This window comes from Acinonyx jubatus, chromosome D1, assembly GCF_027475565.1.
Source record: "Acinonyx jubatus isolate Ajub_Pintada_27869175 chromosome D1, VMU_Ajub_asm_v1.0, whole genome shotgun sequence".
NCBI classification, from domain to species: domain Eukaryota; kingdom Metazoa; phylum Chordata; class Mammalia; order Carnivora; family Felidae; genus Acinonyx; species Acinonyx jubatus.
The window spans coordinates 54,925,426-55,035,710 of record NC_069390.1 but is presented as its reverse complement, the minus strand read 5'-3'; the positions used below and the strand labels follow the sequence as shown (position 1 = coordinate 55,035,710).

Here is a 110,285-nt window from a genome sequence, read left to right as displayed (position 1 = left end):
CAGGGTCTGGGTTCCGTCCATCTGCCCCTCACCCCAGCTCCCATTCTAGTCAGTGCACAGTGCAAATCCTTCATCCTCGTACCTCTCTGGGTTCCTCTGTCTGTCTGCCTGTCTGTATGTCTGTCTGTCTCTCTCCCTCTCTCCCCTCCCCCATTTCCATCTCTGCTTTTTTTTTTTTCTTCTTTTCTTTTCTTTTCTGTCTTTGTTCCTCTGTGTGTGTTTTCCCTATGCCTCTCTGATCTCTTTATATTTCCATCTTGATCTCTCTGGAGCTCTGCTCCCTTTCTTCTTTCCTTCATGTATTTCTCCTTCCTGTCTGTTTCTGTCTCTGTTTCTGTCTCTGTCTGTTCCTCTGTGTGTGAGTCTTTCTTTTCCTCTCTCCCAGCCAGAGTCTCTCTCTACCCCTCCCTCCCTCTCTCCCTCTCTGTCTGGGCCTCTCTGTTCCTCCTCCCTCCTCCCTCCCCCTTCTGCATTATCAGACCTGCTCCAACCTCCTCCCGGAGCCAGCCTAGCGGCAGAGGCAGTGGCAGCAGGAGAGGTGGGAGCAACTGGGGCAGCAGCAGCAGCGCTGGATTGGGGTATTGAGTCCAGACTGAGTTGGGGACAGGCTACTGCTCTTGGTCCTTGTGCCCACTGGGCCAGGCACCCTGCCTGGAACCCCGGGCAGGGTGGACAGGGCGAGGTGCCACCTTAGTCTGGCTGGGGAGGCAGACGATGAGGAGCGATGGGGCAGGCATGCGGCCACTCCATCCTCTGCAGGAGCCAGCAGTACCCGGCAGCGCGACCGGCTGAGCCGTGAGTACTATCCAGGGGCTGGGGTTTGGGTGAGCGGCTGCAAGGCATACCAGGGACTAGGGTCCTGGGAGTGCCGCTGAGGAGCTGGGGTTGGCGTGGAGCTGAGCCACGTGGGAGGATCGATCCTGCTCCTGGGCGCCCCGTTGCTGGACTGTAGCCTAGGGCGGGGGGGCGGGGGGGCGGCTCTGCACAGGGGTGGGGGTTTCAGACATCAACCAAGGGGGTGATGAGGGTGGTGTCCCATAGAAGAGGCTGGGGGAGGGGTTGGTAATGAACCTGAATTATCCTTTCAGGGGCTAGGGGTGGGGGGTGTCTCTGCAGGGAGTTCCAAGGAGGTCTGGGGGGCTGAGATAAACTGGTTCAGGACCCTAGAGAAGGATGAGATGTCTGTGACCCAGTGGTGTGTGTGTGTGTGTGTGTGTGTGTGTGTGTGTGTGTGTGTGTGTGTGAGAGAGAGAGAGAGAGAGAACAAACATGAATATGAATGAGTAAGTGGTGCTGGAACAGAATAGGGTCCCGGGCCACCGCCTTTTGTGGGACTGGGATTCATGGCCACTAGTTTCGACAACTTTACCCCAAAACATCTGTCCCAGAGAGCCACGAGGCTGGTTGAATGAGGCCCCTGTGCACCAGCCTCATGTGCATCCACGTGCATGGGTGCGTGTGCAGGTGAGTGGAATGGGGGGTTCCGTGGAGGCTCCCCTCCACCATCTTAGGGCTGCTGAGGTGGGGGGCAAGGGATGTGTGTCTTCAGGTCAGTGGAGGCACAGTTCTATGCCTGCACGTGAAGGTGTGTGTATGTGTGTTACAGGTGTGAGGTGCAAGGGGACCTGTGGGGTGTACAAGGGCCTGTAGAGTCCTTGGTGGCTGAATGTGCGGTGGCCTGGCAGGATGTGTGAGCAAACCTGTGTGACTGTGAGAGGTCATCTGCACACGTGTGAGTGCAGGTTGCTGTGTGTGTGGGTGTAGGTGTGTGTGTGTTAGTTTGAACGTATGTGTTGGCACGCATGTTAATCTGTGTGCCGCGTCTGCAAAATAAAGTGACTCAAAACTGAGCACGTTGTTTGATTCCACGCACCTTCCTGTTTGTGTGCTTATTTGTTAGTGCGTGAATATTAGTGTTGCGCTGTGTGTGTGTGGCATAAGTGTTCGGGTGTGGGTGTGTGATCGTGTGCTGGTGCACTTGAGTGTATATTGGTGCCTGTGTGGCTGGTGTACGTGTGTGTGTCTCTGTGTGTGTTCATCTGACTGTGCGTGGGTGGCTGTTTCCTTCCCCTGCTGGTTGAGGACACAGCTGGGACACTGTGACCCACCGAGGCAGGGCGGGGGTGGCTGAATGTGCGACCACCTCTGTGAGCCCAGGACAATTCATTCTACACCCTGTGGGGAGATGCAGAAATGAAATAGGCAACAATGGCCCTGCCCTCTGGGGCCTCCTAAGCTTCCTAGACATAAAATGGCTTGAGAATAATTAAGCTTAAAGATCAGGATCTAGCTAACAGGTGGGTGTGGAGTGGGAGCAGCATAACAAAGGCCCTGGGTGGGGATCCCCCGTATCCCTGGAGCAGTGAGGAGGCTGACCGGGTTGGTAGCAGCCGGGTTGGTAGCAGCCGGGTTGGTAGCAGCCGGTCCTGCAGGACTTTGAACTCCAGGCCTCTTGGGCTCTATCCGGAGGGCCCTAGGGAGTCCAAGAAGGTTCTGTGTGATGGAGGGACAGAATTCTGTGAGTTTGAGAAAGCTTCCTCAGTGGCATGGTCAAGGTTGGACTAGCAAAGAGAGACGGGACAGGGGGGCCAGGCCACTGTGGACATCAGGGAGGTCCGGGGCCAGGTGGGCCAAGGGGCAGATGACCAGGGCCTTTCTGAAGGGAGAGGTTGCAGGGCTTAGGAAACGATGGGATGGGGGACGTCGAGGTGGTTCAGCTTGGACTCAGGTGGGAGATGCAGTGGCAGGACCTCAGAGGGTCAGGATGTTGGAGGGAAAAGCTGTTGGAAAGCTCAAGCCAACAAGGTAGCAGGAGAGATCCCCTGTAGGACTTCTGACCAGGGTGAAGAGGGTTGGAGATCATGGAGCCGTGGAAACTGAGGCTATGACTTTGTCAACCTGCTCTGGCTACGAGGCTGAGGCTGAAGCTCTTTATCAGAGGCAAACTGAGGCCTCTTTCCTCAGGGCCTGCAGGGGACCTGTTGGTTGCCTGAACTGGGTTGGCTCAGTGAGGGTTAATCGCCTTTATGCTCCCCACACCCCCCAGTTGCCCCTGCCCACCAAGCAGCTCCTGCCACTCTTTCTGCTTCCCACTCCAGCCTCCTGTCCCTGGGGACTGCTGATGGCTTGGCTGGGATCTAGCCAAATAGGGGAGGCAGAGCTCCCAGCAGTACCCGCCTTCGGTCTTAATGGCCTGGGAGTCTCACCCTGAGCCGGGCTGCTGTCGGGTCAGGCCCGTGCTCCCCAGGCTCCTGCTGCTTGGGCCTGTACAATCTACCCACTTGGCATGCTCCTGTTCCTGCATTTCTGTGTCCATCCGTTCATTGATTCACTCAACAGCGACTCTCCAATGCCTGCTTGGTGCCCACGGGGCTGGTCACTGGGGACACAGAATGGACCCAGACCCAGACCCTGCTCTCAGGGACTCCCGGTCTGATGAGGGAGGCAGGAGTGGAGACCTGTAACCTTGCAGTGTGAACAGTGCTGTGCAGAGGGAAGCCCCCTGGAACTGTGGGACCCACACCAAGCTGGGGCTTCAGAGGATGAGTCACTTGAGCTGCATCTTGAAGGACGGATGGGGATTGCCCATGGGAAGAGCAGAGGGAACAGCATGGAAATCCGATGTGAGAGTGCTGTGTGATCAAGGAACAGAAAGGGGTTGGGTTGGCAGGATGAAGAAGGGAGTGGAGAAGAGGAAGAAAGGGCAGGAAGAGCCAGATTCTGTAGTCTCAAATGCCAGACTAAGGGGCTTGGGTTCTCCTCTTAGGACTGGGTTGCTGAGGAAAAGTTTTGAAAAGGAAGCCTCCCCTAGGAAGCCCTCCTTGGTTCCCCCTCCCTCTGACCCCGTGATCCACCCTGAGGTCTCCCTGATAGTACAGCATCAAGAATGTGGCCCAGGGGCACACAGTTGGCTCAGGCAGAGAGCATGTGACTCTTGATCTCAGGATCATGAGTTTGAGCCCCATGTTGGCCATGGAGCCTATTTAAAAAAAGAAAAAAGAATGTGGCCCAGAGTTGGTCTTTCCCTGTGATGCCCCTGTGTGTGAGGTCCTTTAACCAGCCAGCTAAGGAGCAACTCTAAGGCAAGAGCCACCCCCTCATGCTTCCCAGCACAGGGCTGGCCACCTAGGCTCAGTGCAGCCTCCCAGTGGGAGAGGACATGAAGAGCATCTGGGCCACCTTCTAGCAGTTGCTTTACTCCTTCCTGCAACCTGCCCACAGATCTGATCAGCCCTGCTTACATACCCCCGGGATGGGATGCTCATCCCTTCCCTCTTGGGCAGCCCTTCCCTTGGAGTGGTTTTATCTGTCCTGGGCTCCTTTACAAGGCCTGGCTACTTGGCCTTGTGCCCTTTCTCCATCCTGGGTCACTGTCCTTCCCCCTTAGCAGGGCCAAGCTGGGGCATAATGGTTCAGGAGTGGTATGAACACATCGTGGGCAGAGAATAGAAAGAGATAAGCAGCCTTATTCCAACTACAGATGGTCAAACTGAGATGGGCCAGTCCCTGACCCCTCTCCAAAAGGAATGATAAGGAAGTAGGCATGGCCAAGAAAGGGGATGAGGATAGACAACGGGAAGAACTTCCTACCAGCCCAGAGAGGTGTGGAATCTCCTGACTTTGTGAGAGTGGGCATGAGGGGGAAGTCTTCCGGGACAGGAGGGAGAGCTGGAGACTGAGGCACTCACTTCTGCCCCTCCTGCAGGTGAGGAAAGTCTTCCAGGGACAGGGGGACTGCAGGGGCTGAGAGAGACAGGGGAGGGGGATCAGGATTCATTCACATTTACTGGGTTGCTGCCCGACCAGACATACCAGCTCTGTGGGGAGATAGACAGAACAGTGACCACACGGAGGGACACCCATTATCTCCCCTACCTCTGCCAGTGGCAGGAAGGTATTTAAGAAGAGGGGCTCTTGGAGCTAGCCTTAGAAGGAAGACTTCCTTCATGAGGCAGAATTGACAACCCCACAGGAAGAGCACATACTATGTGCAAAGGCCTCAAAGGGAAAGCAAGCATGGTTTTGTTTATGTAAGGACTGTAGGAATTCAGAGTGGCCTAATCATGAAGTGCAAGGGTAGGGGAAGGTCTGGGCAGAGAAGGAGAAGGAGACAAGTGAGGGAATTGAGGTTAGACTATAGGAAGCACTTTCTGTGGCCAAGGTGCCGCCAGCAGCTTTGACTTGGAGGCGTCATTGTGAATTTGCAACTTCTTGGTCTCTCCCAGTGGCCCCATCAGGGCCTGCGGAGGGGCTCCTCCTTGCTTGAGAATGGGATGTTCAGTGAACAGAGACCCTGAAAATGGGGGAGCTGCAGCAGTTGAATGTGAGCCCCTTCCAGAAAGTGGCATGCAAATGAATGCAAAGTAATATGCAAATAAGCCAGCTTAGGCTTGGCAGCTTTGTCTGGGAGGATGAGACATCACCCCCTTCCACGCTGGCCTCCCACCTCCTCTGCCCCAGCCCCCCACTCCTCCCCACCCCCAGAACAGCCAGAACAGCCTTCTCTGCTGCTTCGACTGCCCTAGCTTGTGTGAACCACAAGATTGTGGCCTCTCGGTCAGGGACCATGGGCTCCCTGTCAGCACCCCCATCTTCTCGGGAAGTCGATATATTTAGTAACGGATGTTTTCAACACATTTATCTCCCATTGTTCAGCTGCCCGCTCCCTGGGAAAGGCCAAGTCCCCAGTGACATGACCCACTTTTTAAATTCCCTGAAGTCCCTTTTCACTGCCCTCCCTGAAAAACAGGAGGCAACTGGGGCTTGGTGCAGCAGAAGGGATTTAAGTCAGACATCTGGAAGGACTTCCCAACAGTGTAGTTGCTGAAAGATGTGGACCCTGAGGCTTCTGGGTTCTCACTTTTTAGATGGCTACCTGGGTTCAAAGCCAGAGGAGGCTTTGAGAATAGGACAGAGAAGGTGGTAGACAGCTGGAAGTTCAAATATCAGCACCATTACTCTAGAGCTATGTGGTCCTGGGCAAGCTACTTAGCTTCTCTGAACCCCATGTGAATAGTGAAGTGGGAACAATAATACTTTCCTGGCAGGATCACCAAGAAGAATCTGGAAGTGGAGAGCTTCGTGGCAGGCATGCAGCAGGTGCTCATAAAGGTTAGCTGTTGCCATTATAAACCACCCACACTCACCTACACTTTTAGAAAGATTCAGTGGGGGCCTGGAGGGGGAGAGACCAGAGCTAAGAGCCCAGAAGCTGTCATCGTGTGGGAGACACGAGGAGGTCTGAAATGGAGCCGCGGTGGTGGGCATGGTGAGCAGTGTGGATGCTCTGTGGGAGGGGCCCTCAGAGACATGTGACCACCTCCCTCAGCTGCCCTGACTGGTCAGGGACTAATCCCCAGGGAATACAATGGAGGAAAGGGCTCCATGAGGAAGAGGTTAAACCAGTGGCCACACCCATGGCAGTCTGCGAGTCATTCTGGGAGTTGTAGTCTGGCGTGAATTTGCAGTAAGTAGACTTAGTACGGCCTCTTTGGATCTAAATCCACACTCTGCTGCTGAGGCAGGCTGGGGACAGGCCCTGGAGGGTGCTGGAGGATGCAGGGCCCAAAAGTGGAGCAGCTTCGCTCCCTCCCCAGGGACCCCTCAGCCTGCTTCATGTTGGGCAGTGCAGGTGGGGGTAGGGATAAAAGGATTAAGCCATAATTAGGACTCTTCACACATCCATACAGAAGTTTACAGCTTCCAGAACACTGTTTTCACATCTATGATCTCATTGAATCCTCACCACAAACCCAAGAGACTCCTGTTTTCTGGATCAAGAAACAGAGGATCTGAGGGGAAATAACTTGTCCAGAGGTATTCAGCCAGTGACTGATGGAGCCAGGCTTGGAGCACATGTCTGTCTGCCCCCAAAGTTCCTGCTCTTTCCATGGGTTATTGTGCCAGAGGGCAAAGGCCAGGCGTTGAAGGACAGGCAAGATACAGACAATTAGACATCTCAGCAGAGGACCGAGGAACAAAGACCTGACTCAAGGAACAGAAAGCAAAGGCTGAGCCCCTTGGGATATAAGGCTAAGAGGTGGACTAGGCAAACCCCAGGCAACTAATTCCAGGCTGAGAATACCACCGCCCACCAGGATCTTCCTAGGAGTTTTGAGCAGGGGCAGGTCCTGATTAGGGCTGGACTTTGGGAAGATTGATTGATGTTGCAGTCTGGGCTGAATGGTTAGGAGTGGAGAAACAAGACAGCCTGAGGCTTCTGAAGTCCATCCGTGGTGCTCCCAGCACTTTGCTCAAACTTCTTCCCAACTTATTCCTCCTCTTCCTCTTCTTCCTCCCCCCTACTCCCCTCCACCCCATCCTGGGGAGGGAGGACTGTGTACCTTAGAGCTGTGCTGTAATGCCCCCTGTCTCCAGCAGGGGGTGCTGCCACACACACAGTCAGTTGCAGCCTGGATCTTCCTTGTGTTTGAAGGGCCAGCGGGAGGAAAAGGCTGGACAAAGAGCAGAGATGAAGAGTGGAGCAAGGGTAGCCCATTGTTCTGGCCAAGGGGGAGAGGGCCCTACTGAAATGACACAGGGAGGAAGGAGGGCTGAGGAGAGACTGGACCCCACACAGCAGGGACAGACATTTTAAAGGGATTAAGCCAGGGGACGAGATATTTTCTTCTCACAGTTCTGGGACAGGCTTAGATTTGGAAATGGATCTGGAATGACATTGCAGTTGGAGTCTGGGTTTCTATTGGATTGTGATTTACTTGATGCTGAGATGAGGGGTAAGATTAGTTGGTTTATTTGTGTTTCTGTGTGTGTGTGTGTGTGTGTGTGTGTGTGCGCGCGTGCTTGTGCCTGAATGTGAACTTCCAGTTGCGTATGTATGTTTATGGGTCTGAGATGTAAGAGTGTGTGGGTCAGTGTTTGCATAAAAGTGTGGACACATTCCTATGTGTGAATATGTGAGTGTCTATTTTTATGCCTGATTATTGGTAAATGCTTATGTGTATGTGAGTGTGTGTGCACCTATGTGTACGGTGTTATGTACATGTGCTCTAATAAAACTGTGTGTGGGTGCGTAACTGTGTATGTGACTGTCCGTGTTTGGGTGTAAAGGCACGGATGAGTGAATGTGTGTGAAGGCACTGACCCAGCAAAGCCACGCCCAAGGTCTGGACATTCAATACTTTCTCTTCTGACTCCCACCTGCCTGAAGATAGAGAGAAGATGTGTATGGACTTGGGCTGGAGGGGCTGTCATGTGTAGGGCTGGGCTTCCCTCAGGAGACGCCGGAACCCCCTACTAGTCAGTGAGGGCTCTAGAGGAGCACGGTGTCTTGTATTCAAGCTAGAGCTGGGCTAACCAGGATCCAGGGCTATCACATGGAGTTGCTGGACATGGCCATACCCGTACCCCGCTAAGAGTTCCAGGGACTCCCCACCCAGTCCTCTTGTACAGATGCAGCTCCTGAAGCCCAGAGAGGGGTAACGGTCGACTCAGCGTCACAGCAGGATCCAGGGTGAGATGGCAAGTCCCAGAGCACAAAGAGGGGTGGGTCTGGCCTAGACAGCCTCTCTCCAGCCTCTGGAGCAGATGGGGAGCTCAGAGTAGAGATCCAGTTCTGTGGCATGAGGCCCCGTCCTGCACCTGGGCATTCTCACTCCTCCTCAGCCTTGGATGATTCCTTTGAAGTTTCTACCAGAGTGTCTGCCTGCTGGGAGGCTCCTCCCGGGAACTTGTGGAGTCTGTCATTCTGTGGAGCATGGTGATTCCGTGGAGAGGGGTACGGCAGTGGAGTGGGACCTGGGGAGGGGCCTCATCTTTGCATCAGATGCTTTTCTAGGTTTCTACTATTCTAACATTTAAGGCGTTCCCTATAATCCCTCCTTGGGCTTTTAGTGCTGAAACGGTGCTGGGGTTGCGGGGGAGTCCTGGAAGCCCGGCTTGGCTCAAAGAGGGGGGCAGGGCAGTCCCACAGGGAAGGGGCTTCCTGCCCATAGTGCAGGGGCACTGGGCAGCCTGGTTAGGGAGACTGCGGAAGAGACTCCTGTCCCAGCAGAGAAGCTGGCTGCGAACTCTCTGAAGTCCTTTCAAAGTGTAGCTGCCATGGAGGTGCCAGAGAAGGTGCCCACTCAGTATGGGGAAGTCTGAGCCCCACAGTGCTTTTCCCAGTGGCCTGGGCAGTGAGAAGATGCAAACAGGAGATCCCCTTTCCAGGGAAACTGGAGAGACGTCATCTTCCTGGAAGTTTGTGATTGGAGGTGGGGGGCTGGATTTGAAGACATCGGTGGAGCCAGGGGTGTGATGGGTAGGAGATGGTGGCTTTGCTGGCAACACTGGCAGGGAGGGGGCAGACAGGCAGCTAGCTTCCTTTTTTTAAAAAAAGAAATTCATGTTTATTTATTTTTGAGAGGGAGAGTGAGTGAGCAGGGGCAGGGGAGGGGCAGAGAGAGAGGGAGAGACACAGAACTTGAAGTGGGTTCCAGGCTCTGTGCTGTCAGCACAGAGCCCGACACGGGACTTGAACTCGTGAACTGTAAGATCAGGACCTGAGCTGAAGTCGGACGCTTAACCGACTGAGCCACCCAGGTGCCCCCAGCTAGTTTCTGTTGAGCCGAGTTGTGGGGGGCTCTAAAGTTGGAGGCCCATTGTGAGAGGTTCACAGCTGGGTTCCGGGTGGTGTGGGGGCAGAGGCTTTCTGGTGCTGTGGACTGGGCAGGGATTGGGGAGAAGAGAAGAGAAGCAGACAGCCAGGCACTGCATCCTTCCCATGCCAGAGAATTCAGAGTCGTCTTAAAACTCCAAGTAGGGTGTAGTCTGCAGGCTAGATGGAGAGAACTGACAATTACAGAGTACCCTTTATATTTTTCAAATTACCTTATTTAATCACCTCAACAATCCTTTAAGGAGCTCTCACTATTTTGTAGAGGGGAAACAGACGACACACTTACGTGGTTTAATTGAAGGCAGTTTGATGAAGCAAGCATCTTGGAGACGGGGTAGGATGAAGGGATGCAACAGGGCATGGTGAGGTCCTTTGGACCAGCATCCACGAGGCCTGCAGGGCAGAGAGAGTGCTGCAGATCTGAGAGCCAGGGCCATGAATAAAGGGCTGCTCTGCAGAGGAGGAGGCTGTCAAAGGAGACGAGTGGAGGTCTGGAGGGACAAGGGACAAATGGTTGATGGGAACCTGAAGCTCAGAGAGGGTGCCAACTGCTCCCTACCTCCTTCTGCCCTGCTCCCTACCTGAGCTGCACTGGGGCTCTGAAGAATGTCATTCTCAGGATTCGGTGTGCCCTGGGCCCCCACTGAGCCATCATCTGCTCATTGACCCCACCCCTCCTCAAGGATGCCCTCACGTGCCCCACCTTGTGCTTGTCACCCTGGCCATGGAGATGGACGGGACAGTCCTTGCCCTCCCCTTTGCTAGAAGCAGGCAGTGAACCTTATGGGGTGAGTGCAGGGAAGGAGGAAAGCCCATGCTGGGGCCGCTGCTTGGAGACTTCTCTGAGGAGGTGATGATGGGTCTTAGCCCTGAAAAATGAATGTGAGTTTTCCAGGTGAGGGAGGAGAGGAAGGTGATTCTAGGCAAACAGCCAGCACAAGCAAAGGTGTGACGAACGACAGCAGGAAGTCAGGGTGGTGGGGCCAGGGCTGCTGGGCTGGAGGAAGGTCCTGTGGTGGAGGCCCAGCTCACGTAGGGAAGCCAGGGAGGGCGTAAGCAGGGTCACAGTTAGCTTTGGGTTTAGGAAGCCCCAAGTGAAGGGTGCATTAGAGGGGCCAGCGAGGAGGCTGGTGTGGAGACCCAGGTGAGAGGCAAGATGGCCGCGATGCAGGTGTCTGAGGACAAGTGAGCTGTGTAGGCAGGTCAGAGGAGGAGTGACAGTTCCCAACCCCTGGCTCACCCATCTGAGCTATGGCCCTAGTTCTGCAGTGTCCGCCCACTAATGCAGGGATGGGTGACAACTCTAGACTCTCTTCCAGGAGCACCCTCCCCTGCTTCATCCTGCCTGTGGTTTCCTCACCCCAGAGCACCCATCCATGGCAGCCACTAGCCACGCTGCACACCATAGCCTCCAAGAGCAAAGCCATGTCCCTGCCGCCTCATCTCTTGATAACATGTATGACTTGCCCGCTGCGAAGCCTGATAAAATCCTCCCTTTTAAGACCATCATCATGGTGTGCCTGGGTGGCTCAGTCGTTAAGCATCTGACTTCGGCTCAGGTCATGGTCTCACGGTTCATGAGTTTGAGTCCCACGTCGGGTGAGCTTAAGCCACACTTTGGATTAAAAAAAACACAAGCCCACTTTGGGTGAGCCCTGCTTCTCTCTCTCTCCCTCTCTCCCGGCCCCCTCTCCCTGCCCCTTTTGGGATTCTCTCTCTGCCCCTCACTCACTTGTGCCTCCTCTCTCTCTCTCTCTCTCTCTCTCTCTCTCTCTCTCTCTCAAAAAAAAAAAAAAAAAGCTTCATCCTGGAGTTTGATCTCAATCCCTCTTGCTGTCCAGAGCCTGGGCCTTGGACTCCCTGGGAAATGAGTCAATGAGATGGCTCCCTCCTGGTGCTGGGGGCAGTTATGGGCTTTGGCCAAGCCAACTCATCCGCGTGCCTGAGTGCCAGTGGGGACCCACTTCAGCCTCCGCTGGGCCTCAGGTCCTTGACTTGTTATCAGTGTTAATTGGCATCTCCAGTGCGGCCTTCCACCCCACTAAGCGCTTGACGGTCATGAGGTGCTTTTGTGTGCGACTGGATTCCCCCTCTTGCACCCTCCTGCCCCAGGCTTCTGGTTCTAGCTGCCTGAGCCAAGCCACCAAGCGTCCCAGCCACAAACATACAGCTCCAGGTGTGGAGAAACAGACAAACAAGAGAAAAGCTCAGCAGACACAGAAGCCCGCACACAGAGAAGCAGACCACAGTACAAAGACGTGGAGAGACCCACAATGAACAGAGACATCAATATATACTGAGGAACGGAGACAGGGCAAATCTTTTTTTTTTCTTTTAATGATTGTTTATTCTGAGAGAGACAGAGAGAGCGTGCGTGAGCAGGTGTAGAGGCAGAGAGAGAGGAGAGAGAAGGGGCACCTGGGCGGCTCAGTCGGTTGAGCGTCCAACTCCAGCTCAGACCATGATCTTGCGGCTTGTGGGTTCGCGCCCTGCATCGGGCTCTGTGCTGACAGCCCGGAGCCTGGAGCCTGCTTCGGATTCTGTGTCTCCCTCTCTCTCTGCCCCTTCCTCACTCATGTTCTGTTTCTCTCTGTCTCAAAAATAAATAAACATAAAAAATTAAAAAAAAAAAAAACTGACCTTCCAACCCGGGTATACACACAAGCAACACAGATGTGGATTTAGCACACAGAAACACACACTTGGCATAAATACAGACCGCCTATCAGGAAGCCAGACCAAGCTACCTTTGGTTCCCCACTTGTGCAGCCTCTCTGCTCTCTGGGCATATGCTGTTCCTTTGTCTAGAATACTCTTCCTGGATGCTCCCTCCCTTCACTGGGTTAATTCCTATCATTCTTTAGTTCTTGGCCTCCCTTCCATACTCCCCAACCTTGGAGCTGTCCCTGCTACATGGCATCCCTGTTTTCCAACCAGTCTTTGACAAGCTTGGGGATGAAACTTTTGCCTGTGCCTGGTGAGGTGGTGATTGGGGTTGTGACTGGGCCATCGGGAGCCAAACAAAGACAAATTTGGGGGGCACTGAGTCAGGAATAACAATGAGGAGTCCTGGCTGTTCAGGGTGTGAGCAGGCATTTAACCCACAGGCTGGCATAGCCAGATGTCCTCTGCCTCATTTTTTTTTTCTTTTGTGTTTCTTCTAGGCTTGCTGCCCAACCCAGTTCCCTCCTTTCCCAAAGCCAGTCCTCCTGCCTCTTGCCACCTCTCTGCGCTCACACATGCTCACTCGCCCTCTTCGCTTGGGTGTACCCTGCCTCAACTTCTAAGCCTGGGGAGAACCTCATGATCCAAGGCCTGGGGTCGGAGGCACATCCTCCATACATGGTCTCCTAACCCTAACCCATTTAGCTTGATAAAGGGAGGTGTAGAGGGGAGTGGTTATGAGCACAAGCCTTGGGGACTGTCTCCTCATTCAAGTGTCAGCTCCTCCACTTCTTGGCAGCAGGATGTGTGTGAGTTCTGCCACCTTTGTTCCCTCATCTGTAAAAGGGGCACGCTAATAGAACCCACCTCATTAGGGCTGCTGCAAGGATTAAATGAGACAAGTGTGTGATGTACGTGGCATGCAGTTTGGCTCCCCTTTGGGCTGCGTGAGAGCTGAGGGAAAGCTAATGAGATCAAGGATGTGCAAGTGCACCCGGGAGGTGCCTAGTGAGTCCTTGCTAATTGGAACTGAGTGAAACAAACATCCCTGTGAGTACCTACTATGTGCCCTCCATGACTGGTTCTTTGCACCCTCCCCCCTCAGTTTCTGTGTGACTGCTGAGCCTGAACTGCTGTTTTGCTATGGGGGAGGGGGGCTCAGCAGATGGGGGCACGACTTCTTTTTTTTAATTTAATTTTTTACGTCCATTTTATTAAAGTATAATTTACATACAATAAAATCGCCAATTTAGAGGGTATGATTCGATGAGTTTTAGTAAATATATACAGTCATATAACTACCATTTCAATCAAGAATAGAACAGTATTCCCCCCCAGACTTCCCTGTGCCCTTTGCAGTCAATCTCTTTGGGGGGTGACTTTTTACAGGGCTGTGAGAGGTCCCGGGTTTTCCTTGAGCTGACAACATGGGCACATAGACTGGGATGCCTCTAACATGCTGGGAGATGCCAAGGAACTGCCCGCCCTTTCTGGGCCTTGGTTCCTGTAGACTGGCAGAGGTAATGAGGCCAAAGAGGGGAAGGGATGCTCAGGCTGTGATCTCCTGAGGGTAGACTCTGGGTCTGAGAGCCAGGTCAGTTGGAAGTGGTGGCCTCAGAAATGCACAGAGTAGGTGACAAAGTAGAGAGTTGGTGTTCCCATAAACCTGCCTCTTGATCAGGTAGGTGAGCCCTGTGGCCCTGATGGGAATGGCTATGTGTTGGTCCAGACTGGAGCAGGGGCCTACCCAATATGACTCCACATGTCTTCCTGTCTCCCCCTTCCAGGAGCTGTAAACCCCTCTGTGGATTAGCAATTCCCTGAAAAGAAGGGGGGCACTTTTGTTCCCCTGTTCTAGAACCAAATATTAAAGCAATTATGTAACTAGCAATAAATTACTTAAAGTAGTGACTCACTCAGCTTAATTAGAGTGAGAGCAGGGAGGGATTAAGGTATTTTTAGAGCACACACCTCACTCCCTCCTGGGGGGGGAGGCCTCTGTGCAAGGTGGGGGTGGAGAAAAGGCTGGGAGCTCATAGAAGCACCCCAGGTGTCTGCAAGGAGATGAAAGCCAATCCTCCACCCCGCTGAGGTCTCAACAAAGACAGGCCAAGTCAGAGCTGAGGCAAGAGAGATTCAGATCAGACCCAAGGAACACTTTCCAGAGGTGCTTATTGGAGAGCTGGGAACAGAAAAATTAGGTTATGAACTCTTTGAGGGCAGGGACTAGGTCTGTGATCCACCTTCCCGCCTTTACTGGTTACTAGCTGTGTGGTTCTTTTGTCACCCCAAGCTTCAGTTTCCTTCACTGTCAAATGGGCATAATAATATCCACCTTCACACATATTGTAAGGATCAAGTGGGTTAATGTGTGTAACTAACACAGACTCCAGTACTGACTTAACAGGACAAAAATCCCCAAGAAGACAGGGAGTGGGTCTGTTTTGTTCACTGTTTTATCCCAAGCTGTATTTACAGGGCCACACGTAGTAGGTGTTCAATAAATGCCTGTTGAGTGAGTGCTTGTTAGTTTCATTCCCATTCTCCTACTTCAAATGGGTCCTTGTTTCAAGGTTTGTGGATGAAGGAACTAAATGAGTGGAGGGCATGGGTGCCTCTCAGTTGGAGACTGGCTTTTCTCCCCCAAGCTGAGGAACAGATGACTTAGAACATAAAAAGACCAGACTTCCAGAGACTGGCCAGGGAGAGTTTGGAAACATGGACAGCTCCAGCCTGTGCTAATGGGCTTAGTCTCCTGGTTGCCTGAAGCTGGGCTGGGCTGGGAGGGTCCACCCAGGCTACCCTCAACTGCAGTCCAGTCTGACTGGAGAGACCAGGACCCTCACCCACCGTCATTGGGAGTTCAGGGGAAGGAGGATGAGTGTGAGATGGAGCATCCTGAAAGCTTCCTGGAGGAGGGGATGGGATTGGCTGGGAAGATTTAGGCAGAGAGAATATCCAGGTGTCTGTAAAATGAAATAATTTTGATCCTATAGATTTTCCAAGAGGATTGAATGAATTACTTTTAAGGAATGCCTGGCACCTGCCTGCTTGGAGAGGGTACAACATAGGGGCTCATTTCTTCCTGCTTCCCTCCACCCCTTCTCAATGCCTGTGATTTGAGGAGGGACATCCCTCTGTCCTGTTGGGGACAGCAGGACCTGGATAACTGCTCAGAGATGCTGGGGTATGGGGATTCCTATTCTAGCCTTCACTGACCCCCAGCTCTGACTGAGCTGGACACATAGTAGGTGCACAAGACAGACTGAGGGACGGTCTGCAATCCTCCTTCCTATCAGGGCATTGGGAGGCTGAGGGAAAGACATGGCAGGGTTGGGGTGATGGAGTTTAATCCCTGGTCCTCCCCTAGGCCCATAGCCCCAAGACTCCTGCCCCTAGTGGCCGCTCTGATCAGTTTTAACTAGCTCTCCTCACACCTCGCTGGCCTCTCAGGGCTCTGGCGATGAATTAGTGATGACAGCTTTGCACCATCACTATGACGACCAGGCATGTTCTTAGCCTCCAGTCAGGGTGCAGCGGCAGAGGCCAGAGACCCCTTTGGCTCTGAGCCTTTGTACTGTTGTGTGTGATGGGGCTGGGGCCCAAAGGGGGAGCAGGGGGGAGGGGAGCAAGGGATGGAGCAGAGACCAGGGCATGGGGGCTCCATCTGGAGTAGATGAACATTCCTTCAGATTGTTAGATCCAAAGGAACCTTAGGGACAGTTGTTTCTCTTCCTCCCTGCTTTCTCTTTCTTTTCATTCCTCTCTCCCTTCCTCCTCCTTTCTTTCCTTCCATTTTCTCTAAGCCTCATCCCTGTTCAAGGCCCTGAGCTGCCCACCTCTTTCCCCTATCCTGGGAATCAGGCCCAGCCCAGCCCTCACTCTTAGGAGCCCAGAGTGAGATGGGGACATAGACCAATCCTGGTCTTGGCTTCAGAGAAGGTGTGTGGGAGCCACTGGTGGCTCTGCAAGGAGGGGGCTGACTTAGCTCAGCCAGAGGCTGTGCAAACAGCTTTGCAGAGGGAGTGATACTTCTGGCCCTGTTGAGTGAGGATGTTTTCCAGTGCAGAGGCAGAGGGTCAGAGGAGAACAGGTAAACCATGAGTCCAGAGGTGAAATATAAAGAGGGGTGGGGGGTTGACAAAAATGCAGAGCAGCCTACATGCAGGAGTGTAGCAGGGCACAGAGGAGGACTGGAACCTGGGGAAGGACTGAGAGGGAATGGCTGCAATGAGCAGCTTGCAGAGTATCCCATAGGGAAAAAGGAGCCCCTGAAGAATTTTTGTTCTTGTTGCTTGTTTGATTTTCAGGATGGGAAAATTGAGGCCCAGGGAGAGAACGTGACTTGATCAAGCTCACTGAGGTCATTAAAGACAGACTGAGGCTGTGGGCTCTGTCAGGATCCTACTCTATAGACCCCAGCTAGGACCTCTTGCCCCAGACTTGCTGGCCAGGAGTTTTCCAGGTAACCACCACCTCCCAAAGGTGAGGAGGGCCCATGGGTGACCCGCCCCTAGTTTGAATGAAATTTGAGAAGGCAAGAGCTGTGCTTATGCGCCACCCCCTGCCTCTTGTGTGGTGGGGGTAGTGGGGGAGGGCATTCAAGGAAGGACCTGGGAAGCCAGGGGCTTGGCTGGGGTCAGCAAGCGATTAGGGTCAGAAACTTGGGTGTTTGGTCTCCCAGCCCAGGCACTGTGCCACATCCCCTTACTTTGCACCCCCAGGAATCTTTGGCCGAATTGGGCACCAGTAGGAGGAAAGGGCATCTCTGGGGCCCTCACGTTCGGCCTGATATTGGGCCTGATGTGGCCAGAACTTATCAGGGCAGAGAGAGCCATTTTAGCCCCATTGTCCCAGGGCAACAGTGACTCACTCAGGTTGCTGAACAGGTCAGTGCTGGGCTGGGCCTGGCTGCCTGGCCCTTAGCCTGTCTACACTCCCCCCACCTCACAGCTGTCCCCTTGCCTCGCTTTCACCCTACTCTGCAGCGTTGCTGGGCCTGCCAGCTTTGATGGATGGCCCCACAGCTCAGCCTCCCTCCCATTCTTTTCCAGATGCTGGGCTGTTAGCCTTCTAATCACCAGTCCTGCCTGGTAGCCGCCAAGCCATCCATCTCCCCCCACCCCGTCCCCCCCCCCCCACAGCTTCACCCAGCACAGGTAGGGTTTTGTGGGGGGAGGAGCAATGCGGCAGTTCCCCCTTCTCTGAGGTTGGGCCGAGAGTGTGGCTGAGTCGAGGGTTAGGGAGCAGCCTACACCCCCTTGCTGGAGTGCCACAAATCCCTCCTTCCAAGGGTATCTACACATACATACGTGCATACATGCTCACAGTAATGATAAAAACAAACTTTCATATATTGGGGTGCCTGGGTGGCTCAGTCGGTTGAGCGTCCGACTTCGGCCCAGGTCATGATCTCACGGTTCGTGAGTTCGAGCCCCGCGTCGGTCTCTGTGCTGACAGCTCAGAGCCTGGAGCCTGCTATCATGTATCAAAAAATACTATATGTCAAGCATTGTGCCAGAGTTCTGCATGTGTACTCTCATTTATCCTATTAGTTGGGTACTATTGGTAACCACACTGTATAGACAAGGGAACTGAGGCTCAGAGAGGTGAAGGGACTTGCACACAGTCACATGTCCAGGAAATGGAGGAGGGGGATTTGAACCCAAGTTGTAGAGCTTACATCTTGTATTTGCAACTCTTGTGCTATACTGACTTACTTATTCATGCACACATGCACACACAAATACATGTACACGTGCACACATGTGCATGTATGACCACGAGCCTCAATGTCAGCCCTTGCACTACCCATCTACCTGCACTACCCATCTACCCTCCATCTCCTGAGGAGTCGGGAGAGTGCTGGGCTGAGGGAGAGATGAGGAGTCCCTGCTCATTGTCCCCAGGCTGCCCCCAGACTCACCCTGGCGGTGACATTGAGCAGCTGGAGGGCTGCATGGAGGAGGCAGCCTCCAGGCATCAGGAACAGGAGGCTGGGAGGCAATCAATCGATAATGCCTGTGGCACCACCTTCCTGGGACTGGTGCTCGAGGGAACGTGGCGCCGAGGGTCGATCATCTGGGCTGCAGCCCAGGCCCAGCATGCATGCATGTGTATGTGGAGTGTGGCTCGTAGCCTGCCATCTCTGCACCCCCCAGTTCCATGTGTCCTCCCTTCTTTCTTTGCCCGTCCCCCTGTCGTCCCACACCTCACCCCGACTCCCCTTCCTGCCCCTCATCATGGGCACTGCCTCTGAGAATCAAAGTACCAGTTCCCAGGTGCCTATGTTCACCTTCTGCTCTGGGGTCACCCTGCCCCAGAGGCTGTTTCCAGGGCGAGTGCTGTGAGGTGTGGGGAGGGCAAGCAGAAAGGCCAGAGGCCAGGGGCTGCAGGAGGTGGGGACGAGCCCTCAGAGCCCTAGGAGACAATTTAATGAGATAATGAATGTCAACTGCTTCGCACCACCAGGGGGCACATAGTAGGTGCTTAATTAGACTTTGTCTTGTTCCTCCCTCAGGAGTGTGGCGAGAGCAAGGCTGGTGCTGATGGGGGCGGATGGGGCACCTCTGAAGGCACAGGAGCTCCCACAGAGGCTGTCAGGTGCAGCTGACAGTGTTAACAATGCCAGGAGCAATTAGCGGGGAGACAGAGGGGGAGAGAGAAAGAGAGATTAGTACCTGACACCTGACGGAGGCACTGTTACCCATTCTGACATTGGGGGAGGGTGTCTGGTGCCAGGAGGAGTGGTGGCCAGAGCCGGGCTTGAGACCTTCCCCCCCCCCCCTGGGAGGGGCCGCTGAGCAGGTCTGGATCGCACCCCCCTTCCTGGAGCAGCTGCCTCCGACCTGGCAGAGAGGTTTCCACCAGGCCCTCCAACTTGTACTGGCCCCACGAGACCTGGGGTCAGGCCGTAGTTCGGGCGCTGGCTGGCTGGTGGTGATTAGTCGGGGTGAGTCACTCGCCTTTTGGGGGCCTCAGTCTTCTCTGTAACAGGTTCCGGTGAACATCAAGTGAGATGTCGCCTGTTAAATGCCTGCCACTTCCCTCTCCCCAAGGAGCCGGGCCACTTTGGGTTCCCCGGAGTCTGCCTTCCCTAGTCACACCCCGGAGAGAGACAGGTATGGGCCGTGGAGCAGATGCTGTCTGCTCCACCCGTGGGTCCCCAGCGCCGGGACACAGGGTTATTGAGGAAGGAAATGAAGGGGGTCCCATCTTAGGTTCTGTCATCTTCTTCACTCTGGTGGGGGGACACGTGTGCCTCTCCGTACTGACTGTATGTCCATGGGTAACCAAGGAGTGGTCAGGTGAGGGTGGGGAGGAGGTCTGGACTGGGATTCCCAGGGCCTGCCTTCCTAGCGTTTCACACGGTGCCTCACTGGCTGATCTTGGGCAAGACCTGTCCCTGGAGGGTTAGAGAGACATGGGAACTCTGACCAGCCTCCTTCTTGAGGGTCCAGACGACTCTGTTCCGCAGGAGAGGCTGGGTGGTGGGGTGGTGGTACAAAGCTGGTGAGGCCCATGCCATGGATGGGCAGACCCAGGAAGAGGGGCCAGCTCAGGACTCCTGTGACTTTGGTGCCCTTGTCCTCATACTGCCCCTCCTGCCTCTCCATTTGTAGTCCTCTTTTCCTTTATTATCTGACTCTATATTGCCTCCTGCCTCAGGCTTATCTCCTCCTGTCACGCATCCATCCATCTCTGTCATTCCCTGCGGCTCCCTCCTGCTCTCTGGCACACTGGCTCCCTTCCCCAGGAGTCAGGCCTGTCTGGGAGTCAGTCTTTTCTTGCCAACTGTCTAAGTAAGTGGTCTCTGTGACTCTGACCAGCTCTTGTCTTCTTCCACCTTCCCACATCTTCCTTTCTCAGAGACAGTGTCTCTGCCTTTCACTGTCTCTGGACTCCCTTTGTCTCTGCAAGTTTCTCTCTGCCCTTACTTCTGGGTCTCTGTTCTTTAGAGCCCACGTGGTCCAGCCCCTGCGCCTCCTTCCTTGCATGCCCAGCCAGGGCAACAGTTCCAGCCCTCCTGCCTGGAGAACGGAGTAGCCTACGCCCCCTCTTTTGCTGGCTGCCTTGGAAGCCCCTGACAATGCCCTCCGCCCCGCCCTGCTGGGCCCGTTGCTAAGCCTTGGGCAGGCAGCACCTGGCTTCCATAGCGACGGGTGCTTAGAAACGAAACGCCACATCTCCCGGTCCCACTACGGAGTCTTTGCGGATCGAGCGCTTTTCGATCAATCAGGACAGGAAATGTGGCTGGCTCTAGGCTACCTCCAGCTTGGGGAGGCGAGAGGAGAAGTAGCCACAGTCTCTGCCTTCTGGAGCTTGAGGCGGGCAGTGAGGCCCTGGGCCAAGGAGGGAGCCGGGAAGGAGGCCCCCTGGGCTTTTCTCAGGAGTCAGCCTGCTACTGGGAGGCATTGGGTTTGCCAAGGGCCCTGTTTGGATTACTGTTCTACTATTTCTAGCTATGTGACTTTAGACAAATGACCTCATGACCCGGGACCTCAGTTTTATCAACTGTAAAGTTGGGCTAGTAATATCATGAGGATTAAATGAGAGAATCAACCAGGTGGGCCTGGCTTTTAAAAGGTAGTCCTTGATGGCAGTCCCCTCCATTTCTCTTTAAAGTTGTCTGAGATTTAATTAGCAGAGAGGAGGGTGATGCACAGTGCTGTTAGCAAAAAGGTGGAGGCTGGAATGCACCTCACAAATGCAGGGGTTCGCTGGGGCCGTCTCTCTTACCTGGTATTCAGAGAGACTCAAGCCCGCACACCATCAGGCTCTGAGGGGTGTGGAAACCCTGGTGGAGTCCTGGCTTGTCAGGCAGTTAGAATAATAGAATCCTGGACTCCTACATTCTCAGGACTCCAGGCTCTTGCGTTCATAGAATATAAGAAGCATAAACTCTTGGAATAAAGGGACATTATAATAGAGGCTTGATTTTCTTAGAACACAAAGCTCTGCGAGTTCTTGGAACCTCAAAGCCATAGATAGGGGCCTCCCTCCCTGATGGTTTCTGAGCTGGCAGGGAGTTTTCAGAGCCTGGGGCCTTGGGTCCCTGTTACTTAGACTTTCTTGTGCCTCATTATCCCTCAGGGGCTTGGCTCTGAGCTGTCCTGGTGTGTGTGTACGTGTATGTGTACGTGTGTGTGTGTGTGTGTGTGTGTGTGTGTGTATTGGGGGCTGGGGTCAGTGATCGACTGCACCCTGACGCACCTCTGGAGCAGGGCCAGCCCAGGAATAGCTGACAGAGGAAAGCTGGGCTGCAGCTGTTCAGGCGGGGCTGGGTGGGAGTCTGGGCAGCCACCCTTGGCTGAGGACCAGTTTGCCCTCCCTCATCCACCCAGCCTGCAAGCCAGGGCTCGGGAGGAAGCGTCTCTATGTGCCACTCCTAGGGCTGGAGTCAGAGCACCCCTCATGGTCCTGCAGACTGGAAGGCAGGAGGCTCCAGTGAGAGGAGGAGATGGGGTGTGGGTAGGGGCATGGGGGATGAGAGGAGGGGGCTCAGTATGGGGGATGGAGCTTAATGAAGGGCCAAGGCTTCAGCGAGGAGGGTGGAAGTTCAGTGAGGGGGGATGGGACTCAGTGGAGGTTGCTAGAGAGTTTCTTGGCAATGCATTGTCTCTGCACCACCCCAGGCTCCCGAGGATGGTGGTTGGCAGTAGGGGAGACCGAGCACCTTAAAACCACTCCCTTTTCCCTAGGGTAGGCTGAGAGCCAAGAGCTCCTTTTCCCACCTCGACCCAAAGCTGGGGAGGTTGGTAGAGCTGCTGAGAAAGCTGGGATCTGCCTCTCCTTTTGCTCATCTTCCTTCCTGGTTTCCATGGGAATCGTGGCTCGGGATGATCAGGGTTTAATAGGATGGTGCTGTGGGAGGAGTCAGCATCAGGCAGAGCCATCCATCCCACACGGGAAGGGGTTGGCTGCTAAGAAAGTGAGCTCCCTGTCTCTGGGAGTGTGCAAGCAGAGGCTGGATCACCAGTCAAGGTGACTTTAGAAAGGGGCTCAGATGAGGGAAGGCGATTGGGAGGCCTCTTCCCTGGGACACGTAGGCTTTGTGTGATTGGCCCAGGTGGCCCCACGTTCCAGATATCCCTGTGCCTTATTGAGGGGGTCATGATGCCTTGGGATCTGCCCCCCAGACCTATCCCACACCCCTGCTCTCTGTGCCTGGCCCTGAGCTGGACATACACACACGAAGCTGAATCAGACCCAGTCTCTTCCTGGAGGGGCAGCGGGTCTGATCGGGGAGGCACACAAGAAAATAAACACAGTTGGGTAAATCTTACATAATGGGGCAGACCAGGCTGGAAGGAAGATTCTATCATTTATTTGTATGGTCAATAGATGTCTTTTTGAGCAATTCTTCTGGGTTGAGCCTTCTTCTAGGTGCTAGGGTCACAGCGATGAACAAAACACAAAGAGCCCTGTCCCCTGGAGTTGACAGCATAGTGGAGAGGCCGACTACCTACCTGGCAAAGCGCGGAGTGATGGGGAGTGCTGGTTGGTGGATGGATCTGTGGAATCCTCATGGATCCCATGAGGAGTGGCCAGAAGGCAGTGTAGGTGTGGCCTGAAAGGAAGTTTGTTGGTGGTATAGGTTAAGGGCTTTGAACAGCTCCAGCTTTATCCTGCAGGCAATTGCAAACTCTGTGAATGTGTGTGAGGCTGAAGAAAAGATGACCCCAGCAGGTTTGGAGCTCGGGGAGGAGGCACAGTGGTCCCCCTAGGGCAGACTTGTCCCCCTGTGCTTCTGTGTATAAGAGTTGTGTGAACACGTTTCCAGGTATAGGAGTATGTGTTTGTGTGTAAGAGGACGTCCTCTATGGGAGGACGACGACTGTGTATGGTGGCCTGGGGCAGCCTTGTGTGGTGGAAGGATCTTGGGGTTTGCAGATGATAAGGAGCAGATAACCAAGGCTTAACATGTGCCAACGCCTGAGTCCCGTGGACCTCAGCCTGGCTGTGAGCTGACAGGTCCTGGACTAGTCTGGACCAGAATGCTATGGATTCCCTTACCCCTCTAGGGTCGTGGACCTGGCCACCTGCTGCTGACAAGATAAATGTGCATACAAATGACATGGAAATGGACGAGACCTGTGGATGACCCACCCCTATTCCCACATCCCCTGGGCTTGAGTTACTCAACCTGTGCTCTTCCCCCCTCAGCTGCTGCTGGGCCTCTGGGAACAGGTCCTGCCCACCCAAAGCCAAAATCCATATTTCCCCAATAAGTGCCTATGGCCAGATCATTTCTCTGTGAGGGCTACCCCCACATCTGGGGCCACAGCCAGAGCTGATCCAGGCTAGTGGCCATGGCGGCACCTCCTTTGGGTGTGAATTTGAATATATACATACTCATGCATTTGCACACACAGTCACACACGAATGCACATATTTGCCATACCTGGACCCGTGTGCACACCTACAGCTATTCACACATATCTGCAAGTGTGCATACACACACACACCTGTGTGCACACACATATGCATATGCACATTCCATAGATGTACACACACACAAATTTAGCTATACTGTAAAAGTATCACACATCCTCACAAAGAAATAAACTTACAAACCTCTAGTCATACCCTCTCCTGCCTTTATCCACACCATGCTCACAGTCCTGGGTGCAAGGCCTTACCCACCTGTGCACACACACACGGCTACCGAAGGGTGGTCTATACCCATGCTCTCTCCAGGGCTGAAGCATTGAGGACAGGCTGTAGATGGACACAGAACCCAGAGAGATGTCAGATTCCTCCAGGACGCTTCTTGGATTGTCCCTTTGCAGGGCCCCTAGGATGGAAGAGCCCTCTGTCAGTCTGTGGGCTCCACACCCCAAGTCATACTCTGACTGAGTCATACACTCTCTCCTGAGGAGCCTCCCATACTGAGATCTGGTCCTTGTTCATAGTCCTTGGGTCTGGCATGCCCAGGCAGGCCTGCCTGCCCAAGAAAGCTGCCTTGTACCCAGCTAGGCCTACCTGGATCCTGCCTCCTTCCACCTGATCTGCCTGAGCCCTCAACGAGAACCAGGCCAACTTCTATAGTTGCTGAGGAGTCTGAGGACAGAGAGGGCCAGAAGTTTGCCTGCGGTCACCCAGTATGTCAAGGCAGGGTGCAGATTCGAACCTGGGCTTCCAGGAGTATGACCGTGGTTAACAGTGACAGGATAAATGCATGTCAGGCACCAGACAGGCTTATGGAAGTAAGACAGGTGGGCATGGGGGATGAGAGCAGATGTGGGGTCTACTGGGTGTCTGCTGGTGCCACTCTGTCACCTGGAGAGATGGCGAACAGGAAGTCTGCTCTCCCAGCCTGGATGAGGAAGTGCTTTGTGAGCACCGTGGCCCACAGGAGTGTCATTATTATTGGGAACAACAGAGGGCTGGTTTCTGGACAGGGCCTGAGGTCTGGTAGGCCTGGTACCCAGGTTGACAGGCTGTCAGCTGACTCACCTTTTCCTAAAATACTCAGTAGCTGGGCCACTGGGCAGTTATAGCGGCCGGTAAGGTGGGGAGACAAAAGGAAGTGTCTAGAGGGGCTGGGCCAGGCATTCCTGGGGCTGGGTTTTCTTGTGGCGGGCTGGGTTTTCTTGTGGCAGAGATGGGCAGAGGGTTCAGGGACTGGGAGCATAGGACTCTCAGTCACTGCATCGTTGGGGACAAAAGGAGAGGTAGGAAAATCTGTTCTTCTCACATGCCTTTCCTCAAGATAAGGAGCATGAATTTAGGACACAGATTGGAGCCAGATGGTCTGAGTTTGAATTTTGGCTCCATTACTTACTAGCTGTGTGACTGTGGACAAATTACTTGGTCTCTCTGTGCCTCAGTTTTCCATACGTATAAAATGTGGCTAATAATAGATCCAACTTTATACTGTTGTTGAGAAGGTGAAATGTGAGGCACATAGTAAGGGCTCAATAAATGTTAAAGCCCCTCGGACACAGAGGCCCCCAGCTCCAGATATACACACTCAGCCTTTTAGGGGCCAGCTGTGGCCGTCGATTCCACGGGACTGATGTCAGCCAGGAACAAGATACATCTAATCCAGGGTTCTCAAACCTGGCAGCAAATTAGAATCACCTGGGAACATTTAAAAATATCTGGGATGGGGGAGTCCCAGGCATGAGCAAGGGTGAGAACCTAACATAGAATCACAGAACATAGACCTGGAAGACAGGGACCTATAGGGGAGCGGAGGAGCCCTAGCTTTGGAGGAAGGGTCACTTCCTGGCAAGGAGCGTTTGCGCATGGCCTGTCATTCTGGCATCTCAAAGAGCCTTGACTTCCTCTTCTGGGAGGGGGCTGGATGGAGAATTTCAAGGATCACATCGGGGGGATGTTTTTGAAAGAATCTCTGTATCCTGCCAAACATCGAAAGAAAAAAATGTTTGTTTATTGAATCTAGTGTATTAACATTTCACAGATGGGAAAAATGAGGTCCAGAGATGTTCAGTGTCCTGCTCAGAATCACACAGCAAGTCTGTGGCAGAGTTAGGACTGAAACCCTTGGAGGAATGGTTGAATCTGAAGGATGGATGCAAAATGAATCTCTCTGAGTTGAGGGAGACGTAGAGCATGTCCCTGGGGCTCCAGCCACTGAGCTGCAGTGTAAGATAACCAAGTAAGATTTAAGAAATAACTTGTCATGAGGTGAGTGCTGTGGAGGTCCTGCTTAGAGCTGAGAGCCCAAGAGATGGTGGCTATGCCAGGCCAGGGTTGGCTCTTGACTGCAGGGTGTGAGATGTCTTCAGAACAAATAGGTCTGGCCAGTGGCCTTAACAGACAGCTCCTGGGTACCTGTGTCCCATCCAGGCTATAATAGCCCGGGATTGACAGGTACTCAGGATTTGCCAAGAGATTTGTGCACTGGGCTCAGACTCGGTGCTTAGAATAGCCCTTACATCGGTCACCCCCCTTTATAGAGCAGGAAACTGAGGCCAAAAAAGGAAGGGAGGCCCTTTTCTGGGTCAGAACCTTTACACCATCTTAGCCCATGTAGTTTTCTACAGTGCTAAAAAGTAGGCCACATTGCCCCTAATTTGAAGGTGAAGTAAAATACATCAACTGGGCCTGGATCACTTAGTGACAGAAAAGCTTCCCACTCCTCCCCATGTCCCCAGACATGATTCCCAGGAAAAACTCAAGAAGGGGACCCAGAGGACTAAGGTAGCATCAAGGGAAGGTCTCCTAGAGGAGGTGTCCACCTAAATGATAAACAGGTGGACAGGATCTGGTGGGCATTGGGGTAGGGTGGCATGGGTAAAGATCTGGAGGTGAGAATGAGTCAGTCACTCATTTGCGTAGAGGAGGAAGTATAAATTTAAGAAATGGTGGTGAGAGGGTCAAAGCTGGGTAAATAAATCAGGGCTAAGTTATAGAGGGTCTGCCATGTCAGGCTGAGGATTTGGGCTTTATTGTGTTTGTGGTAGGGAGTCTTTAAAGGTGTCTGAGCAGAGGCAGAAGCACGTGCAGAGCTGCGCCTCGGAAACAGAGGTGGGAGAAATCCGGGTTTGGAGGGCCTCCTCCTGAGCTGATGGCACAGCCAGGGCTCCGCCCAGCCTGTGTGCCAGGTGCCTGGACTGTGTCCAGGACTGGGCTCAGTGACTCAACGTTGAGGAAATCACTCCCCAGGGAGAAAGGGCCCAGATGAATCAGCCCAGTGAGGGGAGGCTGGGGGCTCACTGAGTCACCCTCCAAGTGGGGAAGAGGGGTGTTGCAGAGAAAGGGGCCAGCATTGCAGCGGTCAGGATTCAGGTCAGTCCATAGCAAGGGCTGTCGGGAGACTGGCTGACTTCCCACCATTGTTGGGGTTGACTGTCCTGGCAGTCTTGTGAAAGAGATGGGATAACTGAGGCCCACAAACGGGAGGGAATCTGACCAAGGTCAAGCAGTAAGTCGCCGGCAAAGGCATGGCATGATCCAAAGCGCACCCTCTAGTCCAGACACGTCCTACCACCCCAGCGGATCTCATGCTAAATGGAGGCGAGGAACTAGTGGGTCCAGGCAGGGAGCTGGCCCAGGTGATCCTTCCTCCCTCTGCCCGCCCCCATTTCCCTCGCCCCGCAGATGGCAAATAGGCCCAGGCGGCGCTGCCGCGAAAGGACAGCAGGGGGCGTAGAAGCGTCACGGCTGCCGCAGGCGCCTGAGCACAGAGGCCGCGCTGCGGTGAACTGCGCTCCGGACGCGCGGGTCCCACCGCCGAACTGTGAACTGTGTGGCCCTGGGGCCTGCACCATCTCCGGCTTCCGGGGACGCCAACGCAGACCTGCCCGTCCGGTGCTGGGGGCCCGGCGCCCCTACCCCGCACTCAGGAGTGGTGCGCCTGCCCGTGTGTGCGCTCGTGTGTCCGTGCGCACGTGTCCCCTGCACAGATTGGCTATTGCCCCCCACGCCTGCCCGTCGCTGGGCGACCTCTAAAATTCTCCCCGACTTCCCCATTTCTCCTGAAGAGTCAGCCCGCGGCTCCTGGCATCGGGTCAGCGGCCCCTAGCCCCCTATCCCCCGCCTCTCCGCCCCTCCCGTCACTGCGCTGGTCTCTGGCTTGGAGCTCTGGCCGGGCCCCAGGACTTTCTAAGTGGGGGAAGAGGATGTGATCTGAAGAGAGAGGTTCTGAGAGACGAGGTAGCGACAGTAGGGGCGAGGGGCCAGAGAAGGGAGCGGAGGCTGAGAACCGGCTACCTGGTGGGAGATCCTAATAGCGGACAAGCTGGAAGAGTCTTGAGAGCAGAGAGAGAAGGGAGGTGAGAGCTGGGGTGGGGGGGCCCAGGGGGGTCCGCACGTCCGACTAGCCGAGAGGTGCAGCCCGCGGTGGCGGGAGGGTAGGCGGGGCTGCGCGGTCGGGGGCGGGGAGTGGGCGGGCCGGGGCGGGGCCGGGGCGGACCCTCGCGCGGACCCGGCGGAGCTGTCGCGGACGCGCTGACCGAGCGCAGCGGCCGGGCCGGCGGGCGGGCGGGCGGCTGCGAGCATGGTCCTGGTGTTGCACCACATCCTCATCGCTGTTGTCCAATTCCTCAGGCGGGGCCAGCAGGTCTTCCTCAAGCCGGACGAGCCGCCGCCGCCGCCGCAGCCATGCGCCGACAGCCTGCAGGTAGGGGGGCCCCCAGCACTGGGCACGAGGAGGACGGGGTGCCGGGCGAGCGCCTGGCTGGGTCCTCCACGGAGAGTGCAGGCGCCGGCTCCGTGGTCCACTATGCCCCTGAACCCTCCTCAAGGTGGGGCCCCCTCCCCTAGCTCTGAATTCCACTCCTGTGCTGGGACTGCAGCCCATACCCGGAGCCCTTGAATCCCCAGCTCCCGGAGCCCTTGAATCCCCAGCTCACAGTTGAAACCTCACCCCAGACTCTGATCCCCTTTCGGATCTGGGACTCCACTCCAAGCACTGAACTCCCAGTAGGGAGTTCACAGAAGGACCCCAGCCGGGCGCCAGTCCCCACCGAGAGCTCTTTAAACCTGGAACCCCTTGCCTCCCAGATCAACGGATGACCCCTGCCCCAATCCCCAAACACCCACTATATATATATTTCAGACTCCGGGTACACCCATAACACCTGAACCCTCAGCTTTCAGCCAGGACTCCCCCTCAGTGCTGGAGCCTCACCCCAAGCCCTGAACCTCTACTCCACAGCCTCGTCTGTGCCCCCATCCAGATTCCCACTCCAGCATCTGGACTTTGATCCTCACCTGGGACCCTACCCCAGGGTCAAAACACAGCTTTTCCTCATAGCTTGTCTCCTTCTCTGCAGGACCCCCTCCCACCTGCCTCCTGCTTTCCTTCCCTCCCTCCCTTCTGTATAGGAGGTCCCCTAGTCTCTTAGGGGTCTCACCCTCTCCTCTTGTTTCTCTCCAGGTGTGGTAGTCCCACTTTATTCTCTGGTTTCTCCCCTGGCTTCTCCGAGTCCTTCTGGGCCTCCTCTCTCTCTGCCCCTCCATGTCTCTTTCTTGGTCCCCTCTGCCCTGTTCATCTTTCTCAGTTTGTCCCCTCTATTTCTCTAGGTCTCTGTCTTTGTTCTAGGGTCTCACTCTGTGATCATCCCCTCCCCCTATATCTGCCTCTGCTTTCCAGTGAGGAAGGGGCAGGCTCAGAGTGCTGGGCTGGTGTCTGCAGGACCTCCACTTGCCCCATGTTGTCAGGCATGGCATGGTGTGGGCGCTCGTAGAAGGGGCTAAACATGGAGGGTACAGCCTTTGGGTGGTGCCCAGGGATCTAAGGTGGGTGGGGATTGTGCAGTGGCACTGGGGTTCATAACTTGTAAACCCCCCATCCCCACTGTCCTGGTCTTGACTGGGAGCAGCTGGGGGTGTGGGATTGGAGAGAGGGGAGTAGACTGCAATCTGGTGTCAGTTACCTGTGGTGGGAGGGTTCCAGGACTGGGTGAGTCTGAGATGTATGTATTTGTGTAGGATGGCCCACGTTGCATGTGTTGGGTGTGCCTTGTGTGTGATCATGTGTGATGTGTCATGTAATATTGTGTGTGGCACCACCAGGGGGATTATTTGGGGGGGGGGTTGTGGGGGCTTATGGTGAGTGTGAAGATTGTGAGTGTGTGTCATTGCATGCCGTGCATGGCTAGGATGGTTGCGTTGTGAGTGTGGAGTGGTGCCGTGTGCATGAGTGTTGTATGTGTAGGGGACATGTGTGTATGTGGTGTGTCTGTCTCCGTGGGGTGGAGTTGATGTAGGGGCAGCCTGCCTGGGGGATTGTGTGTGTGGTTGCGTATGTTATTGGCTCTTGTGTGTATCCCAGAAGAGCCACTGTGGGGGCCTGATGAAGGGGTTTCATTGGACGTCGTGGTGGAGGGGAGTGGGGGTGGGGGAGTTGTGTGTGCCCGAGTGTGTTTGCAGCCTAGGTGGCTTAGACTCTCTGTGGTACATCCTAGGCTTGCTTGGGAAATGTATTAGGACCTGTGTGTTGGTGTTTGAGCATCATATGTCCGTGTGATGGCTGTTTGTGCAACTCTGGGTAGGGGAGAGTGCAGCAGCCAGGGCCGAGGAGTCCCAGGCAAGGGGCTGGTTGACTAAGTGTGTGTATGTGTGTGTGTGTGTGTGTGTGTGTGTGCGCCCACATGCACATGGGGGGGAGGAGGCAATGTGCAGGCAGGATTGTGTATGCCGAGGGGCTGTGTGTGGCCACAAACATGTGACATTAGGCGTGCACATTATCTATGCAGGGTGTGTCTCGTCTAGATGGTGTGTGTGTTGAATTTAATTGGACGTGTGTGTGTGCCTGTGGTTGGGGAGGTGAGTGTGGGGTGTGTGAGGTGCATGGTGGGAGGTTGAGTGTGAGTGTGGTGTGAGGTGTGGGTGTGTGAGCTGTGTGACTTTTCAGTGTGACGCGTGGATTATGTGATCTTTTCTCCCTGTGAGCTGTTTATGTGTGGTGTGTGGTGAGGAGTGTGGAAAGGGTGTCCAGTGAGCTAGCGATGTGCATGTGGGGTGAGGCAGTGTTAAGGTCTGTGGAATGTGCTGCAGGGGGTAAGGAAGTGTGTGCACACGGTGTGTGGGGTGAGGGACGAGGCAGTCAATGTTTGGGGCATGGGGGATACAGCAGGTGTCCCATAAATGTTCGTGGAAGGGTGTGCGTGTGTGTGCAGGGAGGGCTTGGCTGCCATCTTGTCCTTGCTCCCCTCCCAGTTAGGTCCCCAGAGATGCCCAGTGACGTCCTCTCATGGCCCACCCCAAGCTAAGCTGCCTCTACCCTTTGCCCTTCATCCTCCTCACTTTGACCAAGGCCTTTGTCTTGGGTTTCCGGCTGAGCAGGCGCTGGACAGGCAGGCGGCGGGTGATGTTGTGGTCTGGGAAACTTTGTTCTTTTCCTCTTGGTCTGTGTCGTGTTTTGGGCTGGGATATGAGGAGGGCGGGGAGAGGATGCACGTGTTGCAGGGTCACTGTGTTTACTACCACCTCACAATGCTCCACAGCGGGGAGGGGTTAAGGCACAGGCCGTGAGGCCCGGGTGGTATCCCCAGTGGTGCCTTCTTGGCTCAAGAGCAGGCTTGAGGGGCGCCTGAGTGGCTCTGTCGGTTAAGAATCTGACTTTGACTCAGGTCGTGATCTCACAGTTCGTGGGTTAAAGCCCTGCGTCGGGCTCTGGGCTGACAGCTCGGAGCCTGGAGCCTGCTTCTGATTCTATGTGTGTGTCTCTCTCTGCCCCTCCCCTGCTTGCACTCTGTCTCTGTCCCTCTCTCTGAAAAATAAATAAACATTAAAGAAATAAAAAAAGAGCGGGCTTGGGCCAGGAATGGTTTCTGGGTGAGTTTGCCACCATGAGGGATTAGTCCCATGGGTGGCCCAGTACCCCTTCTGGCTCACGTGTCTCCAGGATGCTGAGCAGTCAGGGGCCCTCTTCTGCCTGCCAGCCTGTCCCTCTTCCCTTCTCTGTGTGGCCCTCAGGGAGTGTCCCTACTGGGCTGGGGGTCAACCAGGAAGGCCTCAATGTATCTCCTTTTGTTGACCTCCCATCTGACAGGAGGAAGAGTCCCTGCCCTCAGAGAGACCCTTATCTGAGAAAGGAAGCCTGGTGACACTTTGGGGACTCTCTAGTCTGATAGGGGAGATGCCAGTCAGGAGGAGGACCCAGGTCATACCCTTCAGAGAAAGCAATGGGGAAACCTTAGTGGGCAGCCTGCTGACAGGTATTTGAGAGGATGAAAGGCCAGGGCTCCTGGCAGTTGGAAGGCACAGAGACTACCAGAGTCAGTCAGGGGAGGTGGCTGGGGGCAGCGCCCCAGCATCACCCTCCAAAAGGCTCTCTGTGGTGAGTGGGCTTAATAAGCTGGGCCTTGATGGGGGTGTTGAGTAGGCAGAGAAATGTGGCCTGGGGCCGAGGAAGATTCTCAACTGGAAAATTCAACTGGAAAAACACATCTTGACCACATTTGATCCTTCCCAAGCAATACTGTCTAGCCTTGGATGGCCATCCCTGGGCCTCCAGCCTTCTCGAGCTTTCACATCACCTCTTCCCTTCCCCTTGTCTTTGGCCAGAATGATCGTCATCGTCATCATCATCTTTTAGGCAGCTCTTTCCAGATTCCAACCTCCTTTCACAGAAGTCTCATCTAACAGATTGACTCATTCACTTGTCTAAAGCATCTATTGTGCACCTGCTACACACTAGGCAGGCACTTAAGTGCTGGGGTCACAGCAGTGACCAAACAGGCTTCCTGGGGCTCCTGTGTCCTTTGCCTGAGAAAACCCATCTTCCCAACTCGGCCACACTGTCGGCCCCTTAGGCTCTGGGCACATGACCCTCCCTCCTGTGTTACCCTGGCCTGATGTACACTTGATTCTGTGAGGCTCCAGGTGTGCACCCCATGGTGTTGGGCTCACTGGAATGCGAGCTCTTCAGAAGCTGGGCCAGGTCTGCCCATCCCGCGTGTCCTGAGCTGGGCTCAGCACAGTCCAGATGGCCACATCGATCATCAGATGTCCGTATACCCTTGTGGGGTTGGCAGCCCATGTGCCGTCCAGAAAAACCGAGGCCCAGAGCAGGGAGGGGATTTTAGGAAGTCTCCTTCTTAGACCCTCCTATTGCCAGTGTTCTCAGAGACCAGAGAGGTCGGGTGATTTGTCCAGGTTTCACAGCAAGGTGACAGAACACAGCAATTTTCTATTTCCCAGAAAGCAGCTCTACTGGTCAGCAGGCTGGACTCCAGCCCCAGCACCATGCAGCTCCCTGGCTGGCCTCCGTGCTGCCTGTGGCGGGTGAACGATTATTAATGACCCCCCTGGCAAGGAGACAGGAAACGTTTCCCAGCCACAGCTGGGGACATGCTCCCTGCCAGCCCCAGCCATCCATACCCACCCCGGCCCTGGTGTCAGCACGGATGTTATCTCCATTCTGCCCCAGCCTTCCTCGCTCCTCCTGCCCATCCGCCTCCCGCATCCTTTTCCTCTCAGAGCTAAAGGACAAGAAGAGACAGACCTTTCTGAACAACATCTCTGTCTCACCACTTTCTCCAACTTGATTCATCTCCACCTTCTTCCCTGCCCCAGACCAGCCAGAAGCAGCCCCTTCTCCTGGAAGCCTTCTCTGAATGCACCTGTAGGCCCTCCAGCAACCCTGGCCTGGACCCTGGCTGCTTCATTTCCCTCACTGCAGACTTCGCTCCCACTCTGATAGCCCTGGGTCTGGGCTGGGGACTTCCTGTGGCCTGTCCTCAATTGTTGTCTTAAGACTGACACTTTCGGGGCGCCTGGGTGGCTCAGTCGGTTGAGCGTCTGACTTCAGGTCAGGTCATGATCTCACAGTTCATGAGTGCAAGCCCCGCATCCGGCTCTGTGCTGACAGCTCAGAGCCTGGAGCCTGTTTCAGATTCTGTGTCTCCCTCTCTCTCTGCCCCTCCCCACTCATGCTCTGTCTCTCTCTGTCTCTAAAAAATGAATAAACGTTAAAAAAATTAAAAAAAAAAAAAGACTGACACTTTAAAGGGGCACCTGGGTGGCTCAGTCAGTTAAGCTTCCAGCTTTGGCTCAGGTCATGATCTCACAGTCCATCAGTTCAAGCCCCATATCGGGCTCTGTGCTGACAACTCAGAGCCTGGAGCCTGCTTTGGATTCCTTGTCTCCCTCTCTCTCTGCCCCTCCCCTGCTCATGCTCTGTCTCTCTGTATCTAAAAAATACATAGAATAAATGTTAGAATAAATGTTAAAAAATTAAAAAAAAAAAAAGACTGACACTTGGAGGATCCTCCCGGATGCCTCCTCCAAGAAGTCCCCAGCCCAACCCAGGGACTCTCACTTATCCTAAGCACCCCAGCCTGCCTGTCCATGCCACACACTATATACTGCCAGGCCTTCCTAGGTGGACATTTAGTGAGTACCTACTATGCGTCCAACAGAGAGGGGAGGTAGAAGTGAGCACAGTGTGGACTTTAAAGCTCTGCCACACACTGCCCCATGTCTGAGCAACCATGTGTCTGCCCCATGGCAGGTAAACACACCTAGGTACGAGGGCTGATGGCAGCCAGGTGATGGGGTCGGGGAGGAGGCACAAAGACTGATGCTGGTAGGTGGTGTGGTGAGGGCAGTGCTGGAGAGAAAGTAGGAGGCCATGGTGGGACAGAGCAGCAACCCCTGATTCAGCCCAGAGTAGGAGGGAGGGGCAAGTTGGGGAGCTTCCAGGAGGAAACATATCTAATCTGAGAGTTAAGGGATGAACTAGGAGAAAGTTCTGGACAGAGAGGAGTGAATGGCACACGTGAAGCCTTGCTGGTGACAGACAGAGGGAAGGAAGTGTGGTTCTGTAGTTCTGTGTAGCTGGATCCTGGACTGCCAGGGTGGCCGAGTCCTAGGGTGGGATCTGGTGTGTGTGTGTGTGTGTGTGTGTGAAGCTGGTGACAAGGCTGGTGATGTCTGCAGGGGCCAAATTGTGCAGGACTCCCAAGTGAAGGGATTTATGGACTTTTTCCAGAAGGAACTGGGCACTAGGTGGGGAGTTGAAAGCAGGGCAGGGACTGCTCAGACCTGCTTATTAGGAAACCTGGGCCATGGCTGGAGAGCACACGGAAGGGGTGCGGCAGAAGGCTGGGCTGGCCTTGCTGGAGGCTGGTGCAGTGTGGTCCAGAGAAGGGCGAGGAGGCATGGGCAGGAAGATGGCCAGGATGGAGGAGACAGACCTTCGAGGGGTGAAGAGGGAGCCGCTCAGCTATGGAGGTAGAAAGAGAGGGAGCACCTCCCTGCATGTCTGGTTGGGCTCCCGAGGGAAGACTGGGCGTGAGGGCAGATGCCTGGGCCTGTGTCAGGGTCCTCTAAGGACTGAAAGGTCTCAGGAAGGTCTCCCAGGTCAGGAGCTTGGAGGCTAAGCAGAGACCAGGAGACCTGGCCCCCACTCAGAGCTGCAGCATCCTCTCCAGGAGTGTGGGGACTCGGGAACTGCCCTGGGCAAAGAGTGTTCAGAATTCAAAAATTAAAACAATCTGTGAAACGTAATATTTAATAAAATTCAAATCCAAAACTGTATGAGCACATTCCAAAATGAGTTAAAATGTAAATTTATGAAAATGCTAAACATACTTGATGGTTCTAATATCAAATGTAGGTCTCATTTGCTTCCCTCCACTTCAGATCAGACTCCCCTGAAGCTGCTGCTGCCTCACGGGTGGCCAACAGCCCCCCCTTCCCTCCCCCCCTCCCCCCAGGCTCCCAGTCTTGAGTTCTAGGCACCTCCTCTAGGGAGCCCGCCCTCTGGCTGTTAGCTTCAGGTGGCAGGCCTTTTGCTTTTCCTGTCCTCCACCCTGAGGGAGTTGGCCCCATCTGTGGTTGTCTTTATTTAGGGGGCCCAGGTGTAGACCTAGAGGAGGGATGGGCGAGAGAGTTGCACCCAGATTGGAGGAGGGTGAGGGGGCTGAGAGATACTCAGCTACAGTGCTCAGTGAGGGTGGTGTGGGGACACAGGAGGACTGGGGGAAGGCCAGGAGGGGGCATGAGGGGAAGTGAGCAAAACTCACAGAGCGGCCCCACTCCAGCATAAACACAGCTATTTCCTAATGTAAAAGTGACACCATTTCTGGAACACCCGAATGTTGTGGTCCCGTTTTGCCATCTCAGGAGTGGGCATTGCTTGGCTTGCACTCTCCGGTCATCTTGCACGAGGCCATTTTCTGGGCTGCGTTTTCTCACGGTGGGTGGGGGCGGGGAGCGGGAAGAAGGAAGTAGGGGTAGTATCTCCAAGGAGTGTATGAGCACCAGCTCTAGGGATGCGTGACTCTAAGAATCCGGCAGTGTCAGTTTGTGGGCTTCTAGCCTTCCATGACTCTTAGCTTCCAGACAGAGCTGTGTGCAAGCTGGGTTGTGCGATTCCGACATTCTGCAACTTGAAGTTGCTGAGACTCCAGGAGCCAAATAGGCGGGCATTCTGTGAATCCAGGATTCTAGGATTTGATGACTTGATGATTCAATGATTCTAAATGGGGCTGCTGGGAAGAGCTGCAACCACCTTCCTTGTTAATGTCGATGTTAGGTTATTAAAAACATAAGGAGAAGCAACGGAGACAGCTCAGGATGGAGGGTGGCCCCACCCCCAGTGAGAGGGGAGGAGGGTTGAGCCGGTGTTGGGGGACCCAGACCCCTCTCCACCTGGGTCACATGGGCAGATTCTCCTGCCCCAACAGAAGTGATGTCTGTGCACGTGTGAGATCTGCCACTCCCTAAGCTTGCAGGATAAGGGGTCATTTCCTTCATCCCCCTGCCTCCATCCTTCAACTATTTCGGATTATAGCAGAGAGAGGAGTGCCCTTTCCTCCCAGCACTAAAGTCTCTGGGCAGAAATGTCAACAGACAGAGGAGGAAAGAGAGGCCTGCTTACCACCTACCCCCCTTCCCCACCAACCCTGGCCTGAGGGGGAAAACAGGACATGAACACTTCCTGGACACGGACGTGGAAATGCACGAACACTTGCTTGTGAGGGCCCCAAGTACAAAGGGCCTCCGACTGGGGCAGAGGCCAGGGCAGCCAGAGGAGCAGTGTGGGCATTGGCTGGTGACCCATCAGCACCTCTTGAGCACAGGCCAAGGAGGGAGGACCCTGCTTGTGCCCTGGAGGTGGCTGTGAGAAGAGCTTAAGGAAGGGAGGTCCCAGGCCAAGTCGCCTGGAGATGGATGACCAGTGGGTGCTCCCTTGTGGCACAGGCCGGGCGGCTTGCTGCCTCTTGGCTTCTGCACTTGTCTCAGCACCTGTGCCAGAGTTGGGTGGGGGGGGGGGGATCCCCTAGGCAGGAGAGAAGTATCTTTGGCCTCTAGAGAGCTCGCTCCGACTGGGTTCCTCAGAAGCCTGGTGCCGCTGCAGGAGTCCCAGCATGGTGGGCTCAAAGATCAGGTGAGGGAGACCAGGAGCTGGCCCAGGTCGCACAGCAGAGCAGGACCTGAAACCCAGCTTCCTGACTCCCAGTCCTGGGTGCTCCCCATTGTCTGCAGCTTCCCCCTTTCCCCTGTAACTCCTGGGGAACAAGAGCTGAGGCAGGACTCCTGTTAGGGGGCAGAGCCCTTGTCGATCACTCCTCCATCTTTCTCCTCCCACAGGCCAGAAGGCAGGTAGGGTGGCTGCAGCTGCTCCCTGTCATCCCCAAGGTTCCATTGTCTACCGCATCCTGTCTTGGCCCTGAGGATAGGGTCCCCAGCCACCCGACCCACAGTGAGCCTCCTGGGTGCTCCTGCCCCTTCACTCGGGCTCTCTCCCCACCCTGCAAGTCTCCATCTCTGGCTGGCTGCGTGTGTGTGTCAGCCTCCCTCCAAAGATCGTTAGACTTGGACGGGCCCTAGGAGATCGAGTCCCATGCTTTTATTCTTCAGAAGAGGAAAGTAGCTCAGAGAGGGAAGGTCCTATGCTGGGCCCGCGTCACAGAAGCACACTGCCCTCGGTGTCAGGCGGCTAGGGTGTGAACTGAGGTCATGACCCACAACGGGCTTCTCTTTCAGCCCTGAGTTGTCATCCCTCTTCTTTACTCAGACTACTGTCTTGTCTGCCCCTGTGCCTGCCGCCTAGCTGACCCCTACCTTGGGCAGAACCTGCCCTCGGGACATAGACTGGAGCTCAGGACTCCGTGACTGGGATGACACCCATGCCCACACGGACACACAGACACGTGCAAGTGCATACATGAGAACATATAAGTCCCAGGTGAAAACCTATATCTCATAGTTAGGAGGCTGTTCTGGAACCTGGTGTTCTCTTCTTGTGAGGCACCACACACCTCCTCTAGGAAGCCCTCCAGGACCTCTCTGCATATTGTCTCCATCTCACTAGCCTCTTTATGACAGCTGGGTTCTACGATCCTAGGTTCCTCCACTGTGATCCCAAGGTCATGGGTGAGTCTCCTCCTAGTCCTAAAGCCCCTCCTTCAGTGTCCCTTCCTTCTGTCTCCAAGAGGGGCTCAGCTTCCTGTGGCTGGGTGGGGAGAGCCTTGTGGTCCCCAGAGGACAGTGGGACAATGAGGAGGCCGTGACAGATGAGACATTGTGTCTTCCCCAAAGCAGGCTCCACCCTACCCTAACCTCCTGGCTGGTGTCTGGGGCACAACTCTTAGGACTAGGGTCCTCGTCTGACCCCACAGCCTTGACCTGTCAGCGTAGAGGTCAGAGAATCATAACCACGATCCCACTCAGCAGTTGTCTAACTGGAGGTTGTGAAGCCCAGGTCCCCAGGGTGTCAGCAGCATAATAATGGGTGCTGCAGACTCCCAGGAGGGGTGAGCTGGACCTCCCTGACCGGGGAGTAGGCAGGGGTGTGGTAAACACTGAGGCTGGGTGGGATTATGGAGGAGCTGTGAATGCCTTGCTGAGACTCCCCTTTTCCAGGCTACCTTCCCCATGCTGGCAGCTGGTGCTGGGGAGCCAGAGAGCAGGGGCCTCTCCAGGGAGGGGTAGAGAGGCGGGAGAGTATTTGGAGAATCATAACTAGCACTGCCTCCTGTCACGGGACGGAGAGAGAGTTGGCCCAGGGTAATACAGTGGGTGGACCATCGGAGGCCTGGGTGGAAGAGAAGGCTGAGGCCTTTGGACAAAAGGGATGGGCTTGGGGTTAGGTATTTAGCTCAGCCCTTGTCATTTCCTCTGCCGGACATGGCCGGGTTAGCAGGGTCATCGCACAGAGGGAAGGAACAGGCCGGGACCAATGCCCTACAGTAGACTCGCACACATGGGTGACCTCGTCACACCCTGGGCTGCAGTCAGTCCGTGCGGACCGCAGTCACCCGTGGAGATGGCCACATCTAGACCACCGCTCCACACGCAGACCCAGTCTTCCTAGGCGACACTCAGGCATGGCTGTCAGCATGGCTGAGTCGGGAGATCCCATAGGACACGGGGACATGTGGGACAAACAGACGCCCTGCCACAGCCACACCACAAGTATCCACATACCAGGTGCAGCTCCTGTCACCCCTATGGTGACCCAGGGAAAGCCATAAATTCCAACAGTCATGGGCAGGCATCCAGAACCTGGATGAGAAGAGGGGACCACCAGGCAGGAGATGCAGAACCCCCCCACCAATGCCAGACTGTGCCCTCCCCTCAGCTCGCTGAGCGCCCAAGGCTGTTTATTTCCTAGCAGAGATGGGTGTCTCATCCCTCTCCCCCTCCCGTCCCCACCACACGCTTCCAAAGCTGCCAAATCAAATCAGCCCCTGCGCCCGCGCCAGGCTGGCATGGCGGCCAGCAGCTGACTGGAAGGAAGCCAGGCTCAGAATATCCCGCCGCCTGTGCCTGTCCAATGCTTGGGTGTGCTTGTCGGGTGGGGGTGGGGAGGGGCAGCCAGCCCCTGGGCAGTGCCTTCGAGAGGCTGGGGTTTCTGGAGGCCACCTGGGTGGTAGGCTCCTGGAGAATGAGTGAGCTGAGCAACTCCCTGGTGTCTGCCAGCATTATGAGGCGCTGTGGGGTCCGACTAGAGCTCAGATGACTGAGCACCAGGCCAGGGTTGGGGCACCAGCTGGGAGCCCGACCCCGGGGCTGTGTGAGCTAGATAGGACAAACCCCATTTTGCAGATGGGGAAACTGAGGATTAGAGAAGGGTAGTGAAGTTTCCTGGAGAGAAGCGGAAGTGGAGAAGGCATCAGAAAGGGTGAAAATGTGGTTGTTCCCCTCCTGAGGAGGTCCTGGTTGAACGAAAGAGCTCAACTCTGTTCCCAGAGAAGAGGTGTCCTCCTGAAGTAGGGAGTAAGAAGGGAGGGTGAGGGGAGAGCAGGGTGAAATCAGGCGAGGCTTCCTGGAGGAGGCCACTTGTGGGGAAGAGGAAGCCCTGGGCCTGCTGGGGACTGGGTGGGCAGGGGTAGGCTGGGAAGAAGGGGAGAAGGCCTGGCAAGCCTCAGCCCCTGGCCTTCTTGTCTCTGCAGCTGACTGGGACCTACTTGCACAGAAGCCAGTCCCCCCAGAGAGTAGAGATGCCGGACTGGAGGTGAGAGCTCAGTGGAGGGAGGCGTGGGTGAGCTTGGAGGGGTGGGGGCACAGACTGGGGGTCAGTCTGAGCATTGTCCCCACCCCTGGGAGGACTGGGAGGCTGGAGCCGAATCCCACCCCTGCCCCCACCAGCCTAGGGTCACCCCACACCAAGATCACCTTCCTTGCCCTATTCCTGCCTGGGGTCCTCTCCCATTGAGGATTCATCCTCCTCCCAAGTCACCGGGGAATCATTTCAGACTCCTCCCTAGGCCTCCCCACCCTCACCCAATGATTCCCTGTTGATTTTCTGCCCTAAGTGTTTTCTGAATTCCCCTCGTCCTCTCCACTCCTGCTGCCTGCCCCAGTCCGGCACTGGTCATCTTTCCCCTGCACGGCTCACTGGCTCACTGCTTTCAGTTGCCCCACTCTCCATGTGGCTGCCAGGAGGCTCTTTCTAACACGCATACCTGAATGTGTCACTTTTCTGCTCAAAAATCGATGCTTCCCATCCTCCTGCTCCCTCTGCAGTCCCCACCAGGCTACAGTCTCCTGTTTATCCGTCCGGCCTCCCCAGAACCACTCCTGCCACTCTCTTCTCCCTCAGCTTCCCAAATCTTTCTGGGCTCAGCTCTAGCCTCCCCTCCTCCAGGAAGCCCTCCCTGCCCCTCATGCTCCCTCCTCTGAGCTCTCCTGCCTAGTCAGACTGGGGCGTTCTGGTGTCTGTGCCATTAGCACTCTATTTTCTCCATTATGTGACTCTGTAGGTCTTCCCCCCTTGAACTGTGAGCTCCTTAGCCTGGGGACTGTGCCTTTTTCATTCCTGAGTCTCCCACCTCCTTCCAAAGGAAGGTGCATTTCCTTTGATGTGAGGGATGCCATCCACACCCCGGCCATGCCTTTGGGGTGCCTCGCAGTATTCAGCGCTCGGAGGGGCCTTGAGCAGCAGAAATGGGGTGGGCTGCAGACTGGGTGGAGTGGCACAGAGGAAGGTTGTGTGTAACGTCAGACGGAGCAGCAAGACCAGCATGAACCTTCTCTTGTACCCAGGCCCGGCCAAGAGAAAGGGGAGCCTCCTCTGTGTCAGAAGCATTAGACACACTTCCTTGTTCAATCCTCATGACCCCCCAGTGAAACAGCAGCTGTTATTATTCTCCTTTGAGGAAGCTGAGGCCCAGTGAGGTCACACAGTGAGCAAATGGGGCAAATCTGAGTGTGGATCCCAGATGCGTCTCATGCCCGCCACTTGCTCTCTCCCTGCCCTCCGGTAACATGGGAAAGAAGACGCCCACACATGGCCTGGCACACAGCAGGGCTCAGCATGGACTCACTGCCGGGACGTGGGGGCCAAGCCCTGAGAATGTCCCTACAGCCGGGAGTTGGGAAAGGGAGAGAGGAGGGGGCACCCAGAAAGTCATTATTAATTTATTTATGATCATGGCATTCCCCATGGGGCAGGGGCTCCCCCCACCCAGAGCTGGGACAGATGGTGTTCCTGGGAGCCAGCAGTGTCTCGGCAGCCACCGCCACCTGCCAGGAAAGCCTGGATTTGTCATCCTCCCAGGAAGCCATGGGGGGACACGGCTTTGGAGAAGCTGAGACCCGACTTGGTGCTGGAGCTAGGCCCCAGGGGAAGGAGCCAGTCCCAGGCTCCTCATTTATACCTCTGTGTACCACCCTCTTTGCCTAGGCCTGGGCCCAGTTCCCTACAAGTGCAAGTCCTGCCCCTCCTGTCTAGCTCCACCTAGCCCCAGCAGGAGGCCTCTCTTGTTCATACCCATTGGATCCCTTTGCTTCTGTTCTGTCTCCCCGTTTCCCTTGTCTGGGTCCTGCTGCCTCCTCCCTCAGAGGGAGGGTCTTAGGCTGTGAGCCCCTCAGCTCTCAGCTCTGGCCTGTCCCCCAGGCTCACATCCACCCTGAAGATGGCAGCTGTCTGCCTGGCCTCTGGGCAGAGCCTACTCTATCTCTGGGCTCAGTTAGCACCCCATCCCAAGTGCCTAGGCCCATGCTCAGCTCTGCTGGGAGAGAGTGCCAGGCACTCCCCAACATAAAAAGGACAGGACCTGAGAGAGGAGGGACCCTAGGATATGGTCATACTACAGGGACAGCGGGGCGGAAAGAGGGAAGAGGGATGGGGTGACTGAGAAGGACCCCCCCCTCCCCCTGCCAGGGTGGTTGCTAGAGACAAGGCCTCATCTAGCAGACTGACTGTGGGTCAGATGGGCATGTGTCCAAGTCCCAGTTTCACTGCTTTCTAAGAGTGTGAGCTTGGGCCAGTCCCTTAACCAGCCTGAGCATCAGTTTCTTCACCTGTCAAAGGGGATAAGAAGATCCATCATTATTGGACGTAATCACAGCAGAGCTGCTGGGGCATGTTACAAAGTATGTGTGAGCTGCCTGGCCTGGGCCTGGCCCACAGCAGGTCCTTAGAGGGAGCTGGCTCCCTCCCTGCTTCCCACAAGGGTGAGATCCTTGGAGCCAGGCCTAGGCTGACAGGGTGCACCTTGGGGCTGGGCCAGGGTTAATGGAGGTTCTGTGGGCACGGCACGTTCTCCTGGCACTGGCAGCTTGACAGCCAGGGGAGCAGGGCTGCCAGCACCCATCCCTATGGCGGGCATCTGTTCAGCACACCCTCTTGGGATGGCGCTCTGGCTCCTGTGCCAACCCGCCAGCTTGGGGGAGGGCTCTTCACGCTCAGCCTGGAATCCTCCTTCAGGGCCAGGGCCATTGCTCTCTGGATGTTGGGGTGGAGGCAGTTCAAGTAGTGAACTGAGCACGTTGGTTCCATGCCTTCTCTGTGCTGGTTCTCGGGGCCCAGAAGGATCTTGGGAGCAGTAGCTAGGGCAGAGGCTGGGGGAGAGACAGACGTAGACAATGGCACAAGTATCCCCACTAAGCACGCTAATGCTCTGCCCAGCACTGGCTCCTCTGTCGCTGCTCATGGGATAAATAGAGGCCACACCCCTTGGCATTGTCGGTCCTGCCTGCTGGGCCCCCTCAGGGCTACCCCTTGCTCCCGGACTTGGCAGTCCTTGTTACTCCCCAGGACACCAGCTCTTCCTGGCCTCCCTGCCTTTGTTTGCACCGACCCCTTTCTCTGGAATGCTTTTCCCTTTTTTCTCTGCCTACTCCCTTTTTAAGCCTCAGGTTAGAGGTCACCTCTTCTGTATAGTCCTCCCAGATTGCTCCCTCCACTCAGGTCAAGTCAGTCTCCCCTCTTTCCTGGGCACTCACAGCTCCCAAGCTTCCCTGAGCTCTAGTTGGGTAACTTGTTAGCCCATGTGGTTGCATATCCTTTCCCACATAGTTGTAAACACATGGGGGATAGGAACCAAGGCTGAGTCTCCTTTGTCTCTCCTGAGCCTGCATGGGACCTGGCAAGGCCTCGTACATCGTAGGTGCTCAATTAATGTTTCTTGATTAAAGGAGAATGGCTGTGTGAAGTGTTGGAGAAGTTCCAAGAAAGGGCAATTGCTGGATTGGGGAGAGTCTTGGAGACTTTCTGGAGGAGGTGGCCTTGGAACTTTGAAGGATGGGGCGGGTCAAGGCTGTGGACTGATGAAGCCAAAGATCAGCTAGATAGTCAGAGAGGTCCATGTGGCCAGCTTTTGAGAAAACTACATGAGGACAACAAGGTCCAGCCCAGGACTGGGAACAAGCAGATAGAGAGCCTGAAACAAAGACTCAGCCCCAGAGGGGACTGTGGGAGGCTGGCTTGGTGCTGAGAAGCCAGATCCAAAAACCCCTCTGCCCCTGGGTCCTGGACTGAGGAATGCTTGGTCCCAGAGTCTGGGGTGAGGCTGAGGCCACCAATGGTGAGTAAATGGGCCCAGTGTGGCAGGCTCGTGATAGGCAGGACTAGGCATAGGGCTAGGCAGGAGCTGGGGTGATCCTGTAAGGTAAGATTGCTGTGGGGGCTGAGAAAGTCTTCACACATGGAAGGAGCCGCTGGGGCCAGGCCGTGTGGGCAGGATGCCCTGGGTCTCCGTGAGAGAAGGCCCAGCACGTCAGTGGAGCCCAGGCAATGGGCAGCGAGCACCTGGATGCGGCTGGAAGGGCTGCTTTCCAGGAGGCAACACTTTCTGGCCTGTTTAAAATTCTTGAGTGAGTGCTCCTAACTGGCAGGTGTGCCAGCCTCCTCTTGGGTTCTCCACGTCAGGATTAAGTGGCCTCAGTGATGCCCCATGGCCCCAAGGGAGCTGCCTGCAGCTAGTTGGCCATAGCATCTGGCCTCTATAGGGGCCCTGAGGCCCTGCCATCTGCCTGTGCCCACCTGTTGGACCGCACAGGCTTGGGCTGTGTAGGGACTTGGGGCCAGGGAGGTGGTCTCAGCTGCCACCCAGTCCGTCTGTCTGTCTGTCCATCCATTTGTCCACACCCCCGCCCAAACAAGGACCAGGTGGAGATGGGCAGGCATGGGTCCTGCAATCCGAGAAGCCTAGTCTGAAGGAGGAGGCATCAAGTACCAGGGATATTACACCCAGAAAAGACATAAGCTCAGACTGTGCTGGGCATTAGGCAGGCCAAGGCCCAGGGAGGTCAGCCCCCTCGAGGGCTTGGAATGGAGGCTCAGAGAGAGGCAGAGACTGGCTCAGAGGCACGCAGCAGGTCTGAGGTGGTGTTGGGGGTAGATGCTGTGAGCCCCAGAACAAGGTTCCTCAGGCGGGCCCCTCCCCCACCACCCTGCCTGGTCCTTGGCTGTAAACACTGAGAGAACAAGTTCCGTTTCCTGGGAAATATTTATCTCAGGCCGTGTGGGGAGCGTGTGCTGGCCTCCCTGTGTCCTTCCTGCAGGCTGGCCTGGGGCGGGAGGGAGGTGAGGGGGCCTGGCAGCCATGGGGGGCAGTGTGCGGGCCGGGCCCGAAGGCAGGGCCAGGAAGGGAGTGCCCGGAGGCTCCTCTTGGAGCCAGAATCTAAATGCTGGAATGGGGGAGGGGGGGAAGGATAGCAGAGAAGTCTGTTTCTCTCCAAATCCCACAGCATAATTTGCCTGTCTCCCATGTTCTTGTCTTCATCTCTGGCAGCCCTGTCTCTTCCTGGTTCCTACCTCCAAGCGTTTGCTCCTGTCTGGTGCCCCCACCTCAGATGCATTTTCTTCCTTGTCTTCATATTTGCCAGCTCTCAGCTGGCTTCCTCTGGGAAGGCTTCCCTGATTCGCTAACCTCCTAAGCTTTTGTCCTCCTCTTCCACCTTCTGTCCTTCTCTTCCGGCTCCCAGCAGCTTCAGACTGAGCCTCATAGACCAGTGTAGACAGCCTCTTCCAGACAGCCCTCGAGTCCCCTTCCTGGTCATCCTGGGAGTGAGTGGGGCAGGGCCCAGAGGCCGCCTCCTTTCAGTGGACAGGGCATGAGCCCAGGCACTTGGGGAATCCAGGTTGATTGAATGGGGGGAATATCCCACGGGGCCCTACCAGAATGATGGGGGGCAGGAGGTGCAGGGTTCCCACTGGGTGGCCCTTGGGCTTTGGGCTGTGTGTCCCAGGCTGGGCCAGGCCTGACTGGGGCCCTGACAACAGGAAATCCTTGAAGGAACAAGCAGTGGCTAAGGACTCTGAACACAACAACAGGAAACAGCCTTGACATGGGGCAGCAGCTCAGGCAACTGTGCCCAGTGGGGTGGGGTGGGCGGAAGCTTATGGGACCCAGGGTGACACTGAGATGCTGATCGTGGGGCAGTGGGTATTCTACTGAATATGTGACACTGATCTTGTGACGTTATGTGTTATCGAGCATGTGACCTGAATCTTGGGATACAGTATGGACAGTGAGTGAGTCACTGAGTGTGACACTGAGTGTGACACTGAGTGTGTGACACCAAAGGATACCAAATGTGTGATACCACTGATCAAAGACTGTGAGACCATGGATGTGGCACCGACCACGCTGTGATACTGTGTACTATTGATTGTATGACGCTAAGTGATACTAGGTCTGTGACGCTGAGGCTCTGACACCATAAGGGTCAAATATGTAAACACAGATGAATGACATTGTGCAATAACAGGTGTGGTCCTTGTGGCTCAAGTGTCTGACACTGAATTGTGAAACCAAGTGTGTCCCCCAAGCGTATGCTATAGTGAGGCTGAGTGTGTAACCAAGGGTGTGACATGGAGTGACATCAAGTGTCACTAAGCGACTCTAAGTCCACTGTTGGCTGAATGTGTGATAATGTGAAACGTGACCACACGACACTGTGTATGACACAGTCCCAGGAAGACTCCAGTGGGTTCAGACAGGGAAGTGACACAGTCTAACGCATGATTTTGAGATTGCTCTAGCTGTAGTGTTTGGCGGGGGCGGGGGGGGGGGCGGGCAGTTGGAATGTGAGTTGGAGGGGCAGAGAGGAGGTGAGCAGACAAAGTGGAGGCCGCAGCAGCCACCCAGGCAGGAGATAGTGGTGCCCGGGCTATGGGGATGCGGATGAATCGCAGAAAAACGGATGAACTTTGGAGATAGATGGGAGGTTGCGATGACAGAACTTTCTGATGAATAAGAGGATGAGCTGGAGGGAGAAGTGGACGGTGGCTTCCGGTTTCTGGTTTGAGGAACCAAGTAATAGATAGTAGAGTCGCTACTGAGATGAGTGAAGAATAGTGGGAGGTCAAGGTTAGGGGCATGAGAGAGGACAAGGAGGAAGAAATTAAGAGATCTGTTTTGGACGGAAGTCAAACATCCAGATGAATGTGTCCAGTGGGCAGCAGAGGCCAGGCTGGGGATATATATTTGGGGGGCAGTAGGTGTGGCTAGGATGACCTAGGGAGAGAGCTCAAGGAGAGTGAGGTGAGGACTGAGCCCTGGCCCCAGACCTGCAGACTCCATCAGCTAGAGGCCTGGGAGGTGAGGAGGAGCACCAAGGAGACAGAGGAGGAGTGGCCAGGGAGGTGGAGGATACTGAGAGTGTGGACTGAGGTAGCCAGGGGAGACAGTGCAGGACTGGGTCCAGGCATTAGTCAGCCTGACAGGAACCAAGTCAGTGACCGGGTGGGGCCCGAAGCCAGCAGGCCTGGGTGGGTGCTGAGTCTGGGGTGAAGACAGAGCATAGTCAACACTTTGAAGACCTTTGGCTCTAAGGAATATGAAGGGGCATGGCCACTGGAAAAGGTGTGAGGTCAAGGGAAAGTAAACTTTTTAAATTATGGAATATTTGAAATACACACAATAGTGGGGAGAATAATACAATAAACTTGCCATATACCCATCACCCAAATCTAACAGTTACCAAGATTTGGGCACATTTAATACATCTATCCCTCCCCACCCCACCCCCCCCTTTTTTTTTCTTTTTTCTTTTTTTTTCCTGAAGTATTTTTTTTGCTTTTAATTATTCTGAAATATACATAACAAAGTTTACTATATTTTTAATAAAGTTTTTGGAGTTTTGTTTTGTTTGAGAGAGAGAGAGAGACAGCATGAGCAGGGAAGGGGCAGAGAGAGAGGGAAACACAGAATCCAAAGCAGGCTCCAGGTTCTGAGCGGTCAGCACAGAGTCCAGCACGGAGCTCGAACTCATGAACCGTGAGATCATGACCTGAACCGAAGTCGGCCACTTAACCAACTGAGCCATGCAGGAGCCCCATAAAATTTACCATCTTAACCATTTTTAAGTGTATCCTTCAGTAGTGTTAAGTATGTTCACGTTGATGTGCAACCATTCTCCAGATCTTTTGCACTTTGAAAAACTGAAACCTTTACCCTTTAAACAACTCCCTATCCCCCCAGCTCTTGAACTCCATCTTTCTGCTTTCTGTCTGTGAGTTTGGCTACTCTAGGTACCTCCGATATGTGGAATCATACAGTGTTTATCTTTTTGTGGCTGGTGTATTTCACTCAACATAATATCCTCAAGATTCATCCATGCTGTATGAACATTTCCTTCCTTTTTGAGGCTAAATAATATTCTATTGTTTTTATATGCCACATTTTGTTTATCCATTCATCTATTGATGGACACTTGCGTTGCTTCCAACTTTTGGCTATTGTGAATAATGCTGCTGTGAGCATGGGCGTACAAGTATCTCTTCAAGATCCTGCTTTCAGTTCTTTTAGATATACACCCAGAAGTGAATTGTTGGATCATATGGTAATCTTTATTTTTAATTTTTGAGGAACCACCATACTGTTTTCCACAACAGCTATGCCATTTTATGTTCCCACCAACAGTGCACCAGTATTCTAATTTTTCCACATCCTCCCCAACACTTCTTTCCTTTCCTTTCCTTTCCTTTCCTTTCCTTTCCTTTCCTTTCCTTTCCTTTCCTTTCCTTTCCTTTCCCCTCTTTCTTTCTTCTTTTTTAAAAAATGTTTATTTATTTTGAGAGACAGATAGAGTGTGAGTGGGGAGAGGCAGAGAAGGGAGATAGAGAATCCCAAGCAGGTTCTGCACTGTCAGTGCAGAGCAGAGTCCATCGTGTGGGGCTCAAACTCAGGAACCACAAGATCATGACCTAAGCTGAAACCAATCAAGAGTCAGACACTTAACCAACTGAGCCACCCAGGTGCTCCTCTCCCTCCCTCCCTCCCTCCCTCCCTTCCTTTTCTCTTTCCCATCCTAACAGGTGGAAGACTGGGGAAAGGTCGTATCTTACTGTGGTTTTGATTTGCATTTCTCTGATGATTAGTGATGTTAAACATCTTTCCATGTGCTTGTTCACCATTTGTGTGTCTTCTTTAGAAAATGTCTATTCAAGTTCTTTGCCCATTTTTAAATCAGGTTGTTTATTTTGTGGTTGAGTTGTGGGACTTCTTTATATATTCTGGATATTACCCCCTAATCAGATACACGATTTGCAAATATTTTCTCTCATCCAATAGGTTGCTTTGCTGAAGTATTTTAAAGCAAATCCCAGACATGATGTCATTTCACCAAAGGTGGATTTTTTTTTTAATGTCAGAAGGTCCTAGTTGATGCTGAAATGTGACAGTGCAATGTAGAGCCAGCTTGGAAGTGTGTGTTTGACACTATATGAGGGTGACACTGTGGAGCATTGGGAACATGGTGTCTGGCACTGAGGATGGGCTACTCTGAGTGAGGGTACAGTGATAGTTTCACTGTGAGTGGCCCTGTGACCCTCAGTGATGTGTGACAATGTAGAAACCATGGGATGACTGAATCACTGAGTATGTGAGACACGCCATGTGCAAGTGACAGTGATCCTGTCTCTGTGTGTCATCCTGGGGTGATGAGTGTGACACAGAACAGGTCACTGCATGGGAGTGAAAGGGGTCATGAGTGTGCTGTGGGCAATGGGGGTGTGTGGAATCCATGTGGGATCAGCCCAGCTTCAGCTGCTGACCATCGGAGACAGGACAGACATCATAGTGTAGATGAGGAGAAATGCCCTGTATGGACTGAAATGCTGTCTGGGCCAAGTGTGAGTTGGTATGAGGCCCCCTCCATTCTCTGAACTCCCTACGAAGGCTTCCCAGAGGCAGGATGGTAGCAGTTCAGCAGGAAGAGCAGGTACCAGTTAAGAGCAAGGGCTGTGGTGTAGACAGTCCTGTCTGGCTCTGACTTTTAGCAAAAGTCATTTTATGTCTTGAGCCTCAATCCCCTCACATATAAAATACAGCTGTGGGGGGGCGCCTGGGTGGCTCAGTCGGTTGAGCGTCCGACTTCAGCTCAGGTCATGATCTCACAGTCTGTGAGTTCGAGCCCCATGTGGAGCTCTGTGCTGACAGCTCGGAGCCTGGAGCCTGTTTCAGATTCTGTGTCTCCCTCTCTTTCTACCCCTCCCCTGCTCATGCTCTGTCTCTCTCTGTCTCAAAAATAAATAAAAACATTTAAAAAATTGAAACAGCACTTTTAAATGAATGTAGTACCTGGCACTAAGCAGTTGCTCGGTGGTCTCTAGGGGAGCACCACTCCTCATGTCCTGTGCCCAGGCACCCACACTTGCGGGTGTGCAGAATGGGTGTGCTGAATGAGTGGTATCCTGTCCTCCTGTGCCCACGGCCCTCCTTCCCCCGCACCTTCCTTGCTCCTTCTGTCCCCTGCTTAACGTTGCCAGCTTGCCCCTGCATCTTGCCCCCCACCATCCTCACCCACTGTCAGCCTCCAGCCCAGGCTCCTGCAGCCTCATTCAATTAGGCCGATGCAATTTTCTCAAGAAAAAACCCTATAATTTGCTTAATCACACCAGTAGGGGATCTGGACCCGGGTGGGGATGGGCAGGAGGTCCACGCCAGCAGCTAAGGGCCCAGGTGTAGTTGTGCCTGTCTCTCAGGAACCCCACCTGCTCCCTCGGACCCCATTCAGTAGCCAACAGAGTCCAAAGCTGGGTCTCCCCAACTGCGTCTGTTCTACAGAGATCTTGAGACAGGAGCTTGGCCTGACTGGGTTCACTTGTGTCCCTGGGAGGGTCCCTGACCGTCTCTGTGTCTCAGTCACCCTCTCCAATAACGGGAGATGGGCTGAGGGTGGGGGTGTCTCTGAGCCTCCGGCCAGCCTAGCTGGTCTCTGCAGGTCGGGTCCAGTCAGTCCCCTCATGGCTTCCCTTTGGGGCTTTGGAGAGGCAGAGCTGGAGGGCTGGTCAAGGGGACAGAGCCCCAGGGGAAGGGGGGGGTGGGTGTCCTCAGAGCCTCATCTGGAACATGGCCACCCCACTCACGCAGAGTCGGAGACCCTTTAGTCCCAGGCTGCACACCTGGAGCAGGGGCTGAGGAAAGGGAGCTGCTATTTTTCAGTCACCTGCAAGGCCACTGCCTCTCACCTCATGCCTTGTACTTTGCACAGAGGTGGGGTGATGCTGAAACCCAGCCCACCCTCCTCCACCATTCCACGCCCCTCAGGGCTGCAATTGCCTAGAGAGTTGGGGTCACCCCTGTCTGACTTGCACAGAAGTGGCCTATGCTGGAAGCCAGCAGAGGCAGGCTTTTATGGTATCATTTCCGTCCTCTCAGCAGCTCTGGGAGAAGGTACCATCCTATAGATGGGGAAACTGAGCCCAGGAAGGGGAAAAGACTTGTCCAGTGCCACACAGGTGACATGTGTCAGGGTAGGGATGTGAGCCCTGGTCTGGCATGAGTGGTGGAAGCAGTGATGGGGGTGCACGGAAGCAGAGAATCAGAGCCCCCACTTGTGCAGCCACCAACCCTCTCAGTCATACACTCATTCAGAGACAAAAGCAGCCACACACTCCCTGGGCACACGCAGGCTCACATCACACACGCATGGACACAGCCCGCGACGGTCACCTGCGCACGCAGATGGCTCAGGCACAGGTGTGGACACAGGGGTGCCACACGGTCATGCTCACACACACTCCCTCACAGAATCACAGATCCATGTGCTTTCACACAGACATTCTCCTAGTGACCCACAGGGCATAGTCTGCTGTGGTCACCTACTGGGCCACAGGGACGTGCGTGACGGACGACTAAGAGGCAGGCCACACACCTGCTTAGGTCACCGGCAAAGTGGAAACTGCCCACAAAGTGAAAGAAAAAAATAGTTTTTTTTTTTAAAGTTTATTTATTTATTTTGGGGGTTGGGGAGGGGCAGAGAGAGGGAGAGAATCCCAAGCAGGCTCAGCTCTGAGCGCAGAGCCCAATGTGGGGCTCGAACTCCCAACCATGAGATCATGACCTGAGCGGAAACCAAGAGTCAGGTGCCACCTGACTGAGCCACCCAGGCACCACAAAAAAAGATTAGTTTTGATGAGCGTATACAGAATTTACCATCAGAAAAGTCACACAAAAGCGATTTTAATCTTTTTTTCCCCAAGATAAAATTAATATAAGGTCAGGGGTAGGGACTCATCATCTTTTCAGGGTTTTGGGTCGCTAAAGGACCTGCACAGACTCACAAGCACACAATCCCAAGAGATCTTCTGGGCTCACGTGTTTACCCAGTCCGGGGCTGTGTGTGAGTGTGCGTGCGTGTGTTTGCGCACATACTGGCATACCCTCTTGGTGGCTCCCGGATCCTTGGGATGTGAGGAGAGAGAGTCGAAGTTCCAGAGACTCCGGATGTTTGTTTTCTAGCTTCCTGGGCCCTCCAAAGGCAAATAGCTTTGGATGACAGCCTGCCTGCCTTCCCTGGGCGGGGGCGGGGTGGGTGGGTTGTGTGAAGTGCCTGCTTCTGCCTCTAGAGCCCCGCTGACTGGGGCCTTGCGAGACGAGGCAGAGTGACTGAGGCCCGTGGCCTGTGGCCAGCTTTCCATGAGCTTGCAGGCCCATCATCTCCCCTGTCGGAGGCACAATTTCCCCATCTGAGAAATGGAGGCAGGGAGGAGGTGAGACTGGATGGGCTTCCCCTTGGAGACTGATATTGAGAGACATTCCAGGCCTAGGGTGCAGAAGAGAAAACTAAAGCCGGGGACAGGAGAAGGAAGGGCCAGTAGGGCCCAGGGTTCAGGGAGGGCTCAGGGGTGTCAGAGCTTGCACTGTCTCCCCACCAGTCTCCCCTTCCCTGGAGAAGGGCTGCACCTCAGAGCCTGCATCCGCTGGGGGCCCCTGCGGCCCAGCCCTTGTTGAGCTGCTGAGGGGGGCAGGGTTGGTGGTGGGGATGAGTTGTGAGCACAGCAGACCTGAGCGAGGCCTCAAAGGACAGGAGGGGGAAGAGAGGCCTGGAGGTGGAGGGACTTAGGGGTGGGGGGAGTGAGGTTGGAGAGTTGGGTAGAAGTTAGAGCCTGGGAACCAGTAGGAGCAGGCAGTGGCCCCACTATGAGATACTGAGCACTCGACAAATAGCTCCCAACAGGCCTGGGAGCTCAGAGCCTATCCTGGGCCCAGAAGCCATGGCAGTCTTAATGCAAGGGAAGGATACAGTCAGGTTTCCCTTTTAATGAAGCACCACAGGTAAGGGCCAGGGCAACTCAGAGAGGCCCCACACAGTAGATGGGAGCCCAGAGGCAGGGGCATGCCTGAGATGAACCCAGCCCAGAAGATTCCTCACTCCAACCCCCAATAAAGAAGAGCTATTTTTAGGAACAATGAAAGTGCTCACACATTCCTGCAGGGGCAGAAGGAAGGGGGTGGGCAGGAGCCTGTGCAGAGGGAAAGGGCTGACACCAGTCTTCCCTCCAATTCTGACTTTGTCTTCAGGGTCTCCCCGTCAGTGGCTGGGGAGGCTTTATAACCCTGTTAGCCCTGCCTCCCCAGCCCTGTCCCCAGGGTCCCCTCTTCGCTCTTGTGTCTGTCCCTCTGCCTCTGAACTTGTCTCTGTCCCAGTGTCTTTCTCATACCACGCCCCCCCCCCCGCGCCCCACCCCCTTGGGATCTGGGGAACAGCTGGGATGGGCCAGGCCCCGAAGATTGAGCCAAATACAGTCATGGGACCAGCAGTGAGGCTGTGGGAGAAGTACATACCAGAGAATAGACAGAAAGTACGAGGGACAGACACAGAGAGCCTGGGGAGGCCAAGAGGCAGGGAAGGAGCTTTGGACACAGTCAGGGAAAGCCCCAAGGCAGGCCTCAATGGTGATGGTGGTGGCAGGGGCTCTGTGTCCTGCTCTCTGACTTGTCCCAGAGGAGACGCTCTGCCAGGCTCACCCTCCCTCTACCTCCCACCAGCACCCTGCCCTCTGCAGGCCCACACTAACCCTATATGCCAGGCTAGTGCCGCCCGGGATTTACCTCCCACTCCGGGCACTCTGTCTGCCACAGAAGGGGAGACGAGAAACCCTGCCTCTGGCCTAGAGAAAGACACCCAGCCGCACCCCACATCTGAGAGGGGCTCAGCCCATCCCCTGGCCAAAGCCAGGAATTGGAGGGGCCCCAAAGGCAAACAGTGCCAGAAGGGAGGGAGCCTAGTGTATCTTGAAGTGCCCTGAGCTTGGCCATGGACCTCTTGACTCCTTGTGAGGCCCTGGCAGGTGCTTTCTTTCTTCCCCTGGCCCTAGGCTACCCCCATCAAGCTGGGGATTAGGCTCCTTGAGGCCTAGGGCCCTCTAGGCACTGGTCCTGCAAGAATTCTCAGGAGGCCTGGGAGGAGGACAAGTGACCCACCCAGGAAGGCTGCCTGGAGGAAGTGACCTCAGTCATGAAAGAAGGGGACAATGATAGTGCTCCTTTGGGGGGAAGAGCTCCTCCATCCTGACATGCTGTCCCCAGCCTCATCTGCACTGGGAGATGATCCTGAAGCATAGAGGACCTTCTGGTCCATGGAGTTGCCTTAGAAAAGTTTCTAAAAGCTGTCAACACAAGGTACTCTCATTCCTCAGGCTCCTTCTCTAAGACAGTTACCGTGCCAGACTTGGGAAACTTTGAGAGCTCTCAGCTATCTTCCCGGCCTGGGAGCCTTCAGAGGGCATGGGGTCCACCATCTACGCAGCGATGGCATGTACCCCCTCACAGCCCAACAGGTCTGGGCACTCAGGAGTCCAACTGATCATTTTGTAGCTCAGCAAATATCTCCTGACACCGGTGATGAGCTGGATGAAGCTGGGGACTTGGGGAGGAACAGGACACAACCTCTGGCCTCTAAAAGCTCCCGGTCTGCTGGGGGAGCCAGATGGGAAATAGTGGCAATGCATCAGCACATGCCATGCCCGGATGGGGAGAGTGCAGGACTGCACGAGGGCCGGTGGGAGGGTCAGATTTGCCTGAGAAAGGCAGCAACAATGAAAAGTTCCTGGACAGAGGCCCAGAGTAGGGATGTGGGTCACTCATTCATTCATTTGTTCATTTATTCATTTGTCCATCCATTCATGTACCCAGTTGATCCTTTGGTCATTATTTCCTCAGAGACAGAAACTTCTCTGACACTGGCCCAGTGGGTCACTCCTCTCCATCCTCCTCTTCTGCTCTAGACACTGTGTCTGCCTTTCAGAGGCTCCTGGATTTTCTTTGTCCAGCTCCCAACTCATCAAGAAGACTGTGAGAGGTGAGGCTGAGGAGGGTTAGAAGACATCTAGGGCCAAGGAATCCAGAGCTGGAGACGGACCAAGCTCACCAAGCCCTTTCCCCATGGCCCCCATCCTTGTTAGTACATCCTTGGGGACAGGGAGCTCACCCCTTCCTCCTTCCCAGGCTTCTCTCTTATGGCATAACTGACTCCCAGTGAGTTTATATCTGCTTCCTTTTGATTACCTCGCTATGCCAGGAGCGGAGGAGGATGAAGAGGCATCAGGTAATCATAATGACCGAGACAGAAGGGTGCCTAGGTGGCTCAGTAGGTTAGGCCTCTGACTCTTGATTTCAGCTCAGGTCATGACCTCACGGTTGGCGAATTTGAGCCCCATGACCAGCTCTCCGCTGATAGTACAGGGCCTCCTTGGGACTCTCTCTCTCCCTCTCTCTCTGACCCTACACAGCTCACACACTTGTGCTTTTTCTCTCTCTCAAAATAAATAAACATTAAAAAAAAATCAGAATCACTGGGACAGCTGTGATGAGGGGGACACTGGTGATATGCTGGGGAGGAAGGCTGTGGCCTCAAGGAGAATGTGGGCCACGAAGATTGAGATCACTCTTGACCCTGCCATGTGGATGAGGCAGTTAAAGGTAGGGAATTCAGGAGCCTGTCCTGGCCCCCCTTGGTCTGATGTCTGCCTCCCAGGGCCATCTTCCCCGCCACACATTCAGCTTTGCCTCCCTCCCTCTGCCTGCTCTGGTTATTCCCTTCAACCCTCCTTCCCTGACCCCAGACCCTGTGCTAGAGACTGAGAGGTTCCAGGGAGTCAGACTGCAGAGAGCTGATTGTTCACACAAGCCTACCTTCTCTCCCCAACTCCTTCCGTCCTCCTGTCCTTCATCCATCCTCAAACCTAGCCCCTGAGGGATCTAGGGGGGCCTGGGACAATTGGAGGGCGTGTTGGAGGAGGCAGACTCTGGAGTAGAAGCTGAGACTGGCTTAGAAACGGTGAGGGGCCTAGAAGGAGCTGGCTGGGCATACTGAAGGGGAAGGGCCAGCAGGAGGGGACCGAGCTCATCCGGGAGGTGGAGCGCCCACGGGGTGCGGGCGCCAGGACTGGGCTCAGGTGTATTCTACAGTGCACGTGTCTCCAGTGTGGCTCGGAGGCTGGAGACGCGGCCCTGTTGGAGTAACAACTGCAGCCGGAGTCTGCAAAGAGTGGGGGGGGCGGGGGGGGAGGAGCAGGGGAGGGGGAGGGGAAAAGGGTAAACAACGGAGAAAGGTGAGAAGAGAGGGGCGGAGGACAGGCCTTTACTCTAGGCTGGGCTCCTGAGTTCCAGGTGGCCTTTGTCTCAAGCCACCCCTCAGTCCCACCTCACCCTCTGCTTCCAGCAAACCCGCTTCTCCCCTTCTTTGGGACCTTCCATGAGGGGGTTCCATTCCCCCCGACAGAGGGGCAAGAGCCACTGGGAGGCTGTCCTCAGAGGCTGGGCGGGTCTCACCTGAGCAAGGATGATCAAAACAGGATGATCAAAACAGGCACCTTCCATAATATGTACTGACATAGTATGGTGACAGATGGTGACTACACTTATCGTGATGAGCGTTTTGTAATGTATGTAATTGGCAGATCACAATGTTGTGCACCTGAAACTAATGTAATAGTGTACGTTGACTATTCAGCAGTAAAACAAAACAAACCCCTCCCAGGGCTCGCAGGAGGATTAGTGATAATGTATGTCCCTGAGTCTCAAAGTGCGGTCCCTGGGCCAACAGCAGCCGCAGCCGCAGCTATAAATGTGTTGGAAATGGAAATACTTGGCATCATCCCAGACGTACTGTATCAGAAACTCTGGGGGCGAGGCCAGCGATCTGTACAATAGCCAGCCCTCCAGGGGATGCTGGTGGGCACAGATGTTTGAGAGCCACTGGTGGCCAGCTCGCAGCAGGTGTTTGAAAAAGATGCCATCCCTTTCCCCAAGTCCGACGCCCCAGTCAAGCCAGGCTCTGACATTTGTGTTATTCCAACTGTGGCCTGGGTCTCTGTCCTGCCTCTTCCTTCTGATCAGGTCTCCCAATGATCACCAAGCCTCTTTTCCCTATTCCCTTGCTCCTGACCCAGCTCAGGCTTGTTAAGGGAGGTCTGGGGGTACAAGACCTAGCATCCAAGGTGCAGCTCTTCTGTGAGTATTTGAGGCATGAGTGTCTGTTAGAGGCGGTTCCTTGGGCAGGCGGCAGGCATGGGTAGAAGCGGAAGAAGGGAGGAGGGCCTGCCTCTTGTTCTTCCTTGACATCTCTTAACTCTGCAGGGCTGAGCACGCTGTGAGGGCTGGGCACCTGTGGGGAGCCGCAGAGTCAGGTTGGGGTGCTGGAGCCCAGGCTGGGGTCTGAGGCCCAGCCAAAGGGGACTTCCATGCTCTGACCCCCTGGGAGGCTTCCTCTGGGGAGTTCTGTCAGTCACCCTCATACGGCAGCTCGGCTTGTCCGTGCTGGGCACAGAGATGGACAAATTCTTCTTTGCCCTAGAAGGGCCCCATTGTCCAGGAAAATAAGATACTGTATATATAGATCACCAAAACAGGGGTCAGGAAGCAGGAGAATGTAGATGGCATCTGCCCTGGCACCCCTGATTTCCCCCATCTTGGGCTGTCTCCCTGGGTCCCTCCCATTCTGTGGGTACTCATCATGGGTCAGGTGCTCTCTCCCGAAGTTCTCAAGGGGGACTGCTTGGAGGTTTTGCAGGAGGAGTGGGTGGGGGCTGGAGTGTGCAGGGGAGAGATGGGAAGAGAAGCCATCTGAGAGGAGAGAAGACTTGGGGTGGGAAAAGATGTTGACCCTCATGGGGCTATGACAGGAGAGCAGCCTGTGACAGAAATGGGCATCCACCAAGGGAGGCATGGAGAGAAGAGAGATCCACTTAGAGAGATTGGGAGAGACAGGGCCTGAGAGAGACACACAGCCCAGAGGGAAAGAAAGAAGGATAGAAGCAAAGAGGGGCTCCAAGGCCCTGGGGATCTTAAAGAACACCCATGCTTCAGAGAAGGGGATACCGAGGCCCACAGAGAGACATCCCCCCCCCCCCCCAGGCCACAAAGGATTTAGATGAATCAGTCCTTATGGCCAGTCCCAGTAATACAACTTGAGTCTTAGGAGGGACTTGGCCATTGGGTTTGATGCTATTACCTTGTAGGCCACCAAGAGGGGCACTGTGAGGCTTCCTTCCACAGAGGGAGAGGTAGGCTCTAGGTTCCAGGCAGTGGGGAGAGCAATAGAAGGGTCTAAAGTGGTGGGAAAAGACATAGAGACTCATGAAGATGAGAGAGGAGGGCAGCTTGTGACAGTGATGCTGACCCTCAGGATGGGTATCAGTCCCTGCACAGGTAGCACCAGAAGGGCTAAGGCCAAGGTCTCTGGCTTTTACAATCCTAGGCACTAAGAAGGAATCAGAAGTAATTTAGTCTAGACCCTTCCCCTGCTCAAACAAGTATAGAGATGCCGATCTAGCCACACTACTGGCTCCGCAGGAGCCCTGACTCATAAAAGACTCCCCTTTCTTGGTACCTGGGTTGAAAGACTAGTGCTCCCAGAGCAGCACTTGTCTACAGTGCTGACTGGCCCTGTCTCCAACCACAGAGTTGCAGGTAGGAAGCCAGCGAAAGCAGGGAGGCTCCATCCATCCACAACGTGTTAAACTACAAAACCATAGAACTATATGTGCAGAGCTGGAAGGACCCATTTTTACTAATGAGAAAGCTGAGACTCAGAAGAAAGGGGCCTGCTAAGGCCACAGAGTTTCTGTAGTCAATCTGGGACAGGACTGGAAATTGCTGCTGTTTTCTACACACCACAAACTCTCCCCTGGGGTCTGGGAAATTGCCTGGTTGTTATGCTGATATTTATATTGGTGTTTGTTCAAAAAAAAAAAAAACTGAGAGGGCAGGAAATGTGACCTCCTTCACTCCACTCTGAGCCTGGGCTCTGTGTGTGTGTGCGTGTGTGTGCATTATATATATGGCTGTGTTTTTATCTATGTGCGTGCTTGTTTGTGTGAAGCTGTGTGCATGCATGTTGGACAGAGGCGTGTGCATTCTCAGCTGCTCCACTGATTCTCCCTTCACGGAGGCAGCCACTTTGCTCTCTGAGTCCTTTGCATCATGGGCTTTGGAATTTGAGCTATTTCCTTCCCTGAGTTGATGCAGTGGAGGTGAAGTTGCTTGGAGATCTGGGAAGGATACAGGGAGGAGGTGGCATTTGAGCAAGCTTGAAGGCCCCTTTGAGAGTCAGGTATGAAAGTGGTCTTCCCAGCACCCCCCCTCCTGGGGCAGGCTGGGCAGGGCTGGGCCAGGAGGCAGATGGACAGAAGGATGCCAGGCAGAGAGCCTCAGGCTTCATCAGCCATGTCTGCTTCCTGCCCACTCTGGCCAAGGACGATGGCCAAGGATGTGAAGCCCCTTTCTGCTGCTGCCCCAACTTTCCTTTCCTGTGCCCCCGTCACCACCATTATCCTGCCCTTAGTCTGAAAAGTCATAGAAAGCTGACCAATCTGAACAAAGGCCAGTCAGGCACCCACCAATTCCAGTAAAGGACAGGTCAGGGCATTCCCCAATCCCAGTAAAGGGCAGGTGGAGGTGCCCACCAATTGGAACAAAGGACAGACTATTCTCTCTAAGCCCTCTGGGAAGGGAGCTGGGGGGCGGGTGCAGAGCAGGAGCCAGACTGGGGCTGGACAGGCAGAGACTTGTGCTGTGGACCTGGTGCTGCCTGATGGGCTGGCTGACCACCAATGGGACATTCCTTCTCTTTGAGTCTTGGTTTCCTCATCTGTCAAATGGGAAGACTTAGCTGTCCCAAGATTATGGCTTTGAAGAGTTTCTGCCCCCATAGCAGAGCTTGGCCCCACTTCTCTAACTTCTATGGCATATACTTAATCAAACTGCACTGGAGGTCAAGGCCCCACAGGGCTCAGCTCGACTACCCTCCACCTCCTAATCCCCCCACCTCCAGGCAGGAACAGACCTAAATCAGCACCACCTTCTGGGGTCCTGCCCTGGGAGCCTCAGCCTGAGGAGCCTGGGTTGGCAGACTTAATTTGGAGATTATTTGGGACATGAGCCCTTTCTCCCTTCTTTAGTCTGCAGAATTGACCTCGAAAGGCCACGCCAGCTTATGTGTATATTGTGTGTGCAGCTGTTACTAAGTCCTGGCCCTGTGAACACATAAGGAAGTAGCTGCACCTGTGTGTGTGCCTGGAGGTATCTGAAGGCATGTTGGGTGTTCCTGCAGAGATGTGGAAATCTGTGGCTGTGTGGCCAGGTATAGGTGGTGCTGAGAGTGTGTGAACTGGGATGAGGAGTGCCTAAGGGTCAAAGGACAGTTAACCCAATTTGGGGATTATAATGTTTGGAATCAGCAGCTTCTGATGTCCAACAGCAGAAATGGATCTCTGTGACCAAGATGTGTCTTCATTCTTGAGCAGTGGGAGGGATCAGAGGGAGGCTAGGGTTTGGGGACAGCAATGCCAAGTGAGCATTCAGGGAGCGAGTCCACCCCTGCCGCCCATTCGTGGAAACAGGACTGGGTGGCCATGGGAATGAGGGAGAAAACCGAAGCCAAGAACATGCAAGGGTGAAACCTGTAGCTGAAGCCTGGACCCCGGTACAGGACTCCCATCTGTGGCCTCTCTGAAAGATGGGCACTTCGTCCATTCTTTCACACCCTTAGGGATAGGCAGCTTACTTCCTCCTTGTCTCCTGGTGGCCGATGCCTATGTAGCATGGCTCTGCGTAGATAAAAGTCCTTCATCCCATTGGGTCAAGGCCAGCCTCTTTTAAACCTATGGGTCTCCAGGCTGTCCCTGGGGCCACGGAGTCCTGTCCCCTGCTCAGGAAAGCCTGACAGATTTGGAGTCAAAGATTGTGACCCATGGGTCTGCTCTGCTGTAGGCTGGGCACCCCCAGACTCTCCAGTCTCAGTCACATGCAAAACTTGGTTTCTAGTTCCCTCCTTACATGGGTCACCTGTGAATGAGTCTCATCTTGTCCTCACTTGGGAGGGACGCAATGTGCTGGGGATGATCTAATCAGCCAATAGAGGTGGGAGAACTGTCATCTTCCCTATTTGGGATAACAGATCTTTATTAATATGGCCTGCAGTGTCAGCATTTTGATTTATTACCAGCCACACATACACTATGGGCTCAGACTGAGTTTGTGGTTCACTAAGACCCTCAACCCCGTAACATTTTTATATGAATGGGGGCCAAGCCATGTCGCCTTCCTCCTACAGTTAACCATTTTGCTTTTTGAACACAGACCCAGCCATCCACAGAAAGGAACTTCAAGGGCTTGTGGGGAGGGCATGGCTGAGTGGACGGTATGAGTCATGAGCCTGCCTTGGCCCTGGATCCCCTGTTCCATTACCTTTCTTTTTGATCCCTGTGGCTTGGCCAAGTTAATAGAGTGAGAAGCGTGGACCTTTCTTCTGTTCCGGCTCTCCAAGGACAAGGCCTGTTCCTGGGATGGGAAAGCTGTGAGGCAGTCAAGGCTGACTTCTCCTTCCCCTGCTATCTTGCCAGGGGCTGGCCCAACTGTATTTCTCTCACCTTGTGGGCTCATGCACCCCATGGGCTCTCGCTAGCTCCCAGGATTCAAACTGAGGTTTTGTTTGTTTGCTTGTTTTGCTTTGTTTTAATATGGAAGATTGTGCTTTCCCTACTATGCCAGAGTTGTCCTTGGCTAAAGGACAAGAGGCCTGGGAGCTAATCTAAACTTGACCTCTTGACTCACTGTGAGCATGTTAAGCCCCTGGCCCTTCTCTGAGCCCCCTTTTCCCATCTGTAAGATGAGTGGACCTGGATACTCTAGGGCCGTAAGACTTGTTGGATTCTGAGATTTTAAGATCCTGGGATTTAAGTGTCTGAGAGACTTGGGCTCTGGTTTAAGCTGGGACTTTGTGCTCATAGCTGTCTGGGCAGATGGGGCTGCCCTGGCCTGCCTGGAGAAAACCCCCACTGCCCTTTTCTCTCTTCTAGGATGCTTTGCTGAGCCTGGGCTCTGTCATCCACATCGCGGGCTTCCAGCGGGCTGTCAAGGAGGCCCTTTCAGCTGTGCTCCCCAAAGTGGTAGGTGCCTTGCCCCACACTTTCCCCACCTCCCAAATCTTTGCCCAGCTCCTTACTATGTACCTCACACAGAGTTGAGAAGGAAGAGGCAGGGTCCCTGCCCAGAGGATTCTCGCAGGGAAGGGAAGGGTTTGGGTAAGTGTTCTGAGAGGGCATTCTGGAAGAGAAGGGCTGAAGCTAAGTCCCAAAGAATGAACTTACATAGGAATTCTGGAATATCAGAGACAGAAAGGGACTTAGAACTTCATTGGAAAGATCATGTCTCAGATAATGGAAAGGATTCTCCTAGGATAATAGCTAGAACATAGTGGAGTCAAGTGGGCTTTAAAATATATAGCTGGAGGGGTTGAGGGTAGACATGCAGAAGAACTTCCTTGATCCCAGATCCCATTCCAGAGGTGCTAGAATGAGGCTCAGCTTTATTGAGTGAGTCGTGTGAAGTTAAAGTGTCCTGCCTGGAGATAGGAAGCTGGACAAGGTGACCTCTAGAAACCTTTAGGCTTCTCTCTGACCTGCCCCAATACCATGGATGATTGCAGATTAGGGGCAGGTGGAGGGTGGCTGCTTGGGCCCTGGTCCCCTTGGTTGTCTGGGCTCAGAGTGCCTTGGTAAGGGAACTGTGCCCCTCCTGAGCTGCCCCCCAGTCATTCCCCAACCTGGCTCCAGTGGCTACTGCTCACACCTTAGGCTGTAGGACAAGTAAACTTGCCCTGAAGACCTGGAGCAGCACTGTCTCAGCTGTCAGCCTAGTGGGGGGAAGGGGAGCACCGTCTGAACCTGCCAAAGGAGCACTAAAGACTTCCAGGAGGAAGAGATGCCTCAACTGGGTCCCACAGCTTGGAATCCCCTCTCCCCTACTCTAGACACCAGCCAGAGTCAGCCTCTGCCAAAACGTGACATCCTCCACCCCCACCTCCACCCCTGCAAGCCTATCATATCTGAATCTACTTGATGGATGAACCACTAGAGGCCCAGAGAGGGAAGGCACCTCACCCAAGGTCACACAGCATGACAGGGACAAAGGGGGATTGGCACCTAAGCATCCCCATTCTCTCTCTTCTGCTCTGCCTTCTCAAACCTTCTAGAAGTTCAGAGCCCTGGAAGAGGGCTAATGAGTGAGCTTTATTGAGTGTGAAATTGGTAGGAAGTGGGTGGTGTGTTTGAGCCCAAAAATAAATCCTCCCAGAGAAGGGTAGGACTGAGGCAACATCTGGCCTGGGGTGGAGAAACATCTGGAAAGGAGGGGGTGGAGAGGTTAGCAGGTCAGCATCTGCAAGGCTGCCCTGGGCCCCTCTGTGGCCATTGAGACTGTCCTGGGAGGGGTAAGAGGAGGTGACTGGCTACATCTTCATAGGCAGGGTGCCTGGTGGTTGTGCCAGTGTAGATGCCCTGTACTGGATTAATTGTATTTCCAAAGCTGGGGGCTTGGAAGACAGCTGTGGTTCAGACAGTTAGGTTCCTGGGACAACGGGACATGTCTACCTCAACTCATCCAAGAGACCTGTATGTGCTAGGGAAGCCCTGACTTTGGGCAGCCCTGCTTTAATTGCATGGAGGGTCTCAGTCCCTCCCCTCCCCCCAACACACACCCAGGAGGGGTGGGGAGATGGGAGGTGTGATCTGCACCCAGGGAGGGGTGGGTAGGCAAGAGGTCTAGTCTGTCCCCAGGGAGTGGGAGCAGGGATGGGGGGGAGCATCTGACCTGTCCCCAGGAAGTGGGGGGAGATGGGAGGATCTGCACCCAGGGAGAGATGGGTAGGTGAGAGGTCCGGTCTGCCCCCAGACAGTGGGGGCAGGGATGGGGAGGGGACATCTGGCCTGTCGCCAGGAAGTAGGGGAAGATGGGAGGGTCTGCTCTGCCCCCAGGAAATGGGGTGAGATGGAAGGTCTGGTCTGCTCCCAGAGAATGGGGGCAGGGACTGGAGGGGGTGGGTCTGGTCTGCCCCCAGGGAGTGGAGTGGGGGTGGGGGGAAGGACAGATGGGCGGTCTACTCAGTCCTCAGAGGAGAGAGGGAGAAGGAGGTGTCTGCTCAGCCCCCAGGGAGGGGTGGGGCGCTGGGGGAGGGGTCTCCATACTCCTCCTTGGTGAGGAGAGCCTCTGGCACCTGGCTCCCTCATCAGCACCCATTGTGGCAGGCAGCCCCGAATGCAGATGGTGCTGATGTGTCTGAAATGGTTCCCTCCTTCTCTCCAATAAACTCAGCTAATTTTAACCCAGAGGGCTGAGAGTGAGGGGGTGGGAGATAGAGGGACATCCGGAAGTGATGAGGATCTGTCCTCCCAGGCTCCCCACCCCTTGTGTACCCACCTCTCTCTCTGCCCGGGGAAGACTCACTGTGTGACCCTGTGTGCCGGGTGGTCTCTTAACCTCTTTGGGCCAAATCCCTCAGGCCCCTCCCTGGCTGCTGCAAGGATTGGAGGACAAGAAGGAGGCTGGATATAGATGAGGAGAGGCCTCCCTCCCACTGATTTCTCCATCCCTAAACTCCCAGCCTAGACCCTTACCCTGGAGGACAAGGGGCCTCCAGTTCTGGCCTGTGACTTGCCCCTGTCACTCTTCTCAGGCCCTATCATCCCCAGCCCATACCACCAATGAACTGGCTCAGGTTCTCTGGAAGCAGGACTGGAACTGGGGCTGGGAGGGCGGGGGCAGCCAAAAACAACAAGAGTGGCTGGCAGGACTGTGGACACCCACAGTGGCAGAAGGGCCGCTACTTCAGCTGAGAGGGATTCCACACTTACTGGCACACTTACTACGGGTGGGCCTTCAGTGCCTGGCTCCAGTGTCATCTCCTCCAGAAGCCCTCCCTGGTAGCGCAGCAGAGAGGAGAGACCTGCCTGCCCCGCACCAAGAAAACAGTGCCCCTCGGGATACTTACCTGGGTGCGTGGGTACCCCTCGGGGTCTTCTGGACAGCACCGGCCTCTGGGTCTCCCTCCCTCCGCACCCAGAGTGTGCACGGTGGGGCGCTCAGTGAGGCTGGGCTGAATGAGCTGGTTACGGATCCCTCAGGGTGACCAGTCCTGTTTGGAGGGGATGTCGATTTTTCACGCGTGGGGCAGTGGGGTTGCCGTGAGGGCAACAACTTCTGCCAAGACCTGGCCTGCAACCGAGGCCAAAATGGCTCTGGGCCCTTGGGGAAGGCAGACTGACAAGCTGAAGACTTGACAAGCTTCGAAGAGAGCTTTGATCTTACTCTGGGGAGTGATCACTCCAAAATGCGCACCTGCTCCTCTCTCTCAGGGCTCACAGCAGTCTCCTCCAAATGTTTATAGGCCCTGCTGACCCTAAGACAACCTCCTGTGTCCCCTGCCTCCCCTGTCAGTTCCATAAATGCTCTGTGCTCTTTACACTGCCTGCCTGCTACTTGGCCCAGAAGCCACTCTTTGTGCCTCACCGACTCCCAGAATGTGTTTCATTTTTACTGTAGTTACAGATGTAAGGTCACTTCCTCCGGGAAGTCCTTCTGGCTTGAGTCACAGTGTGTGGTTTCTTGTAGAATTACTTGTGTCTCTGAGGTAGGAGGGACTCTTCCAGGGTGTTCTGAGCCCCTCTTGGCATTTAGCCCTGCGTAGACCACTCAGTTGTTTGCTGAGGCTAGAGTCCCAGCAAACTGAGGTGGGTGGTGGGTGAGATTTGTCTGCACCTTCAGTCCTTCAGACTCTTTCCCCAGCACTTTGGATTTGGGGTGATAGACAAAGAAAGCCTGCAGGGTCACGGGTCACTGCCTGCCCAGAGAACCCCCTCCAAGAGAAGAGGGAGAGGTGTAAGTTCATAAGGGACTTTTTCCACCATGGCTACATGTTAGAATCACCTGGGGAGTAAAAACAAACAGATGCTTGATCCCACTCCTAGAGGGTCTGTGACCTTGTCACCCAGATCCATGTCTGGGCTGGGACAGGGCGGCTGGGAGGGCTCTATATAGGGTCTCATGAGTGCCTTCTGTCCTAGGAGACTGTCTACACCTACCTTCTGGATGGAGAGTCCCGGCTGGTGTGTGAGGACCCCCCCCATGAGCTGCCCCAGGAGGGGAAAGTCCGGTGAGCCATTTTGCACCCCACTGCCTCTAGCACAGTCAAGGATCTCAGGCCTGGGGGACCTTCCAAAGTCATCCAGTCTGATCTCCCCACCTGACCTTGACCTCAGCTTCCCTGCCAGCTGGGGTTCCTTGGCTGGGTCACTGACACCCCCCAGAGGGGAGAAGCAGTGTCTTTTCTCGTGTTGGGGCAGTGGACAGCACAGGGAAAGGGCCAACTGGTAGGTTTTCTTCTAGAAACCTGGACAGCTCTTCTAAATTGCTGCAGCCTCCTCAGAGCCCAGTCTCAGAAGGTCAGGGCTGCAGTTTATCAGTTAGAACCCAGCAGGCTCTGAGAACTGCCTGGGAAGTTCTCACAGAATCACAGAATGCTGGACCTGCGGGAGCACATGGTGTCAACCCAGTATGTGAGAACAGGGAGAAGGAGATCAGAGACAGTGTCCTGCTGTGGGTTCTGAGCCTGACTGCCTGGGTTCAAATCCCAGTTCCCTTTTACTAGCTGTATAGCCTAGGGCAAGGTACTCAACCTCTCTGTGCCTCCGTTTTCTTGTTTGTAAATGGCAATAATAATAGTACTTATCTCATGGGGTTGTTGGGGGTGAATTAAATGAGCTTAACACAGCACTTAAAACTGAATCCATAAGAAATTCTAAAGGTCTGGTTTTACTTTTGTTATGATAGAATGTTGGAATCGCTGACTTTAGGAACATTGGGCTCAGTGCTCTGTGGTCCCCTGATACCTCTGAGCCTATTGAATTCAGCCTCCTTATCTTCCAGATGGGCAAACATCGTGAGACGTGTCCAAGGCCACATACCTGGTGTGAGACAGAGGCAGGCCTGGGACACCGTCTCCTGGCTCCTGGCCATTTGGGAGACAGCGAGGGGAAGTGGAGCTTGTCAGATGAGAAAGTGTTGACAGGCAAGAGTGCTGGTCCAGAGGAAGGCAGGCCACGGAGGACATGGTCACTGCCTCGTAAGCACTGCAGGTCCATCATGGGCCCAGGGAGCACTAGGCCGGGAGCTGAGGGCCCAGTGGGCACCAGTGAGGGTGTTACTAGAAGGGGAGGGCTTTTCCAACAGGCCAAGCAGTCCAGCAATGTGGCTTTTTCAGGTGGTAGCTGAGACTGGCGAGACGCTCTCCTTTCACAGAAGCCATGGAAAGAATTGCTGTTTAGGGATGCCAGAGGTTCCTGAGGCTAGGGATGTGGGTGGTTTTGAGGCTCCTCCTGGTACTTGGGACCCTGGATTCCTGGATGCTGGCCTCTCTCTAGTCCTTCCCCATGGAAGGGGCCGGTGCCTCTCCAACAACCCAAGAGCTTTCCCACCTCCGGTTCTCCCATTTGGCTCCCCCATGGCGTGGGCGGTGAGTGACACTGTCCCCTTCAGTTATCTCCTGACAACTCCCTTCAAGGACTCTGTGAACCAAGCCGGCCATGCCTTCTCTGGCTTCTACAGTCCCTTCTGTAAGACTGTAAAATAGGGCTGGAAGGTCTTTGGAATCTTAAGGAAAAAGAATGCTGTAATAACCCCCTTTCTCCTCTGAGCCAGCACACCTACTGCTAAGAACTTTGCTTCATATGAGCTTGCTCCGTCCAAGAAGTTTCCTCAAAGTGTCCCAGGAAGGCCTTCCTGGGAGAGGGTTGCAGGATCATGGGCTCAGAAAGCAGGAGGGGAGCATGATGGGTTTACTCCGCCCCTTCTGAGCCTGCAAATGCTCCCCTTAGGTTTTCTGCTGTGAGGGGGGTGGATGGGGTGACTTTGGTCCAGGCATCTTGGAGGGGTCTCAGATCTTTTGCATCAGCAGCTCTTTCAGTATCCCCTGACCCCCTGCCCCCACAACCACTTCAGACTCAGTAAAGCTTTTGGAAAAAGTAACAAGAAGGAAAGGGAAGGGAATGGGAGGGGAGGGGATGGGGAGAGGGAAAGGAAAGGAGAGGAGAGGAGAGGAGAGGAGAGGAGAGGAGAGGGGAGGGGAGGGGAGGGGAGGGGAGAGAATGGGGGGAGGGGAGGGGAAAGGGGAGGGGAAGGGGAAAGGAGAGGGGAAGGGGAAGGGGAAGGGAAGAAGAAAAAGAAATAAAAGGCAATTAAAAGTGAATGTTCCTTGGGGCGCCTGGGTGGCTCAGTCGGTTGAGCCACCGACTCCAGCTCAGGTCACGATCTCACAGTTTGTGGGTTCCAGCCCCATGTCGGGCTCTGTGCTCACAGCTCAGAGCCTGGAGCCTGCTTTGGATTCTGTGTCTCCCTCTCTCTCTGCCCCTTCCCCACTCATGTTCTGTCTCTCTCTCTCTCTCTCTCTCTCTCTCTCTCTCTCTCTCTCTCTCTCTCTGTCTCAGATATAAATAAACATTAAAAAAATTAAAAAAAAAAAGCGAATGTTCCAATGCAATTGGCCCAGAGTTCAGTGGAGATGGGGAGGTGAGTGCCTGCTGGGAGACAGGGCTCAGAAATCAGAGAAGTCAGAGGAGGAGAGGCTGGTAAGGGGCAAGAGGGGTGAGGCAGTACACATCCCAGGGGACACAGAGATCAAAGCTCCTTCAATCTGGTAAGGATGGGGGGTGAAGGTTGAGGTCAGTCCCGTCTTCTGAAATCTGTGCTATGCTTGCCCTCTCCATGTCTGGTGTTGAGCCCACCCCCTAGACAAGGGCTAAGACCTAGCTCGGTATGTGGAAGAGGGAAGAACACTGGAATGGGAGTCAGATAGGCCTGGATCCTACCCTGGCCCCATTGCTGCCTCCCTGTGTCCACTTCCAAGCCTGTTTTCTTATCCCTAAAACAGAGATAACAGTAGGACCTGTCTTTTGGTGTCATGAAGTAATGGATACACAGTGCCCTGTACACAGTCAGAGCTCAGTGGTTGCTGGCTGCCCTCCACCCCCAAGTCTCAATTTCCCCAACTGGGTGACCTTGAGAAAATTACTTCCCTTCTTGCTTCATTCAGTCTTTTTCTATAAAATGGATGGGGCTTGGTACAGAGTCCTTCCAATGGTGACCTTTGCAGTTCTGGCCCCAGCAGCACACTGGGCACCTGCCTCAGGCTGAGGCTGAGGCAGATGCCCAGTGGAGGGGGCCCTGCTCCAGGAAACCCTGGAGGGCTGGCAGGGCTGGCAAACAGCAGCAGGTGTGAATAGAGTCGGGTCATAAAGACAGATAAGGACCCGGGGGTAAGGGGCAGAGGATGGGCTCAGGGAAGTATGAGGGAGGCAGGGGAGACATCCAAGGGACAATGGGGAGGCCCCTCCTGCCACTGCCCCCTTACCCCTGTGGGCTCGCAGGTGCCCAGTTTCATCCTCACCAAGTGTTTTGGGTTCCCTGCCCCCCTCGTGCTGGCTCATGCCCTCTTGTCCCTAGCAAAGCCCTTCCCTGTGTGGCTCCATCTCAACCGGCCACATTTCCCTAATCTCCCACAGCCCAGCTGGAGGCGCTCTAGGAGGCCCGCTCCATAGTTCCCTGACACTAAGGAAGATCCAATTTCCAGAAAAGGTGTCTGGCCATGACAGCCTCCCTCAGGGATGGGTCTTTCCACAAGAAGAAACACGGGCTGGGAGTCAGGAGACCTGGGATCCGGGGGGGTGTCCTGAGATCGCGCTGGGCCCTGTCCACTTCTGGGAGACAGTAAGACACTACAGTGTCTGAGGGCTGGTCCAGCTCTGAATTCCAAGAACTGGAGGGGAGAACCTCCTGGAAGTCTTCGTCTCTCTCTTGTTGGAGGCCCCTCAATCTCCCAGCCTATTTCAGTCCCCAGCCCTGCCACCTTCCCCTTCTTATTGTGTCTCCTGCCATCTTGAAGCCTCTCGTGACCCAATGCTGAGTGTGGCAGAGTCTGGGGCCTTTCAGCTGCCACGGGGACACCACCCACACCTGCCCCAGCTGCTTGTCTCCCTCTGCTACCATTTGGGGGTCCCAGGGCCCAACCTTGACACATTCCTTCCTCAGAGCTGACCTGGTCCTCTTTTACCGCAGAATCTGTGTTCCTCTGATTTGTCTCAAAGGACACAGGAAATAGTCTCTTCCCATCTCCGGAGTCTCACATTCTGGGAGAGGGAAGGGGAGGGGAGGGTCCAGGTTCTGGGCTGAATCATAATTTGTCCCTGAGAGAGATGAAAGGTCAGAGAGAGATTGAGGCCCTAGGAGGGGGGGGGGGGTGCTCAGTAAAGGGGATGGGACCTCACCAAAGAAGGGGCTCAGAGGAGTAGAAGAGGGCCTGGGCACTCAGCTCTTTCCAGGCCATTGACCCTACCAACAGAGAGCCTTTTTCTCCACTCTTGCCACTAAACAAATAATTGTTAAAGGAACAGAACCGTCATAAAGTACACGCCCGTTCCTCTCCTCACTCTGTGCCCATCTGTCTTTATCGTCACTGGGACAGCCATGACCACCCAGGCACCAGGGCTGAGTCATTAGCCTTCAACCTGTACAGCTGGCCCCTGGCGTGGAGTCCCCTCACCCCCACCATCAGTTTGGCAGGTGGAGGTAGGAGGCTGGAGTCATCAGGAGGGGAGATGAGGCAGGGCAGAGGGTCCTAAATTGAGGGAGGAGCCGTTGGGGTGTGAGGGTAGACAAACACCCACCCTCATCTGGGTGGAGGAGACTCAGCCTGGGCCCTCGCTTTCCCCTTCCAGTCTGTGGGTGTCTTTAAAACTTCCAGGGGGACAACAGTTCTGAGAAGGGTGCAGCAGAGGAAAAGGGCTTGAATGGGGGGTGGGCTGAGGTGAGCATTGCCCGGCACAGACCTGCCTGGGACTGTGGGATGTGGCCAGGCCAGGGAAGGCAGGTTGCAGAGCAAGGTGCCAAGGTTAAGGATTTCTGAGGGTTTAACCCCCCGGGAGGCCCCAGTGTTCAGTGAGAGATGTGGGCTCAGTCAAGGTTGATCTGCCCAAGCCCCGCCTCTCCTCTGCTGACCAGGGACCACTGAGACCAGAGGCCCTCCCTTACAAGAGGTTTCCAGTCTCTCAGATTCTCCCTCTGTAGTGAGAGTTTTGCCCAGCAGCTAAACTGATGCGCCTGAAAGCAAACCTGACCTTTACTTTCCCCAACTCAAGTCCCTCCTGGTGCTCCCACTGCCCTCAGGATCATGCCCAGCTCCTCAGGGCTCTCTCCAGCCTCGCTCCAAGCCGTCCAGACACACTAATCTTCTTGCAGTTGGGCCATCCGGCAGACACATGTTCTTTCTCTCCTCTGAGCCTCTACACATGCAGTTCCATCTGCTTGCACATCCCTTCCTGCCTGCCTTGACCCAACTCAGCATCACCTCCTCCAGGAAGCCTTCTCTGATACTAATTCCATGGGGAACAGTTGTGAGAGATGCATGGGAGGTGATTCACTCATTGGATGGGGGAAGTGAGGAAGAGGGAGGTAGCTGGGACAGTTTGTGGACAAGCCACAAGGGACCCGGGGGATGGTTGTGCCACTTTTTGGTGGTGGAGAGAATAAATTCAGGTTGGGACTGGGTGCTTTTGACAACCTCGGGACATCCAGGGCAGGCTTCCAGGAGGACTTTGGGTATCTGGGGTCTGAGCTCATAGAGTTGGGGCTGGAGAGTCATGGAGCCATGAGCACAGAGGAGGGAGTTTTGTGCAGAAAAGAAGAAAGGCTTCATCAGGTTCCTGGGGTGTGGGGTAGAGGGCAAAGCCAAGGCAGCCAGCCCCTGGTTGGGGCAGGGTTGGGGGAGGAGGGGTGTCAGGGGTCAGAGAGATGAAACTACAGCTGTTACTGACCAGCAACGGAGGGACCAGCGCCACCTTGTGGTTGCCCAGTAACCAGACAGTGCAAGGCCAAGTGGCTGGGTGAGTTGACAAGAGGGGTTTGGCTGAGGGTCACCTGCCTCCAGGTGGCCTGGCCCCTGCCTCCATGAAGACCCCGCCTTTATCAATTTAGTCTCCAGGACCATGGCTGCATTGCCCTCCTGCCACCCTAGATTCCTATTCCTTCCTGGGGTGATTGGCACAGTTGGACAGGGCAGAGCTGGGGCCTAGCACTCCCGGAGCCTAATAGCCCAGTGTGTGAGGGCTAGAAGGTGGGACACCCCACTGGGTCTTGTAGATTTTGAACCAAGAGGCCAGGAGTGAATGGATCCAGTTCAGAATGTGGCGTGAACTTTACCAAGAAGCTCAACCTCTTAGTCCTCAATTTCTCTAGAGGCCGTGACCTCCTAATCAGGAGGCTTGTAGGCCACCTCCTCTCTTTTCCTCATCTGGCCTTTGCTTGGCTCCCCTTAGTGACCCCACATGCACACACTGGAGTCCCAGCCCCCCAAGGCTTCTCTTCTCTTCAGGCCAGGCAGTTCCTACAAACACAATTAAGTGGAGGCAGCGTGAGGGATGAGGAACCCAGGACAATTAATCATCAGGGAGTGACAGTTGGTGAAAAATCAGGCATTTAATTCAGCAGGAAGAGCTAGAGGCGGGTTGGGGGGGGGGGTAGGGTGGTATGTGTAGTGAGGGCAGAGAGAGACTCATTCTTCCTACATCACCTACCCCCGCCCGCTGCCCCTCCATCACACCTACACCCATTCATACGAATCCCGTTGGAAACTCACATCCCCTCAGGTCTTTAGGAAGGTTCAAACACAGCAGCCAGTTAGGAGTATGGGCTCTGGTGCCAATTGCCTGGGTTCAAATCCTGACTCTACCACTTATTAACCATGGGATCTTGGATAGGTTCCTAACTCCCAGTGCCTTAGTGTCTCTGCCTGGAAATGGAAACGATGATGATATTTAATTCATAGGATTGTTGGGAATTCTGAGTCAATCTCTATGAGTTGCTTGGATGGTGCATGGCACATAGGGAATGGAGGGTACTTTAGTTACGACAATTACCTCTGGAGTCCTCCCTCCTGTGCTTAGCGCTGAAAGTTGCTCTAGAATGTTTTCCCCCCGCTTCTTTTAATTAAAGTATGGTTGACATGCAGTGTAACACTAGTTTCAGGTGTACAGAATGGCTTTCCTGAGGATTGAGCTGGTTAGGGTTCTCCTCTTCTCCACACTTTCTCCCTGGGAGGCTCAGAGAGGTAGGCCACTTGCCCAAGGTTAAGTAGTGGCCACAGCAGGATTTAAAAGAGGCAGCCTTTTAAAGTAAAGCTCTGAGCCCTTGCTTTACTTGCCCTGGGGGACCTGCACGGGGCCCCAGGGTACTTTCGCATACCCACCAGCAAAGAGGCACCAGAGGCCAGACTGTGGCTGCCTGCCTCTTCCACATGACAGGTCAGGGTTCCTATCTCTTCCCCTATGGCCGGTCAGCTTGTCTAGATCCTTGCAGATGTGCAGAGTCCAGCCTGCTGTGTGTCCCCAGGTTGGGGCCTGCACCTTTTTGATCCAGGGACTGAGAGGTGGGATCACATCCTCTTTTCAGAGAGGCTGTGATCTCCCGGAAGTGGTTGGGCTGCAATGGACTGGGCCCCTCGGACCTGCCGGGGAAGCCGTTGGCCAGACTGATGGCCCCACTGGCTCCTGATACCCAAGGTAAGGACTGGAAACTGGGCAGGGGCAGGGAGGGACCGTGCCCCTGCTCCCCAGATCCCATCTGTCTTCTATCCCTGTCTTCATCTCTCTGTCTCCTTCTTCCTCTTGCTCTGTGTCTTCAGCAATCCCCTCATCTAATTCTCTCTCTATTGTGCTACTAACTTCTCTGAGCCTCGATTTTCTGATCTATAAAATGGGGATGAGAGAACCTACCTTGAGGGGGTGTTTTGAGGAGGAGCAAATGAGATAACGCATGTTAAAGGCCGGGCACATACTAGGGCTCAGTGGCCAGTGGCCGCAGTGGTCACGTGCTTGTGTCTCATGCTAGATGGGCTGTGTTGTTGTCGTGCTTTCTCTGTCACTGTCTCTATTTTTCTTTCTCTTCCTCTCCACACCCCCTGTCCGCCATGTCTCTCTGCCTCGTGTCTCAGTCTCTCTAGGTCTGTGTCCTCTGTCTCGATGTGGAAAGTGCACAAGACTGGGAGTCAGGAGACCTGACTTGCTGTGTGATCTTGGGCAAGTCACTTCCCCTTTCTGGACCTCAGTTTCCCAATCTGTAAAATAGGGGTGCTCAGCCTTACCTGCCTCCTGCTCTCTCAGGGTTGCTGGGGGTGGTCACAGGAGAGTTGTAACATGAGGGGGCTTCCTTCCATGCAGGGGACATTGCTGTGGTTGTTCTGTTGCCGCCTCAGGACCCCCCATCTCTCTGGGTCTCTGGGTCTTTCTGTGTCTCTGTCCCGGCCTCTCTGTCTGTGTCTTTGTCTCCCCCACCCTGGGGCTTGGCTCCATATCTCTGAGCCTCACTGGCCCCACAGGACCACCTCATTGCCCTCTCCCCCTCAGTGCTGGTCATGCCGCTGGTGGACAAGGAGGCTGGGGCTGTGGCAGCCGTCATCTTGGTAAGAACAGTGTGGGGTCGGATGGGGGAGTGGAGACCAAGGGAGGGATAGCGGATGGAGCCTGTCTAGGGTGTGTGTGAGTGTGTGTGTGTGTGTGTGTGTGTGTGTGTTACAGCAAGCCGGGCTGGGGTTGAGGAAATGGGGTCTAGGCGGAGTCTGGCTTCTCCCACACCCCAGCACTCTGCCCTACCTTGAATGGGCAGGACTCAGTCACTGGCCCAGTCAGCAACTTCCAGAGACATGTACAAGTCCCTTTTGCACTTCTCAGCCCCATGGAGCTGTTGGTGCAACCCTGACCTTACTTCCTCTTTGGCATCCTCCCAGCTGGGTTGGGGGCCAAGAGCTTTGTCCACAGAGGGCCTGGAAGACACTGAGGAATGATGGATGGACATGGCCCTGACAAGTAGAGATAGTATGAGACGTTCAGTCAGATTCCGGTGGCCAGAGCTCAGGAGCAAGAGGGGGGGAGGCCCACCCGGAGGGGCTGCCTGGGAAGGCATCCAGCCCCATGGCTGACCAGGGCGGTCTTCCTGGAGAGGGAGATGGAGGGGAAAGGGGCTTTTGTGGGAAGTGGGGATGCCAGGCCTGGGCAGGGGAGCGGGGTTGGGGTGGTGCAGTCAGGCAGAGAACCCAGGCCGAGACGCCCCCTGCCCTCTGCTGCCCCCTGGCGGAGCTCATCGGGTTTCTGCTCCACAGGCAGGGTTTGGCTGAGCCTGGTGGAGCTGGTTCAGCCTCTCTTTCCTGCTCTCCCATACGGGAGGTGGGCATTCAAAATCATTGTCCTGTCCTAGAAACCGAGGGTTAGCGCCCCCATATCGCCACTATTGGGGGTCCGCTTCCACCGCACCACCTCAATAAGGCACAGACTAGGGGGCGTGGGCAGATGAAGAGTGGGTCCTCCTGAGCCCGTGGGACTCCTCCAGAGCTCATTAAAATGGAATTAAAGGTTTCTGAGGCGCCTGACCTTTCCTGAGCTGCTGGCGGGGGAGGGTGGTGGGAGTGGGGGGGCGGCCGCGGTGGGGGGCAGGAGAGGAGAGGAAGGAAGGAGTGCTTGGCTTGGTCTCCTAGAAGCCCCATCTGCCTGACTGAGGGAGCTGCCGGCCCCTCGGTTTCTCGGTTTCTCCGGCAAGCTGCTCCCCCACCCCCAGCTTCTGTTCCCGCAGGGGATGGATCTGCTGTTGGCACAGAGTTCTCAGCACCGCTTCCCTCCCTCTTTTGGTCCCAATCTGTGCCAGAGCTGGTGGCTTGGAAGAGGACCAGGGCCAGGGGCAATGTGCAGAGGTGGGCAGCGGGAGGTGGTGGTAATTCGGTTCCCCACTTCTGTGGAGGGAGAAGAGTCTGGGGGTGCCTGAGAAGGATTTCCTATGGAGGGGCTGGGTCAGAAGGGCAGCAACTCCAGCAAGAGGAGGACATTTGGAGTTTGCTCATCTTGCGGGCAGGAGGATGGCTGCCATGACCGCTGCTCACCTTGGCTCAGGTTGAGCTGGGAGTCCAGGCTTCTGCTTTCTCCTGGGGGTGGGGGGAGGGGAGGGGGAAGGCCAGTGTGTATGTGTGTGTTGTGTGCTGGGGAGGCAGAGGGGCCACATTAAATTTAATTCACCCTAGCAAAAACCCTGCTCTAGGTATCCCAGCTGGGTGTAGGGAGGGTGGCAGAAAGAGGAGTGAGACCCATTTCTGCCTTCTAGAAGCTCAGTCTGGGGGAAGGCAGGTACAGCCTCAGGCTACAACTGGCCAAATGGAATAAATGCTGCTAGCAGGTGCTCCAGTGGCAGAGGCTGGGGCAACAAGGGGTGCCTCGTGGTGGACGCAGCATTTGAGTGGGGCTTTGGGGAGTAGGGGGGAGGCTGACAGGCAGACTAGAAAGGGTATTCTAAGAGGAGGGAACAGCGTGAGCCGAGGCAGGGTGGGGAGCAGGGTGGTTGGAAAAAGAGCTTGATCCAGGTGAGGCTGAGGTGTGGAATGTGTGCTGTTGAGCAAGATGTTACCTGGGGCTTTGGCTGTTAGGAGGAGTTCCTGACAACTGTCTGCCCACCTCCTCAAATACCCTGGGCAGTGAAGAGTTTGTGGTTTTTTTAGGAGCTCTTGACAGGTGTTTAGATTATTCACAGTCCGCCTCTACTCCAAGCCTGTGCCTTCCGACTCAGGTAGAAATGAACTTCCCCAGGACACCCCTCTCCCCGACACATACACATCTGATGTGGATCTCACGTCCTTTGAGAGGCAGCCCAGGCAGCCACAGCCCTCCTAACTGCTACCAGATCCTCAGGGCAGAGGGTACAAAGGGTAAAAGGAGTGCCACAAGGCAGATATTTTGGGAGGGCTGACTCACCAGCTACTTCCTCCACAAGCCCCATTCCCCTCTCGGAGTCTTTGTTTGCTCTTGGTATCCATTTACCCGTCCTTCCAGCTGTCCTTCCATCCACCCATCCATCCATCCATCCATCCATCAATGGAAGACATATTTCTTGAGCACCGCCAGGCATTGTGTGCTATAGGTGCTGCAAACAGCAGTGACTGACCCCTGCTTTCACAGACCGTACCGTCTGGAGGGGTTGGGAGACAGACCTCAAACAAGTGAGTGAAATAAGGATAGAATTAGAAATGATGGTGAATGCTAGCAAGGAAACAGGGAGCCCTGCAATATTGGAGCCTGATGGAGAAACGGTCAATGGAGGGCTCTCTGAGGAATATGCCTGCCAGGTGCTGGGCTGCCTGGCTGAGTGCTGGGCCTCTGCACCCTGTAGTTCAAGGTGCTTTGATTGCAGATTCTTCGTGTGGAAAGTCTTTAGCTCTATTTTTCAGTTCTGGGATAATAAGTCCCAGGAGTGGGCAGCCCCTGGTCTCTAGCATTTGATGCGTAATTTATGCCCATTCTTCTCTTCAGCTGTGCCAGTCACACCAGCTCCTTACGTGAGGATGAGGTGTTCGTGCAATTAGCCATGTTGAACTTCGTGTGGGTGAGGGTTATAGGGGCTGTGCTGGGCTCTCAACCCTCTCCACAGCCCCAGTGCCCACCCCTGAGTGTTCCGCCGGACCCCAGACACATTCCCTAACTAACAAGAAAGAGTAGCTTGCAAGCGTGTGTTCCTGTTGGTGAGCAGAAAGCCACGTGTGGATGTTGGTGATTGTGTGTTTGCAAGTGGGGGGCCAGAAGTGTGTGCGTGGCTCTTGGGTGTGTGGACCCAAGTATCCTGTGTACAGGTGCGCATGTGCACGTATGGATGGTGTAGATTCTGTGAGTGTGCGTGTGCGGATGTCTTTGAGTCTGGGACTGTACTCTGTGTGCGCATGTGTGCACACACGCCTGAGTATCTCCATGGCAAAGAGAGTATATGGGCAGTGCGGAGGGTTTTCATGAGACTGTGTATGTGCGCTTGTGCACATGCTGGGTGGGGATGGGCTGAGGCAGCCCAGGAGCGTGTGCTGGGCGGGTGGGGTCCAGTGGGTGGGGGTGGGCTCTGCGATTCCTTCCTTTTCTCCAGCCCTTCTGAAGCTCCCCTTCAGTCTACCAGCTCTGTACTGGCACCAGGCTGTATTGCCAACCCAGGAACTAGTTGTGCCCACAGCCCTGCGGTGGCCGGGGGGGGGGGGGGTCCCAGTCTTCCCTTTTCCTGAGAAATGGGTCAAGGCAGAAGGACAAAAAGGATAGCACAGTAAAATACCAACATGTTTATGTAAGCATACACAAATGAATCATGCCCTCAGTCTCTTTCAACTCCCTGTCCTATGGGAGTCATAGATGGTGCTTCATCCAGAGCTTAGCCTTCAATACCATTTTTGGTCCACAGATGCTAAAATCTGCCCCATGGGTCCCCAGTACAATTAAGCTAAAGTCCAATTCCTTAGCCTTGCATTCAAGATTCTTCCCCCTGTGGCACCATGGACCCCACCCCGGCCCTGGTCCTCATATCCCTAGGCCACCTACCAGCCAGGACTGCCAGAACAGCCCCTGCCTGCAGTGCCCCCCCCTCTTTAGGCCCCACATTTCCTCCTCATACTTCAGTGCCAGTTCTGGAAGCCTCCCAGATGCTCTCCCCCTCTGAGTTCCCACAAGCCTTCGGTTCTCACCCACACAGTCTGCCCTCTCCTACTTCCTCAGGTATGAGGTTCTGCACCCCTCCAATTGTATCCCCTACTCCACCCCGCCCCGCCAGACTGTGAGCTTTCTGAGAACCTGCTGGGCTCCTCCTCTCCATCTGCTCCAGGCAGGGTACCTAGAGCAGAGGCGGGCAGGGGCTGCTGAGTGGGGAGCTGAGGATGAAGGAGGGACCCCATGCAGGCACTGTGGGGAGCCCTGCAGGTGGTGAGCTGCCCTGAGTCAGTGCAGGAAGCTGGTGACAAGGTGGGGAGCCTGGCTGGCAGGGCCTGCAATGGGGCCCCAGACTACCACCTCTCTCTCTCTCTCTCTCTCTCTCTCTCTCTGTCTCTCTCTCTCTCTCTGTCTCTCTCTCATTTTTCTTACAAACTGCCCAAGCAGGGGTAGGGGGAAGGGCCTTCACAGAGATAAGATGGGCTGAGGATATTCCTGGTGACTGACACAGGGAAGTTGGAGAGGGATGGGACAGTGGAGGTTGGGGGATGGGAGGGGTGAGAGTGGATCCAAAGAGGGGAAGGTATAGGCAAAGGAGGGGAGAGAGTAGGTGGTGCTGTCCCAACTCTGCCACTTCCTGCTGTGTAACCTTGGCCAAGGCAATTCCACCTTTCTGGGCCTTGCTTTATATGCAGGGTAGAAGCTTGCCTTGTGGGCTGGTGAGAGAATCACATGGAAGGCAAGCACTTTCTTTCTCCTTTCATTCATTCACCCATCTTCCTCTCAAGTTCTTTAGGCACAGCAGGTGCATCTTAAATGTTGAACCTCTTCCCTTACTCCAGACTTTGGGGTGGCTCAAACCCCAACTCAGAAAAGGTGGAGCTGGAGGCTGAGACTAATACCACTGATTCCATAATCAGGGCTTAAGGTTTCTATGGGCTGAGAGATGGAAGAGGGTCCAGGGTAACTCCCTTCCTCACTAAACACCTGGACTGTGTTGTTGATGGGACAGTGACTGAAAAGGCAGGGATCAGAAAAGTTCTATTTCTTTGGGTTAGGCCCAGAAGGCTTCCTGGAGGAAGGAGGAGCTATCTGCTTGGTCAGAAGGATGGGCTTCTCATTGAAGCCTGCAGACTGGAGTGTGTATGTGTTGGTGGGGACAAGCGTGTGCTGGGCATGAGGAGGGCACTCTGGCAGAGACAGGAGGCTAGGGGAGGTCATAGCTGGTCCCCCTCTCATATTCCTCCAGGTGCATTGTGGCCAGCTGAGTGACAGTGAAGAGTGGAGCCTGCAAGCCGTGGAGAAGCATGTGAGTGAGGGTAGGGCTGAGGTAGGATGGGGGCTGCTGAAGGCCCTCATCATAGCCGGTGGGGAGATGATCTGGCCAGGGAGCTGGACAAGCAGTGCAGCATCTTTGGGCTGTATGACCTTGAGCAAGTCACTTAACCTCTCTGAACCTCAGTTTCACATCTGAAAATGAGGATAAGGATAGCACTGACCTGCTTATGGTACCGGTGAGATGAGGCAACACAAACACCTTGTCAATACTTAGGAAAGACCATGCCCTTCACGATAATGAGGCTCTTTCCTGGGATTTTACTCCCGTGAGTGCTAGAGACACTGAGAAATCTGACCCTGCCCTGTCTTGTAAGAGCCTGGGGGCAGGCGGGGGAGACAACCCTGTACTCAGCTGTTCAAGGGCGGAAGGATGCTCCTGGGGCAGTGGGAGCCCACAGGCGGGGTGGAGCGCTGAGGGCTGCGTTGTTTGGGACCGGGATGGGGATGGTGGGCTCCCCGCGACGGAGAACGGTTTGAGCAAGGGCGAGGGTCCCGACGCGGTGTGTGCGGTGAAGGTGGGACGAATGACTCGCTGACCGCCCTGCTCGTCCCAGGCTCTGGTGGCCCTGCGAAGGGTGCAGGCTCTGCAGCCCCGGGGGCCTGGCGCCGCCTCGGCAGCAGTCCGGAACCCCCCGGCGGGGGTGGCGGGAGACCAGAAGGGCGGTGTGGCTCACACCGACCAGGACCAAAAGATCCTGCAGCTGTGCGGTAAGGACCCCGCCCAGCGGGTCTAACCTGGAAGGGAGGGGCCTCTTGGAGGGGGTGCGGTCTGGGTTGGGGAGCCAGGTGGCAATTGGAAGGGAGGTCCATGGGCTGGGCGGGCAGGTGGAGCACCTCTGGGGAAGTCTGCGAGCCTTCTCTCTGACCGGCGCGTCGCCACTGCAGGGGAACTCTACGACCTGGATGCCTCGTCCCTCCAGCTCAAAGTCCTCCAATACGTGAGTGCCCGTGCCTCTCCCCCTGTGATCCTCCAGGGACCTAGGTCCCAGTGAGCCCTCCTTCTCAGTTCAGATTCCGACGCCCTGCCCCTCCTCTCTCCTCCTTCTACCTGAGGAGCCTCAGAGAGGCGAGAGCTGGGGAGTGGGGGTGGCCCTAGATCCGCCGTCAGCCCCTCTCGGTCCCTGCATTTCAGCTGCAGCAGGAGACCCAGGCATCCCGCTGCTGCCTCCTGCTGGTGTCCGAGGATAATCTCCAGCTTTCCTGCAAGGTGAGGGCCCAGGTCCACTATGGGGCTGGGCGGGGGGGCTCAGGTCGCCGAGGGGAACAGCCTTGCCCACCCTTTAACTGCCCCCACCCCCACCCCCGCTCTGCCGCTCAGGTAATCGGAGATAAAGTGCTGGAGGAAGAAACCAGCTTTCCGGTGAGTCTCGCGACCGTCCTCTGTATTGGATTCTGTGGGAGCAGTTAAGGCCAGCTACGCACTCCAGAGATCTGCCCAGAGAGACTGGGGTCTCTACTAGAATCTCTTGGAATCTGATGGAATTATCTGGATCTTGGGATCTATTAAGAAATGTTATAAGAGGTCACGATCTTTCATGAACAGGATCCATTAGGAGAGCTCTCTTACAATCTATAGAAAGGCTTACTTGGGGCCAGTTCATTTCTGTTGGAACATTTCTGGATTTGGCTCTCTCAGGATCTTTGAGATCAATGAGAATCCTTGGGGTTTGCTTTTCTCTCTCCTAATTAGGGAAGACCCTAAAGTCATCCAAAGGGGATTCTAGTCAAGAGCAGACCCTCACCCCACCCCACCCTCCACCCCCGCCCCCCAGTGTTGACTCTACCCACCATTTGGACTTACTGAAGAAGGTATCTGGAAGGTCTGGAAACTTCCAGACTTGGGAGGGGGGTTGAGTCTGAGGTCACCTGACCTTAGAGAGAACTAGGCCCTGGCTCAGCGTCTCTTCACTCTCCAGTTGACGACAGGACACCTGGGCCAGGTGGTGGAAGATAAGAAGTCTATCCAGCTGAAGGATCTCACCTCGGTAAGCCATGGCCTGGCTGGACCAGGGGACGAGGCAAAGGGACAGGGTCTCTGGGACAAGGCAGCCTGGGAATGGGGGAAACAAGCCCCAGGGACCTTCTCCCAACCCATACCCATGTCCTAGGGTTTCCCATCTCACAGAGGTCCCTTAGAACTGCCTGTTGCAAAGTGTGGTGGAGGGCTAGGGGAAGGAAGCATGGTCCCTCCCTCCTTCCCTGCCTTGACACACCTCCCCCTTTGCAGGAGGATGTGCAACAGCTGCAAAGCATGTTGGGCTGTGAGCTGCAGGCGATGCTCTGCGTTCCTGTCATCAGCCGGGCCACTGACCAGGTGGTGGCCTTGGCCTGCGCCTTCAACAAGCTCGGAGGAGACTTGTGAGTCTTGGTGGGGTGAAGTGGGTCAGAAGCTGAAAGACTGGGCAGGGCTCTCTACTAGGGTAACAGGGAAGGGCACCAGGCAGGGGATACTGCCCCAGCAGTGGTGGGTCAAATGGTTTGTTGCTGCAAGAGACTATGGGATTGTGAAGGTGCCAGACCCTTGCAGCTGCTGGCTGGGGTGCAGGTAATTGTTGACTCTCCATCACCCATTTTGGCTTATTTTAAATCACGTTGAGGTCCAAATGAGTTCCCCTTCTGTCTGCCCACTGCCTCCAGTTTGGGCTATCCACTGCTAGAGTACTGGTCTTTTCCCCACTTGCCATCACCCTGTTTTGGCTTTTCTGCTGGGAATTGGCTGACGGAGGGGTGGTAAGTTCTGGGATGGGTGAACTCCTTGGGACCCACAGAGCAGCAATCACACTGTGGGCAAGGGCTAAAGGGAATAGGCTGGGGGGCTGGGCTAAGCTAAGGGGCTTTAGAGACACTGATAGGGCAGCTATAAGAATCATTTGAAACGGAGGGGCAGGGCAGAGTCAGGTAAAGAGGCTTAGGAAGCATTTTGCAAGAACTGAGGTCAGATTGGGGTCTAAAAGTAGTATCACAAATAGATTTGGTGTTCTACTCCAACTCATTACTTGGTGGTAGCTGCCTGAAACAGTGGGTTGAGAATGAATATTAGTTTAGTGAGAAACAATGCTGTGATTGATTAGCCATGTCTATCCTGGGTGCAGGTTCAGTATGTGAATGCTGCCAGAGTTGGTCCAGATGGTCTAGCAGTTTGTGCCTGGATCATATAGGGAGGGAGAAACAGGCAGGTGAGGGGTGGGTCCTGATTCTGGGATGCAGAGAGATACTGACAAAGAGCTTGGCCCCTGGGGCTCAAGCAAGCAGACTGGGTTTGAGGGCCTGAAGGTCCTGCAGAAAGTGGAGACCGGGATGTTGGGACTATAGAGATGTCAGAAGCACAGGGACAGAGTCTGCATAGGTGGGGCAGAGATATGAAAGTCATAGACCTGAGTAGCAGGACCCGCCAGCACAGAGCTCTGTAGGCAGTTGGACAGGCCTGGAGAAGTGAAGACAGAGATGAAGTAGAACTTGCTGAGGCAGGGAGGATGTGGATCTGTGTCATCTGTGGTTGGTATCCTAGCGGTGGGAGCATTTACACCATTCAATAAACACAAGTTGGGCACCTACTGTATCCAGCCCTGCATTGGTCAGGTGGCCCCGGAAAGGCCTTTGGGGAGCGGAGTACAGAGGGAAGGGGCTCATTAGGGGCTGCTGTCTGTGAGACTGGGTTCTGAGATGGCCCTAAACCTGGAGGAAAGGTGGTGTCAGAAGGGAAATGAGATGGGGCCTTGGTGACAACTTTGTGGCCATCTCTGGGTCCCACATATTTCAGGGAGTGAGTGCTGAATGATTGCATGAGCCAAGGTGGGGTTCAGCTCAGAGCAGTGACTGCGGACAAGCTGCCTGGAGCCCAGAGAACAGGGACTCCAGAGTCCCTTGAGCCGGGCGTGTGATGGGGCTGGTGGCCAGGGCAGAGGTAGAGTATAGTTAAAACATTCAGCAAACACCTCCCATATAACTCCCTGGTACCAGGCTCTGCACTGGGTGGTACAGTCATGGTCCCTGCCTTCAAGACTTGGAGTTTATTTTCAGGGCCAAGAGGGAGGAGGGTGGGAAAGGTATTCTAGGCAGAGAGAACAGTGTGGGGAAAAGCGTGAAGGTGTGAAAGAGACTGAGGTTTTCTCAGAATGATGAGGATCTTAGCATGGCTTAGTATGAGAGATATCCATATATTAGGGGAGAGAGGTGAGTTGGACCAGACTGAGGGGCCTCAAATGTCATGGTACGGAAGGGGGAGACAGACACAGGCTGGTAGGGAAGGTGGGGAGACAGACACAGGCTGGTGGGGATGGGGATGTAGACCCAAATCATTGGGCAGCAAGCATGAGTGGGGGATATCCTGGCAGAGGAGCACTGAGACCAGCCATAAAATGGGAAGAAGCCTAGGCAGGGAAATCTGGGGGCAGAGAGAAGGTCAAGATCTTTGAGGTGTGCTCCCTGCTCCCCCTCACTCCGAAGACCCCCACATGGAGAGGCTAACCCATCTCTCCAGAGCAGGTCCTGCCCCAAGTTGGTCCATCCAGCCCCACAAAACTCCCTAGTGATGAGTCATTTGGTGGCCAGATTGAATAACCTCAAAAAGGATTTGGGGCTATCTTGTCAGCTGAGAGCTAGCTGTCTGAGTAAGGTGGGCACTACCCTCCTCACAAACACCTCAGGATTTATGGAGGCACCAGATCAGGGCCTGCAGACTCAGGGTGAGTAGGACAGTGGCAGGAGCTGGACAAGACAGGGTACTTCATGAGGCCAGAAGGGCCCCTGGGAAGAGCAGGAGAATATCCACCTCTGGCCTGGGCAAGTCTCTAGTCCGAGAGAAGAGACCCAGCCTCAGTCTGGAAAAATCCGAAGTCAGAGGATGGAGACATGGCTCTGGCTTCAATCAACAATAGTCTGAGGAGGATTAGAGTCCTCCCCTCAGGGAGCCCCAAGTCTGAGGGGGAAGCTGGCCCAGCTGCCTGTGCAGGGAACAGCCCCAGTAGAGGGGAGTGATGGTTAGCTACTGCGTCTCTGAGTGGGCTTCCTGGAGAAATGGAAGTAAGGAGAAACGGGGAGAAGTCCATCGTCCACTGCCTCTCCAGTGACCTCTGCCCTCTGCCCCAGGTTCACAGACCAGGATGAGCATGTGATCCAGCACTGCTTCCACTACACTAGCACGGTGCTCACCAGCACCCTGGCCTTCCAGAAAGAGCAAAAGCTCAAGTGTGAGTGCCAGGTGAGTGACCTTCTAGGAGCCACTCTTGGGGTTGAAGTCGCCCAGCTCTCAGCCCCAGAGTGTCATCCATAAGGGAAAAGCCCATGTCTTTCTGGACCCTTGGCAGGAAGGTTACCTAGTGCCCTGGAGGCTTCTTAAAGAGGTAGGTCGGTGGGTCCTCAGGACAGCGCCGCTGGCTGCAGGCACTATATGTGACCGTCCTCTAGTGTTCAACTTGGGTACTACAGCAACATCTGGGCAGCTAGAGCAGAGGTGAATGAGCATCTGAGATTCAAGATTACTGGGCACCTTCACTGGGGCTATACTTTCACTCCTTCACTTGGTAGCCAAATGATATAACTAGACTGTGCCAGTCCCCAGCCTGTCCAGAGAGCCCTAAATGGGGCATGAGAAGACCCTGGAGCTACTGGAAGCAGGGGGATGGAAGGTGTGACACCTCTGCAATGTGAACCCCTATGATTTTCATTTCCTCCATTCCAGGCTCTTCTCCAAGTAGCAAAGAACCTCTTTACTCACCTGGGTGAGTGAACTGGCCTCCATGCCTGGCTGTGGGTGGGAGCGGGGACTGGCATTTTGGGGAAGAGAGGTGGCAGGGCTTGGCCTCGGCATTCTAGCCTGGTCTCACCACTGCCCTCCATGCTTCTCCCTCCCACAGATGATGTCTCTGTTCTGCTCCAGGAGATCATCACAGAGGCCAGAAACCTCAGCAATGCTGAGATGTAAGTTAGTCTACCCCAGGGTAAGGTGAGAGAGGCCCCAGTCCTGGGTCCTCATCCCCTTCCTTCTTCGCTTCTTTTTTCCTCTCCACTGCCTTCTTGCGGGACGCTATCATGTTTTGTGTGATCCTTTATTTCATGCCTGTGACCCTCACTAATAACGTTCAATGATAGCAGGGGCAGGGCTCACTTTGTTGGCCCTGGGTCCCCAGCTCCTAACACAGTGCCTGGCACATAGTAGGCACTACAAGAAAAAAAAATCATTGGGATTAACTAATGTCTGGAGTCAGCCAGCCCTCAGGAGGGTCTCTCATAATGGATAGCACCTTTCAGGCTTCAGAAATCTAGGCTTTGCCTAAAGTCGTGAGAAGTGGGGGTGGTCGGAGAGGGCTGTCAGGGACCTGTGGACCGTGGCTGTCTCCCCACAGCTGCTCCGTGTTCCTGCTGGATCAAAATGAGCTGGTGGCCAAGGTGTTCGACGGGGGCGTGGTGGATGACGAGGTGAGGCACGGGCGCGCGGAGGGAGTGTGTGGCCGTAGTCCTGGGGGCCGGGAGTCCACAAGGCGCCCAAGGAGGAGGAGCGGGACAGTCCATGGTCCGTTCTGTGGCCGGCCACTGACTTCCTCTCTACTCCATCACTGCCCTGGCAGAGCTACGAGATCCGCATCCCGGCTGACCAGGGCATTGCGGGCCACGTGGCAACCACCGGCCAGATCCTGAACATCCCGGACGCGTACGCTCATCCGCTTTTCTACCGTGGCGTGGACGACAGCACCGGCTTCCGCACGCGCAACATCCTCTGCTTCCCCATCAAGAACGAGAACCAGGGTGCGAGCTCCGGGCAGCTCCGGGAAGTGGGGCGGGCTCGGGCGGGGGCGGGGCCTGAGCAGGATGGGGCGGAGCCGAGCGGAGGGTCGGCGACCCTTCCCCACCGCCTTAGCATCCGGGAGCGGAAAGGACAGGACGGGACTACCCTGGCTGGGACGTCCCTTGAGGACACCCTGGGAGGGCGGACGCCGCCGGACACATCCAGCAGCCGGTCCTAGCCCCTCTCCGGCCCCCAGAGGTCATCGGTGTGGCCGAGCTGGTGAACAAGATTAACGGACCATGGTTCAGCAAGTTCGACGAGGACTTGGCAACCGCCTTCTCCATCTACTGTGGCATCAGCATAGCCCATGTGAGTGGGGAAAGGGCAGGGCCGGTGCAGGACCCTCTGTTCACCTTCACATTGGCTGTGTCCAGACGGGCCCTGTGAGTCTGAGCTCTGTTGCTGCGTTGCTGTGCAGCCTTCAGTTCCTGCTGGTCACCTCTAGCCTCAGATTCCCATCTTAAAATTGGGGATACTGTTTCCTATCTTGCCAAGTTAGCCTCCTGGGATCGGGGGAAACCCCAATTGTCATTAATACCCACCCTCTTTGCCAAGCAGCCTCAACCCGAGCCCCTGGTCAGCTTCTTTTTGGGAAATGTTGGGTCTCATTGTCCAGAGTTGGCTCTGAGCCAGGAATCCAACCACTAGGTTCCTGAGGCTAACCCATTCCTTGCATCTCTGTCTCTGCTGTGGGACTCAGGCTCCATGACTGAAGACTGGGGCAGGCTCAGGAGGGGGTGCAAAGTGCCAGATCAAATGCTAAGAGGACCTGGGGAGGAGGGGCAAGGGGGGAAGGTATGGGTGAAAGTCGGAGGGGGGTCCCTACTCTGGCTGGAGCTTGAAAGCTTAAACTAGAGCCAGCATGGGACAGGAACGGGGCGGGGGGGGGGGGGGCATATGATCCTTTTGTCCCAGTCCTGGGCATTCTGAGTTTCATAGCCACCTAGTTTGAGCCCCATCTTTCCCTCTCTCTCCTAGTCCCTCCTATACAAGAAAGTGAATGAGGCCCAGTATCGCAGCCACCTAGCCAACGAGATGATGATGTACCACATGAAGGTGAGGCCTGCACGGAGCTTCTGTTCTTCTTCTCAGGATCCCAGGGTCCCCTGCAGCCCACCTATTTCTTCCCTGCCTCCCAGTTCCCTGGGGGCCCAGGACCAGCCTGGGTTTTCTGATCACCCTTTCCTGAAGATAAGAAGATAGATTCAAAGCAATGCCTGGCCTCCTGCTCTCCTCTGGGGCAGCCTCTTCCAAGCAGTTTCCGGTTCAGCTCCAAGGCTGGCAGCAGGACCCATCCCGGGGAGGAATTTGGTTTGGCCAGGTGTTCCCCATATCCGGTGATGACTCCCACCTTGAGAATTACTGAAGGCTAGGAAGCTCACTCAGGGCCCTTCCCACAGCTCGCCTACATTCAGTGGTCATGCATGCTTCCGTAGTCTGCTGATATTCTGTCTCATTCCCAGACCCTGTTTCAGAAAAGCTGTCCTGGGCTTTAGTTCAGACTGTGTGGTGGTCATTTTCCTCTTCCCTGTGTCCAAACCAAAAGGTCCCAGGCTCTGTGGATAGGGTCAAAGTTGTGATAGGAAGGATTAAGGTTAGACTCTGGGATGTTAGCCCCGAAAGAAAGAATCCTCAAGTTAGTGTCTATGAAAGGCTGGCATTGTTTGGTGGTGTCCCGAAGTGGTGTTTCTCTGTCTTTGCTGAGGACAGGCTGTCACAGACGAGGGCTGTCACAGGCGAGGAGGCACAGTAGGTGGGCTGTACCACAGTGGTCTCCTGCCAGTGATACCCCATGGATTGGAGTATCCATGCCCTGCCGTGGGTGCATTCTGGGCCAGGGCGCTCCCTCCCACTGTGGGATTTTGAGGGTGAGGACACTGGATGGGGGTGGAGGCCATCTTCTAATACTCTGGTTGCTCCCCTCTAGGTCTCTGATGATGAATACACCAAACTTCTCCATGATGGGATCCAGCCTGTGGCTGCCATTGACTCCAACTTTGCCAGTTTCACCTATACCCCTCGCTCTCTGCCCGAGGATGACACTTCCATGGTGAGCTGGCCCTCCCCCCATTTGACTGCATAGGTGGAGGGTGTACAGCCAGAGATTTAAGTTAGATGTGGATAGGAACTTCCTGGCAAGACAGAATCATCACCAAAAGCTAGAGAGCCTCCCTCAGAGATGGAGTGGGCATGTGGTCTGCCGGTGTGGGCCACAGGGCCTGCCCAGGGCTCAGTGGCTGGACTGGGTGATCGCCAAGGGCTGCTCCAGAGCCCACAATGCCTGGGGCACGTGGCCTCAGGGTTGGCGCCTCCCTCCCTAGCTTTCTAAGATTTTGTGTGAGTTTGGTTCCAAGAGTTCTTCGGTCCCGTTTCTAAAAGTTCGTGGCTCCAAGAATGCTTGTCTCTACCATTTTATGGTTCTCCAGTTCAGATCTAAAGTTCTAAGATTCCAAAAGTTTGGAAGCTTCAAGAAGGGGCAAGGCAGGGGACCCATTTTGAAACAGACAGTCCCTCTGAATCCTCCCTTCTACTCTCTCCAGGCCATCCTGAGCATGCTGCAGGACATGAATTTCATCAATAACTACAAAATTGACTGCCCAACTCTGGCCCGGTGTGTGCCCCAGTCCTCCCCTCCACGTGCAGGCAGCCCTGGTCTTTGCCTCCCTCTGTCCTCTACTCTCACATCCATTGCCCCAGCATTCTGGGAAGGGGTCTCTGTGGACGACTAGGAGTGGCCCAGTCTGTGGGAGTGGAGAGGATCCGTGAGTGAGAGGCAATTCACAGGCACTGGGACCATGAGTAAAGGGAAGGAATGGGGCAAGGCACAGCCTGAAGGGCTTCCTGAAAGAGGAGAGCCTGAGGCCCCTCTGCTGCCCTCTCCCCTCCGCCAGGTTCTGTTTGATGGTGAAGAAGGGCTACCGGGATCCCCCCTACCACAACTGGATGCATGCCTTTTCTGTCTCCCACTTCTGCTACCTGCTCTACAAGAATCTGGAGCTTACCAACTACCTCGAGTGAGTGTCTGCACTGACCCCCAAGTCTGGCAGCTGTTACAGTCCCCTGCTTTGGGATAGGGGAGGCACCTAAGGATGACAGGCACTTTACATACACCACCTCCCACGATCCTCTTAATGGTTCTGAGGAAGGCTACATTGCCCCATTTTCCAGGTGGGACTTGCTCACAGTCACATGTCCCATACTCATGGAGCAGTGAGCCTGTCAAACTCCAAACCAGGGCTGCTTTCCCAGAAGGGGACCCAGGTGTCCCCGGCTCCTGTCTGGTGGCTCCTGGACATCTCATGTAGCCATTCTTCCTCTGGATGTGTGGAAGGGGCCTGATCTCCCTCTCCCCTCTGCCTCCCAACCAGGGACATCGAGATCTTCGCCTTGTTTATTTCCTGCATGTGTCATGACTTGGACCACAGAGGCACAAACAATTCCTTCCAGGTGGCCTCGGTAAGATTCTGCCCTCCTCAGAGTGGGCACCCTCCTCAGGGCATCTGGGAGTCTCATTCCTCCAGCCTGAGGAGAGATGGGAGCTGGTGGGACCGGGAGCCGGTTTGGAGATGGGAGGAGGCTCTCCAAGGCTTTGCCTGGGCTCTGAGATGGGGGAATGGTGAGGGCAGGGAGGACAGGGCAATGCCTAGCCTAATATGGCAGGCACTTGCATCTGGATGTAAGGAGTAATGGAGATTTCCCGGGATTTTCCAGAAATCTGTGCTGGCTGCTCTCTACAGCTCCGAGGGCTCTGTCATGGAGGTACCACCATTCTGCCCAATATCCCTGTGCCCATCATCCTCTTAAGGCTGATGACTTACATAGTTAGACCATGACCCAGCTCCTCCTGTTCCCAAGCCGTGCTCTCCAGACAGGCTGTGAGAGCTGTAGCCATACCCCAGGGCATGTCGGGCTCATTTTGCTGGATGGGCTTGGAGGGGTGCAGGTGTGGATGGGGATGTGGGTCAGCCTGAAGGTCCTGCCCGAGTCCAGGTTTGCACAGGGAGCACTTGTATTTAGCATGTCTCTCTTGGCATATCTGGGAACACCCTGTTCCACCCCCACTCCACCAGGCCTGGGATGGCTCCACCTCCCGTCACACCCAGTTTTGCCTTAGGTTGTTTGAATTGTGTCTGCCCACCCCAGGATGGGAGCTTCTTGGGGCAGGGACAAAATCTGAGACCTCTCTGAATTCCCTGCACTTGGCATGGGGTCTGGCACAGAATAGGAGCTAAACCTGGGACAAGGTCACCTTGCCCCCTGCTGCCCGCTACAACATCCCTCTGGAGACTGCCCCTGCTTGCATACCCCTGGGAGATGAGAGGCTCACTCCCTCCCACGAGGCCTTGTGGCAGCCCCACTTCTGCCCTCTGCATTCTGTGCTCAGCCTGCTCTTTCTCTCAATGACAGCCCTTCAGCATCTGGAGACAGGGGCCTTGCCCTCACCTCATCACTGCCTTTCTTTGTCAGCAAACAAATGTTTGCTGCATGAATTAGTGTCTAGGACTCCAATGGATCATTTCAGAATCATTCCAGTTTGAGAAGTCCTCAGAGCTTGCCTTGTCATGTCCCTTCATGTGACAGCTGAGGGATCTGAAGCTCAGAGCCTGCGAGGACTTGCCCGGGGTCACACAGAGGGCTGAAACAGAACCCAGAAAGGGAACTAGGACCCCCGACTCCCCGTTTCTGCCTGCTCTGCTCACCTTGGGGGCTGGGGCTGCACCGGTCCTGCTCCCTCTCTTGGCATCAGTGGTCAGCAGAGCCCCCGGCCCCAGCTGGGCCCCCATCATTCCTCTCCCCACAGAGGCACCACTTCGCTCAGGCCATCGCCATTCTCAACACCCATGGTTGCAACATCTTTGACCACTTCTCCCGGAAGGTGATGGGGCCAGGGTTGGGGGTGAGGGAGTGGGAGCCCAGAGCTGGCCTGAGGCAGGAGAAGGAGCCGAGGGAGTGGGTGGGGGTGTCTGACAGGAGGCCCTGACACCTCCTCGCTCCCCTGCCCACCCTGGCCCAGGACTATCAGCGTATGCTGGACCTGATGCGGGACATCATCTTGGCCACCGATCTGGCCCACCACCTCCGCATCTTCAAGGACCTCCAGAAGATGGCCGAAGGTGCCTGTCTTTAAACCCCAGACCTTGGGGTTGGGAAAGGACCACCAAGAGGGGGATGTGCTGAGAGAGACCTACTCTCTCCAGCATCAACCCACCAAACCCAGGCAGAAGCAGCACCGACCCTTTGGCTCCCACCCAGGGTGCCGAATTTCATGGACCACATAGGTGGGCCCTGGGGACCTTGCCCTCAGAGAGAGGGGGTGGGGCCTCCTCTCCTTGACCACACGCTCTCCCCAACAGTGGGTTATGACCGAACGAACAAGCAACACCATAGCCTCCTCCTCTGCCTCCTTATGACCTCCTGTGACCTCTCTGACCAGACCAAGGGCTGGAAGACTACGAGGAAGATCGCAGTAAGTGCTGCCCCTCCCTGGGAGGGTGCAGGCTGCACACCCCGCCAAGTTTTTTGTGGCTCCTGCATCTTGCTCACCCTCTCTGTGCTGAGCTCAGCCTGGCTATATTTTGGGGAGACAGAAACCTAGACCACCTCAGGGGTGACAGATGGGGAGATTCAGAAAGGGGCATGGACTCACCAGGGGTCACACAGCAAGTCAGTGGCTGGCGGAAGGTGGACCAGAACTCAGCCACCGCTCCCGATCTGGGCCATCCCCCTGCCAAACTGGGGATGGTGCGGACAGACCCTGAAGGAGGGCTGAGGGATGCCTCAGTTTGCCAGTTTGGGAATGGGCTGTAGAGGAGCTCAGGTGGACGGATTCCACACACAAGTTGTGATGAGAGTGTTGGCCTTTCAGGAGCTGATCTACAAAGAGTTCTTCTCCCAGGGAGACTTGGTAAGTGGGGAGTGACTGCTGGTGTCAGGTTGTGGGGAGAGGGATCCTGGGCTGGGGCTGGGAGGGGCTGGGTTAGCTTCATCCTGGTACCTGATGGAGGGAGGAGGGGACCAGGCCTGATGACTCGCTGCCCGCAGGAGAAGGCCATGGGCAACAGACCGATGGAGATGATGGACCGGGAGAAGGCCTACATCCCTGAGCTGCAGATCAGCTTTATGGAGCATATCGCGATGCCTATTTACAAGTGAGAGAGCTCAGGGGGTCTGCTGGGGGTTGGGGGGGACAGGGCTGGCTGTGGCAGTCACAGCAGATGCAGGTGCTATCTCCTGTGGGCCCATAAACGGGCCCTTCACTTCATTTTCTCCTTGAGCGTCCAGTCCTATGCCTCACACTCTCGTGGAAGTTCTTCCTGCAGTAGAGCCCTAATCCTTCTTGCTACTCACAGTCTGATTTGTGACCCTGTCCATGTCCGTTTGCACCCCCAGGCTGCTGCAGGACCTGTTCCCCAAGGCGGCAGAGCTATATGAACGTGTGGCCTCTAACCGTGAGCACTGGACCAAAGTGTCTCACAAATTCACCATCCGCGGCCTCCCGAGCAACAACTCGCTGGACTTCCTGGATGAGGAGTACGAGGTGCCTCAGCTAGATGGCACTGGGGCCCCTGTCAATGGCTGTTTCAGCCTTGATGCTGAGTGAGCCCCCCCCCCTCCCCAGGACCCTTCCCTGCCCAGGCCTCCTCTCACAGCCCCCACTGGCCTGGCCGGGTGCCCTGGGACCAGAGCCACGGGTCCTAGGTTCTAGACCAGGACTTACCATGTGACCCTGAACAAGTACCGACCTTTCTGGGCCTCAGCTTTCCTGTCTGTGTAATGGAAGCAAGACTTCCAGCCTCACCAAGATTTTGTCATTTGTCCTCTGAGAGCACAGGGGTGACTGATGAGCAGCAAGCCCTGCTCTGCACTTCTGACCACATCTTGGCAAATCCTCCCCAGCCACTCCTCTGAGGCAGCCTGGATGGTCTCTCCTGGGCCCCATTCCTGCCCCATTAGATCTGTGCCCTCTTCCCTCTCCAGGGTCCTCATGCAAGGAGAAGGTGGGACATCTGAATGAGCAGAGAATAGGTCTTAGAAACAGTCATTAGCTCTGCTGGACAACTAGAAATAGCCACGGGGCCACTGAAGGTGCCCCTTAGGATCGCCACATACTTATGGTGGGCACTGGGACCTGGGGAGCTGCCAGAGGGGCAGCTCAGTGCTTTGGGCAGAGGGGGGTCAGGGAGAAAGCAGGATAGGAATGGTGGGCAGGAAGGATCCCAGGGCTGGAAGACAGGCTCCAATTGAGTCAATAATTCTTCCCCTGGCTGTGTGACCCTGGGCAAGTGACTTCCCCTATCTAGGTGAGACAGGAGGGTGGGACAATCTGTTTTCTAAGACCCCTTTTAGATATCAAAGTCCCCATGGCTCTGTGGAGTCCCAGGAGAAGCCATGGAATGTCCCTGCCACCCTAGGGCAAAGAGCCAACCCTGAGTCCTTCAGTGGCCCCCTGAGTGTCCCCCCCCCCCCCACTTAGTCCAAGCCCCTTCCCCATTCCTGCAGCCAGAGAGGGCGGCCTCAGCCCTGACAGGGCCGACTGGCAGGGCTCCTATCTTCTTCAAGGCCATATCTACCCGTGCCCTGGGGCTTGGGAGACCCCCCATAGGGCTGGGCTTCTTGGGTCAGCCCGGCTGCTGGCATCTCCCTTCTCTGTTTTGTTCTGTATATGTTGTGGGGTGGGGGGAGGGGGGCCACCTGCCTTACCTATTCTGAGTTGCCTTTAGAGAGATGCGTTTTTCTAGGATTCTGTGCAACTGTTGTATATGGTCCCGTGGGCTGACCGCTTTGTACATGAGAATAAATCTATTTCTTTCTACCAACCCTCCCCCTTGGGGCTATTTCCAGATATTGTACTTGGGGATGAGGGGAACAGAACTGGGGTAGGCAAATGCCCTTTAGAACTCCTTAGCTACTGGAGCCTCCAGCCCTTGTGTCTAGCCCCTCTTATAGGAGAGTCACAGACCTCCTGTGCCAGACTGTAGGGGCTTAGAGATATGGCGGCAGATGAGGAGACCTGGGCATGGAGCAGTGAGAGGGCATGTTGGCTGGCAGAGATTGTGGACTAGAAAGAAAAGAATTGAGGGGCTGAAGCAATCAAGGAGGCTGCCTGGAGGAGGCAGCCTAGAGCTCCTCCTAAACCCTCTGTCTTCTGGCTTGCTGGTCATGAATACCCATATAGCCAGGGCCTGGGCCTCTGAACCCCCTCCTTTCTTCCCTATCTGTGTCCCCATAAATCCTCCCCTGAGTCTGACTGTACACCAGATGCAACCCTGGGTTGTGTCTATGGAGTTAGTTCCCTGCTCTTCTGGTTGTGAGAGTGTTTGCCTCTGCACAGATAGAGAGGGGCAGACCCCAGATTGGACCATAAGGAGGATCTGACAGGCAAAAGTCTCTAAACCCACCCCCTGTCTCGCCTACATCCACCCCCCATTTCCTCTCCCTGTTCATCTCTTCCAGATCAGTAACGGTTGATATATTAAGGGCCGAACACTGGGATTTCCTTTCCTAGGAGATGGAGGAAAGAAGGACTGGGAGAAGATGATCGGGGCCATCCTGTGACACCTACAATGCCCCAGGTGCCAGCCTTTGGGACCACAGAGCCTATCTGTTTCTCCTGCTCCACAACTTGTCACTGTTTGGTATCTGCTCTTCTGGGCTATGGTCTCCAGGCTGCTAGCCTTCCCTTAAGAACTTGGGGTCCTGTCCCCTCCTTTGCCCAGCCCCTGCTTTGGGTTCCCCCCATGTGTCTCTGTCCTCTCACAGCACAGGACCCAGGCTGACCAGTGGACCCCCAGGTAGAGGCAGGTCAGTTCCTGATAGGGTCCAAGGCTGACAAGGGTCGGACAGGGGACAGCTCTTGTAATGGTGCACAGCTAACACCAGCATTGGTGTGGGTTGACAGGTGCTCCTCTGCCTGTGACCACCCCCGCGCCCCCCCCCCCCCCCCCCGCCGCCCACTTCAAATGTGTGACTCTCTTCTACCAGCCCTTGAACAAAGGAGGAGCACAGACAGCCTGTGTGCACGCTTCAGGGACCTCACTCCCCTTCCCTGCATCTGTTGTCTGTCCCCAGCTCAACCCACACTTGAGGACATTTAATCCCACTTGAGGCCCTTGTGTGACACATCCTTTCTCACCACCTGAGTGGACAGCTCACAAGTCTTTCCTCGTGCATGCAAGACCCCATGCCAAGACCACATTAGCCAAGAGCTAATTGTGCTTGTCCCTGGTCTGGAGAGTCTAACAGCCTGGTCAGGAAGATCTGGTCATGGGACCTGACAACCCCATGGGATGCTTGGCCATGGGGCTCCAGGCAGGATTATAACCCTGAGAAGCAAAGTAGTGAGGTTTGGGAGATGAACAGGTATTGTGTTCCTGTGGGCAGAAGGGGCCAAGCACTCCTGGTGGAAGGAACTGCTCATTAAAGGCACAGAAAAGGGGAGTGACCAGCACGCAGGGAATGAAGAGACAGAGGGAAGTACAGCCAGACCAAGGAGAGCCTCGAATGCCAGGCTGTGAAGTTTGGCTTTACTCTGAGCAGTGGGGGGACAGCGAACGTTTTCAGTAGGAGAGTGACTTGGACATGCATTTTAGAAAGATCCTGCTGGAAAGTAGAGAAAGGACTGCAGGGTTGAGGTTGGGCAGGGATCATTCTAGAGCTGATGCTCTGTGCCCTGGGCTGGCTGAGGGAGGGAGGGAGGGATTCAAGACTTCATGGAGGTGAGGACAGAGGGAGGACTAGGGGGTGGAATGTGGGTCCCACGAACAACCCTAGGTAGCTGCTCATTGCTACTCTAACCTGCAACCAGGTGTGGGGTGGAGTCCCTAGCAGGAGGTGAGCTCCTTGGGAAGAAGGAAGGAATAGCAGTTTGGGGCTGCCAGGGGAGGGGAAGGTCGGAGGAGGGGCGGGAGGATGAATGGGAAGACAGGTAGGAGGAGGGGGTCTGCAGAGAGTCAAAAGGCAGGTCCCACCTGATCTGAAAACACTAGACTTAGCCCCATGGCTTCTTGTAGCTGCCCAGCCCTTCCAACTTAATGATTTCATTTTACATAAAACTTCCCAATGATTCTTTGGAGTAGGTACCATTATTTCATTCTGTAGCCAAGTAGCTTGCAATTCACAGAAGTAATCCGCAAGCTTGAGATGTGAGCCCTGCCTACCTGAATCCCCTCCAATGGCTCTTTCTCTGGGAGAGAGGCAAGAGATTCAGGGGGTCAGAGTCTCTGTCTCTGTAGGAGTGTGGTGGGGGGTAGGAGTGGTGAGCAAGTGGGTTGGAGCCCCAAAAGAAGGATCTGAGATCAGTTCTGTGTAGTTGTGTTGTGGAAGTGGGAGGGGCAAGAGAAAAGAGGTGAAGTGGTTGGTGGCCTATAGTTAGCAGCTCATAGTCACCAGATGGCGCTCGATCCTTACTCTCCTCACCTCCCCTGAGGTCTAAGAAGGGTGTGGGGGAGGGGGCGGGGGGGCTCCTCTCCTTCCCACCCACTCATATACGCCCCTTTCATACTTACAGAGACACCTTCTCACACACAGACATGCACACACAGACCCACACGCTCATTCTCCTATAGGCAGACACACTCTTCAGTCTACAACGGTCTACACTGACTGTACACAGTCTACACTGGGTACACTGTACAGACTTCATAGGGAAAATGGGAAATGTTTCTTAGGGGCCTCCAAACTCCTTTAGCTGTTCACTGAATAGGACAGAGGCCTGCCAGTCTTACCTTAGTGAGGTCCCATGTCTCCTGGAGGTATCTGTTAAGTGGCCCCCCTCTGCGGAAGGATCCCTGGGAAGACAGTACCAGCTTTGTGATCAGGCATAGGTGGAACTCCTCCTCTGGGCGTAAAATAACTGGGAGACAGCACTGCCACGCTTGGTCCTGTGCTGTTGAAGCTGGAAAGTCAGAGCAGGAGCTAGCTGGAATATGCAGGGGCCTCAGGAGGAGGCTGGGCTCCAGGGTCTTGATATGTGGATGGGGGGGACCGGGACAGGAGGTGAGGTCCAGCCTGCAGATAGGCCAGGAAAGCAGGCTGGGTGGTGGGGAGGCGCAGGGGATGTGCCCAAGGCCTCAGCCCTCCCTCACTGCTCAGCTTCCCAGAGCTCAGTCCACTTGAGACTGTGGGGCCTGGAGGTGGGGAGCACAAGCAAGCCAAAGATGCCATGAGGTGGTCCAACAGCGTAGGGGCATGATGCAGGCGGACTGCAGGGAGATGCTGTTTTCTTAGCCTCAGCTGCAGTCTCCTGGAAGGAGCCCTGAGCAGGGAGGTGAAGGGGTTAGAGGCCTGAGCAGGAGCTGGGCCCCAGGGCAGTGGGGCAAGCCGCGTGTCCAAGGCTAGACTCTGGACAGTGCCTGGAAGAGAAGGGAGAGTGGGTCAACGGGAGAATGAGAGGAGGGAGGGGGAGGAGGCGGCATGATTGGTTTGGGGAGGATCAAGAACGTGAGGGGAAGCCTCCTATCTGACAGAAATTCGCACTGCTATGTTCTCTCTCCTGAAACACAAAGCAAGAGTTGTCACCACACACCACATCCCTCCTGGACTTCCTCTTCTCTCATGGCAGGATGAGCACTCGGATTCTTCCTCTCTGGTCTCAGTTTTCCTGTCTACAAACTGGGATGATGAGGCCCCTCTGGAGGCCTTCAGGAGGGTGTGCTGGGAGGGAAGCCCACTCTACTTCTAAGGAGCTGTGTGTGAGTGAAATCTGCATATAGATGCTGTGGCCAGACTGTTCTCTGAGGGCTTACAAGGATGGGTTCGTATTGGAAGCAGAGTACACCATCCGGTGTGAAGATTGGTGAGACAGGTGTGAAAATGGGAGGTGCTGCCATTCCTGCCAAGATGGCTGCCACTCTCCATTCCCAAGTCATCACTGGAGAAACTGCAGAACTGAGTGAGGAACGTGGGAATTCTGGGAACTAACAAAATAGCCTGGGATGCAGTGCGGTGGATAAGTTGGGGAGAGATAAAAGAAGCTGGATTGGAGGAAAGCACATACCTCACCCCATGTTGCCTTAGACGGTCAACTGTTGCCTGTCCCCTCACCTCTGCACAAACCCCTGGTGCTTCTTTATCCCCTTTTGGCAGTGGCTGGAGGAAAAGAACAATCTCTTAATTGGGAGGTTCTCCCAAGGCTGGGTGGGAATTATTGTCCCCTTTGTAGACAAGGGAAACTGAGGCTCAGAAACTCAGCTGGCAGCAACTTCCCTCAGAGCAAAAGTTGCTCATAGAGCATCCCCGGGGTCAGATGAGGAAACCCAGAAAGGACAGGGCCCTCTAAGATCATGTGGTACAGAGGCCAAACAGGGATGGGTTGGGTACCAGCTCCCATTTCCTGGCCCGAGGTTCTCTCCCCATCCCAGGGAGGGTAGGCTTCACATAGGCCCCACCCTGCAGGCATGGCCCTGGTGAGCTGGTTTGTCTCTCCCACATCACAGTGCCCCTGCATCTGCCTGGTGCTGGGGTGAGAGAGGGGAGAGGCAGGTCAGAGCAATAGGCTCTCTTTTATCTCCACATCTGCTTCTGAACATCAATCTGGCTCTCAGCTGAGACTCTGCAGGCAGTGTGTGCCCTTTAGGGGCATGTGGTTTCTGTCCCCCTTTAGACTGGGCGCCCCTCAATGGCAGGAAGAGATCTGTCCTGACTCTGGCTCGGTTCACAGTAGGTGCTCAAAGCAGGAATGTTGATTGATGGAAAGTGACGGAATCAGGGCTCCAGTGTGTGCGTTGATCACAACTCAATTGAACACTTGAGGGACACCCTCTGAAAATCTTCAGAATTCTCTCTCTATGCAGCTCTTTCATCTCTGGCACTCTGCCCTGTAAACTCTAGCCAACTGGGTCTTTTCAGATTCCCAACTCCATCCACTCAACTCAGGGAGACTTCCAGGCTTCACCGGGGATTCCCCCTCCCTGCACGGTGGCCTGGAAACTCTCTCTAGGCTGTCAGCCGGGCAATTGTAAAGCTTGCCACAATTTTCCTTTCTCTTAGGATCCCATTCCTTGCCTAGTAGTACCCAACCTCTTGAAAACTTTATATCATACATTTTGTCCATTTTGTTGTTGTTATTTCAAGGAGGTGGGTAAATCTAGCCTTTATGACTCCATCTTGGATGGGAGTACAAATCTATTAACTTTTATTGAAGTTTAGTACTGCATGTATGAATGTTGGTAGTCATTTGGATATTAATATTTTGGCTATTAAGAACAATGTTCCCCTGGACATTCTTGTATATGTATATATTGTGAATATCCCATCTTATGAATATATTTGTTTATCTGTTTCTACTGTTGACATATGGTATATGATCTGGAACCCTTGCTTTCTTCCTGAAAACACCCTTTTAGTGTCTCCTTTTGTGCAGGTCTGCTGCTGCTGAATTCTTCTGGCTTGTACTAGTTTGAGGATATCTGTTTCTCCTTCATTCTTTTAGGATGTTTTTGAAGCTGTTGAATTCTAGGTTAGGAAGTATTTTCTCTGAGCATCTTGGAGATGTTCTCTTTTTACTTCCATTGGTTCTGATGAGAAGTCAGCTATTGGTCTTGTTATTACTCCTTTGAAAGTAGTGGAATGCATCTCTGTAGCTGCTGTTAAGATTTTCTCTTAGTTTTTGATTTTCAGCAGTTTTATCACAATGTGCTTATTATGTATGTCTTTCTCTGTATCCTGCTTGAGATTTCTAATGCATCTTGAATCCGTGTGATTTTCCCTTTCGTCAATTCAGTCTTCATCAAATCTAGATAAGTGCATTTATCTTTGGGACAAGTAGTTCCCAAAGCATGCTAAAGAAGTATTCTACAAAATTTTGCTGAAATCCTGTGATAACAAGAGAGAAATAGTGATGCAGATATGGAGGAAATTATTTTATATGAACCGCTAGGTTCTTATCCTTGGGGTCCACACTCACACCCCTCCTCAGGAGAGGAGGAGACTCACCAGTGGCTGTCTCTCTCCTTAGCTACTGATCTATAAGCAAGGATCCATTCCTGACCAGATATCCCTACCTAGAATCAAGGCTTTCCACTTTCTGCCTAGTGGCTGGTGAGAAGGAAGGACTACTTTCTGTCTGTGTCCCTGGTTTAAGTTCGCCCCTGATCAACACTTATGTTTTAATGCAAAACACTTCAGTATTTCATTGTTTAGAACTGCTCCATATCAGAATAGAATTTTGGAATTGCCTACGTGACAATCAGTAGATCCCTGAGTGCAGAGTTCTAGCCTAATGAACTAAACGGTAGCCAGCAGCAGCCAAGATTCCCCTTCCCTGGTGGATTTCTCACTTTCTAACTCCTGTATGAGTTAGGCAGGCATCAGGGAGCTACCTTCACACTGTGTCTCTATCTCTACCACCTCGTTTGCTGTTTCAGTGGTGAATTCAGTGGTGAATTGAAGTGGAAGCACCTTTGTACCTGGTCTGGGTTACCATCCTCACCAATCTTTGCACCCAGGCAAACCCTCTGTGACATGGCCCAGTTCACTGGTCCACATACCTTTCCTGAACCCCAGATACAAACATCCAATTGCCCGACCCCTTCTAGATTGCCTTCCTGTGGCATAGAGGCTGGAAAACATTTCCCACATTCCTCTACAGCTCAGATTCCATCAGGAAGATGTCCTTGTGGGACACCTGGGTGGCTCAGTCAGTTAAGCGTATGACTCTTGATTTTGGCTCAGGTCATGATCTCATGGTTTGTGGGATCAAGCGCCACATCAGGCTCTGAACTGACGATGTGGAGCCTGGCTGGGATTCTCTCTCTCTCCCTCTCTCCCTGCCCTTCCCCCTCTCGTGCCCTCTCTCTCTCTCTCTCAAAATAAATAAACATTAAAAAATGAGAGAAAAAGTCCTTAAAAAAATAAGATGTCCTTGATAAGACACAGAGGTAGAAGTACATAATGGACATTGATGACTGCATGCAGTTAGACAGCATCACCTGAAAAGCATCTGTGATGGGGGTGCCCATGGAGGGGTTTCTAATAGGCAGCCATTCACATAGGTGCTAAGCAACAGGTGGCAGGGTGGTGATGTTTCCACTTGAAAACGGGTTGGGCGTTTTGGCTGGCCCTGACCTTCAGCCATGTAGCACTGAGCTCGATTCTCTTCTCCTTCTACTTAAGCGTAGATTACGGTGTGTACAACTAAGAATCTCAACTGATAGCGTTCTCTCAAAGCATTGATCCCATTGGTTGTAATTGCCTGTCTCCCCCAATAAAACATGATCCCCTTGAAGGGAGAGACTAAGTCTGGCTTATTTCTCTATCCTTAGTACCCAACATAGAGCCTAAGACAGAGTAGGCACTCAGCAAAAATGCTTAAATGAAAAGTGAGTCGTAAATCCACTCCGAGTGACTGCATCCATCGAGGGATCTGTGGCTGGCCTGCGTGTCTTGAGGAGTGTCTCAGTAATCACGGACGTGCAAGAGTTACCTCATTCAACTGAAGAAAATATCTTGTTCAGTATCACCACACCTGCGTGACGAACAGTCAGGCTTCCCTTCAGAGGAAATCATGTTCACGGTGGAGTCATGCTTGCATGACCAGTGCTGAACATCATTTAAAACAAACTGGCTTCCAGAACACTGGCAGGCTCCAGGATACACAGTGATGTTAACCGTGAGTGGGGCATGTGGAAGTAGGACAGAGAAAAATCAAATTTATACCAGATCATCATCAAATGAATTTTAAAATATCACCAATGGAAAATTCCTCCCTAAAGAAATGTCACCCCAAACTTCTCCTATGCATCTGTTTTCCATCTCCTAATGCAATCTATGACTCCTTATTCCTGGGTCCTCCTAGTGACCAAACACAGGCCCCCAGTTTTGTAGTCTCTCTTATCCCCTTAGTTTTTTCACGACACTCTTCTAAGTTGCCAGATGGGTTTACTCGAACCCTCTTGGCAGCTGGCGGATAGCTCACCAAGGAAGTGTTTCAGTAGTAAGAGCGCAGTGGTTAAGGGTATGGTATCTGGCATAAGAATTCTGTGTTCTGCCATTCCTTGCTGTGTGGCTTTGTGTAAGGACTTACCTTCCCCAGGTCTCAATTTCCTCATCTGTCAAGTGGGGATAATAATAAATCTCCTCAAGGCTGCCGTGAGGATTAAATGAGAAAAGGCGTGAAAGCCTTTGGCTCCAGTCAAAACTGCCAGCTGTGTGAATTGAAGGGTTTCATCAGGGCATATTCCTGGCATGAGGAGCATAACTTTGTCTTTGACAAAGGCTGAGGGGTCAGAAGAGAGCTCCCAGGGAAAGGACTTTGGCCTCAGAGACAGAAAGGGCAGGTTCAAAAGAGGTTTGGAAGAGGTTAACTGTGGCATTCTGGGGTAGTGTATTGAATTGTGTCCACACCCTGCCCCCAACCAAAGGTAAGTTCAAGTCCCAATCCCTGATAACTGAGAACATGACCTTCTCTGGAAATAGGATCTTTGCAGATGTGATTAAGTTGAGGTCCTTATAAGAAGGAGGAAATTTAGACAGACACACAGATGGAGGCAGAGATGGGATGATGTCACAAGTCAATCCACACCAAGGACTGCCACCAGCACCAGAAGCTGGGAGCGAGTCAGGGCAAGATCCTCCCCTAGACCCCTCAGGGAGAGCGTGACCCTGCCAGCACTCACTTCAGCCTTCTAGACTCCGGAACCGTGAGACAACACGTTTCTGATGTTTGAAGCCACCCAGTTGATGGTACTTTGTTTCAGCAGCCCAAGGACACCAACACGAGGGTTTGAGGAAGGGAGGGGGTACCTCAGGGCACAGGGATTGGAGGGAGGAGGGGACATTTTTCACCTTTGGTGTCTTGGGTCCAGTTGGCAGGACAGCCCAATCACTGACCACCATCTGGAAGGGACACACAAACTGCTGGCTTCCTTGCCCAGAGAGGGGACAACTCCTCCGTGCCATCTTTGATTTATGCTCCTTATTTCCTTCCCTCATCAGACCAAAACTAGGGTTTCCTGAGACCACACCCATCCTCAGCTCTTTCCCCTTTATTGTCCCACATGCTTCACTCCCTTACAGGTTGTTTCTGACAAGCAGCCCCATCCCTATCAACCACGTGGTCATCGTCACTCAGAGTGTTCATTACAAATTTCCCCAGGCCCAGCCTTGTGTGAGCTGCTGGGGGCGGTGGTGACACAAAAGCTTTAAAGCAGGGCCCTGCCCAGAGGGAGCTCGGAGAATTCTGGGTGAAACCCTTATTGATTAATCAACTGGTTAATAGTGAAACACACATTTGTTGAAAACATACTATGTGATGTCCATGGCTGGGCATCGGAGAGGCTGTAGAGAGGTCAACAAAATCAGACACCCAACTTACAGGCTAATTGAGGGATAGACATCAATCAAACAGACTGACAAGCAGGGACATCTGGATGGCTCAGTCAGTACAGCCTGTGACTCGATCTCAGGGTTGTGAGTTCAAGCCCTGCATAGAGCTTACTTTAAAAACAAACACAAGGACGACTGGGTAGCTCAGTCAGTTGGGTGACTGCTCTTGAGTTCAGCTCAGGTCGTGAGCTTGCGGTTCATGGGTTTGAGCCCCACGTGGGGCTCTGTGCTGACAGTGTGGAGCCTGGTTGGGATTCTCTCTCTTCCTCTCTCCCTATAAATAAATAAATAAATAAATAAAAACTGACTCACAAGCAAATGTAAAATGATAGTTGTGCCAAAGGGACCATTAAAGAAGAGTAGATGCTGTAAGAGCCTCTGACAAGAGGATTTGACCTGGTCATGGTGGTCAGGGAGTCTCAGCAGAAGGAGAGCACCCAGGCTAAGGTCCGAGGTAAGCGAGAATGGAGGAAACAGCATGTGCGAAGATTCCAAGGCAGGAGGAAGCACAAGAAGGAGGGACTTCAGGAAGGTCAGGGGAGGAGGTGGTTGGGAGACTATGGACTATGAGAGGGAGCAGAGACAGCAGAAGATGAGGCAAGGGAGGCAGGCAGAGGCCAGGCTGTGTTACGGAGTTTCAGCTTTATCCCCAAAGGAATGAATGTCAAGGGTTTGCATTAGGCAGGTGAGCAGGTCGGAAACTGAGACAAGCACCCTGGCTGTGCATGGAGAAGAGACTGGGGGAGAAGCTGGGTGCCGTGGGTAGTTAGGGAGCTCTTGTAGCAGTTCAGGTGAGCACGTGATGGTAATGTGGGCCGAGGTCACAGAGGACTGAGAGAGGTGTACAGGTTGGAGAGACAGCCTTGGCAATGGGTTGGAGATGGTGACTGGGAGGGAGAAAGAAGGTTGATGATGACTTTTAGTTTTCTGGTTTGTGCACCTAGTTGGATGTTGGTGCCACGTGCAGGGAAAAGGCGTCCTGGAAGAGGACCAGATTTGGAGGAGAGAACCCTAAATTCAAGCAAAGTTCTTTGTAAACTCTATGGTTGCAACGAGTATCAGCTGCTACCACCTACTCATTAAAAAATTTTTTTGAATAAATGCTGAGCCCTGTGCCAAGAGCTGGAGATGAAAGGGAAGGAAATTAGCATTTGATGCACAACTCTGTAAGGCAGCAGAGGCTAGAGAGATTAAAATGGGCATCGTGATGTGCGACAGACTTGGTTTTGAGACCTGGCTCTAGAACTTCCTCACTGTATGACCTTGGGCAAATCACCTAACCTCTGCGTGTCTCAGGAACATCTGTAAAATGAGATTTACATCCCTGTCTCCTAGAATGTTCTATGGCTCTAGTGACAACACACGTGGTGCCTTTAGCACAGTGCTTTGCATACAGTTAGTGCTTACTAAAAAGATGCTATTAAAAAAAAAAGATGCTATTGTTGGTTCTCTATGGGAGGCCTGGTCATATGTCATTTTATCTAATCTCTACCACTACCTCTTAAGCAGAGATTATCACTGTATCTCATTTTACAGATAAGGCAGCCCTGCTGATTGCCTAGCCAACCAACAGCGTTTCCCCTCTTCCTCATAGGATTTGCCTGGGTGCTCATTATTCCATATTCAGGAAAGCTGCCCCCCTCTCTTGCCTCAGGGGGTGATCCTGATTAGTCTAAATTAATCATGGCAATTCCATTCCCCTATCCAATGACTGATTTAGGAAATTATGTGGTCCATTCCTACCCAGTTATGAACTTCGAAGCTGCCCAGGAATGTCCCTGTTTTAGTATTGGTAGTGCTGAGTCCCTGGAAATCTGTCAGTCCTGGGCACACTAGGATGGTTGGTCACCCTACTGGCCACGGAGACCTGAGGAGAAGACTTCTACAGGGATAGGGGTATGGGGGGGGGGGGTGCGTCTGGAAATTTTTTTCCTTGTTAAGAATGAGTGGTAAAAAAACAACAAAAAGAATAAATGGTAATGACGTACACAGGAGAACACGGCCTTCTTTGCTGAATGTCTTTGTTTCACAGTACTGTATTTGGAGCTGCTGTGGCCATCCTGTGACCACCAGAGGAGACAAGCAGCATGCTGAAGATGGCAGGGTGAAGAAATGGAAAATAGCTGGGTCCTTGAGGACACTGCTGTAATGGAAGTGCTTAGCTCAGGAGTTCTTGCTATGACAGTAATAAACTACAATACCTGCTAATATCTGTTACTTGCAGCCAAAAGCATCCTGGGGAGCCTGGGTGGCTCAGGTGGTTAAGCATCCAACTTTGGCTCCAATCATGATTTTGCAGTTCATGAGTTCGAGCTCCGCATGGGGTTCTACACTGGTGGTTCAGAGCCTGCTTGGGATTCTCTCTCTCTCTCTCTCTCTCTCTCTGTCTCTCTTTCTCTCTGCCCATTCCACACTTGTGCTGTCTCTCTCTCAAAAAACAAAAACAAAGAAACAAACAACAACAACAAAAAAAAAACCCAAAAGCATCCTGATGCAAAATGGCACCCAGCTGCAAAGAGGCAGAGCTGGTCTAAACCCATCTCCGTCTTGGTGCTCATATTGCAATACTAAATTGTAGGACAGTATAAGTTCTGGGAGCAACTCCATTTGTCTAGGACAGTGTTGCATCAAGTGTGTTACTCCCATGGGATGCTCTCTGCACAAGGATTCCATGGTCAAATGGGCTTGAGGGACATGACATGCTATACTCTCACCAACACATATTAATTATGGGAAGTCGTACAGAAAAGAAATCTGTTTATCTTGGGTTAATTCAGAGTTTCCTAAAGTCACTTCAATGTGGAATTTTTAGTTTCTGTTTTGGTTTTGTGACTCTCTCAGGTGTTCCTCGGAACACAGTTTGGGAAATGGTGAAGTAACCGACGAAGAGGCTGACTGGAGCATGAGACCTCAGCTTTGGGCTCTGGTTAGGAGACCACATCCTTCGGTTTGCTTGTGGTCAGATATGATTACCAATAGTGACCCCTCCCCTCTTGAGAGCCTTCCAAGTTAGGATGATCAACTATGTGATCACCTGGCTCCAGGTGAGGAGGGCTTCCTGAGAGAGGAGGAAGTAAGAGGCTCTTCAGGATGCGAGAGCCATGTCTCCTCAGCCTTCCAGCAGAAAGGTAAGGCCAGAGTGTACCAGCTGGGGCTGGGGCTGGGGCTGGGGCGAGGGCACTGTGTGGCCGAAAGACTGAGGGGTATGGAGTTAAGCTGTGGCATGTGCTGTGTGTGTGATTCAGAAAGGGAGATGGGGGTGGGTACAGGGCCATTAGCCTGGGTGGGCAGAGAGGAATGGCAGAGGCTTGCAGGCTGCAGAGACATGGGGGTGGCCTGGGTCCGGAGGCCGCACAACACCCATAGCAGGTGTCCCCTTGGGCCAGTACTGCTACCTACTCCAGGAAGCAGGGTTGTCTAATGAGTGGCTTGGACAAGGGGAACCAGATGTATAGTCCATTTGGGAAGGCAGAGGCCTAAAGGAAGGGAAGGAAGTGACCCAGTCCTGAGTTTGTTAATCCTGTCCCCTCCAGTCCCACGTTTTTCTTTTGTTTGTCGTCTGTGTCCCTCATTGGAACTGATGCTCTTTGAGGTCAGGTACTGTGTGTGTTCCGCTCACATTTGTATCCGTAGCACCTGGAGCAGTTCCCCATCCATAGCAAAGGCTCAATAAATATGTGTTGAATAAATGCATGAGAGGGAGGAAAATATCTTTCTAAACCAGACGGGCATTAAGACTTAATGAGCCTCTACTGTGCACTGGGGGCTTGCCAGCAGGCATCTCCTTTAGCTCACCTGCGTGGCAGAGATCACGGAGGGGCTAATGACAAGTCAGCAAATCCCATTCCTCTTCCGAGGCCCCGTTGAAGCCCCTCATCCTGCAGGAAACTTCTCCATCTCAGCCACTTCCCCTTCACTGAGCTTTCTCTCCTCCAAGCTTTATAAAATCCAGCTCTCAGCTGCATGCTGTTCAGTGCGGTATTTCATCAGACCTCCTCCCACTTGACTGTAAACACTCTAAGAACAGAGGCTACATCGCTGTTTCCAAGTCTCCCCCACAGCACCAAGAGCTGAAAAGAACAAAAACGAAGAAAAGCAACTGTGTGTATTTGTTACTTGATGGGTTTATCTTTAACACTGGTTCCAGCCTGACCTTGACTCGGACCACTCTTCTGGCAGTCCTGCCATTCTGTGTATTCTGCCTCAGTGAGGAATGCTTTCTCCTCTGGAATAGAACACCTGACAAGCAGTGTCTTAAACAATCAGGTCACTTAATTATCTCACACAAGGAGAGGGCTGGAGGCAGGCTGGGGCAGGGCTTCAACGATGCCAGCACACCCAACGTGGCTTCCGGCTCTGCCACCTTTAGCATGCTGGCTTGTTGCTTCATGGTACAAGATGAAGTTTTAAGCTTCACATCTATATTCCAGGCAGGAAGATGGGAGAAAGAGCCCATCTTCTAGCCCAAGTGTTCTTTTGGTAAGAAAAGCAAGGGGCGCCTGGGTGGCTCAGTCAGTTGGGCATCTGTCTTTGGCTCAGGTCATGATCTCACAGTTCGTGGGTTGAACCCCATGTTGGGCTCTGTGCTGACAGCTCAGAGCCTGGAGCCTGCTTCAGATTCTGTGTCTCCCTCTCTCTGTCCCTTATCTACTTGCACTCTCTCTCTCTCTCTCTCTCTCTCTAAATAAATAAAGCATTTAAAAAAAAGAAAAGTGAAGGCTTTCCCAGAAGCCTCTAGTAGACTTCTGTTCCATTTTATTGGTCACACTAAATAAAAGAATCTGAGAAAACAACTAGGTTTTCCAGACTTTATAGTTAGGGGACAAAGGAAAAGTGGTTTGAGAATGAGTGTTGCATTAGCCCACCAAGAGTGTTTGCTATATAAGCTATAGAAGGAAGAGAGAAAAAAAAATCGTCAGATTTGTCATTCACTCAGACCAGCTATTCTGAAATCTCTTCATCCCACGCAGGACCCTGCTTAGATTGGTTTGTTCCCCGGGAGACACTCTACGTTCTCGGCTATACATAAACACAGATACTTACAGACATAAAAGGCATAGCCCCTGACTTTCAGAGCCACACAGTCAGATGGTGAGGATGTGAAGGGCTGGCAGAGATAGAGCCGTCATCTCAGGAATGTGTGCTATGGCTTGTGCATAGAAAGGTAGGAGAGGAGGAGAGTCTAACTGTGGTTGGGGGTGGCCAGGGAAGGCTGCCCAGAAGTAGTGACACATGGGGTTGAAATGGCGGTTAAGGATATGAGGAAGGGGCTGGCAGGGCGTTCCAGATGGCAGAAAGCGCATAGGCAGCGGCACAGTGCGGGGAAGAGAGCACAGTGCAGTTGAGGAGCATCACAAAGTCCTGTTTTGCCGGCGTGTAGGATGCCTGGTGGAGAGAGAGGAGGCTGGCGGGGCCAGATCATGAAATGCATGATGTCTGCTGCTAGAGGCTCAGGTCTCCAGCTTGGGCGCCTGGGTAGATGGCGGTGCCATTTTGTGAGATAGGAATCACTGAACTTAGTTTGGTAATGTTGACTTCGGGGGCCTCAAGCTGTTCCTACTCCACATGAATTTCCAGGACAATCTCATCCACGTCAGTTACCATCGTATGACTCCTAAACCTATAGGCCTCGTTCAGATCTCTTTTCTATATTCCCGGCCTGCATTTCGAATGGAGCTTTAGCTACATGACAACCATGCCCAAAATTAGTAGCTTAAAACAAGAACCATATATTTAGTCTCCGAATACGTAGGTTGGCAATTTTGGTGGGGGGGCTCAGAAATTGTCTCCCTTGAAGACTAAAAGGATATGGGGTGCCTGGGTGGCTTAGTTGGTTAAGCGTCCGACTTTGGCTCAGGTCATGATCTCACAGTTTGTGAGTTCGAGCCCCGCATCAGGCTCTGTGCTGACAGCTCAGAGCCTGGAGCCTGCTTCGGATTCTGTGCCTCCCTCTCTCTCTGCCCCTTCTCCTCTCCTGCTCTCCTTCTCTCTCTCTTAAAAATAAATAAACATTCAAAAAAATTTTTTAAAGACTAAAAGGATAGAGGGTGGTGGTTCCCATTATATCCCCCATTTATTCTACCTGTATTAGGGTCTGCAAAAACCATGTGGCTCGTGTTGGATGATGTGATAACCACAAATGATAACTTCAAATGCAGCTCTTATGCTGGATGTAGTATCTTTATTGGAATAGATCAGCACAATCTCTGGCGCTTGCCTTCAATTCTGTCAGTGTGTGCTTTCCAGTCCCCATTAGTAAAGAGATCCAAAAGCAGTTCACAAATAAATGAGCGGTAGTACTCATTTACAGTCTTGCTCCCAAGACTATAACTCTCCTTCTCTGTCACAAAGAC

The 110,285-nt window shown here is 54.2% G+C and overlaps 1 protein-coding gene across 5 annotated transcripts; it reads left to right on the top strand.

Moving 5' to 3' along the window:
- The first annotated feature begins 299 nt into the window (after positions 1-299).
- On the top strand, positions 300-95,540 carry PDE2A (phosphodiesterase 2A). Of its 5 annotated transcripts, none has more exons than XM_053203642.1 (32): positions 300-795; positions 28,304-28,376; positions 61,977-62,066; positions 66,018-66,106; positions 73,450-73,559; positions 74,403-74,458; positions 79,738-79,797; positions 80,381-80,534; positions 80,712-80,764; positions 80,959-81,033; positions 81,145-81,186; positions 81,743-81,811; positions 82,054-82,184; positions 84,915-85,026; positions 85,507-85,546; positions 85,682-85,745; positions 86,171-86,243; positions 86,393-86,570; positions 86,807-86,919; positions 87,589-87,666; positions 88,538-88,660; positions 89,151-89,221; positions 89,502-89,624; positions 89,979-90,066; positions 90,322-90,369; positions 91,412-91,486; positions 91,625-91,724; positions 91,965-92,077; positions 92,477-92,515; positions 92,653-92,759; positions 93,001-93,148; positions 95,117-95,539. In XM_053203642.1, exons 1-32 carry the CDS (start codon positions 725-727, stop codon positions 95,147-95,149), a joined length of 2,799 nt encoding a protein of 932 aa, XP_053059617.1. In that variant the 5' UTR covers positions 300-724; the 3' UTR covers positions 95,150-95,539. The 5 variants fall into 5 exon arrangements, with proteins under 5 accessions (XP_053059617.1, XP_053059618.1, XP_026895550.1 ...); XM_053203643.1 differs by having other exon boundaries at positions 301-795; positions 95,065-95,540; XM_027039751.2 differs by lacking the exon at positions 95,117-95,539 and adding an exon at positions 40,111-40,172 and having other exon boundaries at positions 313-795; positions 93,001-94,427.
- The last annotated feature ends 14,745 nt before the right edge of the window (positions 95,541-110,285 follow it).

Bases quoted from the DNA above. Each gene is read 5' to 3' on its own strand.
- PDE2A (XM_027039749.2), top strand. From the start codon at position 725: ATGGGGCAGGCATGCGGCCACTCCATCCTCTGCAGGAGCCAGCAGTAC. The intron at 66,107-73,449 runs GTGAGCCATTTT...TCCTCTTTTCAG, and splicing joins CCCCAGGAGGGGAAAGTCCG to AGAGGCTGTGATCTCCCGGA. The intron at 80,535-80,711 runs GTAAGGACCCCG...TCGCCACTGCAG, and splicing joins AAAGATCCTGCAGCTGTGCG to GGGAACTCTACGACCTGGAT.